At 46.6% G+C, this 142,590-nt stretch overlaps 3 protein-coding genes across 6 annotated transcripts in view; 1 reads left to right on the forward strand and 2 right to left on the reverse strand.

Moving 5' to 3' along the window:
• Positions 1-6,898: 6,898 nt before the first annotated feature.
• On the reverse strand, positions 6,899-34,721 carry LOC117666646 (bactericidal permeability-increasing protein-like). Of its 2 annotated transcripts, XM_034419408.3 has the most exons (16): positions 34,613-34,721; positions 31,942-32,126; positions 29,666-29,780; positions 27,981-28,109; positions 26,367-26,522; positions 22,542-22,605; positions 21,389-21,452; positions 20,179-20,270; positions 18,945-19,121; positions 18,069-18,128; positions 16,511-16,678; positions 14,973-15,040; positions 10,084-10,126; positions 9,668-9,731; positions 8,525-8,601; positions 6,899-7,239 (listed from the first exon to the last, which is right to left on the reverse strand). In XM_034419408.3, the coding sequence occupies exons 2-16, from the start codon at positions 32,048-32,050 to the stop codon at positions 7,201-7,203; spliced, it is 1,425 nt and encodes a 474-aa protein (XP_034275299.1). In that variant the 5' UTR covers positions 32,051-32,126; positions 34,613-34,721; the 3' UTR covers positions 6,899-7,200. The 2 variants fall into 2 exon arrangements, with proteins under 2 accessions (XP_034275299.1, XP_087745049.1); XM_087888923.1 differs by lacking the exon at positions 34,613-34,721 and having other exon boundaries at positions 31,942-32,155.
• A 7,394-nt stretch (positions 34,722-42,115) lies between these two features.
• Positions 42,116-89,029, reverse strand: KIAA1755 (KIAA1755 ortholog). Its single transcript, XM_034419409.3, has 14 exons — positions 87,747-89,029; positions 73,153-73,350; positions 69,620-70,883; positions 67,067-67,258; positions 66,258-66,381; positions 64,315-64,408; positions 61,428-61,514; positions 56,784-56,900; positions 54,720-54,818; positions 53,358-53,506; positions 52,190-52,328; positions 49,421-49,543; positions 46,175-46,366; positions 42,116-44,633 (listed from the first exon to the last, which is right to left on the reverse strand). Exons 1-14 carry the CDS (start codon positions 87,858-87,860, stop codon positions 43,686-43,688), a joined length of 3,840 nt encoding a protein of 1,279 aa, XP_034275300.2. The 5' UTR covers positions 87,861-89,029; the 3' UTR covers positions 42,116-43,685.
• A 30,081-nt stretch (positions 89,030-119,110) lies between these two features.
• Positions 119,111-142,590, forward strand: part of CDK5RAP1 (CDK5RAP1 mitochondrial tRNA methylthiotransferase) — a 25,419-nt gene continuing 1,939 nt past the window's right edge. Inside the window, exons 1-13 of one of the 3 annotated variants that reach the window (XM_087888929.1) lie at positions 119,111-119,189; positions 121,535-121,897; positions 123,640-123,743; positions 124,209-124,243; positions 125,167-125,267; positions 126,379-126,589; positions 129,929-130,049; positions 131,079-131,309; positions 131,389-131,486; positions 134,110-134,165; positions 136,432-136,562; positions 137,271-137,420; positions 142,182-142,322. In XM_087888929.1, coding sequence (XP_087745055.1) covers positions 121,603-121,897; positions 123,640-123,743; positions 124,209-124,243; positions 125,167-125,267; positions 126,379-126,589; positions 129,929-130,049; positions 131,079-131,309; positions 131,389-131,486; positions 134,110-134,165; positions 136,432-136,562; positions 137,271-137,420; positions 142,182-142,322 — 1,674 coding nt within the window. In that variant the 5' untranslated portion in view covers positions 119,111-119,189; positions 121,535-121,602. Of the gene's footprint in view, positions 119,291-121,534; positions 121,898-123,639; positions 123,744-124,208; positions 124,244-125,166; positions 125,268-126,378; positions 126,590-129,928; positions 130,050-131,078; positions 131,310-131,388; positions 131,487-134,109; positions 134,166-136,431; positions 136,563-137,270; positions 137,421-142,181; positions 142,323-142,590 lie in introns of all 3 variants that reach the window. The other 2 variants (XM_087888930.1, XM_087888928.1) reach the window with 2 other exon arrangements.

The following is a 142,590-nucleotide window of genomic DNA, read 5'->3' on the forward strand; positions in this document are numbered from 1 at the left end:
AGGAGGCCGTCGCGGCTCCGTGGTGGCTGGCAGAGGGCGATCAAAACAAACGAAACACTAAATAAAAGGAGAAATGTTTCCCCTTTTGCATTTGAGCATGCAAGAAGGGACAGGAAAGGAGAAAGGGAAAGGGGAAAGATGAAGAAAAAGAAAAAGAAGGAAGATGGGAAGAGAACAAGGAAGGAAAAAGAAGGAAAGAGGGAAAGGAAGAAGAAAGGAGAACTAAGAGCGATGGGAAAGGAAGAAAAAGAAGGAAGGAAGGAAGGAAGGAAGGAAGGAAGGAAGGAAGGAAGGAAGGAAGGAAGGAAGGAAGGAAGGAAGGAAGGGAGCAGGGGTGAAATCCAATTTTTTTCCCCTACCGGTTCTGTGGGCGTGGCTTGGTGGGCGTGGCCAGGGAAGGATATTGCAAAATCTCCATTCCCTCCCCACTCCAGGGGAAGGATACTGCAACATCTCCATTCCCTCCCTTTCTGGGGGAAGGATACTGCAAAATCTGGGGCCAGCCAGAGGTGGTATTTGCCAGTTCTCCAAACTACTCAAAATTTCCACTACTGGTTCTCCAGAACCTGTTAGAACCTGCTGGATTTCACCCCTGAAATCTCCCTTCAGATTATCATGAGAGGGAGGGAGGGTCTCAGGGAAGTCCAGCCTTAGCACTTGGCCACCACATTCAATTCAATTCAATTTGGGAGGGAGGGCTGGAAACGAAATGTTTTGATGGCACGGCGGAAAGCGCGCAGGTCCGGGATCCTCCGTATCTCCGGGGGGAGCTCGTTCCAAATCATCGGTGCCCCCACAGAGAAGGCTCTCCCCCTGGGGGCCGCCAGTAGACATTGTTTGGCCGACGGCACCCTGAGGAGCCCCTCTCTGTGGGAGCGTACTGGCCGGTGGGAGGCTACTGGTGGCAGAAGGTGGTCTCGTAAATACCCCGGTCCTAAACTATGGAGCGCTCTAAAGGTGGTAACCAATACTTTGAAGCGCACCCAGAAGACCACCGGGAGCCAGTGCAGCTCGCGCAGGAGGGGGTCACATGGGAGCGCCCCGTCGCTCCCATAACCACCCGCGCGGCCGTGTTCTGGACCAGCTGGAGCCTCCGGGTGCTCCTCAAGGGGAGCCCCATGTAGAGAGCATTGCGGTAGTCCAGGCGGGAAGTGACGAGGGCATGAGTGACCGTATTTAATGAGTCCCGATCCAGAAAGGGATGCCACTGGCGAATCAGGCAGACCTGATAAGACATGTCCTGAAAATAAGGCCAAGCCTGATTTTTGGGATGGGCGTAAATATATGCCCTCCCCTGAAAATAAGCCCTAGGGAAGGGGTGCGCATGGGCATCTCAGGAGGCAGCCCTTCCCTTCCCTGGTCACCTTATGGAAGCTCGGCACCTTACTTGCTGCCCGCGGATCAGCTGAGCTGCCTCTCATTCTGTCTCTCTGCGGAGGCCTCCCAGTGCAATGCTCTGCCACAGCTTCGGAGCAAACCTCCGCCTTCCCTGCACAGGATTGCAACCCTGGAGGCTTCGGAGGGAGCATTTTTGGGATGTGTGTCTGTGCTGAGCTCTCCAAGGACAGAATGATCGGCAGGGAAATGGGGGGGATTTTCCTGCAGATGGGAGCAAGGCGAAGCCTCCAGCCTTGCAATCCTGTGCAGGGAAGGCGGAGGTTTGCTCCGAAGCCATGGCAGTGCAATGCCTCCGCAGAGAGACAGAACGAGAGGCAGCTCGCAGCCCATGCTGGCTCAGCTGATGGAGGTTCCCTTGTGGGGTGCAATCAAACTTCCAACCCCAATGGACCTGGTGGGCGTGAGCTCCCCCAACCCAGAAAGGGGAAGGAGCTGATGGGGGTAGGGGGAGCTGTGGGAAGTTCTAGGAGTTGAAATCCACAAGTCTTTAAATGCCCAAGCGGCTGCCTATGCTGCTGCTGGCCTCTTCGCCCTCCTGGCAACACTGCGCTTGGCTGCGGGACTGCTCCTGCCTGGCAGGGGATTTATTTATTTATTTATTTAATCTAATTTTTATACCGCTCTTCTCCCGAAGGACTCAGGGTGGTGCACAGCCAAGAAATAAAACAAACATATATATAAAATTAAAAGCAATTTAAAAAACATATTAAATAATTATATTTAATTATAGCTGGATAGCTCAACAGACAGAGCTCTGTAATTTAAGACCAGCTGTCTGCAATTAAAGTAAGATCGAATCTCGCCAGGCTCAAGGTTGACTCAGCCTTCCATCCTTTCTAAGGTAGGTGAAATGAGGACCCAGATTGTGGGGGCAATAAGCTGACTTTGTATAAATATACAAAAAGGATGAAGGCTATTGCTGAGCACATTGTAAGCCGCCCTGAGTCTCCAGAGAAGGGAGGCATATAAATCAAATTAAATTAAAAAAAAAATTGGCCCCGATATCATTAAAAAAACTGAAACAACCCATTAAAATTAATGTTTAGGGTTGAATCATCCCAGATTGAAAACCTCCAAAAAACATTCTAAGTGCCACCAGCCTGCCAGGGCTCCTTCGGGAGTGGCTGCCTGTGTCGCCTCGCCCGCTTCCGCCTTTGGGCTGCTGAGTGCCAGCCTGTGTGCCTGCATGCCTTCCATTGCTGCTTCTGGGATTGCTTCTTTTCCTTCTTCCCCCCCTTCCCCCGGTCTCTTTCCCTTCCATTGCTGCTTCTGGGGAGCGGACAGCGATGTTCTGTCCCCGTCTCACACACGCACACAAACAGACAGCCGGGGGTTAAATAAACTGGCAGACAACCAATTCTTCCGATAAGAGGATTGGCAGCAACCCAGTAGCTGCTTGCCAAGAACTTTACTCATAAACAAAATACACACAGTTCGAGAATAGTCCAGTTCGTAAAATAAATCCAAGGCAAGTAATGTTGTTTCCAAAGATGCAATGTGACTCGATAGTAGTTAGTTTTGTCCGTCACAGAGTCTGAATGGCCACCTCACCCCCTTTTATACCCTGTGGGGTGTGGTCCAGTGACTCAGCCTAATCTCTGGCACGCCTCTTCTTCTGTTGCGCGTGCTTATCTCTGTGACGCTGCCGAGGATCCAGCCAAGACTCATCTCCCTCATTACTGTCCACCTGTGGTTGCGTGGATGTGCTTGGCCCTGGCCCTATCTCTTGCCCTTTGGCGGACACCGAAGGCATTGCCAGAGAGGAGGGTCCTGGAGAGGGAGGCCTTGCCAACTCCTCTCCTTCACTCTCGGAGTCCTCTCCTGCCGATGACACAGGCTCAGGTAACGGAGCCACAACAAGCATGACAGAGAGACTGGGGCCAGTGGTAGCACTTTAAAAAAGTAAGATCTCCCCGAAATTAAGCCCAAGTGCTTATTTTGTGGAAGCCCAAAAGAAAATAAGACCCTGTCTTATTTTCGGGGAAACATGGTAATTTAATGAAAAAAAGGACTAGAGGTGACATGATAGCAGGTACACAATATTTGAGGGGCTGCCCCAGTGGTGAAACCTGAACTGGTTTGCCACCGGTTCACTGGCCATTCATGCGCAGCGCACACCAAATGCGCACTTCACACGGAAAAAGGAGGCTTGGGAAGGGAAGTAGAACAGCGAAGGCTGTGCTGTGCGATTTAGATTCACTAGGAAGCAGGATTTCGTGCTTTCTAGCGATTTTAAATTGCACGGCACAGCTGATCATTGGGAATATCAGTTCAGAGGAACCGGTAGCTTTTTTTTTTACTATCAGTTCACCCGAGCCGGTGCGAACCGGTAGCATTTCACCCCTGGGCTGCCCCAAAGAGGAGGGGGTCACTTTATTTTCCAAAGCACCCGAAGGCAGGGCAAGAAGCAATGGTTGGAAACCGATCAAGGAGAGAAGCAACCTGGAACTGAGGAGGGATTTTCTATGAGTGGGAAGAATGAACCAGTGGAAGAGAAGCTGTGGGGGCTCCATCACGGGAGGCTTTCAAGAAGAGACTGGACAGTCGCTTATCTGAAATGGAATAAGGTCTCCTGCTTGAGCTGAGGGTTGGACTAGAAGACCTCCAAGATCCCTTCCAGCTCTATTTTTATTTCATTTTTTAATCTTATTTTTTATTTTTATTTATTTTTTAATTTGATTTATATGCCGCCCTTCTCCGGAGACTCAGGGCGGCTTACAATGCGTTAAGCAATAGCCTTCATCCTTTTGTATATTTATACAAAGTCAGCTTATTGCCCCCACAAACTGGGTCCTCATTTCACCTACCTTAGAAAGGATGGAAGGCTGAGTCAACCTTGAGCCTTGGAGAGATTCGAACCCTGCAGTAATTGCAGGCATCTGCTCTTAATAACCAGCTTAATAACAGGGTGCCTTAGACCCCTGTACTACCAAGGCTCTTTGTATCCTGCCTTTTGTTTTATTTGATTACAATGGGTTTTTTTGTCTTGTTTAATTTTTCCTGATTTAATTAACTGAAGAAATATTGGATCTGTTGATTGATTGATTGATTGATTGATTTATTGATTGATATCCTGCATTCAAAGCAGCCAAGATCTCCAACACAGCTTCCTTCTCCTGTTCTGCCCAACGGGTGCCCCCCCTCCCCCCCAATGAATGTCCTTCAAGCCTTGTGGCCTTTGGCCAAGGGAACCCTTGAAAGTCCCAAATGATCTGGGCTGACTTTTCTTGAATCAACCTCTCGTCTCCCTGATGTCCTTTGTGGACAATCCACAGTCAAGGACCATCAGCCTGGTTTCCATGCTGGACACATGTGTAGGGACGGGCAGTGCGTGGACAGCCGTGACCCCAAAGCTTGGGACTAATTTGGCCGTGGTCTTCAGAGCTGGTTCTTTGCTGCTCTTCTGGCTCCCTCTGCTGGTCACCTCCAAGTGCAGCCTCCCAAGAAGCCCCATCGTCCACCTTGAATGACGCTCAAGGAGAACACAGGGCAGAAGATAGAACGGCAGGGTGGGAAGGGACCTTGGAGGTCTTCTAGTCCAACCCTCCTGCCCAGACAGGAGACCCTACACCATTTCTGACAAATGGCAGTCCAGTCTCTTGAAAGTCTCCAGGGATGAAGCTCCCACAACGGAGTTGGAAGGGACCTTGTAGGTCATCTAGTCCAACTCTCCCTAGCAGGAGACCCTACAACATTCTGGACAAATGGCTGTCCAGTCTCTTCTTTAAAAACTCTTGTCACAGAGAAGAGGAGGTCCACCTATTCTCCCAAACCCCTGAAGGCAAGACAAGAAGCCATGGATGGAAACTCATCAAGGAGAGAACCAATATAAAAATAAGGAGGAATTTCTTGACAGTGAAAACAATTAACCAGTGGAACTGCTTGCCTCCAGAAGTTGTGGGTGCTCCATCATTGGAGGTTTTTAAGAAGAGACTGGACAGCCATTTGTCTGAAATGGCATAGGATCTCTTGCCTGAGTAGGGGCTGGACTAGCAGACCTCCAAGGTCCCTTCCAACTCTTGTTATTCGATATCTAGGCTAGGTCCATCAAATGGGAAGGAGGCTTTGTGTCCCCTTCAAAGTTGCTGCAGCCAGGACCAGAGGAGACCTCTGGCATCAGTCAAACCTCAGATCCATTGTGAACCACCACTCACATCCTGGGCCACCTGGAGCCTCAAGGAAGCTCACGCCTGTCAGGTTGACCAACCGTGGTGACCCTTTGTGGACAAGGGAGAGGCAACTGTCCTTGAGGGCTGTCTAGCTCCCCCAAAAGGTCCCCACCGAGACTTAGCAGAACCTGTCCATCATAGGTTGAAGAACCCGGAGCTTGGTCAAAGATAAGGAAATGCAGACAAAAAAGGAAGATCTCCCCTCCTTCCCTCCCTTCCCTCCATTTCCTTTCCTCCCTTTTGTTCTTTCTGTTCCATCCTTCCTCTTATCTATTCCTTCCTTTTTCCTTTCCTTTCTTCATCTCTGCTTGCTTGCTTCCTTCCTTCTTTCCCTTTTCCTTCCTTCCTTCCTTCCTTCTTTCCTTCCTTCCTTCCTTCCCTCCTCTTTCCTTTCATCTCTGCTTCCTTGCTTCCTTGCTTCCTTCCTTCCCTTTTCCTTCCTTCCTTCCTTGCCCCCTTCCTTTCCTTTCCTTTCCTTTCCTTTCCTTTCCTTTCCTCACCTCTCCTTCCCTCCTCTTTCCTTTCCTTTCTTCATCTCTGCTTGCTTGCTTCTTTCCCTTTCCCTTCCTTCCTTCCTTTCCTCCTCTTTCCTTTCATCTCTGCTTCCTTGCTTCCTTCCTTCCCTTTTCCTTCCTTCCTTCCTTGCCCCTTTCCTTTCCTTTCATTTCTTTTCCTTCACCTCTCCTTTTCCCTCCTTCCTTTCCTTTCCTTTCTTCATCTCCTTGCCTCCTTCATTTCCTTCTTTCTACATTAACACCTTCATTCCTTCCCTCCTTTTTTCCTTTCTCTTTCTTTTCCTTTCATTCTCTCTTCTCTCCTTCCATCCATCCATCCACCCACCCAAAAACATCCGAATTGCTCTAGGTTTTAACAGTCTAGTTTTACAGCAAGCAAGATTTGTACAGAGATGGACATCTTCTAATCCAGCAGTGAACTTTCGAGGTTGTCGTCTTTTACCTTCTGTTCCAAGATGATAACCTTCAGGAGACGTCCCTCAAGCATCCAAAAAGCAAGATTTGTGCCTGTCTCGGGGGGCCTCTTATTATTTTTCTCCAAGGAGTGAAAAGTGGCAAGCAATGGTGTTACACACGCGCTCCCAGGTTCGACTTACATGCATTCACACACAAACTCCCAGTTCAGGTCAACAGCCTCACTCAAATCACTTTCAACCCAACTGGTTCTTTGGAAAACTCGGAGACCCGAAGGAGTTAAAGGAACAAGAAAACTTTGCTGGTGACAATGCACATTTGCTCTTTTTCACATGCACACACACACACACACACTTATCCACATCTTCCTCACCTCAGCTGTCAAGCACTAGTTGTCTAGGATTTTCCTCCAGTTGATTTTTTTATTATTATTTTGAGCTGTCCAAAGGTGCAAATGGCTGAAAGCACGGGCAAACACAAATGTTAACTCCAATAGGCAGGAATATTTGTAGCTCAGGGATGAACTGAAGGGTCCTTGGCAGTCTCTGAGATTGGGGGGGGGGGAGAGAATTCCATGTGAAAAGGGCTGTTCCTGGAGAATTTTCTGCAGAACCCCAAACTGAACTCCAGTGGAACCAGGAGTAGGGATAATATTCCTCCTATTTTTTCCTCCTATTTTTCTCTGTTTCTCCTCTGCACTTTCTCTATCCGTAGCGCACGTCCGATGCAAAGACCAGGAAATCCTGCAGATAGATAGAAGGGGAAAGGTTTACTCATCTCTCTAGCCCTGTCTCCATCCCTCCCTCTCTCCCTCTATTTTTCTCTTTCTCCCTCTCTCTTTCTCTCTCTCTCTCTTTCTGTCTCTCTCCCTCCTTCTCTCTCTTTCACTCTCCCTCTCTCTCTCTTTATCTCCCTCTCTTTCTCTCCCCCTCTTTCTATCTTTCTCTCCCCTCTCTTTCACTCTCTCTCTGTCTCTCTCCTCTTTCTCTCTCTTTCCCCCTCCCTCCCATCTTTCTCTCCCTCCCTCTGTCAGTGTCTCTTTCTCCCTCCCTCTCTCCCTCTATTTTTCTCTTTCTCCCTCTCTCTTTCTCTCTCTCTCTTTCTGTCTCTCCCCTCCTTCTCTCTCTTTCTCCCTCTCTCTCTCTTTATCTCCCTCTCTTTCTCTCCCCTCTCTTTCACTCTGTCTCTCTCCTCTCTCTCTCTTTCCCACTCCCTCCCATCTTTCTCTCCCTCCCTCTGTCAGTGTCTCTTTCTCCCTCCCTCTCTTTCTCTTGTTCTTTCTCTCTCTCCTCCTTCTCTTTCACTCTCTCAGTCTCTTTCCTCTCTGTCTCTGTCTCGCTTTCTCTTTATGTCTTTCTGCCTCTTTCTCTCTCTCTCCCCCTCTCTCTTATCTGTCTTTCTTTCTCTCCCTCATTCTTTCTATCTTTCTCTCCCCTCTTTCACTCTCTGTGTCTCTCTCCTCTGTCTTTCTCTCCCTCCCTCCCATCTTTCTCCCTCTCCCTCCCTCTTTCTTTCTCTCTCCTTCTCCCTCTTTCTCTTGTTCTTTCTTTCTCTCTCTCCTCCTTCTCTTTCACTCTCTCTGTCTCTCTGTCTCTTTATGTCTTTCTGTCTCTTTCTCTCTCTCTCCCTCTCTCTTATCTGTCTTTCTTTCCCTCATTCTTTCTACCTTTCCCTCCTCTCTCTTTCACTCTCTCAGTCTCTCTTCTCTGTCTCTGTTTCTCTCTTTCTATTTACGTTTGTCTCTTTCTCTCTCTCTTTCTCTCTCCTTCCCTCCCTCCCCCCTCCCTCTTTGTGGTCGAATCAGAAAATTATAATCCTGTTGCTCCGAGGATGCAAATTTTGGTCTCCTTGGCTCAGTTTGCAATCTCTAGGGTTTGCTAGATTTCCGAATGTTCACAACAAAATTTATAGACAGATAAGACTGTCCTAGACTCATAAACATTCCTTAGCATCTGTTTGGAGGCCCCTGCGATAGGACAAAAGTCAGTCTCCCACCTGTCCCACTGAACTGTCCCACCAGTCACTCACCTGGTGAGCCTGAAGGATGGGGTTGGAGAGCTCCAGGTGATCCAGGAGGGGGAGGGGAAATCCTTCAGCCAGACGGGCTGGAAGAGAGAAGTCACAGCATCATGCAGGAAAGCTAAAGCATGGGATTATCTATTATCATCACCCTTCATGGTCTTCTACTCCAACCCCCTCTTCTCAAGTGGGAGACCCTGGAGACCATTGTGGACAAATGGGTCTCCAATCTCTTCTTCAAAGCCTCCAGTGATGGAGCAGCCACAACGTCTGGATGGAAGCCCTTCCAGTGAGAGATTGTTCTCACTGTCAGGAAATTCCTCCTTGATTCCAGATTGCTTCTCTGATGATCTTCCACCTGTTACTTCTTCTCCAGAATAACAGAGTTGGAAGGGACTTTGGAGGTCTTCTAGTCCAACCCCCTGCTCAGCCTGGAGACCTTATACCATTTCAAACAAATGGCTTTTCAATCTCTTTGTCAACTTGCAAAGCTTTCAAGTTGCCATGAGCAGGAGGGAGGGAGAACTGAAGTGCATTCCATACATGCTTTCTTACCGCAATCAGTAGGAGAGTGTTGGGTTTCACAGCCAGCCAAAGTGATTAATTGGAGAATGTGATTTATAACGTGGCCAGAGAGGAGGGGAGAGACAGGGTCATAGGGGAACGTAAATCTACGTAGGATCAGTCCTAACTGCATCCGAGTATTGCCAGAATGTTGCTCCTAATAAATGAATATATTTCCTTTGAAGTTTGGATCATGGCTCATGAATTAATTAGGGCATCTTTCGGAAACTTGAAAATCTCTTCTTGAAAACCTCCAATGTTGGAGCTCTCACAACTTCTGAAGGCAACTTCTTGTTCTCACTGTCAGGAAATTTCTCCCTAGTTTTACGTTGTTTCTGTCCTTGATTAATTTCCATCTATTGCTTCTTGTCCTGCCCTCAGGTGCTTTGGAATCCCTTCTTCTCTGTGGCAGCCCTTCAGTTATTGGAAGATGCTGTCATGTCTGCCCTAGTCCTTTTCTTCATTAGACTAGACATACCTAGTTCCTTTAATCATCCATCGTACGGTTTGGCCTCCAGACCCCATGAGAGTCTTTGAACTCTGAAATAATATTATTTGAAAGGTCTTTTGACTTTACAATGTCCTTACCATTCATCTGTGGAATTAGGATGCTGGCCGTAAGGAAGTTTATGAGGGATTCCAACACTTGAACCTGTGTGTTGGGAGAGAAATCCAGAATCAGAAAGCCAAATGAACTTGATTGCTTCTCCTCCTTCAATGGGAGATCCTGGATCTATAGGTTCACCCCTGCCTTGGCTTCCAGACCCAAAGGCACCATCCTTCTGACCCAGTTTCCCACCCATTGCCTGGACCCACCAGAAGGACTGAGAGAACATTTCAGTCCATCATCACGTCTGTGGAGAAGGTCCTGTGGAGAAGGACCTAACCCAAGAGGAGAAGACAGGATGATCCCAATCTAAACTGGGTTTCTGGCTGGGACCTCAAGAAGACTGGGAAGGAGGGAGAGCATAACATTTCAGGCAACCCCCCCCCCAATATCTTACCGAGAAGAACCCAACATCTGAGTGCTTTAAGGAGAACTTCAACCTACAGAAGGAACAGACAGAGTAATGTGTTGAAATCCATCACACCAGATCTAGCCTAAATGTCAGGCCTGCCCCAGCTCAGGTCCTTAGGAAAGAAAGACCCTCGACTCCATTTAGCTGAAGTGATAGATCTGTTGAGGGTAAAACTGCCCTCTGCAACGGACCAGACAGCGAATAGATACGTTGCTTAGCAAAACACACAGATACTCACAGACTCTGAACGGTTAAAGAAAAATAAACAGTCTTTACTTGTAGTAAAACAAAACAAAACTTGGCTTCTCAAAACAAAGATAGCACTTCTTCAAATAATCACGGTTCAACACAAAAACATAGTTTGCCTACAATTCCAGTTCTCTTCAGTAACACAGACACAGTTCCTTCCAGCAGTTCAACCTTCTAATAGCAGGAGCAGAAGTGAACGAACTTCCTGCCTTCTTTTATGTCTGCTTAGCACAGCCAATTAGTCATCTTGTAGCAGTTAAAGTTACAGAACATAGTTTTCTATATATTACCTACCCAACCGTAGGATAAGCATCCAACAAGATCCGTGATGGCAAACCTATGGCACGCGTGCCACAGGTGGCACGTGTAGCCATATCAGTGGGCACGCGAGCTCAGCTGATTTTCGGGCCTTCTGGGCTCACCAGAAGTAGGGAAACAGGCTGTTTCCTATCTCCGGAGGGCCTCGGGGTGGTGGTGGGGAAGGACTGTTTTTTTCTCTCCCCAGGCTCCAGAGGCTTTCTAGGAGCCTGGGGAGGGCAAAAACGGGGGTGGGGAAGGCGCTTTTTTCTCTCTCACCTGGCTCCAGGGCCTCTCTAGGAGTCTGAGGAGGGCGAAAATGGCCTTTTCCATCCTCCCGGAGGGCCTCCAGAGGCCAAAAATGGCCTGTTTGACAACTTCCAGTCCTACCGGAAGTTGGCAAACGGGCTGTTTCTGGCATTTGGAGGACCTCGGGGGGGGGGGGAGGCCGTTTTTGCCCTCCCCAGACTCCTAGAGAGGCCCTGGAGCCAGGTGAGAGAGAAAAACGGGCCTAATTGGCCATCGCGTGCCAGGAACGGGGTAGGAGCGGGGGGGGGTGTTCGTGTGCGCATGTGTGGGGGCGGGGTGCACAGAATTATGGTTGTGGGCATGCGTGCGCGCGACCCCCCTGGCCTCCCTCCTGGCACGCGATAGCAAAAAGGTTAGCCATCACTGCGATAGATTATTTTACTAAGGTTAAGTGGTTGCAGCGAAAGAAAGGCTAAAGCCTTCTCTGTGGGGGCACCTGCCATCTGGAACGAGCTCCCCCCAGAGATACGGAAGATTCAAGACCTACGCATCTTCCGCCGTGCCCTAAAAACGTTTTCATTCCAACAGGCTGGTCTGGCCTAATTCTCCCTTTTAAATTGGCTTTTAAATTGGTTTTTTTAAAATCTCTTTTAGATAAATTTAGATGTTTTAATCTTTGAACCTAAACCTAAATGATTTAATCTGTTCTAATAGTTTTTAACTTTTATATGTCTTTGTATTTATTTATGGCTGTTCACCGCCCTGAGTCCCTCAGGAGTAGGGCGGTATACAGATATGAAAAATAATAATAATAATAATAATAACTATACTGATATTTTAATATGTAAATTTTAATCTGTTTTTAAATTATTGGGGTGTTTTAATCTGTCTGGGCCAAAATGATTTAATTTGATTTTATCTGGTTTTTTTTTTTTTTAATATAAACTTTATTGTTTAAAAGAAAGAACATTTAAAAAAAAACACGTACAAGTTTCTCACAATTGAGAGACAAATTTACATATACAGTACATAAACGTCACCTATTAACTAATTTCCATTATTCTATATAAATATATATATTATATGTAAACGTACAATACGTTTAATATATATATTATATATAAACGTACAATAAAGTATTCCATATTCTATACCTCTGACAGTGCTGTTTTTTGTTATATTGATTTCTTCTAAATTTCATCTCTAGCCATTTCCTTTCCTCTGGTTTATCCATTGGTACCATCTATTCCATGTTTCATAATATTTAGAGTCTTCCTTATCCTGTAAGGATTATCTGGTTTTTAAATTTTGTGTATTTATGTATTTTATTGCTTGGCTGTTCACCGCCCTGAGTCCTTCGGGAGTAGGGCGGTATACAAATCAAATAAACCTAAACTAAACTAACTAAACTAAATCTGAACATTCCCACGCAAAGGTTACACTGTTTCCCATTCCTTGGCCCTTCTCCCTTGACCGGTACATCAGTGTCCAATTGTACTCCTTGTCCATGCTCCTGGGCATGGCTTGGATGATTGGCGCCAAGCAATGCAGTTTCGCATTCTGTTCTCAGGCCAGAGGTCCTTGAAGGCTGGTATATTGATTCTGGATCGACACCTCCGATTTCCATCAAGGCTGTCACCCCATCCCCACCCCCGCCATTTTTCTTTACACTCCCATTCCCATCTCTGCCAATCTACATTTCATTCCCCCCTTCCTCCCCCCTTGCCTTTTATGACAGGATGCCAGCAAAAGATGGCAGATCTGACATTGAGCCAAGTTAGTGTAGGACAGTGTTTCTCAATCTTGGTGTAGGGGATGACCAGGCTGACCCCAGAGAGGTGCGGTCAAACATGTCATCGGTCTCAAGCCCTTCATGCCCACAAGAGATCTAAGTCCAGTGCTCCTTGAATTCCGTTGACCGCCCGTTTGCTTTGACCGTTTAGCAGTTCAGATTCTTGTAAAAAGCTTTAGCATACAATAAACCTATATATTTATTATATTTATTATATTTATCGCTGGCCCCCACGGAAAGGGCTCACAACTTGGGCGTCCTCCTGGATTCACGGCTGTCTTTAGAAGCGCATATGACAGCCGTGACCGGGAGGATTTTCCATCAGGTCCGCCTGATTCGCCAGTTGCGTCCCTTTCTGGATCGGGACTCCTTACGCACGGTCACTCATGCCTTCGTCACTTCCCGCCTGGACTATTGTAATGCTCTCTACATGGGGCTCCCCTTGAGGAGCACCCGGAGGCTCTAACTGGCGCAGAGTGCGGCCGCGCGGGTGGTTATGGGGGCGACGTGGAGTTTCCATGTAACACCTCTCCTGCGCGAGCTGCACTGGCTCCTGGTGGTCTTCCGGGTGCGCTTCAAGGTTTTGGTTACCACCTTTAGAGCGCTCCATGGCTTAGGGCCTGGTAATTTACGGGACCGCCTGCTGCCGCAAACGGCCTCCCACCGGCCGGTACGCTCCCATAGAGAGGGGCTCCTCCGGGTGCCATCGGCCAAACAATGTCGACTGGCGGCCCCCAGGGGGAGAGCCTTCTCTGTGGGGGCACCCGCTATCTGGAACGAGCTCCCCCCGGAGATACGGAGGATCCCGGATCTACGCACCTTCCACCGCGCTCTCAAGACCTTTTTATTTCACCAGGCTGTTCTGGCCTAACCTCTCCCATTCTCTTTTTAATGTAAATTTTAATGTAAATTTTAATTTGTTATTAACCTGGGGTTTTAAATTTGTCTTGGGCTAAATTGATTTAATTCAATTTTACTTCTGCTCTTAAATTTTTGTATTCTATGTGTTTTATCTTGTGCCTGTTCACCACCCTGAGTCCTTCGGGAGTAGGACGGTATATAAATCAAATAAAATGAAAATGAAAATGAAATGAAATATATTCATTTCCTGATCTGCCGCGCTTGACGTTAGTGGAATGACCCTCCCTGGATGAGAAGTCCTTTGCCAGGGTGCTGAAGCTCAACTTGGAGAGACCCTCGTAGTCAGGATAAGGAGGCAAGCATTACGTCATGACCCTTTTTAGGGACCCCTATGGATGTCACAAGAGTTTGCAACTCAATCTTATAAGCAGTTGCAGGTGGGCCTCGACTTAGAACCACAACTGAGTCCAAAACTTCCATTGTTAAGCAAGATGGTCATTGAGTGGCTTTTTGTCCCATTTTTATGACTTTTCTTGCCACAGTTGTTAAGTGACTTATTTACTCATTTATAAATAAATCACATTATTTATTTACAAATGAATTATTTATTTATAATGATTTAAAGGTAAAACTAAAGGTTCCCCTCGCAGATACGTGCTAGTCGTTCCCGACTCTAGGGGGCGGTGTTCATCTCTGTTTCAAAGCCAAAGAGCCAGCGCTGTCCGAAGACGTCTCCGTGGTCATGTGGCCGGCATGACTCAACGCCAAAGGCGCACGGAACGCTGTTCCCTTCCCACCAAAGGGGGCCCCTATTTTTCTACTTGCATTTTTAACGTGCTTTCGAACTGCTAAGTTGGCAGAAGCTGGGACAAGTCACGGGAGCTCACCCCGTTACGCAGCACTAGGGATTCGAACTGCTGAACTGCCGACCTTTCGATCAACAAGCTCAGCGTCTTAGCCACTGAGCCGCTGCGTCCCCTTGTAATGATTTGGCATATGGCAAAAATGTTAGAAAGCACATCACCATTGCATACTCAATGAGCAAACTATTCACCCCTATTTACAAAGTCAGATTTATATAAATACATGATGGAGATGTGTTCAGAAAGTCTCCGTTAAATGAGCCACTTCAATTGTTACATTAGTGACAGGGTTGTTAAGTGAATCTGGCTTCCCCATTGGTCACAAAAGGGGACAATGTGATCCTGGGACACTGTGACCATAAATATGAGCCAGTTGCTGAGCATCCGAATTTTGATCACTGCAAAATTGATGCTGCAGCGGTCGTAAGTGTGAAAAACAGCCCTAAGTCACTTTTTTCAGTGCCGTTGTAACTTCCAACAGTCACTAAACAAATTTTATAAGTCGAGGACTGCCTGCATTTCCATACTGAGTCAGCGTTAGGTCCTGCCCTGCTGTGACTCACCTGCCAAGCTTCAGGTTCCCAAAGATCCTGGTAGAATTGACAGCAACTTTGGCAGAAACTGGGCTGGTCTAAAATGAGAAAAAACGCAGATCTTTAGCATATGTTTCCATACTGATCAACTTAATGACTGTAATTAAGTCCAGAATTACGGTCGTTGAGTCGTGCCAATCATTAAGCAGATTGTCATATGATCCATTTTACATTTTTTTTTTTTTGTAATGATTGTTGTTACGTGATCCTGGCTACTTTCCTTAGTGACCAGAGGCAGGCCCGCCTGACCAATAACCAGCCAAGACCCAAAATCATCATCATCATCGTTTAATGACCCCATAGTCCCTTGCGGGGTGGAGTCAGGGCAACTGAGTGGAGCTAGAAGAGTGTTTTACTGGCCGGATGCCCTTCCTGTCTCCAGGGCGGAGTTTTGTTCGGCAGATATATTCTCACTGTGCCCAGAGAGAGAAATATCTGCCTCTACCTAGGATCGAACTCACAGCCTCCGGATTGTGAGGCGAGAGCTCCGCCTCTAGGCCACCGCACCACTCCATTCTTAATACAACCCTCTCCTGGATGCCATATCCCTCCTCGTTCCCCATTGGCTGAGGTACTATGAGGTTACACTCTTTCCACCCCTCCTGCATATTTCCTGCTACATAGTAAATCATACATCCCATGTACATTAAAATTAGAAGATTATTTATGCAAGGTGTGTCAGTTAATATTCGTCAGCTAATTAGACATGCTCACTTGCCTGTTTTAAGTTCTGGGCATTATTTATGGCTTCTTAGAACCATCGATTTTTTTCCTGTTTTTCAGTTTTAGCTTTGCCTTTCCTGTTTTCCAATGCAGTTACGCTTTCCAGTTATCCCATTCAGTTAATTTTCCCTGCTTAGCCGTTTCCTCTCATATTTTGCCCCATTTTGCCAACTTTCTTGCCACTGTTACTAAGCGAATCCCTGCAGTTGTCAGGACAATAACACGGTTGTTAAGTGAATCTGACTTCCCCGTTGACTTTTTTTTTTTTTAATTTGATTTATATGCCGCCCTTCTCCGGAGACTCAGGGCGGCTTACAATGCGCTAAGCAATAGCCTTCATTCTTTTGTATATTTATACAAAGTCAGCTTATTGCCCCCACAATCCGGGTCCTCATTTTACCTACCTTAGAAAGGATGGAAGGCTGAGTCAACCTTGAGCCTTGGCGAGATTCGAACCTGCAGTAATTGCAGGCAACTGGTGTTAATCACAGTGCTATCAGTCTGCTGAGCCACCAGCAGACTTGTTTGTCAGAAGGTTGCAAACATGATCCTGGGACACTGCAACTGTCATAAGTACAAGACAGTTGCCGAGTGTCTGGATTTTAGTCACATGACCAATGGGGACACTTCACACTGTGTGAAAAATGGTCATAAGTCCCTTTTCTCTGCGCTGTTATAACATCGAACAATCACTCAATAGTTGTAAATCGAGGATTATCTGTAAATAGACTTTGCAAAATATCTGGATTGTCCACCATGGACCATAACATGGAGAGTTTACTTACCACTCCGATCAGAAAGAGGGGCGCCAGGAAAGAATTTGGGAGAATCGCAAAGGCCTGGATGTCAACCGAAGGGGTCAGCGAGAGGGTTTCGGGGGTGATGCTCAGAGATGGGGCCGAAGAAGGGGAGACCTTCAGCTTCATCGGCATGTTGTGGTAGAGCTTCTTCAGCTGGGGAAGGTAAGGAGAAAGTCACATTTCCAGGGATGGTCCTCTTCTCTGCTTGAAGACCTGCTGTGATGACCCGGGACAAGGCACGGAGGCCACACAGCGAGCTGAGAGTTTAAACTCTCCTTTAATGCTCCGAAATTCCCCCCAAACGCTCCCACGTTCTTGGTAAGTCCCAGAGCAAAGCACGTGCGCACGCAAACACACACGTGGCAGCCTCTGGCTGTGCGCAGTCCAGCAAAGCAAAGGAACAGGGAAATTAGTCCACAAAACAAGGAACAACCAATGAGTCCACGATGTAAGGAAGAAGCAAGCAGTCCTGCAAACTCCAAATGTCTTCAACGGCACAAGCAAAACTCTACAAATTCAGCGTTTGTTCCTGACAAATGCCCCTCCCCACAGCATCTCCTTAAATCTCAGTCCCCAGATGTGCCTTGTGAATAGGAGTGAGGCGCTCTCCTCCCAAATCGTTGGATTGGCCTGCGCTGTTCCCGCCTTCTCTCCACTCTCCATACTCGGGGATCAGGAGAGGGCAGTCCTTGCTCATCACCTGAGCTCCGTTGCTCCTCAGGAACAAGGAAGGATCCATGCATCTTCTCTGTGCTAACAAGCCTGAAATGGTGGTTTGATGCTTCTTAAGATAACCAGGGGCAGGGGGGAGGGGGGAATCCTCGTGCAAAAGGACCCTTTGCTCCAGTGCACAATGGGGGTCGTAACAATTCTGAGGAAGAGGAGAAAGAGAGGAGGAGGAGGAAGAAGAAGAAGAAGAGGAGGAGGAGGAGGAGGAGAGGAGGAGGAGGAGAAGAAGAAGAGGAGGAAGAGGAGGAGGAGGAGGAGGAGGAGGAGGAGAAGAAGAAAAAGAAGAAGAAGAAGAAGAAGAAGAAGAAGAAGAAGAAGAAGAAGAAGAAGAAGAAGAAGAAGAAGAAGAAGAAGAAGAAGAAGAAGAAGAAGAAGAGGAGGAGGAGGAGGAGGAGGAGGAGGAGGAGGAGGAGGAGGAGGAGGAGGAGGAGGAGGAGGAGGAGGAGATGGTGGTGGTGGAAGAGGAGGAGGAGGAGGAGGAGGAGGGGGAGGGGGAGGAGGAGGAGGAGGAGGAGAAGAGGAGGAGGAAGAAGATGAAGAAGAGGAGGAGGTGGTAGAGAAAGAGGCAACATCATCATAAAGGCTGAAGTGAAATGAACCCCAGGGCTTAAAAAAAGATCCCCCATCCGATTTTCCCTTCCGCTGCACTCGCAGCCTGATTCGGGGGTCTTTCTCTGCTTTGAGGATGTCATAATTTGGGACTTCTGCAATGCTCCCCTCCCCCTTCCTGCCTATCCTTAGCCGCTCCCCACGCAACATGCCCCCCACTTCCCTTTTCTTCGGAGCCTGGGGGTAGGGAGGGCGAGATGCTGACCTGCGGGATGAAGGGTTGGAAGGAGGAGGTGTTCAGCCGGATTTTGATCTCCTGAGGAACCTGCAGGTGGGAAAGACGGTTGGAGGTGAGCAGGTGGGAAAGCAGGAAGGGGAGCAGAGAAGGTCTCAACAACCTCTCCAAAAGGCTAAGAAAAGTTTAGCTCCTTTGACCATATCTGGCTCCTGCAGATATCAAATCGCAGGTAGTCCCCGACTTACAACGGTTCGTTTAGGGACCGTTCAAAGTTACAACGACACTGAGAAAAGATGATTTATGACCGTTTTTCATTCTTAAAATCTTTGCAGCATCCCCAGTGTCACGTGTTCAAAAGTCAGATTATTGGTAACTGATTCACGTTTATTTATTTTATTTATTTTTATTTTTATTTGATTTATATGCCGCCCTTCTCCGGAGACTCAGGGCGGCTTACAATGCGTTAAGCAATAGCCTTCATCCTTTTGTATATTTATACAAAGTCAGCTTATTGCCCCCACAAACCGGGTCCTCATTTCACCTACCTTAGAAAGGATGGAAGGCTGAGTCAACCTTGAGCCTGGTAAGATTCGAACCTGCAGAAATTGCAGGCAGCTGTGTTAATTACAGGGTGCATTAAACCACTGTACTACCAAGGCTCCTTTATGACGGTTGCAGCGTCCTGATCCCCTTTTGCGACCTTTTGACAAGCAAAGTCCTTGGGGAAGTTTAACGATCCTGTCACTAATTTAACAACTGAAGCAAGGAAGGTCGTAAAATGGAGCAAAATTCACTTAAAATGTCTCACTTAGCAACAGAAACGTTGGGCTCAGCTGTGGTTGTAAATCGAGGAGAATGAATATTGCCTGGGGTTTAAAGATGGGGGGTTGCAGGTGGCCTCACCATCTCATCCACGACCCAGAAGGTCAGGGATTCTGCTTTGTAGTAGACGTCGCCAGCTGTGTTGAAGAAGTAAGTGGAGATCCCAAACTGGACCATGCGGTCGTGATCCACCGGGAAAGAGAGAGGAGGCGGTGGGAAAGGAGCAGGAGAGCGATGGCCGGTGGAGAAGAATTCACCCTGGTGGCGGGACAGGAAAGAAGTTAGGAAGACACGAAAAGAGGGCAGGGACCGGGCTACATGAGTGGTGGAATCGATCTATTTCGACTCAGCCAATTGGGCACATTGCAAGATCCCGTCAACCAAAGAGAATCGGCTGGCGAGGAGCAGAAGGTGGGATTTTTCGGCAGTGTCCCCAGCTAATCCTCATGGGGATTAGGGTTAGAGAGCCAGCTTGGTCTGGTGATTAAGACACCCGACTAGAAACCAGGAGATGGTGAGACATAGACATGAAAGCTGGCTGGGTGACTTTGAGCCAAAGACCAGGAGACTATGAGTTCTAGTCCTGTCTAGGCATAAAAGCTAGCTGGGTGTCTTTGGACCAATCATAAGGAAATAATGAGTTCTAGTCCTGTCTTAAGCACGAAAGCTGGCTAAGTGATTTTGGGCCAATCACAAGGAGACTGTGAATTCTAGTCCTGCCAATGCAGAAAAGCTAGCTAGGTGACTTTGGGCCAATCACCAGGAGTTGGTGAGTTCTAGTCCCACCTTAAGCATGAAAATTGACTGGGTGATTTTGGTCCAATCACCAGGAGATGATAAATTCACAGTCTCCCGGTGATTGGCTCAAAGTCACCCAGCTGGATTTCCTGCCTAAAACAGCACTAGAATTCACCCTCTCCTGGCGATTGGCTCAAAGTCATCCAGATGGCTTCCATGCCTAACATGGGACTAGAACTCACAGCCTCCCAGTTTCTCGCTTGGTGCCTTAACCATGACATCCACCTGGCACTCGAAGAGGCGAAGTGCAGAAATCTCTTAATAGAAGCAGTGGGTGATCTGGGATCCATGATGTCCTCTCCACCCACCTCAAAGTCAGGAACTTGGTTTCTCCCCATTTTGAAGTGGGAAGCAAAGAAGAACTATAGGGGCAACTCCTAAAATGGCAGTATCCTGTTTTGGTTAAAAGAGGCTGAGAAGTGGGAGGGAAGGAGGGAAGAATGACAGGCAAACTCTGTCATCTGGGAGGCGTCCTTCTGCAGGCCCATCCTCCTCCAAGCTTTCTGCTGAAGCTTACCTTGAGGTCCAGGTCTACACAATCACTTGTCGCAACTGGTGGCCCAACCAGAGAATAATCAATGTTTGATGTGTGGTCGATATTGGCGGTAACTGGGGAGAAAGACAACGTAGGGATGACATCAAGGAACTTGGTCCCTTCTGTAGGATAGCCTCAAGGATGATGGAGAACCATACAATCTTAGAATCCTAAGGCTGGAAGGGACCTTGGAGGTCTTCAAGTCCAAACCCCTGTCCAGAGTAGGAGACCCTGTACCATTCCAGACAAATGGTTGGCCAATATCTTCTTGAAAACCTCCAGTGATGGAGCATCCACAACTTCTGGAGGCAAGTTGTTCCACTGGTTAATTGTTCTCACTGTCAGGAAGTTTCTCCTTAGTTCTAGGTTGCTTCTCTCCTTGATTAGTTTCCATCTCTTATTTCTTGTTGTGCCTTCAGGTGCTGTGGAGAGTAATTTGACCCCCTCTTCTCTGTTAGAGCTCCTCAATACTGGAAGATTACCATATCACGCATAGTCCTTCTCTTCATTAGACTAGACATATCTAGGTCCATCAATCGTTCATAGTATGTCCATGGGGAGTCTCAGTTATCCAGGTCATGGTTGTCCCAAAGGTGTTTTTTCAAGGCAACTGGACTTTCTAGTTTTTCTTCTTTGAAGACGTTTCGCTTCTCATCCAAGAAGCGAAAGCTGAAGAAGCTTCTTGGATGAGAAGCGAAACGTCTTTAAAGAAGAAAAACCAGAAAGCACAGTTGCCTCTTGAAAAAGCATCTTTGGGACATCCATAGTATGGTTTAGCCTTCAGACTCAGATGGCAGGACAAGAAGTAACAGACGGAAACTCATCAAGGAGAGAACCAATATAGAAATAAGGAGGAATTTCTTGACAGTGAAAACAATTAACCAGTGGAACTCCTTGCCTCCAGAACTTGTGGGTTCTCCATCACTGGAGGTTTCTAAGAAGAGATTGGACAGTCATTTGTTCGGGGTGGTATAGAACAGGAGATTAGACTAGAAGACCTCCAAGGTCCCTTCCAACTCTGTTTTTCTATAATAAGGGATCCAATAATAGGACAAAAGAGTGAGCAGAAGCTGTAGACCAGTTAGGCAGAAACACTGAGATGCAGACAAAGCTTGTTGGTTTCCTGATATGATGATCTTCTGAAGGAGAAAGCTTTTGAGGTCCATCAATGCTCCAAGGGTTTTGCTCTTACCTGGCAATGACTGAAGATGGGGCTGCAGTTTGGAGTTAATGGAAGTTCTCACTATCTCACATATCTGGAAAAAAAATGCACAAGGAGACAATCCTTAAGAGAGGAAAAGCAAAATAAAGCAACAACTAACCAGAAAAGATGGTAAATTAGGGCAGGATTGTCTGCAAGCCACCATTTCCTACCATGAAAGGTTGCTGGATGTGACACCTCCTAAATTTGTAGGCCAACCCAAGGAAGGTCTTTGTGTGCTACAACAGAGTTTGGCAAAGACACTCATAACCTCAAAAATAGTCCTCAAAGCTGGCCGCTCAAACAACTCTACTAGGATAAAGCTAGATAAAAACCCTCTGCAAAGATCACTTGAAAAATATGTGGCTTGTTTAGGCAATATAACCAAGGACCATGTGTAAAATGTGGCAACACATTTGGGTTGAGCAACTTGATTGCTCAATGTGAAAAGATCCCTGCAAAGGACTTTCAGCTGCTGATCACTCCCTGAAGAGCAGTTAAGATAAAATAAATAAACCCATTGAACGACAATGAAGAACGGTTGCAAGATTTGGGTATGTCTAATCTAGAGTAAAAACTAGGAGGGAGATTGGTAGCAGTCTTCCAGTATTTGAGGGGCTTCCACAAAGAAGAGGGGAATCTACCTATTCTCCAAAGCACCAGAAAGCAGGACAAGAAACAACGGATGGAAACTGATCAAGGAAAAATACTCCAAATGGGGTCTCAGTTGTATGGTACTATCATTTTTTGTGATCTTGATGCTATCACTTTCTTGATAAGAGTCCAGATCTGTGTTGGCCTTTTTGGGCAGTTGCAGCACATTGCTGGCTCATGCTCCAGCAGTGGTCCATCAGGACATTTTATTCCCTCTCACAGGTGCTACTGTTCAGCCAGGTGCACCTTTGAATGGTGTTTTTGGGTGAACAGCTTCTAGTTTGGAAAGCTTAGGTCAGGGGTCTCCAAACTTGACAACTTTAAGGCTTGTGGGCTTCAATTCCCAGAACTCTGGGAGTTGAAGTCCACAAGTCTTAAAGTTGCCAAGTTTGGAGACCACTGGCTCAGATGCTTTCTCGTTCTTGCAAATGTCCTTTCTTAGAAGTCAAGCGTGGTGTCGGTGTGAAGGCCCAGCATCCAGAATCTTTACCTTGCTTTCCATGACTGTCTTGAAAGCTGATTCAACCTTGGTTTCGAAGAGGTTATACAGCCACCTGGAAAAGCAAAGGCCACAGCTGAGGTTCATGGTCCATAGCTTGGTGAATTCACCTTCAAAAGCCTCCTTGGCTTCTTCAAGAGTTTAGAAGAGAAGAGAATCCTGTTTCCTTCCTCATCCTTGATTGTTGTTTTAAACATCTGAAGGGGTTCTGTTCACACAGAAGACCCTATGGAGTTGAGGGGCAACTGAATATTTCTAGAACAATGGGATCACGAGAGACATCAATCCTGGACAACAAGACATTTGAAGGTTATGCATAATGTTGTGAGTCAAATGGACCTTTTTAAAAAAAGGTTCACTGTGATCTCCAAAAGGGAATATTTTCCATCCCTCTGTTGGCTTAATAGCTGACATTTACAATGTTTATAAGAGGTACCATCTGAATGACACAAGCTAGAAATAGTTGGAGTGTGGGGTCTTGGACTGCTGGTGAGATATTTTGATCTTTTTGTTTCCTTTTCGGCTTTTTGATCGGCTCTTTTAAACAGTATGTAAATGCTGCTAATCTCTATGTGCCTGTTGATGGCTGATTGGTCTGAGTGCCAGGCTTCCTGGAATTCAGCCATCAACAGGCACATAGAGGTAAACAACATCTACAGATCACTCAAAAGGGGCAATGAGGCAATGAGGGACAATGAGGAAAGGCATAAAGGAATCAAAAAGACCAAAAGATCTCCTCACCCAGAGAAGGAGAGAATAATGCCAAGATTAACACTAGACCAACTGTCCCTAATTAACACTAGCAAACAATCCCCCAATCAAGGAATGACTAACTCAGACAAACAAGGAATGACTAACTCAGACAAACAACAGCCTAATCAAGGAACCATCAAGAACACTCACATTAACAGGGGAAGCCATTTGTCTAAGAGAATAAACCCCATTCACATCTTCCATTGATGAAAAAACCCCACCAAACTCAGAGAGTTCAAACAACCCCACAGTCATCTTCCTCCTCCTCTTCCTCCTCCACTCCGCAAGCCCCACTCCCTTCTAGCACTGATGATGTTCCCTAGATAGGTAATGAAATGTTTGGAAGAAAACAGCCAAGCTCTGAGAACACCAAGGACCCCCCGTCCTGCTCCTGCTCCTCCTTGCCACACCTCACTCCCTTCCAGCACTGATAATGTTATCTAGTAGGGTAATGAAAGATCTTCAAGAAAACCACCAAGCTCAGAGAACACCAAGGACCCTGAGCTACAAATATTCTCTTCTAGTCTTAAATTTTGTCCCTCTTATCTTTGAGGAAAATTATGGGATGAAAGTAACTGTCTACCGAGGCAGGAGAGGGACACCCAAGAAAAGCAGCCTATTCCATGATAGCAGTTTTATGTTGGCTTGAGAACAGCTGCAGGGCACAGCTGTCAAGCAGGAAAAGATCATGTTAGGATATGGTGTAAGTCTAACAAGTTGTCCAGGCAATATATGTGTTCTATAACTTTAAATGTATTCTGTAACTTTAAATGTAAGGCTGAGTAATTGTACTGCTGAGTCATTGTAATGACTAATGACTGCTGACTGAATGCTGACTGCAATTATCATAATTGTACTGTTGAGTCATTGCACTGCTGACTTCACTTATCTTAAGTGGATAATTACTAGTGTAAACTGTATATAAGGAGAAAGCCGAGCTATATTCATTGTTGGACCTGCTCTCATCATTGCTTGACTTGCTGCTTGACTGGAACTGTTGATTGTAACTGTTACTGTCGTGTGTGAAGACGTGGATGGATATGCTACCATCGTTATTTGTTACCAGCGTTGAATTGCTGTTTGTATGGTAAGAAGGTATTCTGTAACTTCGGACTGATTTGAATGACTAAAGACTTGGATTGATTAAAAGACTATGCAACTGTTTTTTCACTACAAAGTAAAAGCTTTGTTAAACCAGTTTGTATGTATTGTATTCATTGCTCTCAGTACCGTTTCTCTGTGCATTTACTCTGCTGGTTGGTAACACAACAATATCCTTAACAGATCAGACTCGCCAGGTCCACATTGGAAAACTGGGTGGAGCCAACTGTTTTTTGTAGACCAATGATAGCAAGGAAGGGGCCATAAAACAGACTCATTTTGCATGCTCTAATGATGGTGTTGGACCAGGACTTCCCTTCTCAACCCTAGAAAATAATTAGCTGATTTTGAGTACGTTTTCGCTGCCGTCGCTCAGATTGTGCTTGTCGGAAAGATTTTGAAGGGGTTGGTGATACATTACCTTAAGTTCCTGAAGAAAAGGCAGACTGGAAATGTAGCACTACGAACAGATAAACCACGGATCCATCACTGGAGGTCTTCAACAAGAGATGACAGCCATTTGTCCAGAATGTTATAGGGCCGTGATGGAGAACCTATGGCAGGCTTGCCACAGCTCACATGCAGAGCCCTCCGAGGGCATGCAAGCCCTTGCCCAGCTCAGCTCCACTGCGCATGTGCGTGCCTCCCGTCAGCCAGCTGATTTTTGGGATGCACACAGGGTGGGGCGTATGCAGGAAACGGGCACACATGCATAGGGGGCTGGGGGGTGGGGGGGCAGCGCCCTCCCCTCCAGCCCATTTTTGGGCCCAGGTGGCTGCATGGAGGCCTACTAGGCACAAAACCTGGATAGCTCTGCAGACAAGGCACTGTAATTTAACTCCAGCTGTCTGCAATTAGTAAGTTCAAATCTTGCCAGGCTCAAGGTTGACTCAGCCTTCCATCCTTTCTAAGGTAGGTAAAATGAGGACTCAGCTTGTGGGGGCAATAAACTGACTTTGTATAAATATACAAAAGAATGAAGGCTATTGCTTAACGCATTGTAAGCCGCCCTGAGTCTTCGGAGAACGACGGCATATAAATCAAATTAAAAAAAAAAAAAACGGGAGTCGAGGGCAGGGGTGGGATTCAGCCGGTTTGGACCAGTTCATGTGAACCAGATGCTAATTTTACATCTGGTTCCCCGAACCTGTAGTTGCAAGGACCCCACCCACTCCACCCCACCCTGCCCCTCCCAGGAGTCTCCACGTGGCCAGTTTTGGATGCCAGGTAAGTGCAGGGCTCGTGCGGAGACTCTGGGAGGACAAAAACCAGGCCTCCCGGAAGTTCCTGAAGTCCAGAAACAGGCCCATTTCTGTTCTCAGGTGGGCCTCCTGAGCCCAGGGGAGGCTGTTTTCACCTTCCCGGAGGCTCAACGAAAGCCTCTGGAGCCTGGGGAAGGCAAAAACGCAGAGAACCGGTTGCTAAAATTTTTGAAACTCACCGCTCGAGCACGCATGCGCAGGGCAGTGAGGCAGGATGGGGGAGTCATGCGCGCATGCGCGGGGGTCATGTGGGAGGTCATGCACGCATGTGTGGGGGGCGTGCATTGCATTATGGGTGCCAGCACACACGCACACTGGTATGTGTGCGTGCACACACTTTTGGCACACGAAGAGAAAAAGGTTAGCCATCACTGGTAGAGGGTCTTCTGCTTGGGTGGGGAAGTTGGACTAGAAGACCTTCAGGTCCCGTCCAACTCTGTTATTCTGTTCTGTTATTCTTTCTATGGCCATGTACATCCTTCCCATCAAGTCCAAAAAAATCTGGAACGCTATAGGATCTTCTGCCATGAGCAGGGGGTTGGACTAGAAGACCTCCACTCCTTTTATTCTATGTTCTAAATAAATAATGTTTAAACCCTACTTCAGATCTTCCACTTCCTTGGGAAGAAGGATGATGCTATTGTGAGGGGTAGATATTCATATGAAGAACCCACTGTGAATATTAACAAAATCAACCTACTCCCATTTGCCAGAAATATCAATGTCGACATTGGAAATGTGGGTGTTGCAATCCAAGGTGGTAACCGTTGGTCTCCCGGTGGCATCGCTCCCCAGCTTCAAGCCCACAGAGATGGAGATGCCGTCAACCTTCAGTTCAAAGGAGCCATCATCCTTCCTGGCAGGAGACACAATGTAACAGAAGCATTCCCAAAAATCTCACTCTCTCGAGAGATGATGAAGCCACCAGGCTAAGTCTGGGCTGAAGCAGATATTCCTACAACTCAGTTCCTCCTTGTGTCGCCTCCTACTGCTCAAACTGATAGTACCACTTTTGACCACAGGGTGTGACCTTGGAGGGCTTCAACAGTCATATAAAGGCCAATATCTATTTATTTGTTAAATTGATATGCCACCCATCTCACTATCCAGAGTGACTATAGGAGGCTTACAATGGCAAAAAGCAAAAGTATAAAAGCATTAAAACTAACAGCAATTCAATAAAGGTAAAAAGCAAGGTGTGTTTTTTGTCTCTCACTCTACCAAACAACTCCTCTAACTCATTCAACTCACTCAACCAACCAACCAACCAAGTCATTCAACCAACTCTACTAACCAACTCACCCAACTCACTTAACCAACCAACAACCAACCAACCCATTCAACTCAACCAACCAACTCATCCAACTCACTTAACTAACCAACTAACCAACTCATCCAACCAACTAATCCACTTATGCAACTCAACCCACCAACCAACTCATTCAACCCACTCTACTAAACAACTCATCCAACTCACTTAACCAACCAACCAACTCATTCAACCCACTCTACTAAACAACTCATCCAACTCACTTAACCAACCAACTAACCAACTCATCCAATCAACTAACTAATCAACTTATGCAACTCAACCCACCAACCAACTCATTCAACCCACTCTACTAAACAACTCATCCATCTCGCTTAACCAACCAATCAATCAACTCATTCAACTTACTCAACCAACCAACTCATCCAACTCACTCAACCAACCAACCATCTCATCCAACTCAACCAACTAACCTATTCGTTCAATTCATTCAACCAACCAAAGGCTTTTACCAATATTGAATGAGCCCTCTGGAGAACTGAAGAACTACATCTCAAGATTTCTTCTGGACTTGGTCCCACCTGGACAGGCAAGTCCTTGATCATGTGCTGACTTCATCCCATGCTATACATGAGGCTGATTTTCCAGATGTTGCAGAGGTTCAACTGGTAAATAATTAATTTGCCCAGTTGCCTGGAAGGGGCATTGGGGATCCCAAGCTCATAGAAGCAATGTGTGAGTCTTTCTGAACCAACAGAAAAAGTTTGTGTTCTACTTTCATTTACATAAAGGCAGATAAAATTGTTCTACAGTGTGTAGATTCCTGATACCGGACAATGGCTGCCTGAGCTAAACCACAGGGTTGTGAGGTCCATGTGATGTCCAAGAAGCCAGCCATGGCGGCTCCAGAATGAACTTTCTGTTTTGAGACGGAGTTGCAGTTATTTCTGCCATGAAACAAGAGGGATTAATGGCCTTCTAACACTTAGCCAATTTCAGAAGCAACTACGAAGATATGGAAAGGGAAGGACCAGTGAGACTCACAGCCAACGTTTCTTCAGCTCCCAATGGCCGGTCATTTCAGCCAAAGCATTGCTGATGGAGACCCTGAGGCCCTGGCCCGGCATGGGCTCAATTGTTGAGTGGAACAGCTCGAACCTACGAAAGTTCAGTCTGCAACAAGGATAGAGAAGAGAAAAAGCTTTTGAGTTTAGTGTCTGGGCTCAATTTTGCCCTCAGTATGTCCAAAACCAGGTCCATTAAAGATCCAGTTACAAGCAGACAATTTGCTAAATTTTGTTAGGTGTCAATCAGTGGTGAAATGTAAAATTCGTTACTACCGGTTCTGTGGGTGTGGCTTGGTGGTGGTGGGTAATATGACTGAGTGGGCGTGGCCAACTTTTTTTTTTTAAAAAAAATTAAAACCATTTTTTCTACAACCTCTTCGGCTGAAGAGGTTGTAAAAAAATGCTTTTAAAGCCTCTGACGATCCCAGCTGACTTGCCTGATTGGCAGAGGCTTTTTTTCCTTTTAAAAACATTTTTTCTATAACCTCTTCGGCCAAAGAGGTTGTAGAAAAAATGCTTTTAAAAGCCTCTGATGATCCCAGCTGAGCCATGCGATCATCAGAGGCTTTTTTTTTTACTTTTAAAAGCATTTTTTCAGCCAAAGAGGTTGTAGAAAAATGCTTTTAAAAATTAAAAAAAAGCCTCTGATGATTGCGCGGCTCAGCTGGGCATGCGGGGGGGGGCAGGAATTTTTGCTACCGGTTCTCCGAATCCCCCACCTCCATTGCTACCGGATCGGGTGATCCAGTCTGAACCGGGAGCATTTCACCCCTGGTGTCGATGTCAGAATCTCTGTATGCATACAATTCGTTAGATTTATTCTTCAAAACAAAGTGCAAAACCATAAATTGGAGTAATCCATCAAGTTGACCAAGATCAAGAACTTCAAGTTGACCAAGATCAAGAACTTCAAGTTGACCAAGAGGTTTTATTTCTCAAGGAATCTTCTTCAAGGAAGCCCAAGCAGGACTCACTGTGGGGCTCTGGGCTGGGGGATTGCAAGTAGTCTTTGACTTATGACCGCAACTGACCTCAAAAATTCTGTTGTTAAGTGAGTTTGCCCCATTTTATGGCGTTTCTTGCTACAGTTGTTAAGTGAGTCATCGCAGTTGTTAAGTTAGTAACACAGATGTCCCAAAGGCGCTTTTTTCAGGAGGCAACTTTCTTGTTTTTTCTTTGAAGTAGTTTCACTTCCATTTCCAAGAAGCTTCTTCAGCTCTGACTGGATGGTGGCGGATGGAAGGATTTATATTCCTTGCAGACTGTTGGTCATTTGCCTCCTTTCAGAAGGTCGTTGAGGCCACTTGGAGGTTTCTCTGTATCCTCAGGATCACCTGAGTGGTGGAAATGGGTGTGGAGCCTTCTATAGCCTTCTCCAGACCCATTTGCATGAAAACATCTACATAAAACATCCTGCAGCCAAGAAGGCTCCACACCCATTTCCACCACTCAGGTGACCCTGAGGACACAGAGAAACCTCCAAGTGGCCTCAACGGCCTTCTAAAAGGATGCAAATGACCAACAGTCTGCAAGGAATATAAATCCTTCCATCCGCCACCATCCAGTCAGAGCTGAAGAAGCTGTTACCCCATTTGGAAGCTCTGAGAGATTCACCTGGACACCCCAAGTCTTAAAAGAGGAAGTCCAGAAAAGCAGCCTCACCTGTAGAACCTGTAGTTGACATTTCCAATAATTTTCACTCTGTAGGTGCCAGAGAATTCGGGCAGAATGATCGCAGGCAAGTCCTTCCGCAAGGTTGCGACTCCCTCTTGGCATGCTGAAACAAAGCGGACAACTTGTGGGCTGGCTTTTTTTTTTTTACTCCTTTATCACTTCCTCATTCTTTTTTTTTTAAAGATGAAGTGCAAAAAAAAAATTTGTCATATTTGTGAGGTCCTGGGTGCTCTCAGAACTTGGTGGTTTTCTTGCAGATGTTTTATGACCCAACTAGGGAGCACCATCAGTGCTAGAAGGGAGAATTTATCTGCCTTTCACCAGCACTGATGATGTTCTCTTGTTGGGTCATGAAATGCTTGCAAGAAAACAACCAAGCTCAGAGAGCACCAAGGACCCCACAGTCCTCCTCTTCCTCTTCCTCCTCCTCCTCTTCCTCCTCCTCCTCCTCCTCTCCACATCACCCCTCCCTTCCAACATTCATGATGTTCCCTAGTTGGGTCATGAAATATGTGCAAGAAAACAACCAAGCTCAGAGAGCACCAAGGGCCCTACAGTTCTCCTCCTCCTCCTCTTCCTCCTCCTCCTCCTCCTCCTCTCCACATCCCCACCTTGCTTCTATCATTGATGATGTTCCCTAGTTTTATTTATTTATTTATTTATTACTTCGATTTATATGCCGCCCTTCTCCGGAGACTCAGGGCGGCTTACAATGCATTAAGCAATAGCCTTCATACTTTTGTATATACCTGCTTAGTAGGGCTTTCGAGCCCCCCCCAAATGGTGTTCTTTTTTATACAAAGTCAGCTTATTGCCCCCACAATCCGGGTCCTCATTTTACCTACCTCGGAAGGATGGAAGGCTGAGTCCACCTTGAGCCTGGTGAGATTCGAACTTGCAGTAATTGCAGACAGCTAAGTGCTACTTTAACAGCACTTAGTCCACTGCACCACAAGGCTCTTCTTAAAGAAAAACCTTAAAGAAAAGCCTCTTCTTAAAGTTGGATCATGAAACGTCTGCAAGGAAACCACCCTAACCCTAACCCTATCTAAAAACTAAAACGGCAGGACTATCTCAAAAGATACAGGTTTTATCAAGAACAAACCGAAGTGTCTGATGGATGCCTTTCACTCCCCAAACCCCTTTCATGAAACCCTGGGTGGAGGTTAGGGGCTTCAGCCCCCAGATCCAGTCCAAGAAGGGATTGAGGAAAAACTGTTTTAGCCCCAGACAAACAAACCATGTTACTTTGCAGCTCAAGTATGCTTAGCTATGCCCAGTGCGTGCAATAACCCAACTAAGTCATTCTTCAAAGAATTGACGCCACAAACCCGCTGGAAATGTCAGGATTAGGCCAGGAACCCATTTTTTTTTTTAATTAGATTTATATGCCGCCCTTCTCCGGAGACTCAGAGAGGCTTACAATGCGTTAAGCAATAGCCTTCATACTTTTGTATATATTTATACAAAGTCAGCTTATTGCCCCCACAAACTGGGTCCTCATTTTACCCACCTTAGAAAGGATGGAAGGCTGAGTCAACCTTGAGCCTTGGAGAGATTCGAACTTGCAGTAATTGCAGGCAGCTGGTCTTAATAACAGGGTGCTTTAGTCTGCTGCGCTACCAGGGCTCCTATCTTCCTCCTCCCCCCTCCCCCTCCCCCCCTCCTCCTCCTCCTTCTGCTTCCTCTTCTTCTTCTCCTCCTCCTCCTCCTCCTCCTCCTTTTCTTCTTCTTCTTTTTTTTTTAATTTGATTTATATGCCGCCCTTCTCCAGAGACTCAGGGCAGCTTACAGTGCATTAAGCAATAGCCTTCATCCTTTTGTATATTTATACAAAGTCAGCTTATTGCCCCCACAAACTGGATCCTCAATTTACCTACCTTAGAAAGAATGGAAGGCTGAGTCAACCTTGAGCCTTGGCGAGATTCGAACTTACTAATTGCAGACAGCTGGAGTTAAATTACAATGCGTTAGTCTGCTGAGCTATCAAGGCTCTTTTTAATTATTCCGTAAAAACAAGCCACTTTTCCTCAGATTCCATGGGGATTTAGAACACAGAATAGCAGTTGGGAGGGACCTCAGAGGTCTACTAGTCCAACCCCCTGCCCGTGGCCAGAGATCCTACACCATTCCAGACAAATGGCAGCAACAGGAGGGTCACTTTTGGGTCACCCCCTCTGTTCTCCTTGCACCCCACTCACTGTCCGATGGTTGGCTGTGGGGCAGAGCGGGCTCCAGGGTGGAAATAACAGCTGGGTACCTACCATAATCCAATCCTTTCCTGGTGATTCTGCCTGCAAATCCTGGGTTTACGCCCTCCGACGAGGGCACTAAGCAGCCCAGCCAGAACACCAGAAGGCTGACCCTACGCATCTTCACCCCTCCAAACTCCTGGAGACCTTCTGCTCAGACCAGGGTGGGTGTCTGCAGACCCTGCCGCTGGGTGCATCTAGTGCAGAGAAAGAGGAAGCAAAAAATGAGCTTTGAGAAGAAACAGGAAGCTGCCCTCTCGTTCCGGAAAGAGGCTTTTCCCTGCCTGACCCGTTTGCAGCCTAGATTTGGAGTGGGATTTTTCCCCAGAGGCTCTTCAGATGGTGACAATGTCCAGTTGCTGCTTGGACGTTGCAGTCTTGTGACTCACCACAGAGATTATGGCTTTGATGCTCAGGTCACTTGGGTGACGTCGGTTGGATAGAAAGCAAACATCGGAGCATTGTTTAGAATAGAATAGAATAGAATAGAATAGAATAGAATAGAATAGAATAGAATAGAATTCTTTATTGGCCAAGTGTGATTGGACACACAAGGAATTTGTCTTGGTACATACGCTCTCAGTGTACATAAAAAGACAAGATACGTTCGTCAAGAATCATAAGGTACAACACTTAATGATAGTCATAGGGTACAAATAAGAATAGAATAGAATAGAATAGAATAGAATAGAATAGAATAGAATAGAATAGAATAGAATAGAATAGAATAGAATAGAATAGAATAGAATAGAATAGAATAGAATAGAGCTGGAAGGGACCTTGGAGGTCTTGTAGTCCAACCCCTTGTTTAGGCAGGAAACCCTACACCACTTCAGACAAATGGTTATCCAAAATCTTCTTAAAAGTGTTGGAGCATTCACAACTTCTGGAGGCAAGTTGTTCCACTGGTTAATTGTTCTCACTGTCAGGAAATTTCTCCTTAATTCCAGGTTGCTTCTCTCCTTGATTAGTTTCCATCCATGGCTTCTTGTTCTACGCTCAGGTGCTTTGGAGAATAGCTTGACTCCCTCTTCTTTGGGGCAACCCCTGAGATATTGGAAGACTGCTACCATGTCTCCCCTGGTCCTTCTTTTCATTAAACTAGACATACTCAGTTCCTGCAACTGTTCTTCATGTGTTTTAGCCTCCAATCCTCTAATCCTCTTGGTTGCTCTTCTCTGCACTCTCTCTAGAGTCTCCACATCTTTTTTACATCGTGGCCACCAAAACTGGATGCAGGATTCCAAGTGTGGCCTTCCCAAGGCCTTGTAAAGTGGTACTAACACTTCATGTGATCTTGATCATTGTAAAGGGATCATTGTAAAAGATTGCCAGTAAAATATAGAATAACCAAGTTGGAAGGGACCTTGGAGGTCTTCTAATCCAACCCCTTGCTCGAGCAGGAGAACCTTACCATTTCAGCCAAAAGGCTCTCCATTCTTTTCTTTAAAACTCCAGTGTTGAAGCATCCACAACGTCTGAAGGCAAACCCTTCCACTGGCTAATTCTTCACTGTTAAGAAATTCCTCTTTAGTTCCTAGCAATACTTCACGAGAGGCCTCCACCAATATCCAGAGTTTCATCAATACCAATTTTTCACGAGAGGACCGACATTGAAGATCTCCTTCCCTGAAGATCCTGTCTGGATCCCATTAATTTCTTGCTTCTCTGGGACTTTTAAGTACAAAGATGGGAGCACCCATCCAATGAACCATTTTCGTGAAATGGCCTAGCTAGGGTCTCCTGCTTGGGCAGGGGGTTGGTCTAGAAGACCTCCCAGGTCCCTCCCAACACTTCTGTTCTTCTTTTTGGAGAGAGGCCGGGTGGTGTTGCACAAGACCGCCTGACCCAAAGCTTCTGAGAGGGAGAACATTGCAGAAGGATTATCCAAAGCTTAACTTTTCTGCAAGAGGGAATTGCAAAACCTGCTTCCAGCTGACTTGAAGAAAGGGGAAGAAAGTTCATCTCGGATCAAGACTTTGATGATCCTCCTTTTGAGAAAAGGAGGGGAGTCCGTGGGATGCAGAGGAGGGTCAGAGCTGACAGGCCAGCTCAGGGGTCGGCAACCTTAATCACTCAAAAAGCCATTTGGACTCGTTTCCCACAGAAAAGAAAACACCGGGAGCCACAAAAACCCCTTTGACATATAAAATGAAGATAGCACTGCATATATCACTTTTTACCTTTATGCTATGTATTAAAAAAAAGCTATCGTGTGCTGCATTTATGAAATCAATGACCTGCTACAGAGAAAGCACATTTTTATTTCTGCATGCAGTTGTAAAAACACTTTGAACTCCAAAAAAAAAAAAAGATGGGCCGAAAAGCTCAATAAATCATATGCTGGCAGGTGTCACACATTGGTGGTTGTGATGCATATTTTGAGCGACAGGGAGCCGCAGCAGAGGGGTGAAAGAGCCACATGCGGCTCCAGAGCGGTGGGTTGCAAACCCCTGGGCTAGCTAGAAGAAACAGGAAGTCCCAGAGAGCTTCTCCCTGGCAGGAAATGGTTGCTGGCCCAGATTGCAAAGGGGTTCCCCCTTTTTAAAGCTCTTTCACCCAGCTCAGCTCAGCCAAGGAAAAACAAGGCTTTCCTGCTCGTGTGTCTTTGTGTGTGTGTGTGTGTGTGTGTGTGTGTGTGTGAGAGAGAGAGAGAGAGAGAGGGAGAGAGAGCAGTTCTTACCAGCTTTTGATATGTACATCTGCTTGTGTTATCTTGCATAGAGTTTCTCCGCTTGCATTGGCAACCATCCGAAGGGTTGGGAGAAGAAGCTTTTGCAGAACAGGCTAAACTTAGTTAGAAGACTGAATCTGGGGAGTTAATCTGGGGAGTAGCTTGACCTGTTCTGGAAATCCAGGCTCTTTGGTTTACGTTTCACTGTTGTCTAGCAATCCAGCAAACGTGCAACTCAGGGTAAATTTGTTGTGTAAACACAGTTACTAAGTGATCCATCCATCCTTTCCTTTCCTTTCCTTTCCTTTCCTTTCCTTTCCTTTCCTTTCCTTTCCTTTCCTTTCCTTCCAATCTTCCTCTCCCTCTCTCTTTCTTTCTCTTCCACACCCCTCCTTCCTTCTTTTCTTTTTTCTGTCTTTCTTTCTCTTTCTTTCTCTTCCCTCCTTCCTTCCTTTTTTCTCCCTCTCCCTCTCTCTCTTTTTTCTTTCTTTCTTCCTTCCTTCCTCTTTTCTTTCTTTCTCCCTTCCTTCCTTCCTTCCTTCCTTCCTTCTTCTTTCTTTCTTTCTTTCTTTCTTTCTTTCTTTCTTTCTTTCTTTCTTTCTTTCTTTCTTTCTTTCTTTCTTCTTTTCTTTCTTTCCATTTTTCTTCCAAAGCACCCCAAAACAGAGTAGCCCCTATAGGAGGGGCAAAACCCCCCAGCATTTTAGAGATGCAGAGCTTGGCCGTTCGTGAAAGCCATCACGGTTGGACAAAGACCTCACTCTGGCTCAAGAGAAGAGCTCGGTTTAAACTCTGGGGGAAAGGAAAAGGTTTCTCTCTCTTGAGAGAGCCAGCCAGCCTCCCTCCTTCCCTCTCGGCCTCACAGGGACAAAGGTGGCATCTCCTTCAGCAACCGTCTAAACGCTCTTTGTCAGCTGCATTCCTCCAGGGTTCTTGGCTCCTTCGGTTCCCCAAAGACCGGATGTCCAAAGAATGAGGACTGGCTTCCAGGATGACCCAACTCTTCTCCGCTCCGGCCCTCTGCCATGCCAGCTGGGTGCAATCACCAAACTGGAGGTGCAGCTCCCAGACCTGGCATCACTTCTCAGGAAAAACGCAGGGGGAGTGTGGAGGAAGGATCCAATTCCATAGGTCCATGAGGGCGAACCTATGGCATGCGTGCCAGAGGTGGCACGCAGCCCCCTCTCTGATGGCACGCGAGCCATCACCCCAGTTCAGCTCTGCCATGCATGTGCGTGCACCTCCCAGCAAGCCAGCAAGTCTTCGTATCTTTGCCGCGCATGCATGGGGTGTGTGTGAGGGGTGTGTGCATGGGGGGCCACATGCGCATGTGGGGGAGTGTAGGCGGGGGGGCCATGCACACATGTGCAGGGGTGGGGGTGCATGCAGGGATCCATGTGCACATGCGCAGGTGGTGATGGGCTTGTGGGGGGCCACATATGCAAGTGTGGGGACCGTGCACGCATTGCATTTTGGGGGTTCAGGCGTGCACTCGCGCACACTTTGGGCAGTCAGTTCGGAAAAGGTTAGCCATCACTGCCATAGGACCTCTAAGCGTGTTGGGCAAATCTCCTGTCGAACTCGAAATTGACGTACGTCTAGCCATTTTAATTAGCTTCATATTATACTCATTTATTCCTTTTCTTTCTCTCTATTTTGTAAGGTTTTTTTTCCCTCGGGCTCGCCACATTCTTAAGGTTGGGAGGAGGGAATAGATAGTGAGGATTGTTTTGGCTAGGTGACAATCTTTCCTCTGGGAACGGAGGCTGCCCCTGCCGAGAGCTGAAGGTGGAGGTTTTTTGTTTTTTTGCTTTAATTTATATGCCGCCCTTCTCCGGAGACTCAGGGCGGCTTACAAGGCGTTAAACAATAGCCTTCATCCTTTTGTATATTTATACAAAGTCAGCTTATTGCCCCCACAATCCGGGTCCTCAATTTACCTACCTTAGAAAGGATGGAAGGCTGAGTCAACCTTGAGCCTGGTGAGATTCGAACTTACAGTAATTGCAGACAGCTGGTGTTAATCACAATGCTATCAGTCTGCTGAGCCACCAGGCCCAGCAGAGTTTGATTGACATCGTTGGCAATGTGAATTTTGCTTTTACTGGGGAATGTGACTTTTGTGGGATGTTTCTAATTTTCAATATTGTAGGAAGTTGGAAGTCCTAGAAGAATGAAATATTTTAGGAAATATTAAAAAAGGCAGAATATTATATTTCTCTGGTTGAGAAATAGAGAAACATCTTTTAAAGACAAAGCAGCTTCCTGCCTCCCCCACACACACCTTTGTTAATGGGCCATTAAGGCCTCAGCCAAGCTCACTCATTCCCCCCACCTTTGTCAATGGACCATCATTTGCAACACAATAGGACCCATCTAGCATCAGAAACTCCCCACATGACACCTGGGAAGCTTTCATCAGCCAACAAGACTAGCTAAGACCCCCACCCCCTGGGAGTCTGACAACTAATCAGGATACTCTTCCTGTGCCCCAGAAAGTTCAGAGCTCAGAGAGGGCATAAAACTTGAGGACTCACTGCGTCTCGTCCCCTTTTCTGTTCAGGAACTCAAACCATGTAATCCTGTCCACCATTAAACCATCTTTCCAAGCAGTCTCCATGTTTCCAGTGTCTTTTTTCCCCACTTGGAGCTGAACCCAGATGGACATTTCTTCCAACAATATTATGGAGTGTAATTCCGGTTTGCATCAGATCCAAAATTACAACAGTCTTCGCCAATTCGATGCCTACCCAAATAAAAGAAATTTGTTTGGGAAGATGGACTTTGCGTGTTTCTTGTTTGAATGGGTTTCATCCCTTGGAAACCTGACATCTCCATCATTGCAGGTTTTCAAGGAAAAGGATTGGACCACCATTTGTCTGGGATGCTCTAAGGACTCCAGTCTTCGGCAAGAGGTTGGACTAGAGCAGAGGTCTCCAACCTTGGTAACTTTAAGACTTGTGGACTTCAACTCTTTGCTGGCTGAGGAATTCTGGGAGTTGAAATCCACAAGTTTTAAAGTTGCCAAAGTTGGAGACTCCTGGACTAGAAGACTCTGAGGTCCCTTCCAGTCCCATCATCCTATGACTCTATCATTTATTTATCATTTATTTATTAATTCAATTTGTATGCCGCCCCTCTCCACCCTTTCTATAACACTGTGGGTATGGCCAGGGGATAATTCCTTCAATGCAGCCTGTTGGTTGAAACATCTCCTCCCTCTAAAGCCCCTACCAAACCTCGTTTCTTTCATCTTTGGGAAAGAAGGTCTCAAAAAAGCCAAGATAGTAGTAACCCTTTGGAATGAGTTGCCCCCAGAAATTCGTAAAATCTCTGATCACCGTGTATTTCGCTGTGCCCTCAAAACCATGTTGTTCCGCCAGGCTGGGCTATCAATGTAAAGATTTTAATTGGTTTTAAATGGGATTTTAAATTTGGGGTTTTATAAATTGGGCCTATTATTTAATAATTTTAATAATTTTTAAATTTTGTTTGTCTTTGTGTTTTAATTAGGCTGTACACCGCCCTGAGTCCTTCAGGAGAAGGGCGGTATAGAAATAAAATTAATAAATAAACAAACAAAATAAACTTCCCCTTGTTCAAAGCACAAGACTTTGGGGGGGGAGGCAGGGGGGGTTGACTGCACAACTGTAGCAACCGGTTTCATTTTGGGGATACCGCTGCTGGGGTCTGCCTGCCAAAACCCCTAAAGTTTTGGTGAAACATAGAGACGAAGCTTTAACCGGGATATTAAATTCTGAAAGTAATTCACATGTTTGCCCCAACAGTGGAACCTGAATCTGCCGGAGAGCGACTGGAGGGGCTTGCAGCTAGGATTCTGGGGGTCATCTGAAGGATACCAGTTTGGGGAAGGCTGGGGTGAAACAGAAGAGAATATTTTTAAAAAAATTTGATTTATATGCCGCCCTTCTCCAGAGACTCAGGGCGGCTTACAGTGCGTTAAGCAATAGCCTTCATTGTTTTGTATATTTTATACAAAGTCAGCTTATTGCCCCCACAAACTGGGTCCTCATTTCACCTACCTTAGAAAGGATGGAAGGCTGAGTCGACCTTGAGCCTTGGCGACATTTGAACCTGCAGTAATTGCAGGCAGCTGTTCTTAATAACAGGGTGCTTTAGACCACTGTACTACCAAGGCTCTTAATTTGTAGCTCAGGATTGAACTGAGTGTCCTTGGTGGTCTCAGAGCATGGTTATTTTCTTGCAGACACTTCATTATCCAACTGGGGAACATCATCAGTGCTAGAAGGAAGTAGGGTTTGCAGAGGAGGAGTGGGAGGAGGAGTGTGGGGTCCCTGGTGCTCTCTGAGCTTGGTAGTTTTCTCGCAGATGTTTCATTACCCAACTAGGGAACATCATCACTGCTAGAAGGGAGTGGGGAGGAGGAGGAGGAGGAGGAGGTGGTGAAGGAAGAAGAGGACGATTAAGTGGTCTTTGGTGCTGAGCTGGGTTGTTTTCTTGCAGACATTACATTACCCAACTAGGGAACATCATCAGTGCTAGAAGGAAGTTGGGAGGGAGGAGGAGGAGGAGGAGGACGACGACTGTGGGGTCCTTGATCCTCTCTGAGCTTGGCTGTTTTCTTGCAGATGTTTTGTTGGAAGAAATCTCCTTCTAGGTTCTGCTCCAAGTGGGGAAACAGACACTGGAAACATGGAGACTGCTTGGAAAGATGGTTTAATGGTGGACAGGATCACATGGCTTGAGTTCCTGAACAGAAAAAGGGACAGATACAGTAAATCCTCGGGTTTTTATGCTCTCTCTGGCTTTGCATTTCTTGGGGCCCCAAAAGAGTATCCTGATTGGTTGCCAGACTCCCAGGGGGTGGGGGTCTTAGCTAGCCTTGCTGGCTGATGGTCACATGTGCTTCCCAGGTCACATGTGGTGAGTTTCTGCTGCTATTGTGTAGAGGGCTAATCCTATCTTTGTTGGATCTTGGGCAATTCCTACTATGGCTCTGCCTGAAGGAGGTAGATCTTTGTTATGTAGAATAGACTGGCCCAGGCCTTCATGGCCCATTGACCAAGGGTGGGGGCAGGAAGATGGGAGCTGCTTCAAAACATGCTTATCCCAGGGAAATATAATATTCTGCCTTTTTCATATTTCCTAAAATATTTCACTCTTCCAGGAAAGGGGTGGGTGCTAACTTCCTACAGTTTCATTACCCAACTAGGGAACATCCTTCGAGCTATCATGAAACATCTGCAGGAAAGCACCCCAGCTCAGAGACCCCCAAGGGCCCCTCAACCCACTCCACTTACGTGTTTCCTCCCCCTGCTCTTTTCCCACTCTGGACCACCAAAGCCTGGGTCTTCTCTTTTCTCCTTTTCCCTCCCCTTCCTCCCCCGAGGACCCAAACCATGATGGGGAAAAAGCTGCCCTTCATTTTCCATCCTGCTGACGAAGTCCGAGAACGTGCAGCACTTCCAGGACTGTCAGATTGAGCAAAAGCCATGAAGGACTATTGGACTCTGTGAATAGTAACTACAAAGTAAACAGTTGGGCCAGAATTAATGAGTCCCCAATGAATTAATTAAAAAAAAACTGATTGGGTGGGTTGCTTTGAAGTCGTGATTGCCCATCAGTCACAAAGGCACTTCTAGAGGTGGGGGCTGGAGAAACGGAGGCCCCTTCCCCAAAACCTCCACTGGCTCTCTTTTGTCAGGGAAGTTGGAAGGAGGCCCTTCATCCATTGTCTTCCCTCTCTCTCTGCCATCCTGCCCTTGAAGTCTCCATTCAAAGGCCAGTATAATTAATTTCGCTCATCCATCACCGAAACAAAAGAGCTGGGCCGTTAGCATCCATCAAGATTCCCATTATCTGCCCAAACCAGTGAGATGCGGACAGATCTGGCTGGCTGCAGAAGGGAGATATGGCACGGATGGAGAAGGAGGAGGCGGCCCACGTCTCTCTCGAGTAGACTTTGGGGAGAGAAACGGTGAGGTCTCATCGAGTCATTTCTCATATGCGGAGGTCTCCAATACCTGGCCTACCTGGAAGGAAATAGAAGGGAAGGGAAGGGAGTGGAGTGGAAGAGAACTCCCAGAATTCCCTAGCCAACACCCCAGAAGATAGGCTCAAGATCCAGATGGATCTCGACGGACTTGGACACTGGGCCCTATCCAACAAAATGAAGAGAGAAAAGTAAGGTTTTACACTTAGCCACAGGAACAGGTACAGACAAGGTCAAACTTGGCTAATGCCAGCATGTAAGGGGGATCTTGGAGTCCCAGTGGACAATTATTATTATTATTATTATTATTATTATTATTATTATTATTATTATTATTATTATTATTATTATTATTAATCATATTTCTATGCCGCCCACTCTCCGAGGACTCTGGGCGGCTTACACCAAAGACAGTATACTATAGCATATTGCTCCCAACAATCTGGGTCCTCATTTTACCCACCTCGGAAGAATGGAAGGCTGAGTCAACCTTGAGCCGGTGAGACTTGATCCGTTGATCTGCTGAACTAGCAGTCAGCTGAAGTAGCTACAGTACTGCACTCTAACCACTGCACCACCTCGGCTCAATCACTTAAATATCAGCCAGGCATGTGCCGCAGCAACCAAAAAAGCCGATGGATGGATGGATGGATGGATGGATGGATGGATGGAAGGAAGGAAGGAAGGAAGGAAGGAAGGAAGGAATAGCCCTTAGACTTATATACCGCTTCACAGTGCTTTTTACAGCTCTCTCTAAGCGGTTTTACAGAGTCAGCCTCTTGCCCCCAACAATCTGGGTCCTCATTTTACCCACCTCGGAAGGACGGAAGGCTGAGTCAACCTTGAGCCTGGTGAGATTTGAACTGTCAAATTGCAGGCAGCCGGCAGGCAGCAGAAGTAGGCTGCAGTACTGCATTCTAATCACTGTGCCACTGTGGCTCTAGGAAGGAAGGAAGGAAGGAAGGAAGGAAGGAAGGAAGGAAGGAAGGAAGGAAGGAAGGAAGGAAGGAAGGAAGGAAGGAGGAAGGAAGGAAGGAAGGAAAGAGGAAGGAAGGAGAAGGAAGGAAGGAAGGAAGGAAGGAAGGAAGGAGGGAAGGAGGGAGGAAAGAAGGAAGGAAGGAAGGAAGGAAGGGTGGTAGTGCTGGTAGTGGTGGAGGAGGAGGAGCTCTGTTCTAAGCAGTGTTGCTCCACTTGTTAGATGCTCCATCAGTGGAGGTTTCTGGGAAGAGATTGGACAATGTCTGGAATTGTATACAGCAAAGTTCCCCAGTCTTTCTGGGGACCCGTGGGGGAAGGGAGGGGATGGTTCCACATTGAGGGCCCCTGACATAGAGTTTCCTGGCTGAGGAGGGGTTGGACTAGAAGACCTCTAGAGTTCCCTTCCAACCCTATTATTCTATCTTCTTCAGTCTTAAGAAGTCACTTCCCCATTCCTGACCTGAGAACGGAGCCCTGCAAGCCACAATGCTTAAGAACACACAGCAGAGACTAGAGATCCTACCAAAATCCAAGAAGAATAACTGCTGGACAAACACATCTGTGAACCAAGTAGAAATGATTTTTTTCTTTCTTTTTTGGTTAAAAAAAAAAACAATATAAAAAGAATGAGATTATAAACACATGTTCTTTTCTCATAGCGATTCCCACATCTCCCCCCCCAAAAAACCCCTTTGCATTTCATTCTGCGTTTCTCCCAGGAGTGCAAAGGTTACTGAATTGATAAGATTCTCCCACTTGTTTCTATGCTTCACCCCTGTGAGGTAGGCCAGTCTGAACGTGACCTTAAGACACCTGGTGAGTTTCAGAGCGGTGCATTTTTCCCTCTGAATTCTAGCAATATTTCTGTAGGTGCCATCAGGACTTTATTTTAAAGCACTCTGGAAAACATCTATGGAGATTCTCCGTCATCCAGGCCAAGGTTGCCCCAAAGGTGCCTTTTCAAAAGGGCCTCCTTGATTTTGCCTTGAAGATGTTTCGCTTCTCAAGAATCAAAGAAGCTTCCTGGATGAGAAGCAAAACCAATGCAACTTTTTAAAAAAATGTTAAGAAACTTTGGACTCAAGTCTGCAAGAATGAACAGTGATCCAGCCTCGGTGTATGAGGAGGAGGAGGAGGAGGAGGAGGAGGAGGAGGAGGAGGAGGAGGAGGAAAAGGAGAAGAAGAAGAAGAAAAGGAGAAGAGAAGGAGAAGAAAAGAAGGAGGAGGAGTAGGAGAAGAAGAGGAAGAAGAAGAAGAAAGAAGAAAAGGAGGAGGAGGAGGAGGAGGAGGAGAAAAGGAGAAGAAAAGAAGGAGAAGGAGAAGGAGAAGAAGAGGAAGAAGAAAAGAAGAAGAAAGAGGAGAAGGAGAAGAAAAGGAGAAGAAAAGAAGGAGAAGAAGAAGGAGTAGAAAAGAAGAAGGAGAAGGAGGAGGAGGAGGAGAAGAAGAGGAGGAGAAGGAAGAAGAAGAAGAAGAAGAAGAAGAAGAAGAAGAAGAAGAAGAAGAAGAAGAAGAAGAAGAAGAAGAAGAAGAAGAAGAAGAAGAAGAAGAAGAAGAAGAAGAAGAAGAAGAAGAAGAAGAAGAAGAAGAAGAAGAAGAAGAGAAGTCGTCATCCATTAAACCATGTCTATGGGCCAGGAAGGAGAAGAAAGAGGAGGATTGTGGGGTCCTTGGTGCTCTCTGAGCTTGGTTGTTTCTTTGCTGATGTTTCATGACCCAACTAAGGAACATCATCAGTGCTAGAAAGGAGTTAGGTTTGCAGAGGGGAAGGAAGGAAGGAAGGAAGGAAGGAAGGAAGGAAGGAAGGAAGGAAGGAAGGAAGGAAGGAAGGAAGGAAGGGTGGAGGAGGAGGAGGAGGAGGAGGACTGTGAGGTCCTTGATCCTCTCTGAGCTGGGTTGTTTTCTTGCAGACGTTTGATTACCTGACAAGGTATCATCATCAATGCTAGATGGGAGTGAGGTTTGCTCTATTTATATACACTAGTGGCTTGCCCTGTCAGAGTGAAGAAACAGAATTGGGCTTTGGGCGAAAATCCAGCTGGGATACAAAAGCACCCAAACGACCAGGAATGTTTTCAGCACCAGATCGGTTGGCCAGGAGAAGACCTAGAGATAATCCAGAGCTCCAACACCTCAAGTCTCTGGTTTCACCGGACTTGAGCCGCTGCTTGGACTGTGGTTCTCCAAGTAGAGGATCCCCAGGCCCTTCTCCTGAGCCCCACCTCCTCGCAGGCCCTGCAGTTCCATGGACCACGTGCTACTGGAGTCCACGGCATCTTCAGATGAGTTCTGAGAATCGGCGTCTTCTGAAGAAAAACTCCCGTGTCTGGAGAGCTGGAAGTACTGGGCTCTCTCTCGCTTCTGGGGGCGTGGTGGACCTCTCACCAACAGAGGGGCAGAGGAGTGGCCGGTGGGTGGCAGAGTCTCCCCAGTTCCTGGCATTGGCTCTGCTTTGGGAGAAGAGGCAGAAGAACGACACAACGGAGAAGAATCCCAGGAGGTCCTCTGAGGTCTTCCAGAGGGCTCCTTGCCCAGAACCTGATGGTCAAACCCACCAAATTCCAAGATGGCCCCTGGAGAAGTTTCCTTGTTGCCTCTTACACCCATGTCTGAGCTGATGCACAAGGACTCCTTGTGAGAGGAAGGGTCAACACCATCAATTCTGTCAACGGTTTCTTTGGAGAACGGCTCCAGATTCTTGGTGGTCTCCAATACCTCACCACCATTGAGGACATCAACTGGGATTGACGAAGATGAGTTAGGAGCTGAAGGACCTCTCTCTTCCCCACAGCCTCCTGCAGTGATTCCCTTGGCCTCCTTGAAGTTGATCAGAAGGTCTTCCAGAATTCCCTTGGCTTCTTGGCTTCGTTCCAAGGCATCACTCCAGATCAAGCGACCCTTCTCACTGTGCATGCTGGAAGCTTGGAGCTTCATCTGCTGGAACTTCTCCTCTGAAAAGTCCTCGGACATTCGCCGGAGAGCATCTTTGGTGTCTTGCTGGACCTCCAGGGTGTTGGGTTCCTTCTCCCTGGCCTTCCACTGGGCCAGATGTTCCTTGCAGTCCAGGTGAAATGCCGTGACCTTGAAAAGACAAGAGATCAACATTCGTTACTGACTCCATCAAAGACTTCTTTCTTGGTTTCCACACTATGTCAACAATAAGAGTATTTTTCTTGACAGTTAAGGAGGAGAAGTTTCTTGACAGTTAAAATTAATCAGTGGAAGCCTTCAGAAGTTGTGGGTGGAGGTTTCAAGAAGAGATTGGACAGCCATTTGTCCAGAATGGTATTGAGTAAGGATGTCCAAGTTTGGAAATTTTTTGAACTGGAACTCCCAGAATTCCCCAGCCAGCCATGAATAGGGTAGGGTAGGGTAGGGTAGGGTAGGGTAGGACAGCAGAGGAGAGGAGAGGAGAGGAGAGGAGAGGGCTGGAAGGAACCTTGGAGATCTTCTAGTCCAATCCCCTGCTCAAACAGGAGACCCCATGCCATTTCACACAAATGGTTGTCCAATCTCTTCTTTTTTTTTTATTTAAAAAGTTTTACAAATACATTTTCTCCCCCTTCCCCCCCCCAACCCCCCATACCCTCCCTAGCCCTCCCCTTTTCCCCCCCAGGACTTCCACAATATAAAATCGTAATCGAAAAATACATTTTATAAAACTTAAACCCCTCCACCCCCTATATACTATTTATACCTTCATAAAACTCTATTAATTTGTCCCTACATAATACATTCATTCAGCTAAAAGCTATCTGATATTTCTTAGTTTGATATTTATTCTGCACATAATCTATCCACTTTTTCCACTCCCATACATAAGTCTCTTGAGTTCGGTCTTTTAAATATGCTGAAATCTTCGCCATCTCCGCAAAACTAGCCATCTTCAAAGTCCATTCTTCAATAGTGGGCATAGCTTCATTTTTCCAATATTGACCTATCAGTAATCTCGCTGCTGTCACCATATACAATATCAACTTTGTTTCGCCCAATGTAAAACCCTCAACTATACCCAATAAAAACAATTGTGGAGAAAACTGAAGTTTTTTCTTCAAAACATTTTGCATAACCCACCAAATTTTTATCCAAAAAGCCTTCACTTTCTTACAAGTCCACCAAGTATGGTAATATGTGGCATCTAAGCAATCCCAATCTCTTCTTAAAAGTCTCCAGTGTTGGACGTCTATGGAGATTTTCAGTCATATAGGTCATGGTTGTCCCAAAAGTGCTTTTTCAAGAGGCAGCTGAAGAAACTTCTTAGATGAGAAGCAAAACATCTTCAAAGAAAAACCAAAAAGTCCAGCTGCCTCTTGAAAAAGCACCTTTGGGACTCCCAACAACTTCTGAAGATAAGGCGTTCCACTGATTAATTGTTCTCTCTGTCATGAAATTCCTCCTTAATTCCAGGTTGCTTCTCTCCTTGATGAGTTTCCACCCATTGCTTCTTGTCCTGCCTTCTGGTGCCTTGGCAAATAGCTTGACCCCCTCTTCTCTGTGGCAGCCGCTCAAGTGCTGGAAGAAAGAGCCTTCTCTTTCTTAGGCTAGACATGTCTAATTGTTTTAGCCGTTCATAACCATTCTTGACTGTTCTTCCACTGTATGAAGGCCGTTTCTGAGCTCACCTTGTCACAGAATCTGTAGAGGTCCAGGAAAGATTCCAGCTCTGCTCCTTTCATCTCCATGTCCATGTAGAACATGGTCAGCTTAGCTTGGAAAGCCCCCTTGGCTGCCTCAAAGGCGACCATCTCAGGAAACTTGAACCCTTGGATCTTGACGGCTTCCTTGGATAAAGAGAGGCCCCGGTTGTAGTGAACCTGTGGCAGAAAGAAGACAACTCATGGTTAGCCATCTACAACAGACATGATTAGGGAACTGGAGACCAAAACATATGAAGACAAGCTGTAGTAATTGGGTATGTCTAATCTAATGAAGAAAGGCTGAGAGCCAAAGAATGGAGGCCTTTGAACTCTGGGGCTGGAGAAGACTCCTGTGAGTCCCTTGGACTGCAAGGAGATCCAACTGGTCAGTCCTAGAGGAGATCATCCCTGACCGCTCTTTAGAAGGTCAGATCCTGAAGACGAAACTCAAATATTTTGGCCACTTAATGAGAAGGAAGGACTCCCTGGAGAAGAGCCGAATGTTGGGAACGATGGAGGGCAAAAGAAGAAGGGGACGGCAGAGAACGAGGTGGCTGGATGAAGTCACTGAAGCAGTCAGCCTGAGCTTAAATGGACTCCACAGGATGGTAGAGGACAGGAAGGCCTGGAGGAACATTGTCCATGGGGTTGCGATGGGTTGGACACGACTTCGCAACTAACAACAAAGTCTAATGAAGAGAAGGACTATGGGACAAATGATAGCAGCCTTCCAATATTTGAGGGGCTGCCCCAAAGAAGAGGGGGTCAACCTATTCTCCAAAGCACCAGAAGGCAGGAGAAGAAGCAACAGATGGAAACTCATCAAGGAGAGAAGCTAGCATATTGCATCCAGATTTGGTCATTACATTATAAAAAAGACGCTGAGACTCTAGAAAAAGTGCAGAGAAGAGCAACAAAGATGATGAGGGGACTGGAAGCTAAAACATACGATGAACGGTTGCAGGAACTGGGCCTGGCTGGTCTAGTGAAGAGAAGGACCAGGGGAGACAGGAGAGCATCTTCCAATATTTGAGAGGCTGCCACAGAGAAGGGGGGGAGTTAAGCTATTTTCCAAAGCACCCGAAGGCCAGACAGGGAATAATGGATGGAAACTGACCAAGGAGAGATTCAACTTAGAAATAAGGAGGAATTTCCTGACACTGAGAACAATCAACCCATGGAACAGAAGTTGCCTTCGGAAGTTGTGGGAGCTTCATCCCTGGAGGCTTTCAAGAAGAGACTGGACTGCCATTTGTCAGCAATTGTGTAGGATCTCCTGCTTGGGCAGGGGGTTGGACTAGATGACCTACAAAGTCCCTTCTAACTCTGTTAATCTATCTATATAAACAAAGGTCTCCTGGCTGATTTGTGGGTTGGTCTAGAAGACCTCCAAGCTCCCTTTTCTCTCTATTATTCTGTTAACTTCGTTTTGTTATACCCAGCGACCAAAAAGACCCATGACCCACAAACAAAACGCCCATATCTAGAGGATCCCAGGAGATCCTTGCAGGGGGAGCATTGATTTTAAGTGATGCTAAAGATGGTTCCCAGGAACTCCTGGAGAAATAATGCTGAGCTATTAATCTTTGGTTCAATGTTCAACCAGACTCTCCTAAATTAAGAAGTCTGACAGAAGAAGATATTTAACAGATGAACAGAGTTGGAAGGGACCTTGTAGGTCATCTAGTCCAACCCCCTGCCCAAGCAGGAGACCCTACACCATTTCTGACAAATGGCAGTCCAGTCTCTTCTTGAAAGCCTCCAGGGATGAAGCTCCCACAACTTCTGAAGGCAACTTCTGTTCCATGGGTTGATTGTTCTCAGTGTCAGGAAATTCCTCCTTATTTCCAGGTTGAATCTCTCCTTGGTCAGTTTTCATCCATTATTCTACATCTGGCCCTCAAAGGTGCTTTGGAGAATAGCTTGACCCCTTCCTCCTCTCTGTGGCAGCCTCTCAAATATTGGAAGATGCTCTCCTGTCTCCCCTGATCCTTCTCTTCACTAGACCAGCCAGGCCCAGTTATATGTAGCTCAGGGTTGGACTGTGGGGTCCTTGGCGGGGTTTTTTTACAGATGTTTCTGCAAAAACGGTTAAAACTCCCTTTTTAACTTACTATTTATATCTTTTATGTACCCTGAGAGCTTATGCACCGAAGACAAATTCCTTGTGTGTCCAATCACACTCGCCAATAAAGAATTCTATGTATCTATCCATCCGTCTGTCCATCCAACCATCCATTCATCCAATTTCTCTATCTCATCTATCAATCCCACCCACCCACCCATCCATCCATCCATCCATTTTTTTAAAAAAAATTTGATTTATATGCCGCCCTTCTCCGGAGACGCAGGGTGGCTTACAATGCGTTAAGCAATAGCCTTCATACTTTTGTATATTTATACAAAGTCAGCTTATTGCCCCCATAAACTGGGTCCTCATTTAACCTACCTTAGAAAGGATGGAAGGCTGAGTCAACCTTGAGCCTTGGCGAGATTCGAACCCTGCAGTAATTGCAGGCAGCTGTGTTAATAACAGGGTGCTTAGACCACTGTACTACCAAGGCTCTCATCTATCTATCTACCTACCTACCTACCTATCTATCCCTCCCTATCATTATCTATCCATCCATCCATCGATGTATGTATGTATCTTATCTTTTTCTTGAATGTCTCACTTAGCAAGATAAATTCTGGGCTCAATTGCAGTCGTAAGTCAAGGACTACCTTTATAAGAAGCTGAAGTTAGAAAAATTAAAAGATTTGTAGGCGTGTCAGCCAGATTTGACTTGGAACGAATCTACCTGTCAGGCAGAATTTAGATGAGGGAAGGAACAGAGTCTGCACCCAGTTAGTTCTGGCCAGCAGAACTGAAGCCCTGGAGGAAGAGATAAGAGACTCTGCAGAACAGACCATTTCTTCGAAGCAGGGGAAAAAAAAATATCCCCCAAATTAAAAAGTGACTTTTTAGCATATGCTATCATGTCAGCCAAAGAAAAGGGGGAAATTAAAGCCTCGGGCGAAATGGTTCAGAAGAACTCATTACGGAAATAAAAACGGAAACTGAAAAGTCCAGGTTAAAAAAATGAAGTTAAGATCCAGGTAGTCCTCAACTGCCTTTACTCACCTATGGAGGGTTGCAGTTACAACAACGGAAAAGTTAGAATATACATGTTGGATTTCAGCCGTGTCGGATTTGACCGGCCCTGCCTCCTTCTCTCCATCCTAACTTACCGTGGCTTCTTTGAAAAAGTCCTTAAACTGCCGGTAGGACTCTTCAGTCTTCTCCAGGCTGCCTTCTGCCAATCCCACCAGGCTCAGCTCTGGATCTCCTTCTTCATCAATCCACAAAGTGACCTGCAGGAAGAAGCAACAGAAAAAAAGGACTTGCTTCGAAGGTCAAGTTGAGCCAAGCACACAATGACCTAAGCCAGGTCACTTCACCTGAGGCTCCATTTCTAGGGAACGTGAAGCTCAGCTGGTCCATTCTTAAGTTTCTTGTCATTGGGGGCTTAGTTTGTCCTACCAAAAGGCCAGGAGACTAAACTATTGTTGTGGCCCATCAGCGGCCTGTGCAGCTAGTAGCTGATTCCGACAGCGAGGAGGCTGGTGTGGTGCTGCGCCAGCAGCCTGTGCAGCTGGCGCTCGAGTCGGACAGTGAGGAGGCTGGAGAAGATGCGGTGCCAGAGGCCGGGATTCAGCCAGGGCCTTCAGAACCTCCAGAAGCTCCCTTAAGTGAGGAGGACGAAGAGGAGGAGCCTCTTCTCAATGCACGGGCGCGCAGAGCAGCCAAAAGGCAGGAGTGGCTCCTCAGGAGGCCACTCCCTTAGCTTATTTAAGGAGGAACACTGACTGAGGCAATTTGCAGGGAACAACTTTAGTTCACTCTCTTTGGCGTTTTGATCTTAATTCTCTTTATTAGTTTCCTGCAAATTGCTTCTGGACTTTCTGCCAACCATAGTAAGATTACAATTATTTATTCTTTGGATTCTTGTAGGCTGTTAAGAAAGTTAATTAACAGCCTTTGTTTGAAAAAGACTGATTTAATTTAGTAAACTAAGGTTTATACAGACTTTGTGTGTTCTGCGTTCTTTGGGGTCCGTAGCTGGGGCAGAACAACTCTAGGAAGAACGACTGCAGGGTTTGGGTTTGGCTAGTCTAAAGAAAAGAAGAATTAGGGGTGACATGACAGCTGAATTCCAGTATTTGAGGGGCTGCCCCAAAGAAGACGGGGGTCAAATTATTCTCCAAAGCACCTTCAGTCAGGACAAGAAGCAATAGATGGAAACTAATGAAGGAGAGAAGCAACCTGGAATTGAGGAGAAACTTCCTAACAGGGAGGACAATTAACCAGTGGAACAGCTTGCCACCAGAAGTTGTGGGTGCTCCATCCCTGGAGGTTTTAAAGAGGAGATTGGACAACCATTTGTCTGAAATGGTAGAGGGTCTCCTGTGTGAAGTTTCCGAAAGATGCCCTAATTAATTCATGAGCCATGAGCCAAACTTCAAAAGAAATACAGTCATTTATTAGGAGCACCATTTCCGCAATATTCGGATGCAGTTAGAACTAATTCTACGTAGATTTACGTTCCCCTACGACCCTGTCTCTCCCCTCCTCCCTGGCCATGTCATAAATCACATTCTCCAATTAACCACTTTGGCGGGCTGTGAAACCCAACACCCTCCTTCTGACTGCGGTAAGAAAGCATGTATGGAATGTAGCTTCAGTTAGAGAAATCAATCAGCTTTATCAGTTCTCCGGCTTCCCCACGGACATGGCTGGTCAAAAGGTTGCAAAAGAGGAATCACGTGACCCCAGGAAGCTGCAGCTGTCATAAATACGAGCCAGTTGCCAGGCGTCTGAATTTTGATCAGGGGGATGACAGGGAAGTTGCGACCGTCGCAAGTGTGAAAAACAATCATGTCACTATTTTCAGTGCTGTTGTAACTTCAAATGGTCACTAAATGAGCTGTTGTTAAATTGAGGACTACCCTTATGGATGGAGGAAGATCTCTCCTTGATCAGTTTCCATCCATTGTTCCTTCTCTGGCCTTTGGGTGCTTTGGAAAACAGGTGGACCCCTCTTCTCTGGGGCAGCCCCTCAAATATTGGAAGGCTGCTCTCCTGTCTCCCCTGGTCCTTCTCTTCACTAGACTAGACACCCAGTTCCTGCAACCGTTCATTGTATGTTTCAGCCTCCAGTCCTCTCATCATCCTGGTTGCTCTTCTCTGCGCTCTTTCCAGAGTCTCAACATCTCTTTTATAATGTGGTGACTTACTCCTTGGCTTGATTTAGGATGTAGAATCACAGAGTTGGAAGAGACCTTGTAGGTCATCTAGACCAACCCCCTGCCCAAGCAGGAGACCCTGCACCATTTCTGACAGATGGCTGTCCAGTCTCTTCTTGAAATCCTACAGGGATGAAGCTCCCACAACTTCCGAAAGCAACTTCTGTTCCATGGGTTGATTGATCTCATTGTCAGAAAGTTCCTCCTCATTTCTAGGTTGAATCTCTCCTTCGTCAGTTTCCATCCATTATTCCTTGTCTGGCCTTCGGGCGCTTTGGAGAATAGCTTGAGCCCCTTCCTCCTCTCTGTGGCAGCCCTCCAAGTATTGGAAGATGCTCTCCTGTCTCCCCTGGTCCTTCTCTTCACTAGACTAGCCATGCCCAGTTCCTGCAACCGTTCCTCGTATGTTTTAGCCTCCAGTCCCCTCATCATCCTGGTTGCTCTTCTCTGCACTCTTTCTAGAGTCTCAGCATCCTTTTTATAGTGTGGGGACCAAAACTGGATGCAGGACTCTAGGTGTGGCCTTACTAAGGCTTTATAGAGTAGTAGTATTTCCCTTGATCTTGATTGAATCCCTCTGTTAATGCAATTTAGGATTGCATTGGCTTTTTTGGCTGCTGCTACACAAACAAAAAAGGATGAAAAGGCTGGAAGGATGAACACAACGGGGCCTAACTAGCATTGGACACAGTTCAGCTGCAGCCCTTCCCTTACCTGGTGAAATTCCTCCTCAAGTTCCCTGATCTTCTTGAGGAACTCCAAGTGTTCCAAGCAACCGTTGGATTTGGTCACCAACGTGTGGACGTCCTCCTCCACCAGGTTGTAGATGGCTAGGGCGCTCTCAAAACTGCGCCTGACAAACACACACACACAAACAAGGAGCATTTCTGGGTCACTCTTGGCCTTGTGGACATTTTTGCTTTTCAAGGTATGTTGGCAACATCTTGAGTTGGTTTTTTTCTCCCCATTTTTTCCTACGGCTTTGCTTAAGGCAGTGTTTCTCAACCTTGGTAGCTTGAAGATGGGTGGACTTCAACTCCCAGAATCCCCCAGCCAGCGCTGTTGGCTGGAGGATTCTGGGAGTTGAAGTCCACCCATCTTCAAGCTACCAAGATTGAGAAACACTGCCTTAAGGATTGTCCACCACGAATTCTTGAAGCATAAAAAAATCAGGCTGACAGGAAGTTTGCTAATGCCATTCCTACCCATCTTCTGCCCACTGGATGATGGGATATTTGCAGTGTGGTGGGCAAGTTAAGATGGGTAAGGGTAGTCCTCAATTTATGGCCGCCGTTGAGCCAAAATTGGCCACTCAAGGTCCCTTGAGTGAAATGGAGAAGGCCAGGAGCCTTGCTAGGGACCATTAAGGGTGTGGATTGATCTCCTCTTCCTCTCTCCCTCCTCCTCCTCTCTTCGCAAAACCTCCCTCCCTTCTAGCACGGATAATGTTACCTAGTTGGGTCCTGAAATGTCTGTAAGAAAACAACTAAGCTGAGAGAGCTCCAAGGACCCCACAGTTCTCCTCCTCCTCCTCCTCCTCCTCCTCTTCCTCCTCCTCCTCCTCCTCTCTACAAACCCCACTCCTAGCACTGATGTTGCTCAGTCATGAAATCTCTGCTAGAAAACAACGAAGCTCACAGACCAGCAAGGACCCCACAATCTTTCTCCTCCACCTCCTCCTCCTCTGCAAACACCGCTCCCTTCTAGCACTGATGATATTACCTAGTTGGCTCATGAAATGTTTGTGAGGAAACCACCAACCCTGTTCCTCCAAGACCCCACAGTCGTTGTTGTCATCCTCCTCCTCCTCCTCCTTGTCTTCCTCCTCCACCACCACCTCCTCCTCCTTTTCAGAACTGCCCCAAGGACTCGGCTTTCCTACCGGACGTCAGGAGTGAAGCCGAGTCGGGCCGCCTCTTTCCGCAGCCTGGCCAGGGTGGCCCCTCCTTCCCTCTGCAAGCTGACCAGGTGGGCATCGCGAAGAACCTCTTGCATGAGCTGCCGGTGCCTGCTGACTTGGCGCTCCACCGCCTGTGGGACAAGCCAACCGGTTAGCCAAGTCCATGGAGGACAGGACGGTTATCTTTCAATCGCTTTGGTCCAGGCAGTCCTTGATTTATGACCGCAATGGACCTCGCCCATTACGGTCATAAATTGTGGTGGCCGTTAAGCAATTCACTCATGTGACTGCCTCGCTAAATGAGCCCCATCCCTGCTCTCCCTGTTGCAGTCATTAAGTGACTGCATGGGTTGTTAAGTGGAGCATGGGGTGCCTAAGGGGGGGGGAGGAAGGACCCCCTGGGAGGGCTATTGCAAGTCCCTTCCCAGCTCACACATAGCCTGTCTGGTCCTCCCCCATCTTCTGAGGCACCCTGGCTCCACTCTCTGCCCAGCTGTCCTTGGGACTGCTTCCCACTTCACTGGGTCCCACATGCCTCCTCTCCAGCAGAAAATAGTATTTGTAGCTCAGGGGGTGAACCGTGGGGTCCTTGGTGCTCCCTGAGCTTGGGGTTTTTCTAGCAGACGTTTCATGACCCAACTAGGGAATAGCATCAGTGCTAGAAGGGAGAGGGGATTGTAGTGGGGGAGAAGAAGGAGGAGGAAGTGGAGGATGGGGTTCTTGGTCTCTCTGAGCTTGATTGTTTTCTTGCAGGGGTTTCATGACCCAACTAGGGAACAGCATCTGGGTAATGAAACATCTGTAAGAAAACCACCAAGCTTAAGAGAGCACCAAGGACCCCACAGTAGTCGTCGTCTTCTTCTTCTTCTTCTTCTTCTTCCTCCTCTTCTCCTCCTCCTCTTCTTCTTCCTCCTCTTCTTCATCTTCTTCCTCCTCTCCCCCTCCTCCTCCTCCTCTTCTTCTTCCTCTTCTCCTCCTCCTCCTCCTCTTCTTCCTCCTCTTCTTCTTCCTCTTCTTCCTCTTCTTCCTCCTCTTCTCCTCTTCTTCTTCCTCCTCCTCCTCTTCTTCATCTTCTCCTCCTCCTCCTCCTCCTCCTCCTCCTCCTCCTCCTCCTCCTCCTTCTCATTCTCCTCCTCCTCCTCTTCTGAATCCCACCCCTTTCTAGCACTGATGATGTTCCCTAGTTGGATCATGAAATGTCTCCAAGAAAAGCACAAAGCTCAGAGAGGATCCCAAGGACCCCCACAGAGACGAATTCCGCCAGGAAAAACAGCAAGCCACAAAGCCTGGCCAAAACCTGGCCTCAAACCGCAACCTCCGGTAGACCCCATCCCATGTCCTTACCTGCAAGGTCTCCAGACCCTCTTCCTTCTCCAGCTCCTGGGTGGTGGACCGTAACAACTCGGAGGCCTTTTTGAGACCGCCGACAAAATGATGGACTTTCTAGGAGAAGGAATCACCAAAAGACATTTTATCACAATGAAGGTTGCAGGTCTACAGATCGGTTGGCTGGTTGCAAGGCGGCATCAATACGGAGGACAGTCAGGGTGACGCAACTGTGTGGTCCCAATTAAAGATGGGTAGAAGGCAGGAGGCCTCTGGGCCATAGACTCTCATGCTCAGAGATGCCAATCTCCAAGCAACTCTTTGCATGTCCTCCTGACACACACTTGCGTCCACCTACACCTGATTTTTTCCACCTGCTATAAGCTCTTCCCCACCAAAGACCTTCAAGCTCCTTCACAGAGCATTCCCCACTGGAGATTGCTTTGGTCTAGTGCAGAGGTCTTCAAACTTGGCAGCTTTAAGACTTGTGGACTTCAACTCCCAGAATTCTCCAGCCAGCTTAGCTGGCTGGAGAATTCTAGAAGTTGAAGTCCACAAGTCTTAAAGCTGCCAAGTTTGAAGACCTCTGGTCTAGTGGTTAAGGCAGGAGGCTAGAAAGTGGGATATGGTGAGTTCTAGTTCTGTCTTAGGTATGAAAACCAGGCTTTGACCCAGTTCCCAGGACATGGTGAGTTGTAGTCCTGACTTAGCCATGAAAACTGACCGGGTGACTTGGAGTTCATTGCAAGGAGACTGTGAGTTCTAGTCCTGCCTTAGGCATGAAAGCCAGCTGAATGACTTTGGGCGAAGCACCAGGAGCACCTTACCAGCTGAATGACAACTGAATCACCAGGAGACTGTGAGTTCTAGTCCTGCCTTAGGCATGAAAGCCGGCTGGGTGACTTTGGGCCAAGCACCAGGAGATGGTGAGTTCTAGTTCCACCTTATGCATCCAAGCCAGCTTTGTGTGAGTCACCAGGAGACTGTGAGTTCTAGTCCTGCCTTAGGTGTGAAAGCAGCTAGGTGACTTTGGGCCGATCACCAGGAGATGACAAGTGTCACTGAGACATGATTGGCTCAGTGACTTCGAGGCAATCACCAGGAGATATCAAGTTTGAGTCCCGCCTTAGGCACGAAAGCTGGCTGGGTGACTGTGGGCCAATCACCAGGAGACAGTGAGTTCTAGTCCCGTTTTAGGCATAAAAGCCAACTGGGTGATTTTGGGAATCACCAGGAAAAGCCAGCTGGGTGACTTGCCAATCCCCAGGAGAGAGCGAGTTCTAGTCCTGCCTTAGACATGAAGGACACTGGATTACTTCGGAGCAGTCACTTTCTCTCTGCCCAGCCTACCTCACAAGGTGGTTGTTGTGGGGAAAATAAGAGGAAGGAAGATATGTTGGATAAATCATCTCCTCTTTTAAATTTAAATTTTAAACATAAATTTTAATCTGTTTAATTATGGGATATTTTAAAATTCAGCCTAAATTATTTAATTCGTTTTAATTTATTTTAAATTTTGTATTTCTGTGTTTTATCTTCTGGCTGTTCACCGCCCCGAGTCCTTCGGGAGAAGGGCGGTATAGAAATTTAATAAAATAAAATAAAATAAAATAAATATTTGCCACCTTGAATTATTTGTAAAAATCATAAAGGCAGGATACAAACAAACTGAGAAATAAATTGTGCCTGAAGGCAAGGAGATCTCCTACCACGTCTGAGCCATGGGACCAGGTGGCTGTGGAATTTTGGGGCCAAAAGCCACGGAAGGGACTAGAGTCTTTTTTTTTCTTAAGTGAGAAGCTCCATGTCAAATCACACAAGGCAATTGAACAGCAGTATCTTCAGGTCAAAAAAGTCAAGATGGCGGCCATGAAGGCGAGATGAAAACTCCACCTGATTTTAATCCGCGTGGCACATCTTGAAAATGAAAACCAAGGTGGAACCTCAATGACACGCATAACAGTTGCCATCTTGACTTTTTGGACCACCCCGCGTGGACAACCCTTGCCGTCGAGACCCAAGGAGCAAGTCTGCCCCCCGAGACCCCTCCCCAAATGGATAAAGGGCGGGGAAAAAGGATACCTGGAAGAACTGCACCCATTCCCCGTGGTTGTAGGGGAAGTGACCATCAAATGCCTGCGTCAGCTGGCTAATGTCCACGTGGCGGATCAAAGCTTTTGGAGATGTCACGGTCTCCACCTGCGGGCAATGAAAAATATGAAAAATGGCCATTAGTGCAGTTGTAACTTCGGGCGGTCACTAAATGAAAAGAAGGACCAGGGATGACATGAGAGCAGTCTTCCAATATCTCAGGGGCTGCCCCAAAGAAGAGGGAGTCAAGCTCTTCTCCAAAACACCTGAAGGCAGGACAAGAAGCAACAGATGGAAACTCGGATGGAGCTGCATCTCCATGGAGGGAAGGATGCCGTGGAGTACCCCAGGGCTCTGTTTTAGGCCCAGTGCTCTTCAACATCTTCATCAATGACTTGGACGAGGGGATAGATGGGGAACTCATCAAATTTGCAGATGACACCAAGCTGGCAGGAATAGCCAACGCTCTGGAAGATAGGCTCAAGATACAGAAGGATCTGGACAGACTTGAACATTGGGCGCTCTCTAACAAAATGAAATTCGACAGTGAAAAAAGCAAAGTTCTACATTTAGGGAAGAAAAACCAAATGCACAGGTACTGTATATGTGGTACCTAGCTCAATAGTAGTAACTGTGAGAGGGATCTTGGAGTCCTAGTGGACAACCATTTAGATATGAGCCAGCCGTGTGCAGCAGCTGCCAAAAAAGCCAACACAGTTCTAGGCTGCATCAACAATCAAGTGTTAATACCACTTTATAAGGCCTTGGTAAGGCCACACTTGGAATTCTGCATCCAGTTTTGGTCACCACGATGTAAAAAAGATGTTGAGACTCTAGAAAGAGTGCAGAGAAGAGCAACCAAGAGGATGAGGGGACTGGAGCATAAAACATATGAAGAACGGTTGCAGGAATTGGATAGGTGTAGTTTGGTGAAAAGAAGGACTAGGGGAGACATGTTAGCAGTCTTCCATTATCTCAGGGGCTGCCCCAAAGAAGAGGGAGTCAAGCTATTCTCCAAAGCACCTGAGCGTAGAACAAGAAGCCATGGGTGGAAACTAATCAAGGAGAGAAGCAACCTGGAATTAAGGAGAAATTTCCTGACAGTGAGGACAATTAACCAGTGGAACAACTTGCCTCCAGAAGTTGTGAACGCTCCAATACTGGATGTTTTTAAGAAGAGAGTGGATAACCATTTGTCTGAACTGGTATACGGTTTGCTGCCTAAGCAGGGGGTTGGACTGGACGATCTCCAAGGTCCCTTCCAACTCTGTTATTCTGTTCTGTTCTAGAGTGTCCTACCCTACTCTACCCTATCCCTATTCCCTATTCTATTCTATTCTGTTCTGTTCTGTCCTGTCCTGTCCTGTTCTATCCTATATCTTATATCCTATCCTATCCTATCCTATCCTATCCTATCCTATCCTATCCTATCTTATATCTTATATCCTATATCTTATATCCTATCCTATCTTATATCTTATAACCTATATCCTATATCTTATATCCTATATCTTATATCTTATATCCTATCCTATATTATATCTTATATCCTATATCCTATATTTTATATCCTATATCTTATATCTTATATCCTATATCTTATATCTTATATCTTATATCCTATATCTTATATCCTATATCCTATATCCTATATCTTATCCTATCCTATATCTTATATCTTATATCTTATATCTTATATCCTATATCCTATATCTTATCCTATCCTATATCTTATATCTTATATCTTATATCTTATATCTTACATCCTATATCCTATATCTTATATCCTATCCTATATCTTATATCTTATATCCTATCCTATATTATATCTTATATCTTATATCCTATATCCTATATCTTATATTTTATATCCTATATCTTATATCCTATATCTTATATCTTATATCCTATATCCTATATCTTATATCCTATATCCTATATCCTATCCCATCCCATTCCATTCGAATGGTTGTACCTTGAGGTCTACCTGAAATTTATTCATCTTGCAGAATTGGGTCTTGGCTGACAACTCAGACAAATCTTCCAAAGCAGAGCCAATTTACACCTGTTTTCTGAATCCCCTGCATTTCAGGCAAACTGATCCCTTGCACCCCTCCTTTTTCTGAACTGGGCAGGGTGGTGGTGGGTGGGCTTCTGGCTCCTTTTCCCACTTGTCATTCCTCAGGCAGCCCAGAAGGAGCTCCCACCCACCCCATCCCGGGCAAGGGAACCTGTTAATCACGCAGGGCAGCTGCAGTTGATCAAAGCCATTAATATTTCACATTGCATTAATTAAAGCTATCGGCATTAATGAAGGAACAGACCCCTTTCAAGGCTGAATTATTATTTTAATCTCCACGCGCCGAGCTCTGTGATTTGAAGAGGCTGACGTAGCCAGCAGGAGCCAGAAGTCCATTAAGGCTGCTCCAAACCAACAGGGTTGGCGTTAATTAATGGCTGGGGAGAGAATAGAGGCAGGCAGGATCGGAATTCGGTTCCCACCCCGACGTTCCGCTTCCGAGGGAGAATAACAGATTAACTCTCGTTATTCCGTAAGAAAGAATTTTCATGCCAGAATTTTGTCCCACTCAGGCTGTGTAATTGGGGAGGAAGAGTCAAGTTGGGGTGGAGAAGATTTGGGGTACGCTGCCTTTCAAGGATTCTTAATAACAGGATACCAGGACTGGAAGGGACCTTGGAGGTCTTCTAGTCCAGCCTCCTGGTCAGGCAGTAAACCCTATACCATTTCCGACAAATGGCTGTCCAGTCTCTTTTTAAAAATCTCCAGTGTTGGACCATTTACAGCTTCTGAAGGCAAGCTTCCTTCCTTCCTTCCTTTCCTTCCTCCCTCCCTCCCTCCCTCCCTTTGTCCTTCCTTCCTTCCTTCCACCCACCCACCTGTCTCTCTGCCTATCGTGTATATCATCTCTCTCAGAATCCTAGGGCTGGATGGGACCTTGGAGGTCATCTATTCCAACCCCATGCTCAAGCAGGAAACCCTCTACCGTTCAAGACAAATGGCTGTCCAATCTCTTGTTAAAATCCCCCAGCGATGAAACATCCACAACTTCTGGTGGCAAGCTGTTCCACGGGTCAATTGTCCTCACTTAAGAGGAAATGTCTCTTCTCTTAATTCCTGGTTGCTTCTTTCCTTGATTAGTTTCCATCCGTTGCTTCTGGTCCTGCCTGAAGGTGCTTTGCAGAATAGGTCAACCCCCAATTCTTTAAAAACCTTCAGCACCCACAACTTGTCTTGTTCTTGGGAATTCTGGGAGTTGAAAGTCCAGACCTCTACAAGGGGTTTGAAAATAATTGAGTTTATGCTGTTACCTAACTTGGCCCGAAAAACAAGGCACCAAATTCTACCTTTTAATGGGAAAGAGTAATCCGTTTAATTATATTTGATTGGGAAGGGCTATTATCCATTATATGTTAATGAAAATTGAATAAAAAAAGAGAATGCCATTTGACTCCTTAGCCTGTTGGCCAGAGGCCACCAGTGGTCCTGCCGCAGGGGGGAAAAAAACAGTTCAGCCTTAATCTAATGATTTGATTACCTCCAACCTGGTTAGAAATGAGACTGTCACCGTTTTTGAAAAATGGCTTAATTGTTGCTTGTTCAGGTAGAACCTCACGCTCCTCTGACTCCATCCATCATTCTGAACACGGTTTTGAGCGAAAGACAACTTGGTTTCCCATTAATGGCTGCTGTCCTAGGAAATGTACCGCAGTCCTCGAGTTACGACCGTCATGGAGCCTGCCCATGACGGTCGTAAATCCCAACCGTTGTAAAATAGGTCGGTCACGCGACCGACACGGTTTTTTACATTGTGTCTTGCTGCGGTTGTTTAGCAAATGTGGCGGTCGTAAGTGCAAACACTGCGGCCGTTAAGAGGACCCTGCAGTCGTTAAGCAAAGCCATTGGTCGCTCAGGTGCAGTTTTGCCGAAAACCAGCCAAACTTGTCGTACAATGCAGTCATGTGACCGTGGGCAGCTGCAAACGGCTGTATATGTGTGTATAATTATTTGGTAAAAATAAATTTAATAAGCAACAATAACAAGCTTTGCTGAGTGTGGTCACATCATTGTGTCTTGTGGGTCGACCTTCGGAACTTTGGGTCCAGGTAAGTCCCCTTTTTCGGGTCGGTCGTAACTTCAAAAGGTTGCTTAGCAACCAGTCGTAAACCAAGGACCACTTAGGGAAGCTCAGTACCTGTCCATCTGCCAATCTTAGGACAGAGGACTTAATAAGAGCCTTGGTAGTACAGTGGTTTAATGCACCCTGTTATTAACACAGCTGCCTGCAATTTCTGCTGGTTCGAATCTCACCAGGCTCAAGGTTGACTCAGCCTTCCATCCTTTCTAGGGTAGGTAAATTGAGGACCCAGATTGTGGGGGCAATAAGCTGACTTTGTATAAATATACAAAAGTATGAAGGTTATTGCTTAATGCATTGTAAGCCGCCCTGAGTCTCCGGAGAAGGGCGACATATAAATCAAATTAAAATAAATAAATAAATAAAAATAATAAAAAAATAAAGAGTAGGGGTCTCCAACCTTGGCTCTTGGAGATGGGTGGACTTCAACTCCCCAGCCAATGAGACCCAGGCCCAGAAGCGGATGGGCAGAACTTACCTGTAAGCCGAGGAACTTCTCCACCTGAGCGGTGGCCTCCTTCTCTGCCACCAGCAGGAGAACCTGGATGGATCCAGGAAAGGATTTCTGCAAGGAAGTAGAGACACCAGTGACTTCCCGTGGCTTCCCTCCGTGGCTTCCTCTGCTCGCTGTGTGTGTGCGTGCGTGTGTTTTTGTGTGTGTGCAGCCCCTTCCAACCTGAAGCTCTTCTCTTCTCTCCCCCACTCCTCAAATGGTCCCACAGCATCTTCATCTTGGGGGACACGTTGAAGGTGGGAAGGGAAGGGAAGTGGGGGAACATTTCGGTTGCTTCCTGCTTCTTTTGAGGAGTTGCGGTTTACACTAAACTTGGTTTGGGTTCGGCTTTGATGGTTTGTTCTTTTGAACCGGGATCTCTCTGGATTCAAACCAAAAAAAGGCCAAGAGCATCTGCTACGTCTTAACATTTTAAATCGTTTTTTAATTGGGTTACTGATTTTAATTTGGTATTGTATTGTGATTTGTATTGAAATTGTCATTTTGTAAGCCGCCTTAAGTCCCTAGGGAGAAAGGCGGCATATAAATCGCAATAAATAAATAAATAAATAAATAAATAAATAAATAAACAAACAAACAAACAAACAAACAAACAAACATTAAAAATGTAAATCTAGAGTATAGGCAGTCCTTACTTTATGACCGTTTTTTAGTGACCACTCAAAGTTACAACAGCACTGAAAAAGGGGACTCCTATTTATGACGCTTGGCAACTGACTCATATTTATGACGGTTGCAGCGTCTGGGGGCGGGGGGTCACGTGATCCCCTCTTGCAACCTCCTGACAAGCAAAATCGACGGGAAAAGCCAGATTCACTTAACAACCATGTTACTAACCTAACAACCTGGATAGCCTGGTTAGCTCAGCAGACTAAAGCACTGTTATTAACATCAGCTGCCTGCAATTACTGCAGGTTCGAATCTCGCCAGGCTCAAGGTTGACTTAGCCTTCCATCCTTTCTAAGGTAGGTAAATTGAGGACCCAGTTTGTGGGGGCAATAAGCTGACTTTGTATAAATATATACCAAAGTATGAAGGCTATTGCTTAACGCATTGTAAGCCACCCTGAGTCTCCGGAGAAGGGCGGCATATAAATCAAATTAAAAAAAAAAAAAACCGCCACAATTCACTTAACCAAGGTGGCAAGAAAAAGTTGTAAAATGGGACAAAACTCACTTCACATGCTTAGGAAGAGAAGTTTTGAGCTCAACGGTGATCCTAAGTCGAGGACTATTTCGGTTAGTTAATGGTTTGAGATATTCTGAGAAAGGTTTAAGGGTTCAGGAAATTGTGTGAACAGAACTTCTGGCCACTTTAAGATGGTTGGAGTTTAAGCCTCAGAATGGCCGGAAGTCCATCCATCTGAAAGTCATCCAGGATGAAAAATCTCCTGCTGTAGGGCAGTGGTGGGATGCTCCCGGTTCGTACCAGTTCACAAGAACTGGTAGTAAACATTTGTAGTAGTTCGGAGAACCGGTAATAACATTGGCTGGCCATGCCCCCGAACCGGTCCCCAGCCTGATCGCCATTCGCTTACCCTGCCCACCTCATCAGAGACTTTTTTTTAAAAAAAACTTTTAAAAGCATTTTTTCTACAACCTCTTCGGCCGAAAAAATGCTTTTAAAAGTAAAAAAAAAAAAACCTCTGATGATCGTGCAGCTCAGCTGGGATGTCAAAGGCTTTTAAAAGCATTTTTTCTACAACCTCTTCAGCCGAAGAGGTTGTAGGAAAAAAAAATGCCTTTAAAAGCCTCTGGCGATCCCAGCTGAGTTGCCTGATCGTCAGAGGCTTCTAAAAGCATTTTTTTCTGCAACCTCATAAGGTTGTAGAAAAAATGCTTTTAAAAGTAAAAAAAAAATGGCCACGCCCACCCAGTCACATTACCCACCAAGCCACACCTACAAAATAAGCCACGCCCACAGAACCGGTAGTAAAAAAATTTGGAACCCACCCCTGGGTGCTTGGGTGGGGGGTTGGACTAGATGACCTGCATTCCTACAAGGTCCCTTCCAATTCTGTTATTCTGTTATACAGAAGCTGTGAGAGCTTCATCCCTGGAGACTTTCAAGAAGAGACTGGGCTGCCACCTGTCAGAAATGGTGTAGGGTCTCCTGCTTGGGCAGGGGGTTGGACTAGATGACCTATAAGGTCCCTTCCTTCCAACTCTGTTAATCTGTTTGTTTGTAAGGGGATAGAATCTGAATGGAAAAAAATACCATCCTACTTGGATGTTTTTTTTCCTGGGGAAAGAACGTAGCTGTGCCCCTCTTTTACCAACTACAGGTAATCCTCAAGTTACGACCACAACTGCAGCCGACCGCAACCGTCATAAATACAAACCAGTGGCCAAGCGTCTCAATTTTTGATCACACGACCATGGGGATGCTGCAAAGGTCACAAGTGTGAAACACGGCCATAAGTCGCTTCGCTCAGTGCTGTTGTAACTTCGAATGGTCCCTAAACGAACGGTCGTAAGTCCAGGACTGGCTGCATCAAGAAGGAATCTTGGAATCAACTTCCCGAGGTGAGAAAATCCTCTCTCCCTAACTGGTCTTAAGCAGTACGGATCTCTGCTATGGATCCTGCCCAGTGGTGAAATCCAAATCTTTTTACTACTGGTTCTGTGGGCGTGGCTTGGTGGGCGTGGCAGGGGAAGGATTCTGCAAAATCCCCATTCCCTTCCCACTCCTGGGGAAGGATATTGCAAAATCTCCATTCCCACCCACTCTGGGGCCAGCCAGAGGTGGTGTTTGCCGGTTCTCTGAACTACTCAAAGTTTCTGCTGCTGGTTCTCCCGAACCTGTCAGAACCTGCTGGATTTCACCCCTGATCCTGCCCACCCATAATTACCTGGAGGGATCCCAGGGCTGTGGGGAGCGTAGGAGAGGGAGCTTCTTTTCTGGCATCAATGAGGATGACCACCGCCTGGTCGTGGGAACGCTTCCTGCATGGGGGAATAAAACAAAGTGACATAGACTCTCGAGCGGAGACAGACTTCTTGGCCATCTCTGTTTCCCTTCTCATCCAAGAAGCTTTTTCAAGGCATATAAACCCTTCCCTTCCCCTCCATCCAGTCAGAGCTGAAGAAGCACCTGGGATGAGAAGCGAAAGGTCTTCAAAAGAAGAAAAAAACAAGAAAGTCCAGTTGCCTCCTGAAAAAGCACCTTAGGGACAACCATGGCCTGGATGACTGAGAATCTCTACAGACGTTTAGCTACATAATTTGGGATGAACACACTCTGAATGGTGTGGGAGTAGGAATGGATTGTTCTGTCCCCGTCTCACACACACACACAAACAGACAGCCAGGGGTTAAATAAACTGGCAGACAACCAATTCTTCCGATAAGAAGCTTGGCAGCAACCTAGTAGCTGCTTGCTAAGAACTTTACTCATAAAACAAAATACACACAGTCAAGAATTGTCCAGTTCGTAAAATAAATCCAAGGCTGATAATGTTGTTTCCAAAGATGCAATGTGACTCGATAGTAGTTAGTTTTGTCCGTCACAGAGTCTGAATGGCCACCTCACCCCCTTTTATACCCTGTGGGGTGTGGTCCAGTGACTCAGCTTAATTTCTGGCACGCTTTTTCTTCTTTTGCACGCGCTTATCTCTGCGACGCTGCCGAGGATCCAGCCAAGACTCATCTCCCTCATTACTGTCCACCTGTGGTTGCGTGGATGTGCTTGGCCCCGGGCTATCTCTTGCCCTTCGGCGGACACCGAAGGCATTGCCAGAGAGGAGGGTCCTGGAGAGGGAGGCCTTGCCAACTCCTCTCCTTCACTCTCGGAGTCCTCTCCTGTCGATGACACAGGCTCAGGTAACAGAGCCACAACATGGATTTCCAGAGGGGAAATTGCAGACTACAGGAATCATTTGCACCACTCAGGTGACCCTGAGGACACAGGTAAATCTCCAAGTGGCCTCAACGACCCTCCAAAAGGATGCAAACGACCAGCTGTCTGCAAGGAATATAAATCCTTCCATTCCCCACCATCCAGTCAGAGCTGAAGAAGCTTCATGGATGAGAAGCAAAACGTCTTCAAAAGAAAAACAAGAACGGGGTCTTCTAGGATGGTTTCCCATCTTCCCACTCTAACCAACAACCTAAGATTTCCTTGTGGTCTCCCATCCTTTTACAGACCAGGAACAAGGTTTAGGGGTTTTTTTTAAAGCTAGGCAAAATTGAGCCGATGCTGCCCCCTGCTGTCCAGGAGGTGAACTAAGAGGCTGGTGAACTGGAAGGGAATTTCTGGAGGAGGCAGCAAAAGGGGTGGGGGGGAATTTAGAACTTGGGGGGATGTCTATGGAGATTCTCCCTCTTCCAGGTCAGGGTTGTCCCAAAGGTGCTTTTTCAAGAGGCAACTGGGCTTTCTGGTTTTTTCTTTGAAGACGTTTCGCTTCCTATCCAAGAAGCTTCTTCAGTTCTGATTGAACGGTAGAGGATGGAAGGATTTATATTCCTTGCAGACTGTTGGTGATTCTTTTAGAGAGTTGTTGAGGCCACCTGGAGGTTTATCTGTGTCCTCAGGTCACCCAAGTGGTGCAAATTGCATTGTACTGTGTACCCCAAGGATAAAACACCCAGACACAAACTGAGCAATGTGGTATAGGCAGTACAACGCAGTGAGACATGTGCAGATCTGTACATTGGGGAAACAAAACAACCACTTCACAAACGCATGGTACAACATAGGAGAACAAACCCATCAGGACAAGATCCAGCAGTCCATTGCCCACCTGTCTTGGCTCCCTCCCATCGTCTCGGCCTCCTTTCCTCTCGACTGGCTTACCTGGCCATGGAGCAAAGGCAGAGTAGAAGCCGTGCCACCTCTTTGGCGGAGAACCCAGGGTCCTGCCAGCCTCCTCCGTTTTGGGGGATTTCAACCAGGGGCCTCCCGAGCTTGTCCACGCTGCCTGAAATTCCAGAAGAAGTCACGACAAACCACGCATGAGTCCACGGGTCTCAAAACGTGGTCACTTTTAAGAGTTGTGGACTTCAACTCCCAGAATACCCCAACCACCATTGCGAGTTGAAGTCCACAATTTTAAAGTGGCCACGTTTGGAGACCTTTGCATCAGTTGTAAAAAAAAAAAAAGTTAACACCCTACAGAGCCTCCCAGTTTACCAACTGTTGTAAATTTACTCCACTTTGGAAGGGGCAATGTAGCAGGGATGAGATTGAAAGGGTGCATGGTTTGGAAAAATCCTCAGGGAAAATGCTCTCTTGAATTAGAACAATTAATCAGTGGAACTCCTTGCCTCCAGAAGTTGTGGGTGCTTCATCGCTGGACGTTTTTAAGAAGAGACTGGACAGTCACTTGTCTGAAATGGGATAGGGTCTCCTGCTTGAGCAAGGGGTTGGACTAGAAGACCTCCAAGGTCCCATCCAGCCCCTAGGATTTTATGATTCTGAAGAGCACGATCATTGAACTGGTTGTTAAACCGGAAGGATCCCACCACTGAAGCTAAGGATCTACTCCACCCAAATCTTTCACGGATCAACTCTCTGGCCATCAACCCAACTGGACCAGCCGGGAGATTTGGGCAGGAAAACATCTCTCACTCAGACCATCTTGGAGTGTTTTCCACTCAGGGTACCTGGCAGACGGGCAATCCCCGAAGACAAAAGCTCAGAGTTGAGCAGATCCCAAGGGACCGACGCGGAGGGACTCGATCCCAGGACAAGCGACTCGCTGATCTGGGTTTCAGTCCTGGAGGGGGTGATGCCAACAGCGTCCAGATTCAGGGGTCTTGAGAGTTCCCCAAATGCGACTTCAGTCTGACTGGAACCTGGGAGAGAAGGGGAGAGAAATGGACATTATATATTCATTTATTTGCTTATTCATTCATTTATTCATTTGTATATTTGCATATTCATTCATTCATTCATATGCGACCCATCTCACAGACAAGCAACTCTGGGCAGCTGACAAAGCTCATAAAAACAGAGGGACATAATATTAATACCTTTTATATTTAAACTAGCTGGACACCCATGCTTCGCTACGAAACTATGTGCTCAGGCTTGATAAATTGACACTTGCAGCCTGAAACTTCATGTAGAATGTGTAACTCCGTAGCATCAGAGTGTGTTCATATAATGCAACTGGCAGTTGGAACAGAGTGGGAAGGGGAGTAGAATGTCCCAGCCCGCAGCATCCATTGGTATTCATCTGGCTAGCATCCTGTCAGTGTGTGAGAGAGTTGAGGGGTGTTTGGAAACCCAAACAGTATTTGCTGTGTGAGCAAGAAGGAGACAGGAAGGAGGGTAGGCGTGGCTTAGCTCAACTGTTCTGTAGTAAAGCTGCTTGCTGCTGTGAAAGTGAAACTGAAAGTGAAACTCCTCTCCTCTGCTTGTGTTTTGCATTTGGAACAGATTTCTTTTGAGGTGGGGAGGGGGAGTAGATCTCCTTAGCATCAGAGGGCTGTTTGAAAAGTGAAACAGTATTTGCTGTGTGAACAAGGAGGAGACAGGACGGAGCCTGGCTGTGGCTTAGCTCAAGTGTTCTGTATTAAAGCTGCTTCCTACTGTGAAAGTAAAACTGAAAGCAAAACTCTTCTCTTCTGCTTGTGTTTTGCATTTTGAACAGGTTTTCAGGTGGGGAGGGGGAGTGCAACTCCTTAGCATCAGAGCGTGTTAATAATAATACAGGAAATACTAATGCTCTGATGGTCATTTCGAAAAATCCTTTCTTAGTGAGTACCTAGAAGCCAAGAGGAAGATATGTGGCAAATTTCAAGTTTGTAGGTTTTACAGTTCTGGAGATTTCATGATTAATGCATGAGTGGTTTTCGCTTTGATAGATAGATAGATAGATAGATAGATAGATAGATAGATAGATAGATAGATAGATAGATAGTGTTTTTCAGCCTTGGGAACTTGAAGAGGGGTGAACTTCAACTCCCACAATTCCACCCATCTTCAAGTTCTCAAGCCTGAGAAACCAATCTGGCTGGAGAGTTCTGGGAGTTGAAGTCCACCTATCTTCAACTTGCTAGGTGTGGCAAACATTGTCTTAGAAAATGCTAGGGAGAATTGGGGTGGGCTGAAACAATGCTTCTTTGGGGGGGAGGCACTAGGTAACACCCCCTCCCCTTCCTGGGGGCCTCCTTGCCCCCAACCCTCAGGACGTTTTGCAAGGCCTCCTATGGTGAAGATCTTAATATTGGCTGTTAGGCGGTTTGAGTTCATTGGTGCCCGTGGCTGCTACTCATTGATTATATAGTTTTAGGTTCTTCTTATTGGCCATTTAAGTTGTATTTGTTGAGGCTGTAAGACCGGATGGTATAAAGTTCAATGCAATAAACAAAATTATTTGACTAACTGATGCTTTGTTTAATTTAATTTAATTTATTTATTAAATGCTGCCCGTCTCACTATTAGGAACTCTGGGCACCTTGCCATGTTCCAAGGTCCTTGATTTATAACATTTCATTTAGTGTTACGACAACATCGAAAAAATTGGATCATTTTTCACACAACTGTTGCAACATCTCCACTGTCACATGATCAAACTTCAGACACTTGGCGACTGACTTGTATTTATGACGAGTCGCATCGCCATGTCCCGCCGTGTCATGTGATCCCATTATTAGTGAGCCTGAGTGGCGTAGGAGGCTAATGCCTCCTACTAAGGCAGCATTTAACATCCAGCTGCCTGCAATTACTGCAGGTTTGAATCTCCCCAGGCTCAAGGTTGACTCAGCCTTCCATCCTTTCTAAGGTGGGTAAAATGAGGACCCAGTTTGTGGGGGCAATAAGCTGACTTTGTATAAATATATAAAAGTATGAAGGCTATTGCTTAGTGCACTGTAAGCCGCCCTGAGTCTCCGGAGAAGGGTGGCATATAAAAATAAATAAATAAATAAATAAATAAATAAAAATAAATAAATAAATAAATAAATAAATAAATAAATAAATAAATAAATAAATAAATAAATAATTATGCGACCTTCTGACAATGAGGAAGCCAGATTCACTTAACTGAACCTACCGCAGGGATTTACTTAATAAACTGTAGTAAGAAAAGGTCATGAAACGAGGCAAAACTCACTTAACGACCGTCTCACTTAACAATGGGAATTTGAGGCTCAATTGCAGCCGTAAGTCAAGGACTGCTTATAAACCAAATTTGATTCCTGACATCTTACCCTTTCCAGCTGCTGGCTTTGCTCTGGCCGCTTTTGGAGAAGAGACCATCAAGGCTTTCTTCCGAGGCCCTTCGGGCCCCTTGCCAGCTTTTTCGGGGGGCCCGGGGCCCTCCCCAGAAGAGGCCAAAGGACGGTGGCCTTTCAGGAAGGAGAATTTACTGCTGACCGCCGGACCTTCGGCTGGAGACTTTGCGAGTTTCGTGACCCCCGACTTGGGACTTTCCTCAGTTTTCCTTTCCTTGTTGGGGTGTTCCGAGAGGTTCGGAGAGATCATCTGGCCTGACCCTTCATCCAGCTGGGCCTCTGTGTCCTCTGAAGAGGACGCTGCTTGGGTCAAGTCCATTTCCTCCAATATGGCCGCCATCAGCCCCGAATTGAAACTGATGGGATTTTGGAGAGCCGCCATATAGGAGTCTCGGTAACGGCACCGTGGCTCATGGATCTTGGAGTCCGGACTTAGTTTCCTTCTCAGACAGGGGGTACAGGGACCTTCCTCCAAATCTTGCTCCTTCCCACAATTCCAGGCCTCCCCCTGAGATCCGGCCTCCCCATTGGGCCGAAGAAGCACCTTCTCAGCCGTGGGAAATGCTTCCGGTTGAAGGTGATGAGGGGCCACCTCTGGAGAAGACATCTCAACTTTGGGAGACTCTTCTGAAAACTCCACCAGGTTGACATATTCGCCTTCCAGGTTCTCGCTAATGATGTCACAGAGGCTGGGCACCACAAAGAGGTTGGACTTCTTCCAGGAGCCTTGGTCCACCTTGATGAGTCCTGGATACTTCCCTTGAGGTGGTTTGGAGACCTGGTCTCCACCGCTGGGGTGGCTTGGAGGCTCAGCATTCAACCTGCAGTGGGTCTCAGGGTGGACCGAGTCCTTCTCCATAAGTTCTGCTTTGGGGAGCTGGACGAACTCCGGGGTAGCTATTTTACTCCAGAGGACGGGGACAATCCCGTTGCTGGTGGCCACCAGGCAGGTGTGCAGGGTTGGCCGTTCCAGATCTCGGTTGACGTCCTCCAACCAAGCTTCGGTGAAGAGCCAAGAGCAAGAGGCATCAGGGATGGAGATCTTCTCAGCGGTGGTCAAGTCCCTGGAGAGACACTTCACCACCAGGCAGGCTGACTGCTCCCCGCAAGGCTCGGCTTGGAGGTAAAAGTCTCCCGGACGGAGCAGTAGGGGGTTCAAGGGGCTGAGATGGACGGTCACCTTCTCGTGGAGACACAAGGGCCAGCCTTCGTGCAGGAAGACACAGCCAGAGTAGGGAGCCTGGGGGGGGGAGAGGGGGAGGCAGAGAAGGAAAAAGAGAAACCATGGAGTGAAACCATTAAAATCTCCGAAACTTTAACTGTTTTTAGCTGTTTTATACTGATGGTGCACTGATGAAGTTACCTAGTGTGGCAGTAAGATGTCTGTAAGCATATAACCAAGTTCAGAGACCACCAAGGACCCCATAGTTCTCCTCCTCCTCCTCTTCCTTCTCTCCGCAAACCTCACTCCTTTCTAGCACTGATGACATTACATAGTTGGGTCATGAAATGTCTTTTAAAAAAACAAGCCAACTCAGAGAACACCAGAGACCCCACAGCCATCCTCCCCCACCGTTCTGCAAACCTGACTCCCTTCCAGCACTGATGGGGAATTCTGGGAGTTGAAGTCCACCCATCTTCAAGTTGCCAAAGTTAAGAAATACTATCCCCTAAGACTAGAAGGCCCTGCCATGAAATCACCAAGAGTTGTGAAACTTATTATTATTATTATTTTGCAATAGTTGTCTGCCGGTGGGAGACTCCACACTCTGATTTCATTGTACAACTGCAGCCGCTGGGTGAGATCATCCGTGGTTTCGGGGTGAAGTACCACCAGTACGCTGACGACACCCAGCTGTACATCTCCACCCCAGGCCACCCCAACGATGCCCTTGAAGTGATGTCCCGGTGCCTGGAGGCCGTACGGATCTGGATGGGGAGAAACAGACTCAGGCTCAACCCATCCAAGACCGAGTGGCTGTGGTTTCCGACATCCCGATATAGTCAGTTGGTGCCATCGCTGACTATTGGGGCGAGTCACTGGCCCCCACGGAGAGGGTTCGCAACTTGGGTGTCCTCCTGGACGTACGGCTGTCTTTAGAAGAGCACTTGATGGCCGTGGCCAGGGGGACTTTTTATCAGGTCCGCCTGATTCGCCAGTTGCGCCCCTTTCTGGATCGGGACTTGTTAAATACGGTCACTCATGCTCTCGTTACTTCACGCCTGGACTACTGCAATGCTCTCTACATGGGGCTCCCCTTGAGGAGCACCCGGAGGCTCCAGCTGGTCCAGAATGCGGCCGCGCAGGTGGTTATGGGGGCGACTCGGCGCTCCCATGTAACACCTCTCCTGCGCGAGCTGCACTGGCTCCCGGTGGTCTTCCGGGTGCGCTTCAAGGTTTTGATTATCACCTTTAGAGCGCTCCATGGCATCGGACCGGGGTATCTACGAGACCGCCTTCTGCTACCAATAGCCTCTCACCGACCAGTACGCTCCCATAGAGAGGGGCTCCTCAGGGTGCCGTCGGCCAAACAGTGTCGACTGGCGGCCCCCAGGGGGAGAGCCTTCTCTGTGGGGGCACCTACCATCTGGAACGAGCTCCCCCCGGAGATACGGAGGATCCCGGATCTGCGCACGTTTCGTCGTGCTCTCAAAACTTTTTTATTTCAGCAGGCTGGCCTGGCTTAACTCTCCTCTTTTAAATTTTTAATTCGTTTAATTTTATAAATTGGGTGTTTTAATCTGTGTTTCGGCCAAAATATTTAATAATTTTAAGGGACTTTTAATGTTTGTATTATCTGTATTTTATCTTGGCTGTTCACCGCCCTGAGTCCTCCGGGAGTAGGGCGGTATAGAAATTTGATTAATAAATAAATAAATAAACAATCCCACCATTTGCATGAAGTCACCATGCTGAGCGTGCCTTTGCTGGGGCTTGCTCTGGACACCTGTGGACGCTGCACTGAAGCCCAACATCCCAGAGTTACCAATTACATGGAGAGGGAGAGAGAGAAAGAGAGAGAGAAAGAGAACGAGAGAGAAAGAATGAAAGACAGAATGAAAGAGAGAGAGGGAGGGAGGGAGGGAGAGAATGAGAGAGAGAGAGAGAAAGAATGAGAGAGAAAGAATGAAAGAGAGAAAGAATGAGAGAGAGAATGAGAGAGAGAGAAAGAATGAGAGATAGAAAGAGAGAGAGGGAGGGAGAGAATGAGAGAGAGAGTGAGACAGAGAAAGAGAAAGAATGAGAGAGAGAGAATGAGAGAAATGAGAGAGAATGAAAAAGAATTATTTAAAAAAAGAATGAGAGAGAGAGAAAAAGAGAAAGAAAGAGAAAGAATGAAAGAGAAAAAATGAGAAAGAGAGAGAGACACACACAGACACACAAACACAGAAGGAGGTAGGGAGGAAGAGAGTGGGAGGGAGGGAAAGAGAATGAGAGAGAGAAAAAAAAGAGAGAGAGAGAGACACACACACACCCCCAGAGCTGGGGATTTTCCTTCTGTACTTACACAGGCAGCTTGTCGGATGTGCTCCAAGAGGCGCTTCAGAGGGATGAGGAAGTCCAGGAGGCAGCAGAGCCCATCCCCATGGTACTTGGACTCCAGGACCCGGAAGAGCTGGCTCAGCACCGTGGGAGCCGTGACCTCGAAGGGAGGGAAGAGCCCTGATAAAGTGTTCTGCACAGCAGCATCCAGAGATTGGGGGTCCTGCCATGGGAAAGGAAGGAAGGGAGGCAGAAGGAAAAGGAGAAAGGGAAGGAAGGAAGGAAGGAAGGAAGGAAGGAAGGGAGCAACAGATATTTTATTATTTAGTAAATTTATCTGTCAGCCTTCTCACTGTCAAGCAATTCTGGATGACTTACAGTGTCATAAAACAATCAAAGCACCAGTAGAAGAGAATATTTGTAGTCCATGGTTGAATTGTTTCTTGCAAGGTGTTTTGTGACCCAACTAGGGAACATCATCAGTCCTAGAAGGGAGATAGAACAAGACCAAACCCCACTCCCTTCTAGCGCTGATGATGTTCCCTAGTTGGGTCATGAAACATCTGCAAAAAAACCCACCAAGCTCAGAGAGCACCAAGAATCCTCCTCCTCCTCCTCTCCACACACCCCACTGCCTTCTACAACTGATGATGTTATTTGTTGGGTCATGAAATGTCTGCAAGTAAACCATCAAGCTCGGAGAGCACCGAGGACCCCACAACCCTCTTCCTCCTCCTCTCTGCAAACCTCACTCCCTTCCTGCACTGATCATGCCACCTATTTGGGTCATGAAACATCTGTAGAAAAGCAACCAAGTTCACCAAGGACCCCACAATAATTAAAGCGTGATAACCACAAAGCATTAAAATCAGAACACTGGAATGGGGACGAATTGCAAACATTGGTAAGGTTGGAAAAAAAAAACCTCGATGGAGCAAATCTGAAGCCAGAGCAACCCATAAGATGGGCCACATCCACAAGTACCGGGATCACACCATTTTTTACACCCAGGTTAGGAGTCCATCCATTCTTTGGGTTGGCCCAGTAAAATTAAATTGGTATTAATTTGCTGCTCAACGTTTACATGTTTTCATTGGTTTATGTCATTACGGTATTTCTAACATGGTACGATGTCCAGAGTTGCTAATAATGAAATGGGCGGCATGTACATTTAATCAATAAATTACATTAAATCAAACAAAACCATCAGTTAGTCCAATAATTGCAATTTCTGTTGTGTTGGTGTTTTTGGCCCTATCTTTGCCTGAACTGGGGTTGCATCAATGACACCATTGTGGGTGTTTGTGCCAGCTAAAGTTTTAACGTAATTTTGTTTATTGCATTGAACTTTATACCATCCGGTTTAACAGCCTCAAAAATACAACTTAAACGGCCGATACGAAGAACCTAAAACTATAAAATCAATGAGCAACAGCCAATGAACTCAAACCGCCTAACAGCCAATATTAAGATCTCCACCATAGGAGACCTTGCAAAATGTTCTAAGGGTTGGGGGGCAAAGGAGGCCCCAAGAAAGGGGGGTGCTACTTAGTGCCCCTCCCCAAAAGGAAGCATTGTCTCTAGCCCCAATCCCAATTCTCCCTAGCATTTTCTAAGACAATGTTTGCCACACCTAGAAACTTGAAGAGGGGTGGACTTCAACTCCCAGAATTCCCCAGCCTGGCCAATGTTTGTCAGCCTTGGGAACTTGAAGATGGGGGGAATTCTGGGAGTTGAAGTCCACCATTTTCAGGTTGCCAAAACTGAGAAATATTGGTCTGGCTGGGGAATTCTGGGAATTGAAGTCCACCCATCTTAGGTTGTTCAACTTGCGAACTACTGCGGTATACTCAGGCTGTCCCTCCCCCCCCCCCCAAACGGGTGAAATCCAGGAGGTTCTGGAGAACCGGTAGCGGAAATTTTGAGCAATTTGGAGAACTGGCAAATGCCACCTCTGGCTGGCTCCAGAGTGGGGAGGGAATGGGGATTTTGCAGTATCCTTTTGCCGGAGTGGGGTGGGAATGGAGATTTTGCAGTATCCTTCCCCTGCCACGCCCACCAAGCCACACCATGCCCACCAAGCCATGCCCACAGAACCCGTAGTAAAAAATTTTGAATTTTACCACTGCCCTACATCAGTATGGTCACTGCACTTTTGGGGAGAAGAATAGCGGGCTTCTGTCAACACAGATTCCGGATCCAGCCTCTTGGATGCACCAAGCTCTAATTCTAGGATGGGAGGCCACCAGGCGATCCTTCTGGCTTCTCAAGTAGACCTTTCTCTTGGGTCTACTGCTGCAATTCCTTGAAGGGTGTGTGTGTGTGTGTCAAATCTTAGTCTTTTGCAACTCTCTGCTGCCCCCCCCCCCAATTAGCCATCTGGAGGTTGGTACCCCTGATCGGGTGGCTCTCAGCCTCCCCAACTGATTGATTTATAACAACAGAATAACAGAGTTGGAAGGGACATTGGAGGTCTTCTAGTCCAACCCCCTGCTCGAGCAGGAGACCCTAGACCATTGTGGACAAACGGCTGTCCAAACCTTTCTTGAAAACCTCAAGGGATGGAGCACCCATAATTTCTGGAGGCCAGCAGTTCCACTTGTTAATTGTCCTCAGTGTCAGGAAATTTCTCCGTTGTTTCTTGTCCTGCCTTCAGGGGCTTTGGAGAATAGGTTGAAACCCACCCCCCTCTTCTTTGGGGCAGCCCCTCCGATATTGAAAAACTGTTATCATGTCCTGGTCCTTCTTTTCCTTAAACTAGACATACCCTCAACTGGTTCTTGGTACGTTTTCGCCTCCACTCCCCTAATCCTCTTGGTTGCTCTTCTCTGCACTTTTTCCAGAGTCTCAACCTCTTTTTTTAATATCGTGGCAACCAAAAATATATGCAGAATTCCAAATGTGGCCTCCCCAAGGCTTTATAAAGCGGTGCTAACACTTCACACATGATGTTGAATCCTTGGGGTGGGGGGGGGGCATTGTTGGGAGATACCCCCCCCTTCTCACGTTATGTCCCAAATGGAGACTTTGTGGCTCAGCAGACTTCATGGGAAGGAAGGAGAGCTTGTCCAACCAGTTTTTCCATCCACCGCCCCCCCTTCCTTTGGTCTGCATGGCTGCAGCTGAAACCCACCCACCGTTTGATAACCGGATGGGACTTTCTTCCCAGGGAAAAAGTCAGGAGGGCCCTATTGGGGAGGGGGGGCATTTATTTATTGGCTTCTTTAACTGCCCGCCTCCCAATGGGGGAGGGGGGCTCTGGGCAGTGTACAATTTAATCAATATACTACAACATTAATAAGTGAGTAATTTAAAGTTGGAGGAAAAGTGGGGGGGAGGACAAAGGGGGGGGGGAGGAAATGAGCCTGGATAGCTCAACAGACTAAAAGCCTGTTATTAACATTCAGCTGCCTGCAATTACTGCAGGTTCGAATCTCACCCGGCTCAAGGTTGACTCAGCCTTCCATCCTTTCTAAGGTAGGTAAAATGAGGACCCAGATTGTGGGGGCAATAAGCTGACTTTGTATAAATATACAAAAGGATGAAGGCTATTGCTTAACACATTGTAAGCCGCCCTTAGTCTCCGGAGAAGGGCGGCATATAAATCTAATTAAAATAAATATTTTTTTTAAAAAAAGGAAGACTAAATAATGCTCCAACACTGGAGGTTTTTAAGAAGATGTTGGCTAACCATTTGTCTGAAGTGGTGTAGGGTTTCCTGGTGGGCAGGGGGTTGGACTAGAAGACCTCCAAGGTCCCTTCCAACTCTGTAATTCTATTCTATTCTATAATGGTTAAATTAGATGGAGAAATATAGAAATAAACGGGAAGAAATAAAAATCGTGGAAAGGAAATTAGGTACAGGTTCATGTCAAATATAAATAAAATAATTAGAATAATATAATATATTATAATGATATATATATATGATATATTAGAAATATATGTATAAAAGGTATATTAAGATAAGAGAAAATGTATAAATATGGATTACTGACGCAAAACTGTTGAAAAGAAGATGTAAATATCTGATTTTGTTTATTTTTTAAAAAAACTGTTTAATAAAATATATTTTAAAAAAATAAGTGAGTAATTTAAGATCAGCATTTTAAAATGTAAATTAACATGACAGGTAGTCCTCTAGATACAACAGTTCATTTAGTGACCATTCAAAGTCGCAGCGGCACGGGAAAAAAGGGATTTGTTATGACCGTTTTTCCACACTTATGACCGTTGTAGCATCCCCGTGGTCATGCGATCAAAATTCAGATACTCGACCGCTGACTGACACTTATGACCATCGCAGTGTGCCGGGGTCACGCGATTCCCCTTTGGCGACCTTCTGACAAGCAAAGTCCATGGAAGAAGTGAGGTTCACTTAAGAACTTAAACAACTTCAGCGATTCACTTATCAACGGTGGCACGATAGGTCATAAAATGAGGCACAACTCACTTCAATGTCTCACTGGACAAGAGGACTCAATTAGGGTCGTAAGCCGAGGACTACCTGCACAGAATTACAGAAGGTGTGGGGACCCCTCCCCCCACACTTCAACTTCAACTCCCAGAATTCCCAGCCAGACTCATGTTTCTCAATCTTGGCCACAGGAAATGGATGGACTTCAACTCCCAGAATTCCCCAGTTAGTTGCAACGATTTATTTAACAACTTGAGACAAGGAAGGAAGGTTGAAAAATGGGGCAAAAACTCACTTAACAAGTGTTTCACTTAGCAACAGAAATGCTGGGCTCAATTGTGGTTGTAGGTCGAGGACTATCCGTACTTCCTCTTATAGCCCAACATGCTGCACCCCCGTTTTCATTTCCTGCTAGCTGGGGAATCCTGGGAGTTGAAGTCCACACACCGCAAAATTGCTGGGATTGAGAAGTTCTCTTCTAATGCATTTCCCCACCTCCCCTCTCCAGGTTTTTTTCTCTAAGGACGTTTCTGCCAAGGGCCTTGTTTTCATCCCAGGTGCTCCCACCTGAGACGGAAGTGGAGGCGTGACTCACTTTGCAAAACCTGGAGTTGGAAACGTAGCTCCTGCAGAGCAAACCACACGGGAGAATCAGGCCATTTCCGTGACCACAAACATGGGTGAATCATATTTCAGTCTGCCCAGAGGTGAAAACATAGGAACCGAGTCTTGATTTGCACCTTATCTCCATGAAAGGAGAAGAGGAGCATGGCGGTCGGGTCAAAATACTCAAATCGATTGGGTTAAAATAGCTCGATGGGGCAATCAAAGAACCATCAGTGTATAAACAAGAGAGCCAACCCTCCTCTCTTCTAGCACTGATGTTGTTACCTAGTTGGGTCATGAAAGGTCTGCAAGAAAACTGCCAAGTTCAGAGAGCCCCAAGGACTCAACAGTCGTTGTCCTCCTCCTCGCACTGAGGATGTTACCTAGTTGGGTTATGAAATGTCTGCCAGAAAACATCCAAGCTCAGAGAGCACCAAGGAGCCCACAATCCTCCTCCTGCTCTTCCTCCACAAACTCCACTCCCTTCTAGCACTAATGTTGTTCCCTAGTTGGGTCATTAAAGGTCTGCAAGAAAACATTATAATTGTTCTGATTGTAAGGAAATTCCTCCTTAATCCCTGGTTGCTTCTCTCTTTGATTAGTTCCCATTTGTTGCTTCTTGTCCTGCCCTCAAACGCTTTGGAAAATAAGTCCAGCACCTGTCTCAGTTTTACTGTAACAGTAATAGAGTTAGAAGGGACCTTGGAGGTCTTCTAGTCCAGCCCCGTGCTCGAGCAGGAGACCCTAACCCATTTCAGACAAGTGACTGTCCAGTCTCTTCTTAAAAGCCTCCAGTGATGGAGCGCTCACAACTTCTGGTGGCAAGCAGTTCCACTGGTTGATTGTTCTCACTGTTACCTGTGTCCCCCCCCAAAATAAGACCTGGTCTTATATTAATTTTTGCTCCAAAAGACACATTATGGCTTATTTTCTGGTTAGGTCTTATTTTGGGGGAAAATACAGTACTAAACGCCTCCATCTGGTTGACGATCTTAACCGGGACTTATTTTTGGGGGAAGGGATTATATTACGAGCATCCTGAAAAATCATGCTAGGGTTTATTTTCCGGTTGGGTCTTATTTTCGGGGAAAACAGGGTAGGAAGTTTTTCCTTAATTCCAGGTTGCTTCTCTCCTTGATGAGTTTCCATCCATTGCTTCTTCTCCTGCCTTTCGGGTGCTTTGGAGAATAGGTGGAGCCCCCCTCTTCTTTGGGGCAGTCTCCTCAAATACTGGAAGACTGCTATCGGGGCCCCTCCTACTCCTTCTCTTCAATGGCAAGATTTACTCAAGGAGTAAGGGGTGGGCTTCCTGCAGAGTAAATGGGAGGCAGCCCTGCAGAACTAGCAACTGGCATGGCAAGAGAGCGGGCATGCCGCAGCAAGTATTGGGGGTGGGGGGGCAGTGGTTTCACCTGGGAGCAGCCCAGGCAGGTGGCATCAGAGTTGGCAAGACTCTGATGATGCAAACAGGGAGAGGTATGGCAACGCCACAATGCTTGTTTGCAGAGGGACTGGGAAAGCCCGTGCTGATCTCATCGAGAGGGAGATTCGTACGGGCTGGGTCCCGACGGAGAAAGATTCAGGCAATACAGGTAGTCCTCCAGTTACGACAGTTCGTTTAGTGACCATTCATAGTTAGCACTGAAAAAAAGGGGATTTATGAGCGTTTTTCACACGAATGACCCTGCATCCCTGCAGTCATGTGATCAGAATTCGGAGGCCTGGCACCTGGCTCGTATTTATGACGGTCGAAGTGTCCCGGGGTCACGTGATCCCCTTTTGCGGCCATCTGACCAGCAAAGTCCAGGATGGGAGAAGCCAGGATCGCTGAATACCCGTGTGACAAGACTTCACTGCAGTGATTCACTTAGCGATTGTAGACAGAAAGGTTGTAAAACGGGGTAAAACTCACTTAATAAAGGAATGGGAATTGCAGAGAGGAAGAGGGGGGAAGACTGTTGAGTCCTTGGGGCTCCCTGAGCTTGGCTGTTTTCTTGCAGACGTTTCATGACCCAACTAGGGAACATCATCAGTGTTAGAAGGGAATGGAGTTTGTGGAGGAGGAGAGGAGGAGAAGGAGGATTGCGGCAAACATTTCATGACCCAACTAGGGAACATCATCAGTGCGAGGAGGAGGAGGAGGACTGTTGAGTCCTTGGGGCTCTCTGAGCTTGGCTGTTTTCTTGCAGACCTTTAATGACCCAACTAGGGAACGTCATCAGTGCGAGGAGGAGGAGGAGGAGGAGGACTGTTGAGTCCTTGGGGCTCTCTGAGCTTGGCTGTTTTCTTGCAGACCTTTAATGACCCAACTAGGGAACATCATCGTCAGTGCCCTAGAAGGTAAGCTACCTCTCTCTCAGGTGAAAAAACGCTTTGGATGGCACCGGGTCCTGCACTGAAGTGGGTTTTGAGCCTGGCAAGGCAAGAGACCAAGGACTTTTGTCTGGGTGGTGCCAACCTTGACTTATAAGCAGATGCTACTCTGGTTGCAGAAGGTCATAGTCTGAATTTAGCTCTCCTTGGCCCGGGGGGGTGGGTGGGGGGGCTGGCAAGGGGCATTCCAGGGCCCCGCAAAAGGCGGGTGGGCATAGAGGACAGACTCCCCCACCACCAACCAGCAGGTGCCAGCCTGGTGTCGCCCCCGGGGGCCCCAACAAAGCAGAGGCTGCGATCGATTCCAGCCTTGTGACTTTTAATCCTGGGCAGATACTCCCAGGCTAACATGGGAAGCTATTTTTAAAACCTTTTGTAGAGGCTTAGAGCTTTTGGAGGAGTTGTTTACACATACCCCAAATTAAAATCATCTGCCAAGTGGGGAGGAGGAGGGGGAGGAGGAGGAGGGGGAAACTCCCAAATTTTTCCCAGCATCGATTATGGAAGACAAACGGGAGGAATTGAGAAAAGCCGAGGAACTGGAGTGAGAAACGAGGTTAAAAGTGAAAGAGATTCTGGGTCGGGGCAACAGACTCCACCTGGCATGGTGCCCGTAGCCTTCAATCTGACCTTGATCTTCAGGTTTGTTGAACCCAACTGCCAAGAAGAGGCCCCTTCCCCACCCCCCATGGCCCAGGAATCTCTAGGGAGGGGAGACAGAATGTCTGGTATCATTAAAAGGGACGTCTAGTCTAACTCACCCCAAAGTCACTGAGTGGGGAAATCTCTCTTTTCTTCCAAGGTTTGTTTCTTCTCTTTTGTTGGAGAAGAAAATAGATTGGCAAGGACTGTTTGGTCTAACAATGAAAGCATCATAGAAACTAGGCGTTGTGAGTTCTAGTCCAGCTTTAGGCATGAAAGCTGGTCGGGTAGCTTTGGGCTAATCACCAGGAGATAGGGAGTTCTAGTCCCGTCTTGGGCATGAAAGTCAGCTGGGTGATTTTGAGCCAATCACCAGGAGATGGGGAGTTCTAGTCCTGCCTTAAGCACAAAAGCCCTGACCCCTGAGGACGTGGACAGGATTCTGGATAGACTGAACGCGACCACTTGTTTATTGGACCCGTGTCCCTCCTGGTTAGTGCTGGCTTCTCGGGAGGTGACACGAGGCTGGCTCCAGGGGATTATAAATGCTTCGCTGGGTGAGGGTGTCTTTCCTGCCGCCTTGAAAGAGGCGGTGGTGAGACCTCTCCTCAAGAAGCCTTCCCTGGACCCGGCAATGTTGGTAAATTATCGTCCAGTCTCCAACCTTCGTTTTGTGGCAAAGGTTGTTGAGAGTGTGGTTGCGCAACAGCTCCCCCAGCACCTGGATGAAACGACGTATCTGGATCCGTTCCAGTCAGGCTTCAGGCCCGGGTACAGCACGGAAACGGCATTGGTCGCGTTGGTTGATGATCTCTGGAGGGCCCGGGACAGGGGGTGCTCCTCTGTCCTGGTCCTGTTAGATCTCTCAGCGGCTTTTGATACCCTCGACCATGGTATCATGCTGCACCGGTTGGAAGAGTTGGGGGTGGGAGGCACTGTGTTGCGGTGGTTCTCCTCCTTTCTCTCTGACCGGTCGCAGTCTGTGTTGACAGGGGGACAGAGGTCGACCCCGAGGCCCCTCATATGTGGGGTGCCGCAAGGGTCGGTCCTCTCACCTCTCCTGTTCAACATTTATGTGAAGCCGCTGGGCGAGATCATCCGTGGTTTCGGGGTGGAGTACCATCAGTACGCTGACGACACCCAGCAGTACATCTCCACCCCGGATCACCCCAACGATGCCCTTGAAGTGATGTCCCGGTGCCTGGAGGCCGTACGGATCTGGATGGGGAGGAACAGGCTCAGGCTCAACCCATCGAAGACCGAGTGGCTGTGGCTTCCGGCGTCCCGATATAGCCAGTTGACGCCATCACTGACTATTGGGGGCGAATCGCTGGCCCCCACGGAGAGGGTTCGCAACTTGGGCGTCCTCCTGGATTCACGGCTGTCTTTAGGAGAGCACTTGACGGCCGTGACCGGGAGGATTTTTTATCAGGTCCGCCTGATTCGCCAGTTGCGTCCCTTTCTGGATCAGGACTCGTTACGCACGGTCACTCATGCCCTCGTCACCTCCCACCTGGACTATTGTAATGCTCTCTACATGGGGCTCCCCTTGAGGAGCACCCGGAGGCTCCAACTGGCGCAGAGTGCGGCCGCACGGGTGGTAATGGGAGCGACGTGGAGTTCCCATGTAACACCTCTCCTGCACGAGCTGCACTGGCTCCCGGTGGTCTTCCGGGTGCGCTTCAAGGTTTTGGTTACCACCTTTAAAGCGCTCCATGGCTTAGGACCTGGCTACTTACGGGACCGCCTACTACCACCAATAGCCTCCCACCGGCCAGTACGCTCCCATAGAGAGGGGCTCCTCCGGGTGCCGTCAGCCAAACAGTGTCGACTGGCGGCCCCTAGGGGGAGAGCCTTCTCTGTGGGGGCACCCGCCATCTGGAATGAGCTCCCCCCGGAGATACGGAGGATCCCGGATCTGCGCTCCTTCCGCCGTGCTGTGAAGACCTTTTTATTCCATCAAGCGGGCTTGGCCTGATCTCTTCCCTTTTTAAATACGTAAATTTTAATCTGTTTTTAAATTATTGGGGCATTTTAATTTGTCTGGGCCAAATAATTTAATTTGATTTTATCGGGTTTTTAAATTTTGTGTATTTATGTATTTTATTGTTGGCTGTTCACCGCCCTGAGTCCTTCGGGAGTAGGGCGGTATACAAATCAAATAAACCTAAACCTAAACCTAAAAGCCGGCTGGGTGACTTTAGGCCAATCACCAGGAGATGGGGAGTTCTAGTCCCGATTAAGGGATGAAAGTCAGCTGGGTGATTTTGAGCCAATCACCAAGAGATGGGGAGTTCTAGTCCTGCCTTAAACACAAAAGCCAGCTGGGTGATTTTGAGCCAATCACCAGGAGATGGGGAGTTCTAGTCCCGCCTTAAGCACAAAAGCCGGCTGGGTGACTTTAAGCCAATCACCAGGAGATGGGGAGTTCTAGTCCCGTTTTAGGCATGAAAGCCAGCTGGGTCACTTTGGGCCAATCACCAGGAGATGGGGAGTTCTAGTCCTGCCTTAAACACAAAAGCCAGCTGGGTGATTTTGAGCCAATCACCAAGAGATGGGGAGTTCTAGTCCTGCCTTAAGCACAAAAGCCGGCTGGGTGACTTTAAGCCAATCACCAGGAGACAGGGAGTTTTAGTCTTGTTTTAGGCAGGAAAGTCAGCTGGGTGACTTTGGGCCAGTCCCTCTCTGTCAGCCTACCTCACAGAGTCGTTGTGGGGGTGGGGGGAAAGGAGGAAGGAGTTTTAGGTATCTTGGCCTCCTTGAGTTACTTCTATATAATAATAAACACCGGATAAAAATCAAATAAATTTAATTAATCAAATGAATGCTGGACAGCCCCTCCCTTGCATCCCTGGTACCGCCCTGCCAATACCCACCCACCCCACAAAAACAGACGGAGCAAAATCAAGACCCCATCTCCCTAACCCCCACCCCCACCCCAAGGCCTGTGCTTCTGCCCTCCCCTTGCAGAAAAGCACTTTGAAACCCAAATTTTCCGGCCACTGTCCCTCCGAGCTTAAGAGGGAAACTGCTGACTCTTCTAATTTCCCCTCCCTCCCTTCCTCCCTCCCCTTCTTTTTAATGAAAAGACCCTTGCCCCTACGGGTCACCTCCAGCAGTGCAAGCAACTCAGCAGCCCCCCCACCTCCGAGGTGGGAAGACGGAGGGCCCCCCACCCCGGGAAAAGGCAGCCTGTTGCTACACACCCCCCCCCCCCCGGTCCTTCTCGCCCGCCTGCCTCCTACTCATCTCTTCCGCTGACATGAAAGACACTGGAAGAAGACAAGCCCCTCCGGCCGGGACCACCCCCCACGTTCTCCGCAAAACAGGAACTTTTCCCAGATGCAACGATTTTGGCAGGAATCCGAACAAGGAGCCAAGAAGGAGAAGGAACAATGAATTATGGAGGAGAAAACAGCCCCAGAGAGCCAGCGGGGAATGAAACTGTCTGGGAACGGGTATAAACAAGCAGTCAAGTTCCCACCCTCATGAACTCTCCTCCAGCTTTGGAAATGTGGTCACCGCCAACCTCGGAGGGTGTGTGTGGGGGGGATTCCTGGATCTGTGTGGAAGGCTGTGCTCCAGGGAAGGGATGAAAAATTTCAGTCCCTGAGATTTTCTGGCTGGTTGGGAAAGTGCCCCCTCCTAAGCCGGACAGATTTCTTTTGCCCGTTTGAAACTGCAATGGAAATGCACGCATGAATCTATATAGAATGACAAGAGTTGGAGGGACCTTGGACGTCTTCTAGTCCAGTGTTTCTCAACCTTGGTAGCTTGAAGATGGGTGGACTTCAACTCCCAGAATCCCCCAGCCAGCGGCACTCAGACAAAACAGCCATCAACGGGCACATAGAGATGGACCACATTTACACACCATTCAAAAGAGACAATCAAAAAGCTAAAAGATCACTGCACTTCTTGGCCAGAAATAAAATACCCACAAGAGCAGAGATTAACACAGTGTTTCTCAACCTTGGTAGCTTGAAGATGGGGGGACTTCAACTCCCAGAATCCCCCAGCCAGCGTTGCTGGCTGGGGGATTCTGGGAGTTGAAGTCCACCCATCTTCAAGCTTCCAAGGTTGAGAAACACTGCTCTAGTCCAACCCACTAGACAGGAGACCCCATCCAGGTGAGTCCTTGAATTACAACCCTCTGTTTAGTGAGCATTCGAAGTTACGACGGCACCGGAAACAGTGACTTAGGACCATTTTTCCCCGCACATATGACCATTGCAGCTTCCACGTGTTGACGTGATCAAGATTCAGCCGTTTGGCAACTGACTCGTATTTATGACGGTTGCAGCGTCCCGGGGGTGTGTGTGTCACATGACCCCCTTTTGTGACCTTCTAACACACAATTCAATGGGGAAGCCTGAGCCGCTTAACAACTGTGGCGAGAACGGTCGTAAAAGGGGTCCAAACTCACTTAATAAATGTCTCGCTTAACAACAGAAATTTTGGGCTCCATTGTGGTCGTAGGTCGAGGATTCCCTGTTCCATTTCAGAACAAGTGGCTGTCCAGCCTCTTCTTAAAAACCTCCAGTGTTGGAGCACCCACAACTTCTGGTGGCAAGCAGTTCCACTGGTTACGGTAATTGTTCCCACAGTCGGGAATTTTCTCCTTAGTTCCAGGTTGCTTCTCTCCTTGATGAGTTTCCCTCCGTTGCTTCTTCTCCTCTCTCTTTCCCTTTCCTTCTGGACCAAACTCCCTACACATCTTTCTTTCCAAGCCACAAAGATTTCCAAGCCCACAAGCTGCCTTTCCAAACAGCTGCTAATAATCTCGACCGCCCTGTGCCAAACTTTTGTTCCTGCTGCTGAAGACGAGCAGGGGGATTTTTTTTTTTTTTTTGCGTGAGAAAGAAACTTCTCCCTGCAGAGCCAAGGAAAGGAAGAAGAAGTAGAAGAAGAAGAAGAGGAAAAGGAAGAGGAAGAGGAGGAGGAGGAGGAGGAAGAAGAAGAAGAAAAAGAAGAAGAGGAGGAGGAGGAAGAGGAAGAGGAGGAGAAGAGGAGGAGGAAGAAGGAGGAGGAGGAGAGGAGGAGGTGGAGGAAGAAGAAGAAGAAGAGGAGGAGGAGAAGGAAGAAGAAGAAAAAGAAGAAGAGGAGGAGGAGGAAGAGAAGGAGAAGAGGAGGAGGAAGAAGAAGGAGGAGGAGGAGGAGGAAAGCAGAAGAGGAGGAGGAGGAAGAAGAAGAAAAGAAGATGAGGAGGAGGAAGAGGAAGAGGATGAGGAGGAGAAGAGGAGGAGGAAGAAGGAGGAGGAGGAGGAGGAGGAAAAGAGGAGGAGGAAGAAGAAGGAGAAGGAGGAGGAGGAGGAGGAGGAGGAAAGAAGAAAAAGAAGAAGAGGAGGAGGAGGAGGTGAAGAGGAAGAAGGAGGAGGAGGAGGAGGAAGGAAGAAGAAGAGGAGGAGGAGGAGGAGAAGAAGAAGAAGAAGAGGAGGAGGAGGAGGAGGAGGAGGAGGAGGAGGAGGAAAAGAGGAGGAGGAAGAAGAAGGAGGAGGAGGAGGAGGAGGAGGAAAGAAGAAAAAGAAGAAGAGGAGGAGGAAGAAGGAAGAGGATATATATATATATATGTATGTATGTATGTCTAACTGTGGGTTGTTTTGCTCAACCCCTAAACTCAGACAACCTACAACCCTCCAGATTTCGAGGCTCTTACAACTGCCACAATTTTAACCGACCTACAACCGCCCCGATTTTGAGACACCTACAGCGGCCAACATTTCCTGCCTTGGCCAGGCCCTTTCCTAGGGAAGCCCAAGCGACACCCAGTTTACCCCCAAGGCCCCCAGTCTCGGTCTGATGCAAACCCAGTTAACCCTGCAGCCGGTTTCCCCTCTCTTTAGAAAGGCGCCCTTTCTCTCTCGTACCCACTTGGTGCCAAACGTCGCATTGGCACCGGCTAGGAGAAGATCAAAGGCACAAAAATCAGGGTGGGTTGAGTCACCGCGGAGCCCAGCCGGTAGACTTGCTTGGCGCTCAGCCAGGGGCACCGGGTGGTCCTTCCCTGCCCCCCTTCCCCTTGAGGAGACCCGAGCTCTGCCCTCCCACCGTCCTCGGGGCGCACCTGGCCCCACATCCTACCTAAAAGCACCTCCTCTCCGTTTCCTTCCGCCTCGCTGCCAGCCGCGTTGCCCTCCCTTCGCCCGCACTTCGTGGAAACTTCGGCAAACTCCTCCGCCCGCGATAAGCACCTACCTCCCTACCTGGCGCCGTCCCACCCCCGGACTCTCCCTGCCCTGGAGGAGGAGGGCACGAAGCTCGGGTAAACACGGAGGGGGGGGGTTTCTCTCGTTTAAAGGGGGTTCTCACGCTTTTTTTGGGGGGGGGGACCTGCCGCCTGCAAAGGACAAAGCCGGAGCGGAGCTGAACTCGCGCAAAGTTTTGCTGTCTTGCAAAAGTGTTTTGCATCCGACGGAGGGTTGCGCTAAAGTGGCCGGGGAAGTGGGGTTTGGGGGGGGGGTTGGTTTGCAAAGCAGTGGCTGGAGGTGGGGGGCCCCCCGAGGCTCGTCTTTGGGAGGGGGGGTCTCCGGGCAGAAGAGGGGCGCCGGCTGCAAAAAGAGGAACAAAGGCGTTCTCATTACCATGGCTCCTGCGGAGGGGGCGCTGGAGGGCCCCCCCCGGACCCCAACTGCCTTCCTTCCCCGGGGATCACTGGACGGCCGCTTTCCTCTGGCTGCGCTGCCCGGCTCCCCCATCGGGATCCCGCTCAGGCATTCTGGAGCGGAGGCTCCGCTCCTTGGGCGGGGGGGGGGCGCCCCGGATGGGATCCAGGTGTGCTTGGCCCCGGGCGACGGGCCTGCCTGCAACCGAGGACGCCCCCCGACCCAGCGCTGCCGCCTCTCTCGGCCCGGCCTCGCGAAGAGAGAAGGGCTCTCCGGCGGGGGGTAGAGGAGGGGTGGGAGGGGAATGGAGGAAAGGGGTGGGGGGAAGAGGCTGCCCGCTCTGGAAAAACTCCCTCCCTCCCTCTCCTCTCCTTCCCCTCTCTCTCTCTCTCTCTCACACACTCACACACTTTCTGTCACTCTTTTCCTCCCATGCACCCTCTCACACATTCTCTCTCCTCTCTCTCTCTCACTCTCTCTCTCTCCCTCCCTCCCTCTGTCTCTCTCTCTCACACACACACACTTTCTTTCTCTCTTTCTCTTTTGCTCTTTTGCTCTCATGCATTCTCTCTCTCTTTTCTCTCTTTCTCCCTCTCTCTCTCTCTCACACACACACACTTTCTATCTCTCTTTCTCTTTTGCTCTTTTGCTCCCATGCATTCTCTCTCTCTTTTCTCTCTTTCTCCCTCTCTCTCTCTCACACACACACACACTTTCTATCTCTCTTTCTCTTTTGCTCTTTTGCTCCCATGCATTCTCTCTCTCTTTTCTCTTTCTCCCTCTCTCTCTCTCTCTCTCACACACACACACTTTCTATCTCTCTTTCTCTTTTGCTCTTTTGCTCCCATGTACTCTCTCACACATTCTCTCTCCTCTCTCTCTCACTCTCTCTCTTTCTCTCTCTCCCCCTCTCTCCCTCTCTCTCTCACACACACACTTTCTATCTGTCTCTCTTTCTCTTTGGCTCTTTGGCTCTCCTGCACTTTCTCTCTCTTTTCTCTCTCTTCTCTCTCTCTGTCTCTCTCTCACACACACACTTGCTCTTTTGCTCTTTTGCTCTCATGCATTCTCTCTCTCTCTTCTCTCTTTCTCCCTCCCTCTTTCTCTTTGTTTCTCGTTTGCTCTCATGCACTCTCTTTTCTCTCTCTCTCTCTCTCTCTCTCTCTCTCTCTCTCTCTCTCTCTCACGCGCACACACGCTCTGTCCCCAGGCTGCAAAGGACTCCAGAGCTATGCCAACCCTGCAGAACAGCAGCCCTCTTTGTGTCCCGGGTCCTGCCCTGCGCCCAGACAGCCTGAGAACAGCTTCCTTGCCCGCAGGAGTGGGGAGGGGGGGCCTGCAAACGCCTCCAGGGTGTAACGCTTGCAGTTGGCGCTGGGGTCTTGCAAGGAGCCCATCCTGCCCGAAGTGACTCCGGTCCAGGCCGCCTCCTGCTTGGCCAGCCTTTCTTTCTGCCAAGAAACCCCTTCCCACCCCTTCCTCACACCTCCCCACCGGCTTCTTTCTCCTTCCCTTCCTGAAAGGGGCCCTGACTGCCCTCCCCCCTCCCTCCCTCCAGTCAATAGGGAGCTTAGCTGGAGATGCCAAGGAGGGAAGCAAAGGAGGAGAGAGGCTGCCTGAGATTCCCCCCCCCCCACACACACACACACAAAACGAGGAATCTACTTTGCTCACAAATCTGGCTGTGCAGCCCTGGAGATGGGAGGGTGTTGCCAAGGAAGGGGGCAGGAAGGGAAGACCCTCCCCACTCTCCAGCCCCCAGGAAAACTTCTATTCCTTTGAAGCAGAGCACCAAAAGGCAGGAGAAGAAGCAACGGATGGAAACTAAGCAAGGAGAGAAGCAACCTAGAACTAAGGAGAAAATTCCTGACAGTGAGGACAATTCACCAGTGGAACTACTTGCCTCCAGAAGTTGTGGGTGCTCGAACATTGGAGGGTTTTAAGACGCGATTGGACTGCCGTTTGTCCGAAATGGTCCAGGGCAGTGATGGCCAACCTTTTCGGCGCCAAGTGCCCAAACCGGAACATGCATGCATGTGTGTGCAGGTGCGTGTGCCAGAGCACCGGAAAACCAAGACCAGCTGGCCAGAGCGCAGATGCCTATTTTCTGGGTCATTTTCAGGCTGTTTTTGGGCTGTTTTTCAGGCCACAAATGGCCCGAAAAACAGCCTGGTTTTGGGCCATTTTCCGGCGCTACGGTGCCCGTGGAGAAAAGCTAGTCAGTGCGCATGTGTGCACCGGAAACCAGAAGAGCAGCTGTTGACGGCGCACGTGCCCACAGAGTGGGCTCTGCGTGCCACCTCTGACATGCGTGCCATAGGGTCGCCATCACAGGTATAAGGTTTTCTGCTTGAGCAGAGGGTTGGACTAGAAGACCTCCAAGGTCCCTTCCAAATCTGTTATTCTTTTATTCTTTGTAACAGGAAAATAACCAAACTTTCCTTCCTTCCTCCCTCCCTCTTCCTTCCTTCTTTCCTTCCTCCTTCCTCCCTCCCTCCCTCCCTTCCTCTTTCTTTCTTTCTTTCTTTCCTTCCTTCTTCCCTCCTTCCTTCCCATTCCTTCCTTCTTTCCTTCCTTTCTTCCTCCCTCCCTTTTTCTTTCTTTCTTTCCTTCCTCCCTTCCTCTTCCTTCCTCCCTTTCTCTTCCTTCCTTCTTTCCTTCGTCCTTCCTTCCTTCATCCTTCCTTTCTTCCTCCCTCCCTCCCTCCCTCTTTCTTTCTTTCTTTCTTTCTTTCTTTCTTTCTTTCTTTCTTTCTTTCTTTCTTTCTTTCCTTCCTCCTTCCTTCCCCTTCCTTCCTTCTTCCTTCCTTCCTCTTTCTTTCTTTCTTTCTTTCTTTCTTTCCTTCCTTCCTCCCTTCCTCTTCCTTCCTTCTTTCCTTCGTCCTTCCTTCCTTCCTCCCTCCCTCCCTCCCTTCCTCTTTCTTTCTTTCTTTCTTTCTTTCTTTCTTTCTTTCTTTCTTTCTTTCTTTCCTCCCTTCCTCTTCCTTCCTTCCTTCCTTCGTCCTTCCTTCCTCCCTCCCTCCCTTCCTTTTTTTCTTTCTTTCCTTCCTTCCTTCCTTCCTTCCTTCCTTCCTTCCTTCCTTCCTTCCTTCCTTCCTTCCTTCTCTTCTCAAAGTCACCCAACTGGCTTTCCTGGCTTGGGGGTGAGATTTGAACTCAGAGTCCCCTGTTTTCTAACCTGGCGCCTTAACTTTTAGACCAGGCAGTCTCCAAACTTGGCGACTTTTAAGACGTGTGGACTTCATCTTCCAGAATTCCTCAGCCAGAGTGGCTGAGGAATTCCTGGAATTGAAGTCCACACGTCTTAAAGTCGCCTAGTTTGAAGACCCCTCTCCTAGACCAAACTGCCTCTGGGCTGAGGGTTTTAGCAAGTGAATTTGCAAGGGTGGGAAATCAGCTGGTTCTGCTCCCTCCTGGAAGGGGTAACTGGGATGGGCTAGCCATATGATGCCACCCTGACCCGTCACCCTGGATTTATGGGGCAGCTTCCACCAGGAGTCCCTCCCCACCAAGGCCTTCTCCTCTGACCAAATTGGCCGCCTACGGTGATGGCCCGAGACTCGCTTGTGAAGGTCAGCGGAGGGAGGGAGGGAGGGAGCCGTTTGGAAGGCGGGGGCGCTGGTGAAATCCACAATAAAGACATTGGAAGCGACAGAGCGAAAGCCGTACGGGGAATTTAAAGTTCAGATTGATTGGCCCCTGTGACAAAGCCGTCAAAAGACACCTTAACGTAAAGACCAGAAATCGACAAAGGCTCTACAAGGCGCCGGGATTTGCAGGTCGAGATTGCAAAGAAAAAAAAAAAAACAATTGAAAGATGTGGACCCAGTACAAATTCTTACATACAAATTGCACTTAAGGCTGCAATACGTTGCATTTTTGGCTAGCGGTCCAGTTTGTAAGGTGCTGGCCTAGGAATCAGGAAACGGTGAACTCTAGTTCCGCCTTAGGCAAGAAAGCTGGCTGGGTGTCTTTAGGGCCAATCACCAGGAGACGGTGAGTTCTAGTTCTGTTTCACACGTTGAAAGCTGGCAGGTTGACTTTGAACCAATCACCAGGAGACGGTGAGTTCGAGTCCTGCCTTAGGCCAACAAAGCCAGCCAGGTGAGTCTGGGCCAATCGCCAGGAGATGCTGAGTTCTAGTTTCACCTTAGCATGAAAGACAGGCGGGCCAATCACTAGGAGACAGTGAGTTGTAGTTCTGCCTTAGGCATGAAAGCCGGTTGGGTGATTTTGAGCCAATCACCAGGAGACGGTGAGTTCTAGTCCCGCCTTAAGCAGGAAAACCGGCTGGGTGACTTTGGACCCCAATCACCAGGAGACGGTGAGTTCTAGTCCCGCTTTAGGCATGAGAGCCAGTCGGGTGACTCAGTCCCTCCCTCTCAGCTCAATCCACCTTGCAGGGTTGTTGTTTGGGGGGTGGGGAAGGAGGAGGAAACAGTATTTATTTATTTATTTATTTATTTATTTATTTATTTATTTATTTATTTATTTATTTTTGAATTTGTATACCGCCCTTCTCCCTAAGGACTCAGGGCAGTGTACAGCCACATAAAAACATAGAGTACAAATATTAAAATACCATTAAAAGATATATATATAAATTTGGCCCCATAATTAAAAACAGTAACAAACCAATTAAAACATTTAAAAAGTGTTAGGCCAGCCCGGCTTGCTGGAAAAAGAAAGTTTTAATATTAGGCATATTTGCCGCCCTGAGTTGTGTATAAACAATTTTAAAAGGATAAAAATTCAATGAATGAATAAAACATAAAAATAAATACTACAAACATTTAGAATTTAGACTGTCGAAAGCCAAGAGAATTCGGATCGGCACCAATGAAAAGAGAAGAATCATTAGATGCTGATTTTACGAGGGTTGAATTCAAAAACAGGCCAACATTGGCTAATGATGCTGAATTAGGGAACTGGAATAACAATAACAACAATAAACGAGGTAGATTGGAGCCAGAATGCAGAACAAATGAAGGAGACGGGGGCAGGCTTGCTGTGCAGCCCAATGAAATACAGGCAGTCCTTGAGTTACGACCACAATGGAGCCCAAAATTTAATGTTGCTTAGCGAGACAGTTGTTCAGTGAATTTTATGACCTATTTTACAACCTTTCCTGCCACAGTTGTGAATCACTGCAGTTGTTAACCATGTAGTCACATGGTTAAGTGAATCTGGCTCCCCCCCACATTGACTTTGGTTGTCAGAATGTCGCAAACGGGGACACAGCGACCGTCATTAAGATGAACCGGTTGCCAAGGAAGTCTGATTTTGATCACGTGACCATGGGGACACCACAACGGTCATAAGTGTGAAAAACGGTCATATAAGTCAATTTTTTCAGTGCTGATGTAACTTCGGTCAACTGTTTTTGATCTAAATCAAAAGGGGCCTGGTGGCTCAGCAGACTAAAAGCATTGTCATTAACACCAGCTGCCTGCAATTACTGTAAGTTCGAATCCCACCAGGCTCAAGGTCGACTCAGCCTTCCATCCTTTCTAAGGTGGGTAAATTGAGGACCCAGTTTGTGGGGGCAATAAGCTGACTTTGTATTAAAATATACAAAAGAATGAAGGCTATTGCTTAACGCATTGTAAGCCGCCCTGAGTCTCCGGAGAAGGGCGGCATATAAATCAAATTTAAAAAAAACAAAACAAATTTTAAAAAATGCATGTTTTTTCATAGTGTGGATCTTGTTCCTGGACTAAGCAAACGGCACTAAACAGGAATTACTGAACCCATCCAGGGTTTGCACAGACATGATCTCATTCCGGGCAGGTTGCAGATTGCAACATGTCTTCCTGATTGTGTTTTTCCCCCAAATCTTTTCCCACCTAATTATTTCGTGTTGTGTCTTTCACACAATTACAGGGTCTGTGTGCGCTGCCAAAGACTTTCAGGAGTCGAGAGTTGTGGTTCCAGACTTTGACTGACCAGAGGGACGTCTGGAATGGATTCAAGAGGGGGTGGGCAGGTGGGCAGAGAGGGAGATCTGGCACACACACACACCCATGCCATGGAAGAGCTAACAATTCAGCATAACAGGGTTGGAAGGGACCTTGGAGGTCTTCTAGTCCAACTCCCTGCTCAGGGCAGGAGACCCCACACCATTTCACACAAATGGCTGTCCAGTCTCTTCTTAAAAGAACTCCAGTGATGAAGCTCCCACAACTTCTGGAAGGAGCCATTCAAACCAGTTCAAATTAATTGCCTATGGGTATTTTAATGCCACTCTATAAAGCCCTAGTAAGGCCACACCTAGAATTCTGCATCCAATGTTGGTCACCACACTATGAAAAAAGATGTTGAGATTCTAGGAAAAAGTGCAGAGAAGAGCAACCAGGATGATGAGGGGACTGGAGGCTGAAACATAGGATGAACGGTTGCAGGAATTGGGCATGGCTGGTCTAGTGAAGAGAAGGACCAGGGGAGACAGGAGAGCATCTTCCAGTATTTGAGGGGCTGCCCCAGAGAGGAGGAAGGGGGTCAAGCTGTTTCCCAAAGGCACCTGAAGGCCAGACAAGGAATAATGGATGGAAACTGAGCAAGGAGAGATTCAACGTGGAAATAAGGAGGAATTTTCTGACAGTGAGAACAATCAACCCATGGAACAGAAGTTGCCTTCAGAAGTTGTGGGAGCTTCATCACTGGAGGCTTTCAAGAAGAAACTGGACTGCCATCTTTCAGAAATGGTGTAGGGTCTCCTGCTTGGGCGGGGGGTTGGACTGGATGACCTCCAAGGTCCCTTCCAACTCTGTTATTCTGTTCTGTTAATTAAAATTCTCTGCCATCCAGGTCCCAAAAGTGTTTTTTTTTCAAAAGGCAACTTTCCTTGAAGATGTTTCACTTCTCATCCAAGAAGCTTCTTCAGTTCTGACTGAATGGTGGAGGATGGGTGGATTTATATTCCTTGCAGTCATCTGGTTGTTAGGATTCTCACTGAGAATCGTTGAGGCCATATCTGTGCCCCCAGGGTGACCTCAATCAGGATGCCAATGGGTGTGCCACCTTGTTGGAACTGCTGAAAGGACTTTGGTGTAGACGAGGCAGAGGAGGAAAAAGAGGAAGAGGAGGAGAAACATGGGGTCCTTGGTGCTCTTGGAGGTTGGTGGTTTTCTTGCAGATGTTTCATAACCCAACTAGGGAACATCATCAGTGTTAGAAGGGAGTTGGGTGTCAGCACTTCAAGCTGCATTCACTCTACTGCTGACATAAGAAGGAGAAGCAGAGGTGTCTGGAAAGGGACGTTTGACTTTTCACCTACTTATTTTCCCTGGAGATATCCCCTAGGAGATGAGATGGGAGGGGGGAAATTCCTTTGAGCTGGAGCAGTACATTAGGGGTAGAGTGACTTGGAAGATGGCCAATGTGTGCAGGGGAGTGGGGAACGGAAAGGGAGGGTTTTGGGTCTGGAAGTCAGTGTTGGCTGCGATGAGTCGGAGTTAGAATGTCGTGCTTAATAAATGGGAGTTTTTCATCAAAGACTTTGTTTGAAATGCAATTTATTTGAGACGACCTCGAAACCTGACATTGGGTTTGTGGAGAGGAGGAGGAGAAACAGGAAAAGAGGAGGAGGAGGAGGGAAACTGGGCGAGTCCTTGGTGTTCCTTTCAACTTGGCTGCATTTTCTTGCAGATGTTTTATTATCCAAATAGGGAACTTGTATCAGTTCTAACCTTAATCCTAACCAAACCTAGCACGGATTATGTTACGTAGACAGGTAGCAAAACGTTTTTAGGAAAACAACCAAGCTGAGAGAGCACTAAGAACCTCACAGTCCTCCTCTTCTTCTTCCTCCTCCTCCTCCTCCTCTTCTCCGTAACCCCTCTCCCTTCTAGCACTGATGCTGTTCCATAGCTGGCCCACGAAATGTCCTGCAAGAAAGCCACCAAGCTCACAGAGATCACCAAGAACTCCACTATTCAATCCCGAACAACAAATATTCTCTTCTATTGGCATAGGTCATTTTTTTTAAAAAAAAGATGCGGTGACATCATGCCCACAGGGAGATCCAAGGGGCCTCCGAAAGGAAACTTGGGAGCTGCTGCTTGACCGTCTTTTGATCCCAACCGAGAACATTGGAAAACCGGCCTCTTCAGTCCCGAGGAAGAGGTCATGTGAATGCTCACAGTTCTCTTGCCTTCGGTTGCTTATTTGTGCGGTTGACCCAGAGCCTCCCTCCAAACAGATCTTAGGTTTAGAGGGGGTTGCAGATGCTAATGTCATCCCAAACCCCGTTGGAATACATAATGCAAAAAATGACTCACGGTCCTAAAGGGGAACATTGGTGGGTAAACAAATGAGATATTTAGCACGCGAGAATCAGGAATAATTTATACGCCGAGATTGAACTAATAACATTCCGCAACAGGCAGCGGTTATAATAACTCCACAGCATGAATCTAAGGAAGAAAATAAATAAGTTCATTTTGCAAGCCTCCCTCTAACCAGAAGGGAACTTTGCAAAGTTTCCTGCCAAGAGTTGCTACAAGCCGGAGGGAATTGCGTGGACAGGAAACGGGACCTTCTGTTTACCCCCCTCCGAAATCCAGTTGGTCCTTCTCTAGCCGGTGGCCTTGGCAGATCATGAGAAGCCCCAGTTCCAGGAAAGGTGAAACCAAGGCCAGCCACATCTGCCTTTCCCCCAGCTGTGGCGTCGGATCCCTTCCCTCCGGCGTGCTCCCTGAGCTGGCTGAACCTTTGAGTCCGTCCAGGTGGTGGTAGAGAGAGTTATTCTGTGATCGAAAGGCTGAGGACTGGAAACTTGATAAGGACAACCCGTGGGGAGAAGGGACTGAAAAGCCACTTGTCTGAAATGGTACAATATAGGCAGAAGAGGGAGTCAAGCTAGTCTCCAAAGCACCTGAAGGCACGAGAAGAAGCAACGGATGGAAACTGATCAAGGAGAGAAGCAACCTAGAACTAAGGAGAAACTTCCTGACAATGAGAACAATTAACCAATGGAACTGCTTGCCTCCAGAAGTTGTAAATGCTCCATCCCTGGAGGTTTTCAAGAAGATATTGGCCAACCATTTGTCTGGTATAGAGAGTCCTGTTTGAGCAGGGGGTTGGACTAGAAGACCTCCAAGGTCCCTTCCAACTCTGTTCTTCTGTAAAGGTTGTTGTTCATGAAAATCCAGGCCAGCATCAAACTGACAGAAGCCTCCAGAAGGTTCTTCTTTTTCCAGCTGAGTTGGAAGGGGCCTTGGAGGTCTTCTAGTCCAGCCCCTTGCTCAAGCAGGAGACCTTATTCCATTCCGGACAAATGGCTGTCTAGTCTCTTCTTGGAAACCTCCAGTGATGGAGCAACCAAAACTTCTGAAGGCAAATTGTTTCATGGATGGCTTGTTCTAATTATCAGGAAATTTCTTCTTCCTTCCATGTTGCTTCCCTCCTTGTTTAGTTTCCATCCGTTGCTTCTCGTCCTGCCTTCAGGGGCTTTGGAGAATAGGTGGAGCCCCCTCCTCTCCTTTGGGGCAGCCCCTCAAATTTTGGAAGACTGCTATCATATTGCCCTACCTAGTCCTTTTTTTCCCACTAGACTAGACATACAGCCATTACCCAATACCTGATACTGTTCTTCATATGTTTTGGCCTCCAACTCCATAATCATCTTTGTTGCTCTTCTCTGCACTCTTTCCAGAATCTCCACATCTTTTTTTGTATTGTGGTGACCAAGCTGACCCCAGATACCTGTAGGTCTACCCCTCCCTCTTTCTTCCAGAAATGGGGACAATCAGGCCCCCTCATGGTTGTAGAGACCACTGAGTTCTGGGTGGCCCCTCTGTCCACATCTGGCTGAGGATACTGGAAAGGTTATATTATAAATCCTTCCATCCTCCACCATTCAGGCAGAACTGAAGAAGCTTCTTGGATGAGAAGTGAAATGTCTTCAAGGAGAAACAAAGAAAAAGGACCTTTGGGACAACCGTGAACCGGATGATGGAGAATCTCCATAGGGACCTTCACCCAGGTTGGGCCGGCTGAGGAAAGCAGGACGAGCTAAAGTTCTCCTGTTGAAGAACTAGCAGATGCCTCCACGGGCTACAGCTCTAAGTTGAGGCTGGTTGCTACCAGAGGACTCTCCTCAGATGTTCCTCTGTGGTCCTCCTGAGACACGCAGAAGCTCCCCAGCCCTCCCCTGTTGAACTTTCAGCTTCTTTCCCCATGAAAGGGATATTCAGAGCCTGCTATTTGGGTATGACACGTTGACATGTCCCATCCATAAAAAGCTCTCTGTTCTTCTCCTGCCCTCCAGTCCTTCTCTCCCTCCCTTCCCCTCCCCTCCCCTCGGCTTTCCAGCATTTTTGCTTGGTGACCTGATGTCCAGAGAGACAGCTGAAGACACAATGGAGACCAGAAGGCTGGGCCAGGATGACCTTGAAGAGAGAGAGAAAGAGGAAGAGAGGGGGTGGGGGGAGAAAAACACACACACAGAGAGAGAGAGAGAGAGAGGAGAGAGAAGAGTGAGTGAAACAGACAGAGAGACAGAAGGAGAAAGAGAAAGAGGGAGGGAGGGAGAGAGAGAGAGAGAGAGAATGAGAGGGGAGGAGAGAAAGAAAGGGGGAGAGAGAAAGAGAAGGAAGGAAGAAAAGAGGAGTGAGTGAGTGAATGAAAGAGGAGGAAGAGAGAAAGAAAAAAAGAGGAATAGAGAGAAAGAGAGGGGGAAAGAAAGAAAGAGAGAGAGAGGAGGAGAGAAAGAGGGCGGACACACACACACACACACACAGAGGGAGAGAGAAATGGGCTTGGTGACTTCTGGGAAAATCTCCAAGGAGGATTTGAGAAGCTCCTTTCAATGGAGACTCTGTCACTTCCCAGAAAGCAGAAAAGCCACATTGGGGGTGGCTGGTTGGAAAGGGTATTTGGGGGCGGGGAGGGAAGGAGGGATGGTGATGTGAGACCCTTCTCTCATCTCATCTGGGCAGCCAAAGAAGATGGGGGGGGTTGGGGTGTCAGGGGTCCTGTACCTCACATTTCAGCTTCAATGGGGAGAACTCGCTTCCCCTTTAGCAAAGGCTATTACCAAAAGGCAACTGGGAACTTCTTGTAGCAACCTGGCCAAATCCTGCCAAGGAACCCTGACCAGGACTGTTATAGATCCGGGGGAGGGGGTGGGGGGTGGGGTGGCAAAGGATCACCCAGGACCTAAACTGGGATCTTCATCTGAAATGGGAACTGCCATCCACCCCAAACTGAAGGATTTTAGGAGCTGAGTTAATGGCACGACTACCTCAGCCATCGACAGGCACATAGAGATCAAGGACAGCTACATGCCATTCAAAGAAGTTAAAGACCGGAACAACCTCCTCACCAGCAGTTCAACACCCAGAGAAGCAGAGATTTACACCTAGATTAACAATAGGCCAACAATCAAAATGTAAACAATACCTCAGTCGAGGAACTCAGACAAACCAAAAGCTAAATAACAGCCTATTCAAAGAAGCAGTAAGAACCCTCCCACCAACATTAACAGGGTGAGACGTTGCAAACCCTCCTCCCTTCTAGCATTGATGATGTTCCCTAGCTGGATCGTGAAATGTCTGCAAGACAAATCCCAAGCTCAGAGAGTATGAAGAACACCTCTGTCCTCATCCCCCTCCTCCAGCTTCTCCTCCTCCTCTTCTTCCTCCTCTCCCTCCTCCCCCTCCTCTTCCTCCTTCTCCCCTCCTCCCTCTTCCTCTTCCTTCCTCCTCCTCCTCCCCCTCTCCTACTTCTCCTACCCTCTTCTTCCTCCTCTTCCTCCCTTCTCCTTCTCCTGCCTTCTCCCCCAGTTCTTCCTCCTCCCTCCTTCTCCTCTTCCTTCTCCTCCTCCCTCTTCTTTTTCCTCCTCCCCTCCTCTTCCTCCTCCCTCCTGCTCTGTCTCCTCCTTCCTTCTCCTCTTCCTTCTCCTCCTCCCTCTTCTTTCTCCTCCTCCCCTCCTCTTCCTCCTCCCTCCTGCTCTGTCTCCTCCCTCCTTCTCCTCTTCTTCCCTCCTCCTCCTCCCCCCTCTCCTCCTTCTCCTCCCCTCTTCTTCCTCCTCTTCCTCCCTTCTCCTTCTCCTGCCTCCTCCCCCAGTTCTTCCCCCTCCCTCCTTCTCCTCTTCCTTCTCCTCCTCCCTCTTCTTTCTCCTCCTCCCCTCCTCTTCCTCCTCCCTCCTACTCCTCTTCTTCCTCCTCTCTTTCCTCTCCTCCCCCTCCCCCTCCCTCCTCCTCCTCCTTTTCAGAGTCCACGATATCTTTCAACAGTTGCTAAGGACTTTATGTATTTCAGGAGAGTAGGTGAATCGATAAATAAGCATCACGATAAATAAATGCAGTTCCTGGCTTTCTGAGCGTTTGGTAATCCATTGGTACCGAAGTGATGGTGTTTGCAGCCTCTGGTCCAAAAAACATTCAGCACCACCCACCGAGGTTTTGGGCCGTCCTCTGCAGACATCCTGCAGCCGAGACCCAGCCAGCCTGCAAGAACAGGAGAAGGAAAATTTATGGAGAGGAAAACAATGGTTGGCAAACAGATTTTATTCCTTTCAGCACCGTTGAGCCAGAAGCTTTTGGCCAAGAGTCCCAACACAGTTCCTGATAATCGTTTTATTGTACATTTTCTGAAAGCATCATAAAACGGGGCGGCAAAAGAATATGAATTTAACTGTTGTTGCTCACTGCCAGACCGAGTCTAGCAACCCTCCGGAGAAAGGGCTGCGGCGTTTTTCTCAGGAACACCGGCATTTCAAAGGGGGGGATTTTAGCCGGGATGAAGAATTAACACAACAAGCAATGAAGTGTGTGTGTGTGTATGTGTGTTTTAATTAAAGTCAGCTTCTCTTTTTTGGTTTCATCCACCAAGAATTTCCTCTTGGATTGGCCCAGAAGCCTGGCTGGAGTGAAATTCTAAAGACAGAGGTTTGAAGTATTGCATCTGTCTTTCAAATTACACATTCATTCACATTTACAAATTGCACATTTATACTTTCAAGGTGGGTTTTTTTCCCTTTGCTTTTGCCTAATTTCTGTTTTCTTTAGCATGTGGTTTGGGTCTCAGGCTTTTTAAAGTTTAAGGCCGTGATGACAAACCTATGGCACGCGTGCCACAGGTGGCACACGGAGCCATATCGGTGGGCATGCGAGTTCAGCTCCGACGCGCATGTGCACGCTGGCCAGCTGATTTTCAGGCCTTCTGGACCCACCGGAACTCAGCAAATGGGCTGTTTCCGGCCTCCGGAGGACCTCCAGAGGGGTGGGTGGGAAGGTTGTTTTTGCCCTCCCCAGGCTCCTAGAAAGCCTCTGGAGCCTGGGGAGGGTGAAAAAACGGGCCTACCGGTTTTAGGATTGCATTGGCTTTTTGGGCTGCTGCTGCACACTCCTGGCTCCTATTTAGTTGGTTGTCTACTAAGTCTCCAAGATCCCTCTCACAGTTTGTGTGTGTGTGTGTAGCGGGGGCAGTCCAGATGCCCTCTGCTAGCCTTATTTTGACTTTTTTTGGACCACACCCTGCAGACACCCCCAGACTGGGTCCTAACCAAACCTTAATGTTCTTACCTTTCTACCCGGGACGAACTTCTCCAGGTGTTTCCACCGCTGAAGACTTCCTGCCGCCCTGCAGGTATTAATTTACCTGGCTCTTAAAAAGTGCTTGTGTTTGTTTTCCGCAAGGACCCACTGACATTTATCATGCGATCACGGACAGGCCCTTACCTGGAAGTGAGTCACCTGGAGTGTGTTTTGAGCAGATACGCTCCTCAGCCAGAGCTCTGGAGCTAATTGTGCATTTCGCCTTTCCTGGCCATTTTGTCTCTGGCTTCTACAATTAACTCCTCTCTCTCCCACCCCACTTTGTTCATTCACGCTACATGATGGTTAGTTCAGTTGGAGATGCTTTTAATTATGGCTTGGAGGAATTATTACGTTTAGCGCCTTTTGGCTGTTTTAACAGGCAAGGCAAGGAGAGCAATCAAGTGAATTGCTAGTCTTATCCCATCAATTAAACCAGGGTTCCCCCAGACTGATTGCCACCCCCCATCCCCAGCTACGCCACGACTGTCTCCCCTGAATATCTTTGACAATGGGCCGGTACTCCTGAAAGGCACCATGTTGGTAAAACAGTAGCAAAAGTACCGCTTTATAAAACCTGAGTAAGGCCACACCTGGAATGCCACATCCAATTTTGGTCACTGCATCATCATGAGGCGTTCTTCATTAAAACCTATGAAGAATGGTTGCAGGAACTGTATATGTCTAGTCTAGTGAAGAGAAGGACTAGGGGAGACATGATAGCAGCCTTCCAATATCTCAGGAGCTGCCCCAAAGAAGAGGGAGTCAAGCTATTCTCCAAAGCACCTGAGGGCAGGACAAGAAGCAACGGATGGAAACTTATCAAAGAGAGAAGCAACCTGGAATTAAAGAGAAACTTCCTGACAGTGAGGACAATTAACTAGTGGAACTGCTTGCCACTAGAAGTTGTGAATGCTCCAACACTGGAAATTTTTAAGAAGATGTTGGATAACCCTTTGTCTGAAGTGGTGTAGGGTTTCCTGCCTGGGCAGGGGGTTGGACTAGAAGACCTCCAAGGTCCCTTCCAGCTTCTATTCTGTTCTGTTCTATTCTGTCTTAGTATGTCCTACCCTACCCTACCCCCATTCCCTATTCTATTCTATTCTATTCTATTCTATTCTATTCTATTCTATTCTATTCTATTCTATTCTATTCTATTCTAATTCTATTCTATTCTATTCTATTCTAATCATCATCAAAAAATAATGTTGAAAATTGATAATGCTGAATATTATTGTTATTATATTAGCAATGTCATTGTGATGAATACTATTGTAAACATTTGGATTATGACTGTTCAAAAAAAAAATTGTACCCAGATCACACACTGTTTGATGGAAATTGAATTTTTATATGGTATATAAATAAAATAAATAAAACATCAAGATAAAACGAAGCGGGCAGGGGGCAGGAATGGAGAGGGGGAGAAATCCTAGTTTGGAGCGCCAAATCTACCTTGCAAGCTAGGAGCAGGGAGATGAAAACTGTGTAGATGTATGGCCCAATCGTTTGAATGTTACCTGGGAGAAAGTACATAAAAATAAAGCTTCAGACTTCTGCAGCCTGAAAATAATAATAATAATAGTAGTAATAATAGTAGTAGTAGTAGTAGTAGTAGTAGTAGTAATAATAATAATAATAATAATAATAATAATAATAATAATAATAATAATAATAATAATAATGTTGAGACTTTGGAAAAAGTGCAGAGAAGAGCAACTAAGATGATTAAAGGCCTGGAGGCTAATATATATGAAGGACGGTTGCAGGATTTGGGTTTGGCCAGAGAAAAGAAGGACTAGGGGGGACATGATAGCAGTCTTCTAGTATTTGAGGGGCTGCCATAAAGGGGGGGGGGTCAAATTATTCTCCAAAGCATCAGAAGGCAGGACAAGAAGCAACGGATAGAAAATAATCAAGGAGAGAAGCAACCTGGAATTCAGGAGAAACTTTCTAACAATGGGGACAATTAACCAGTGGAACACCTTGCCACCAGAAGTTGTAGGTGATCTATCACTGGAGGTTTTTAAGAAGAGATTGGACAGCCACTTGTCTGAAATGCTATAGAGCCTCCTGTTTGAGCAGGGGGTTGGACTAGAAGATCTTCAAGGTCCCTTCCATGTCTGTTATTCTGTATTCTGTAAAGGTGGTTGTTCATGAAAATTCAGTCCAGCATCAAACTGATAGAAACCTCCAGAAGGTTCTTCTTTTTCCAGGTGTGACCGAGATGACCTCACTCTGCCCATGTTGACATCCAAGGCAAGATGCTTCTTGCCCATCTGAAGGACGCTGTGCGACCTCTTCTACAAAATGTGCAAGTCGCCTTCCAAAATATCACGCAGTGCCAAATAGACGTGGGAGCTTCTAGAGTTGAGGAGGACCAGAACTCAGACCTTCCCATTTGTGATCCAGCACCTTCTCTACTGGCCCTGGACAAATCTTTGTTGCTCTTCTCTGCTAGATGACCTACAAAGTCCCTTCCATCTCTGTTATGCATTTCTGTTCTGAGAAGGCCATGCTGGAAAGATTTTGAGAGCATTTTTTCCCCGCTCGGGGACAAAAGTTCAGAGCTTTGGATTTCCTGAGCCGGTTTCCTTGTAAAGAGCGGGCATTTCGGCTCGCCACGGAACTGCAAGCAACCCTTGCCGAGATGCACAGACTAGCTGTTAACCATGATTAGAACAGGAGCTCCTGCCAGGTTGCAGCCACAATTTAGGCAATGGCAATCCCAGTTCCCCTCCCTCTCCATCTGCCCTGCTGCAGCTGTGTCTGGCGCCACCTGGTGGAGAGAGGAGGGATTGAATTGCATTTCAATTAATTTATAATTTAGTTATAATTATAATTATTTATTATTTATTTGTTATTATTTGTTATAATTATTTAGGGTAGTTCTTGACATACGACCACAGTTGACCCCAAACTTTCCGTTGCTAAGCGAGGCGTTTGTGAAGTGAGTTTTGCCCCATTTTATGTCATTTCTTAGCACAGTTGTTAAGCGAATCCCTGTGGTTGTTAAGTGAGTGAGAACGGTTGTTAAGTGGATCAGGCTTGCTCAAACCCCGTTTGTTTATCAGAAGGTCGCAAAAGGGGATCATGGGACACCCCTCCCTCAACAGAGAGGGTGGGATACAGCCCAACACATCTCTTGTGTACAACACAGACTTTGAGTAGTTCCAAGGAGGCTCTGCACCCATTTAAATTTGGTTTTAAATTATTGGGGTTTTAAATTTGTTCAGCCGAATTATTTAATTCGTTTTAATTTATTTTAAATTTTGTATTTATATGTTTTATTCTATGGCTGTTCACCGCCCTGAGTCCTTTGGGAGTAGGGCGGTATATAAATTCAATAAAATAAATAAAATAAAATAAAAAATAAATAAAATTTGCACCACTCAGGTGACCCTCAGGACACAGAGAAACCTCCAAGTGGCCTCAACGACCCTCTAAAAGGATGCAAACGACCAGCTTTGTCTGCAAGGAGTATAAATCCTTCCATTCCCCACCCTCCAGTCAGAATTGAAGAAGCTCCTTAGATGAGGAGTGAAACATCTTCAAGGGAAAAACAAAGAAAAGTCCAGTTGCCTTTTGAAAAAGCACCATTGGCCTTGCCTCCAGAGGCTGTGGATGCTCCATCACTGGAGGTTGTTAGGAAGAGTTTAGACAATTAAGTGTCTGGTGCAGGGTCTCCTTTTTGATCAAGGGGTTGGACTAGAAGACCTCTGAAGTCCCTTCCAATGTTGCTACTGTGTTATTCAACCCCACAGTTTTCCCCAAGTTTTCTTCTCCTTTTTCTTCTTCTTCTTACTTTCTGCTCTCTCTCTCTGTGTGCGTGTTATTTTTGTGTGTGTGTATGTCCATTTCTTTGCAGCTGAACTTCAATGCTGGATGTTGGGCAAACATTGCTCCAGGCAGGATCTTCTCTATTACCCTTTTGGAGCCTTGGGAAATCTTTCCGCGGCTCTTCCGGCCTGCTCCTAGTCTGCCAGAGCCCCACTGTTCCCCCACAATGCCTTCCGTGGAGGTCGATTCAAGGCCTGGGAAGCCGAGAGGTTGCAGGCCCCTGGGGACATGACAACAGAACTGTTCTGCCCCAGCTACGGATCCCAAAGAACGCAGCACACACAAAGTTTGTACAAAACTTAATTTACTAAAATAACTCAGTCTTTTTCCAAACAAAGGCTGTTAATAAACTGTCTTAACAGCCTACAAGAAACCAAAGATAAAGTAATCAGAATCTTACTAAGGTTGGCAGAAAGCCCAGAAGCAATTTGCAGAGAATCCAGACGCGAAGGAGAATGAACTAAAATTGTTCCCTACAACTTGCTTCAGTCGGTGTTCCTCCTTAAATAGGCTAAGGGAGTGGCCAATTAGCCCCAAGCCTTACTCTCGAGGAGACCTCCTCCTGAGGAGCCACTCCTGCCTTTTGGCAGCTCTGCGCGCCCGTGCATCGAGAAGAGGCTCCTCCTCTTCCTCCTCTTCACTTATGGGAGCTTCCGGAGGTTCTGAAGGCCTTGGCTGAATCCCGGCCTCTGGCACCACATCTTCTCCAGCCTCCTCACTGTCCGACTCGAGTGCCAGCCGCACAGGCTGCTGGCGCAGCACCACACCAGCCTCCTCGCTGTCGGAATCAGCTACTAGCTGCACAGGCCACTGAAGGGCTACAAGAACAGGAGGCAGAACCTCCCATCCAGAGCCCTGGGTTGACCCAAAAGGACATTCTTGCAACGATCATCGTTCCTTGCAATGCTCTGGAAAAGAACATCCTGCAAGGACACTTGGGACGTGCGTGCAACCCACCCCGGGCTGCTCTTTTGCCTGAGGTGAAAGGAAAGTGTGTTTTCCCTGACACCCCCACTTTGATATGCAGCCGTTGGACAAGCCAGGCTCAGCATGAAGAATGGAAGCGATGCTCACCTGAAACGTCTGCAAGAAAACCACCAACCTCAGAGAGCACCAAGGACTGCACAGCCCTCCTCCTCTTCCTCCTCTCCACAAAATCCCCTCCCTTCTAGCACTGATGATGTTACCTACTTGTCATGATAAAATGCCTAACTGCCATGTCTCCCTGATCCCCCGGACCCTCAAGGGTTAACTAACCACATATCCCATAATCCTTATAACCACTCCTTACCTCTTGACCCCTCCTCCTGGGTACAAAAGGTCCAACCGCATGGTCCACAGCTCATTCCAGATGTATACCTGAAAGAGAAAGGTACAAGGTCAGTGACCTCCAGTACCAACTGATCAACAATAAAACTACTGAAAAGAATTGGGCTATGTCTTTGAGTTATTGGGCTAGATCCAGTTTCTAACAAATTGGTAGCAGAGGGCGGTTGCCCATAACTCCAGACAATGACTGAACCCAACACCTACCCAGAAGAAGCAAACAGAGCACAGACCAGAGCTCTTACCAAGAAGATGGCTGAGAAGCTTCCCACCAAAGCCACAGCCATGGAGGAGACAGAAGCTGGAAGCGAGCAGGACTCCAGCCTGGACTCACAATCAGATGAAGAGGGGCCATCCAAGGAGATCACCGCCCCGGAAGAAGAAACAACACAAAAAATGAAAAAATTCAAACTCTCCATCCTGAAACTGATGGAGGGAAACAGCGACAAAGAAAACCTCATCGCGGACCTTCAAAGCCTCTTCGAACAACAAGAAGCAGCGATCGAGGCCCCAAAAACAACCGAGAAAGAAAAGCCAGCAAAAAAGGGTAAGCCACCCCAACCCGATGATCCTGAGCCGGCAGAATCCATTTCCGTGCCCACTTCCCGGCGGCCATCTTGGGACGAGCACCAGCCAATGGGAAGCCAGGATTTGAATCCCTTGGCGCGAAAATGCCCGAACCCCGAAACAGACGAGGGGAGCTCAGAAAGCGACTACGAAGAACCCAGCTCTGAGAGCGACCACGAAGAGATCGCAATAACAAAAAGAAAAACGCCTACCGATCTCGAATTGCAAAAGGCAATCGAGACCATCACCGCTGCCCTAGGCTCCGCTTTCGAGCCCCCTGCGGCACTCAAAAAATCAAAGAGAAATCCTGGAGGGCACAAGAAGGCCAGGACAACCAACAAAGACCGGGCAACCGAGTCACAGCCAACTAAAAACACCGCGCACACCAACAACCGGCACAAAAGACCGCCCACCTGCAGGAAAAATCAACCGCAGGATTCGAACTCACCACCCGCTACACCGGCAACGCGAGGCCCGAGGCAGAGAAGAAGAACCGGCTACTCACCAACGCCACGACACCCATCAGGCCAGTCCACACGACCAGGGACCAGCGACCACGAGGGAGGATCAGCCGCCGTCGCCGCCATCGCCGCCGAGCCGCTGGGTGCAGGGAATCCTCGACCTACGACCTCCGCTGCTGCCGCGCCGCCGACCCGCGAAAGTCCTCGACTTACGACCGCGTCGCCCCCTCACCTTCTCCCCTTCTTCGCCGGGGATCCGGCCGTCCAGCAGTGGTGTCCAGCCTCAGGGGGGATCTTCGGACCCACCGGGGGCGGGTCCAGCCTCCCACCGACAGGCCTAGGCCTAGGCCTGGGAGCTCCAGCAACAGGAACCTCACCCGATGGACTCCAGCGCGGAATGAGCTTCGCGCATGCCCAGTACCTGCCTGTAATAAGAGAAGCAAATTGCATAGATCCAAGCAAGTACAGAATGGCCACAGACATCCCAAAGCCTTATTGTGAGTTTAATCACAACTTGGACCATGGACAGCTCCCCCCAGTAAGTAACCTTACTAACATTTCTGGGGCAAATTATGCCAATTTGCCAAAACTGCAGTTAGATGGGGGTAATATTATAGAATGGAGCCAACAATTAAGGGTTGCTCTCATGAGAGAGAATGCACTGTTCCTAGCTAACAAACCTCCCCAAAAGCCCTGGTCATTGGAAATTGACTGCATTCATCACAGGGCATTTTGTATCATGTTAACCTCCATTCCATCTGCTATGTATCCATCTATTGAGGACAATCTAACTGTTTATGATATTATGCAAAAACTATGTAACCTGTTTTATAGTCAAAGCAGAGCCACCACCACTAGGCTATCTAGGGAGTTCCACTCCACCAAGCATAAGGCAGGGGTCCCCATGAGTGAGCACATCTTAAAGATGAATGCTGCAAGGGCAGAACTCATGCAGAGGGGGGAAATCATCACTGAAGAGAGCATGATAAGCATAATCATAAACTCTCTTGATAGCAGCTGGGACATCTTCATGACCCAACTAAATAGCCTCAACTTGCAATACCTCACACTAAGCGCACTGACCAGTCAGCTCGTTGCAGAGGACACTCTGAGGAGGGAACGCCAACTAGCCAAAGGGGACCCTAGACCCACAAAAAGGGTGGATTTCCAGGATAGGGCCAGGGATACCTCAGAATGTTATTCTTGTGGATCAAGGAACCACTTAAAGAAGGATTGCCCCAGGAACCATAGGGATAGGGGACAGCACGACAGTAGAGGGGGAAGGTCACCCGAACGCAGGCACCCAAAGGAAAGAGGGCGAGGGTGGTCACCCAACCCCAGGAAACACCATGAGCGCAGAGACCACTCCAGGGACAGTAACTCTGGCTCCATGTATGGGATCAGGCACGATGACCCAAATGACAAACATAAGGCAGAGAGAAACACATGGCTCCTGGATTCAGGGGCCACAAGTCACACTACTTGTAACCCAGAGCTGCTAGATTCACTCACAGAAATAGACTCAGAAGTAAAGGTAGCAAACCAAAGCAAGGTCAAAGTAGTGGGAAAGGGAAACGTACACATCACACAGGTAGGGGACCTAAAAGGAGTACTGTACGTACCAGAAATCCCCCACAACGTGCTAGCCATCACAAAGCTGACACGAGACACAAATATAGAAATAAAATTTAAGGATGGAAAGGCACACTTGATCAAGCAAGGGAAAGAGATAGGAAAGGTAACCATACACGAGGGGCTTCCCTACTTCACACCCAACGCAAGGGAGGAAGAAGGCATTGATGCCAGCACAAACCACGAGGTAGATAAGTATCCAGAAACAGAGGGGGTGCAGCAGGAGGCAGGGTGTAGCCATGAGAAGACAAACAAGTCTGTATCTATCGGCAAACCATTACATGATAACTGCGCCCACCTCCTACACAGGAGACTGGGACACATAAGCTTCCCCATTGTAAAGAAAATGACGGAATGTACCGAAGGTCTCAAAGTAAAGAACTGCGAAAACTACTTAGAGTGTTCAGTTTGTAAGCGTTCCAAGATCAAGGTTAAGGCCATCCCCAGGGGATCCAAACGAACCACGGAATACCCCTTCCAATTGGTGCATATGGACTTGGTAGGGCCAATGAAACCCTCTGTAGGACATAGGAAGCGATTCTTCCTCACGATTGTAGATGACTACACCAGATACGGGTATGTCTACTCCCTCAGACACAAAAACGAAGTGTTCCAAAGGTTTAAGGAATTCCACAGAAGAGTAGATATGCAACATAACATGAAAATAAGGCAGATAATGACTGATAGGGGGTCAGAATTCATGGCCAAAGAATTCACAAGGTGGCTGAGGGAGCAGGGCATAGCGCATTACACCTCTTCACCTTTCTCTCCCTTTCAAAATGGAGTCTCAGAGAGAAAGAACGGAGTGTTGCAAACCATGATGAGATGCGCCCTGGAGGATGCTGGGATGGGGCAGCATTTCTGGTCAGAGGCAATACACTACGCTAATTACACCCTGAATAGACTGTGGTCAAGCTCTATCAATAAGACACCATACGAGATGCTATACAACAGAAAGCCCAACATCGCACATTTACACATATTCGGCGCCCCAGCTGATGTCCACATTCCCAGACAGCTAAGAAGAAAAGGGGAAAAATTATCAAAAAGGTTAAGGTTCGTGGGTTACGAACCGGGCACAAAGGGCTACAGATTTGTCGACAACAATAACCGTTTTGTGGTTTCCAGATCAGCCAGTTTCCACGAAAACGCAAACTGGTCGAGGGTTCACTCCAACGACATCCCAGCCAATAGAGTCACGTTCGAACATGGCCAAGAGGAAAGGGAGGTCAGAGAGGTCACAGGGCACAAGGCCAACCATCGCAAGACAAGCGTCAAAGGTTGGAAAGAAGGGCACCCTTCACTGAAGATAGATGACCTGACGGACAAAGAGGCAGACATCATGCAGGAGACCGAGCCAACCCCCAGTAGGCCAATCAGAGAAACCAGAAACAAGCTACCAAAGAAGCTAGAGGACTACGTTATGACCATCCACAACACCCATTTCACGCCCAGCTCATACGAAGACATCCTCGAGCTCCCCCGGGAGGAGAAAGAAAAATGGATGCTTGCCATGGAGAAGGAGATGGAAAGCCTAAAGGACCTTCAGGTATACTCACCTGCCCAAGTTCCAGAGGACAAAAAACCAATAGGAACCAAATGGGTGTTCAGGGTTAAAACATTAGAGGACAACAAGGTCCTATACAAGGCAAGACTAGTCGCGCAGGGTTTCGCCCAAAGATACCCCGAAGACTATACGGACACCTACTCGCCAACCGTCAGGGCAGAGAGCGTCAAGAGCGCCCTGGTGGTGGCCACCATCCTGGGCTTGGAGGTCTTCCAATTCGACGTACAAACAGCATACTTGCACGCCGAGCTGGATAAGGAAATATACGTCAAAGCCCCGCCTGGGTACAACAAAGACAAGAACCAAACCTGGCTGCTGAACAAAAGCCTGTACGGGCTCAAGCAGTCGGGCAAAAGGTGGTACGACTGCTTGGCCAAGGCCCTCAGATCCATGGGCTTCGAGGCCACCTCAGCTGACAAATGCTTCTTTACGAGGAGAGAAAACGACTCATTCGAAGGTGTGCTCGTTTACGTGGACGACATCTTGTACATCAGCAAGCACAAGGACAGGTGTGACAAGTTCGCCACCGACCTAGGTAGCCACTTCTCCTTAAAGTCACTTGGAAAGATTGACAGATACCTAGGGGTCCAAGTGATAAAAACCAACAAGGGCTTCCGACTCTCCCAGAGAGAAAAGATCATCGAGCTGCTGTCCAAATGCAACATGTCCGAAGCAAAACCCAGCGAGACCCCCATGCAACCCGAGTTCCTGAAAACCATGTATGAGGAATCTGAACCCTTCACAGACAACAAACTATATAGATCAACGATAGGGTCACTGCTGTACATATCCAACTGGACCAGGCCCGACATCGCCTTGGCCGTCAACCTGCTGTCCAGACATGTAAGCAAACCTACGGTAACACACTGGAACGCCATCAAAAGACTACTTAGATACTTAAAATTTAGTGCAGATGCCCTACTCTGCCTAGAACCAGAAACATCCAAGGAACCAAAGCTGACCTGCTACGCTGACGCCGACTGGGCTGGGGACATAGAGTGCAGAAAAAGCACCTCAGGCTACGTGCTACTACTCAACAATTGCCCCATCCACTGGTACACTGGAAAGCAAAAACTGGTGGCCACATCAACCACGGAAGCAGAATTTGTTTGCCTATCAAAGGCCGCAAACAATTTAGTATGGTTCGATGACCTGCTCTGCGACATCTGGGCTGAACCCTCATATCCAATAGTTATCCACGAAGACAACAAGGCAGCGATAGAAATCTCTAGGGCCGATGCCATAGGTCAGCGTTCTAGGCACATTGACATTAAATACAAACACGTCAGGCAGTTTTCAGAGATAGGCTTCATTAGGGCAGTGCACTGTGACACAGAGGAGCAAACAGCAGATATTCTCACTAAACCCCTACCACATAAACAACATGCTTACCTCATGTCAAAAATGCGTGTTTGCTTATAATTCATGCCTGTACCAGTGTATTCTCTGTATGTATGCTAACACCGCCTCAGGTACCCAGTTAGGCATTTAGAGGGGGTTTTGTCATGATAAAATGCCTAACTGCCATGTCTCCCTGATCCCCCGGACCCTCAAGGGTTAACTAACCACATATCCCATAATCCTTATAACCACTCCTTACCTCTTGACCCCTCCTCCTGGGTACAAAAGGTCCAACCGCATGGTCCACAGCTCATTCCAGATGTATACCTGAAAGAGAAAGGTACAAGGTCAGTGACCTCCAGTACCAACTGATCAACAATAAAACTACTGAAAAGAATTGGGCTATGTCTTTGAGTTATTGGGCTAGATCCAGTTTCTAACACTACTTGGGTCATGAAACGTCTGGAAGAAAACAACCAAGCTCAGAGAGCACCAAGGATCTCATAGTCGTCGTCTTCTTCTTCTTCTTCTTCTTCTTCTTCTTCTTCTTCTTCTTCTTCTTCTTCTTCTTCTTCTTCTTCTTCTTCTTCTTCTTCTTCTTCTTCTTCTTCTTCTTCTTCTTCTTCTTCTTCTTCTTCTTCTTCTTCTTCTTCTTCTTCTTTTTCTTCTCCTCCTCCTCCTCCTCCTCCTCCTCCTCCTCCTCCTCCTCCTCCTCCTCCTCCTCCTCCTCCTTCTCTTTCTCCTTCTTCCTCCTCCTCCTCCTCCTCCTCCTCTCCACAAACCCCACTCCTTTCCAGCACTGATGCTGTTCCCTACTTGGGTCATGAAACATCTGCAAGAAAACCATCAAGCATAGAGAGCACCAAGGACCCCACAGCCCTCCTCCTCCTCCTCTCCTCCTCTCCCTCCCTTTCCTCTTCCTCCCCTTCCTCCCCCACTCCATAACCTCCTCCTTTCTAGCATTAATGGTGTTACCTGATCAGGTATCGAAACATCTGCAAGAAAACAAGTCATCTCATACATCACAAATCCTTAGCTCTTTGGGATGCCGGATTAGGCTCTGTATACCTGTTCAGTCCAAGGTTTTCTTCAGCAATGCCCCCCCCCCTTGGTGCCCGTTGCTCCTCCCTGCCGTCCCTGCAGAGAAGGCGAGGTTTCTCAGGCAAAAATCAGCCAGCCCTGGCCAGGAGCCTGTTTCCTTGAGACATTTCCCATCCTCTCCATCGTCCTGCCTTCCAGAACTGGTCCATCTTCCGCCCCATCGTCTCCTTTCCTGCTCTTTGCAAGCTCTCGCTTGGAGGCTCCATCCACGCCTGGCCCACCTTCTCCTCTCCCCTCCCCAGAATTTTTGAGACTTCTTCCAAAATGGAAGTTTTTTTCCCCCCTCTTGTTTTTGTCTCTCAAACTTTGGCCGTTAATAATGGACTAGCTGAGAGCATTCTCCCTCTGGCCGTAAACAAACCATCCATTACTTTCCTGCAGACCATTAAAAGGCCAAAAGCTTCGCTGGTTATTTATTGTTTAGTCCGAAAGCAGATTAACTACGCCCCAGACGGCTCCCAGGCTTATTTTTATACGGTTTTATCACAGATGGGAGTAGGAGATTGGGGGGGGGGGGGGCGGGAAGGAAGAAGAGAGAAGGCACTCAATCAATTTGTCATATTAAACTTTGGAAGCTCTTTGTGTAGGGAGCCCATTAAGGTGGGACGGAGCCCCCTGGCCTTTCCCCTCTGGGATCTGCCCTCCCCCTACAAAACCAAGCGGTAGGACATCAGGTAATCTGAATTATGGCTCCGTCCTCAATCTTCCAGGCACAGCCACGGTCATGGGGAAACATGGTGGTGCTTCTTCAGGGGTGAAATAGGGGTGAAGCAGGCTCAGATTTTGGTATTGAAATGGCTGGCTGGGGAGGGATATCTTTTCCTTCCTCTCTCCCTCCCTCCCATCTCTCCCTTCCTTCCTCTCTTCCTTCCTCCCACCTCTCCTTTCCTTCTTTCCTTCCTCTCTTCCTCCCTCTCTTCCTTCCTCTCTCCCTCCCACCTCTCCTTCTTTCCTTCCTCTCTTCCTCTCTCCCTCTCTTTCTCCCTTTCTCCCTCCCATCTCTCCCTTCCTTCCTTTCTTCCTCCCACTCTTCCTTCCTCTCTTCCTCCCTCCCTCCCTCCCACCTCTCCTTTCCTTCTTTCCTTCCTCTCTCTCTCTCTCCCTCCCATCTCCCTCTCTTCTTTCCACTCTTCCTCCCTCCCTCCCACCTCTCCTTCTTTCCTTCCTCCCTCCCTCCCTCCCTCCTTCTCTTCCTTCCTGTCTTCCTCCTCCCACCTCTCCTCCTTTCCTTCCTCTCTCCCTCCCATCTCTCCCTTCCTTCCTCTCTTCCTCCCACTCTTCCTTCCTCTCTTCCTCCCTCCCTCCCACCTCTCCTTTCCTTCTTTCCTTCCTCTCTTCCTCCCTCTCTCCCTCCCATCTCCCATCCTCCTCTCTTCCTTCCTCTTTTCCTCCCTCCCTCCCTCCCACCTCTCCTTCTTTCCTCCCTTCCTCTCTCCTCCCTCCCATCTCTCCCTCCCTCCCTCCCTCCTGTAGCCAGACCTTCCCATCCATGCCCACAGTGATGTTCTTTGCCTTTTGATGCCACCACCTCTTCTTCCAGTGAAGCTGGCAGACCTTCCCATCCTTAGCCAGCCTCTCTGTGGGGCTTCCCTCCTTCCTGGATGTCCCTGGGTCCGTGCCTGGTGCCAAGTACAATTTTCCCATGTTTGTGGAATGCATAGACATGTAAGACGCCAAGTGCTTTTGGCAGCTTCATCACATGCTACAAGGCTTGGTTTCCAATCAGTCCTCAGCTCCTTCACGCATCAGGATGCAACCCTGATCCATGTTCAACATGCTGCAGGAGTAGCCTTCCCCCCAAAAAGACAGGTGTAACCGGGTGACATATTTTCAGGAACAATGCCACCATCTGTAGAAATACATCTTTTTAGGAAGCCGGACACGATTTGAGCTTCTGTTTGAAAAGCCCCCCCAGCAGAGAGCTTCCAAATCATGGTTAGGTTTCTGTGCAAGCCAGGAGGGTTTTTATTTCAGGTCTCTGAAGTCCAAATGCCCAGTGGCGCATCACAGTGATGGGATCATCAACCTTCAGCAAGCGGAAATGATGAGTTTGATATTCCAGCTGCCGAGGGACACATCGATGAAAGGAAGGAAGCAGGAACAGCCCCCACCCCCACCCCTCCTCAAGCAGGACCCAACCTGTGGCATGGCTCTGGCACTCTCCCAGACGTCATCTCCCTCCGCCCGGACTGCTTTTACAAATGAGACAAAATCACCCACTTCCTTGGCAGGCGTTCCAGACCAGGCAGGGATCACCCATCTGTCAATGTTTGGCAAGTAGATTAAATGAGTCTTGAAAAGACTGGCTGGCAGAGAGACCGGCTGGCTAATTGGCACAACGCTCCAGGAAGTAATAAAAGAGAATCTTTGTGATGGGGTAGAACTGTGAGGTCCCCTCTGAACTCATTGGTTTTTTCTATAGACGTTTCATGACCTAAGTAGGGAGCATCATCAGTGCTTGAAGGGGGTATGGCTTGTGGAGAAGAGGAAGAGGGGAGGAGGAGCAGGAGGATCGTGGGCTCCTTGGTGCTCTCTGAATTTGCTTGTTTTCTTGCAATGTTTCATGACCCAACTAGGGAACATCATCAGTGGTTGAAGGGAGTATGGCTTGTGGAGAGGAGGAGGGGGAGGGGGGGAGGTGGAGGAGGAGGAGGAATAACAAAATAAGATTTGGAAGGGACTTTGGAGATCTTGTAGCCCAACCACCAGCTCACGTAGCAAACCCTATACCATTTCAGACAAATGGCTGTCCAGTCTCTTCTTAAAAACCTCCAGTGATGAAGCACCCACAACTTCTGGTGGCAAGCAGTTCCACTGATTGATTCTTCTGTCAGGAAATTCCTCCTTAGTTCTAGGTTGCTTCTCTCCTTGTTAAGTTTCCATTCATTTTTTCTTGTCCTGCCTTCAGATGCTCTGGAGAATAGGTTGACCCCCACTTCTTGGTAACAGCTCCATATATATTGGAAGATGCTCTCCTGTCTCCCCTGGTCCTTCTTTTCCTTAAACTAGCCATTCCCAGTTCCTGCAACCGTTCTTCATATGTTTTAGTCTCCAGTCCCCCTCATCATCCTGGTTGCTCTTCTCTGCACTCTTTCTAGAGTCTCAGCATCTTTTTTACATCGTGGCAACCAAATTCCAAGTGTGGCCTTACCAAGGCCTTATAAAGTAGTATTAACACTTCACATGATCTTGATTCCATCCCTCTGTTGATGCAGTCCAGAACTGTGTTGGCTTTTTTGGCAGCTGCTGCACACACGGCTGGCTCCTATCTAAATGGTTGTCCACTAGGACTCCAAGATCCCTCTCACAGTTACTACTATTGGGCCAGGTACCATGATTGTAATTGTGGGTTAAATTACAGTCATAAGTTAAGGACTACCTGTCCTACTTTTCTGTTCTGCATCATGTCTAAGAAATTAAACTTATCAAATTAATCCTCCAGAAAAACTATTCAACCTGGTAACAGAGTCAAGCCCTTTTTCTGGATTCCTAAAACCCACCGACCCTTTGTGAGAATTTTTATATCCAAATATATTTTGTTCTTTATACTGTTTCCATCTTCCCTTAAAATATTAACAGAATCCACAAGGATCTGAGAATCGGTGTCTCCCAGTTAATCAAATTAGCAAACTTCCTCAAACCCTGAAATAAGTTTCCTACATCTAATCCACATATCAAAGGAGAAGGTCTATAAACACAGAGTTAATTATGTCTCCCAGAGGAACTGTATTTTGACAAGAATACACACACACGCACACGCACACGCTCCTCAGCATGTAGACACTTCCACACCCCGGACAAGCTCCCCCTATATAAGTTTGTCACTGTACCCCATTTCTCCAGCTCCTAACAGCAAAGAGTTTTGCTTTGAGGAATAACTATTTCTTTTTTCCTCACAGCTGTCTGGATCTCATTTTTATTTATTCTTGTGCAACCCCAGCTCTACTTGGAACCCCCGACTCTTCTTCTAACACCACCAAATGGGGCCGATGATCCTTTCTGCCCTGATTCAGTATTATCCTATGGGCACTTAAGATAAACCAATGACCTTGCAGGAAACTTCTGTTCTATATTAACCCTAGTTTGCCCTTTCTAGTTTTGCACACCAGTTACTTTAGTTGCAAAGAATAGAATAGAATAGAATAGAATAGAATAGAATAGAATAGAATAGAATAGAATAGAACAGAACACGATACGATACGATACAATACAATACAATACAATACAATACAATACAATACAGAAAGAAGAGAAGAGAATATATTGAATAGAGAATAATATACGAGAAGAGAAGAGAATGCAGAATAGAATAGAATAAAAATGCAGAATAGAGTAGAAGAGAAGAGAAGAGAATACAGAAAGAAGAGAAGAGAATATACTGAATAGGGAATAGGAGAGAAGAGAAGAGAATGCAGAATAGAATAGAATAAAAATGCAGAATAGAATAGAATAGCATAGCATAGCACAGCATTAGCAGAGCAGAGCAGAGAAGAGAAAATAAGAAAGAACAGAACAGAACAGAAGAATAGAATTCTTTATTGGCCAAATGTGATTGGACACACAAGGAATTTGTCTTTGGTGCATACGCTCTCAGTGGACATAAAGAAAAATAAAATACATTCATCTAGAATCATAAGATACAACACTTAGTGATAGTCATAGGTTACAAATAAAATGCTACACTAGTTATTTATTTATTTTATTTTATTTAATGGGACTTGTATGCCGCCTTACCTCCACAGGACTCAGGGCGGCTCACAACGATTAAAACAGAACAAACAGAACATTAAAACAGAAGTCCAAATTAAAATTAAGAAATTCAATAAAACCCAGATTAAAACCCCCATCAGTCCAAATTGGACCCCACTTTGGAATGTTGCATCCAGGAACAATAAACCAGTGGAACGGCTTCCTCCAAAAGTTGTGGGAGCTTCATCCCTGGAGGCTTTCAAGAAGAGACTGGACTGCTGTTGGTCAGAAATGGTGTAAGGTCTCCTGCTTGGGCGGGGGGTTGGACTAGATGACCTACAAGGTCCCTTTTGACACTGTTAATCTGTAACCTGCTCCATCAGTGGAGGCTTTTAAGAAGAGCTTGGACAAGCATTGGTTTGAAATGGTTCAGGGTCTCCTGTCTTGGGCAGGGGGATGGACTAGAAGACCTCCAAGGTCCCTTCCAACTCTGTTATCCTGTTATTATCCTGTTATAATTGTGCTTCCCTGCATTGCACCACCACAGAACAGGAGATATTGCTGGTGAAGACGGCAGGCAGCCTCCCCTGGCAGAGACCTGAGCTGCTTATTTTATTTCTCTTGGGTGACTTCACACCCCAGGTTCCCCAGGCAACGAATGGCCCCAGGCAGCATCCACCTGGGCCTTTTAACCTGGTTTAAAGCCACCGTATGAACGCAGAACCTGGGTTAACCCAGCAGCCTGCCCAGGTTAATGATGCTGCGTAACAGTGGATCAACCAGTGCAGTGGGGAACATAACAGAGCAGTATTTTCAAACGCTCAGCCCCTTTAAGGTGGGTGGACTTCAACTCCCAGAATTCCAAGCTGGGAAAATACTGCTCTACCCCCCCACTTCCCTACTGAGGCATTCTGGGAGTTGAAGTCCATACGTCCACCTCAAAGGGGCTAAGGCGTGAAAAACACTTCTCCAGTCCTCCTGCTTTCTGGCTGGGGGTCTTCTAGGGGTTGAAGCCCACCCCTCTTAAAACTCCCAAGGTTGAGAAAGAGGGAAAGAAAGAAAGAAAGAAAGAAAGAAAGAAAGAAAGAAAGAAAGGGAACCATCCAGGCCAGAAGGTTAGAGGCCGGAACGTTGCTCCACGAACAGCGTTTCCAAAGGGGGACACTTTGGGCGATGCACCCGCAGCGCTAGAGGCGCCCACGTGATCAGAGGCTGAGCCGCGCTACTGTATGAGGAGTCGGCTCCTCCCCCCGGAAGTCCATCTTTCACTTCCGGTGTCCGTCACTCAAAAGGCGCCTCCGCTCGTCCACGGCCATCCCGGGGTTCGTGGGTTGAAGTCTCCCCGTCTCCTTCCTCCGGTGGGGTAACAGCCCCCCCCTGTTCCGCCCCCTTCCCTGCATGGGGGTTTCCTGGGGAGACTTGGGGAGGGGGCGTTAGGGGTCTTCTCCGCCCCAAAAAGGTGGGATAAAATGGATAGTAATGATAATGATAATGATAATGATGATAATAATAATAATAATAATAATAATAATAATAATAATAATAATAATAATAATAATAATAATTTAATGAGTGAATGAATGAATGAAAGGAGGCTGAGGGGTGGGGCTCCAGGCCGGTACCTTTCGGCCAGCCTACCTCACAGGGTTGTTGTTGGGAAAAGAGGTGGCAGGAGGATTCTGCGCCTATAAAGGGGGAATAATATATATATGTGTGAAAACACCCAAGATTTTAACTTTTTACATACACGCGAAAACTTAAGAAGATATATATATATATATATATATATATATATGTCTTTGGTTATTCGGGTTTTCTCCCACGTAAAATTGGAGGTGTCTTGGCAACGTTTCGACGAAGTCTCATTCGTCATCTTCAGGCTGGTGTCCTCGGCTTCGTGCTTCTAGGAGCAATGTGTGTGATCGCAGCTGTTTCTTCCTTTTAACTGCCAGTGGGGGTGTGAACTGATTGGGTGGGAGCTTGGCTGTGTTCTGATTGGGTGGTGGTGTGTTCTGATTGGATGGGGGGTTGGCTGTACTGTGATTGGATGGGTGTGTGTTCTGTTTAGGTGGGGGCTTGGTTGTGCTCGGGTTTTACAAACCCGAGCACAATATATAAATATTTTATATATTTATAAAACCCAAGTTTTATCAATATATATATATTTTCTGAGGTTTTTGCGGGTGTTTGTATGTAGATCTTTGGTTATTTGGGTTTTCTCCCGCGTAAAATTGGACGTGGCTTGGCGACGTTTCGACAAAGTCTCATTCGTCATCTTCATCCTGGTGTTTTCGGCTTCATTGCTCCTAGAAGCACAAAGCCGAAAACACCAGCCTGAAGATGACGAATGAGACTTTGTCGAAACGTCGCCAAGCCACGTCCAATTTTACGCAGGAGAAAACCCAAATAACCAAAGACCGACCTACCTACATACATACATACATGTTTATCTCAGCTTTTTAGGCACAGAAGATTTGTTTTGTGTGTGTGTGTGTGTGTGATACCACAAAATGATATATACGTGTGTGTGTGTGTGTGTGTGTGTGTGTGTGTATATATATATATATATATATATATATTGTTTTGTTTTTTTAATTTTTAATTTTTTATTATTATAACATAAAATGACATCACAAGACATACATCATTTATATATATATACTCTCTCTTAGCAGCTATTTCGTGATGATCTTCTTTTAATATTTACATTTTCTCCCTTTTCCCTTTATATTATTCCAGTTTCTTCTTGTCCCCTTTTAATTACAGTGTATTTGTTAAGACCCCTATTACCGTTATATTTTCTATACATTGACATATTCATTCTTTCCTTTTTTACATTTCACCCCTATTTTTCTTCTCCGTTATTCCTATTCCCTAATATATATAGTTTTAATATTACAAAGTTATATTTACACATGGATTTTTATATTTGTGTACATGTGTATATAAATATAAAACATGCAAAAGAGGCAGGAGGATTAGGAATGTTCCTTGCCTAAATTTTGGGATATCTGTCTGTCTTCTATCCTCTCTCTCTCTCTCCATCTATATCTATCGTATCTATCTATCCATCTATCTATCTTCTCTCATCTATCTATCTATCTATCTATCTATCTATCTATTTATCTATCTCTTATCTATCTATATCATCCTCTCTCTCTCTCATTCTCTCTCTCCCTCTCTCTCTCTCTCTCTCTCTCTCTCTCTCTCTATATATATATATATATATATAAAATCTATCATCCATCCATCCATCCATCATCATCTATCATCCATCCATATCTGTCTGTCTGTCTGTCTATCTGTCTATCTATCTATCTATCTATCTATCTATCTATCTATCTATCTATCTATCTATCTATCTATCTATCATATCTTATCTATCATCTATCATATCATATTTCTATCTCTCTATGTCTATGTATCTCTCTCATCTCTCATCTATCTACAGTATCTATCAATCTATTTATCCTACCTACTATCTCTCTCTCTCTCTTTCTACCTACCGTAACTTCCAATCCATCCCACCTACCTATCTAATTTTATCCCAACTTTTTAGGTAGAGAACATCCCTAATCCTCTTTCCCCCCACAGCAACCTGTGAGGTGGGTTAGGTTGAGAGACAGACTGGCTCATTCATTCGTACTCTCCATTCATGAAACAATATGTCTCCTCCCTCCCCCCCCCCCATTTTGTTTGAAAGACGCCAAGCAAGAGACGACTGAACATTCTATTCTGTTGCTTTAAGGAGCAGGAGGGCCTCGTGCCAAGATGCTGGCTTTGCGTGGTGCGCTGGTTTGCCCGAGGCCTCTGTGTTGGTCCGTGCGCTCAGGATTTCGGGCCTGGCTTTCGACCTGCGCTCCGGATCCTGAGATTCCCCTCCAAAAACAAAGAGGGGAAGGAAGCCTTGAAGATTTCCGCTCCAAACTGGTAGGGGGTCCGTCTCTGCAGCATTTCCTGCAATCGGCTGCTTCTGTGAAGGATGCCCACCGCTTGCCAGCTGATGTCTTGGAAGACCCCGCCCCTTACCTTGGACCCATCAGCCTGGCAGATTCCCCGAAGAAAGGTGAGTACAGCCGCTCCATCACACCTTTCCGGAAATGCTACACAAGGGCTGACTTGATTTTATATAGGGGCATTTTTTGGGGGAGATGCTCTGTGTCCTGCTGCGCAGCCATGGTGAATTTGCTCCCTTACATTGGCAAAATAGTTTTTGCCTCACAATGAAACAGCAGCCCTGGCCCCAAGCAGAGTTGGGGCCTGGTTTGAATTTGGAGGGATGGGAGACCACCAGGAAATGCTGAGGTTGTAGATTAGGTCACGGAGTCCCAGAATGACAGTGCCGAGTTGTCCTTGTTGCTGCTAAGAAAACTGTCTTTACGGTTACCAAAAGTCGAGTTGGATGGGAACTTCTATCCTAGATGGGTTTAGTTGCAGGTACTGGGTGGGTATCTCCTCTGTGAGATACAAATGGGCATTTATCCAGGGACAGGCAGGGGTTTTGGCCCAGAGGGCCTGCTTACAGTTCTACAGGTAGTCCTCGACTTACGGCCACAATTGAGGCCAAAATTTCCATTGCTAACTGAGACAGGCGTTAAGTTTTGCTCCCATTTTACAACTTTTCTTGGCCACGGTTGTTAAATGAACCACTGCAGTTGTCAAGTTATGGTTGTTAAGTGAATCTGACTTCCCTGTTGACTTTGCTTGTCGGAAGGTCGCAGAAGGGGGAATCACCTGACCCCGGGACACTGCGACCGTCATAAATACGAACCAGTTGGCAAGCGTCTGAATTTTGATCACGTGGTCATAGAGATGTTGCAGTGGCCGTAAGTCTGAGAAATGGCCGTAAGTCTCTTTTTTCAGTGCTGCTGTAGCTTTGAATGGTCACTAGAGGAATGTTGTAAGCCGAGGACTACCCACATAGAGAATGGAGCAACCTCCAAAATAAAGGGCACAACTACTCAGTGCTCCCTGCCTCAAGAAATCTCTCCTCCTTCTCTTCTCCTTCCCTCTTCCTCCTCCACCTCCACCTCCTCCTTCACTACCTTCTCTTCTCCTCCTCCTCTTCTCCTTCCCTCTTCCTCCTCCTCCTCCTTCTCCTTCTCCTTCTCTCTTCCTCCTCCACCTCCTCCTTCACCACCTCCTCTTCCTCCTCCTCCTCTTCTCCTTCCCTCTTCCTCCTCCTCCTCCTCCTTCTCCTTCCCTTTTCCTCCTCCTCCTCCTCCTTCTCCTTTTCTCTTCCTCCTCCTCCTCCTCCTCCTTCTCCTTCTCCTTCTCTCTTCCTCCTCCACCTCCTCCTTCACCACCTCCTCTTCCTCCTCCTCCTTTTCCTTCCCTCTTCCTCCTTCTCCTTCTCCTTCACTACCTTCTCTTCCTCCTCCTCCTCCTCCTTCACCACCTCCTCTTCCTCCTCCTCCTTCTCCTTCCCTCTTCCTCCTCCTCCTTCTCCTTCCCTTTTCCTCCTCCTCCTCCTCCTCCTCCTTCTCTCTTCCTCCTCCTCCTCCTCCTTCTCCTTCTCCTTCTCTCTTCCTCCTCCACCTCCTCCTTCACCACCTCCTCTTCCTCCTCCTCCTTTTCCTTCCCTCTTCCTCCTCCTCCTTCTCCTTCACTACCTTCTCTTCCTCCTCCTCCTCCTCCTTCACCACCTCCTCTTCCTCCTCCTCCTTCTCCTTCCCTCTTCCTCCTCCTCCTTCTCCTTCACCACCTCCTCTTCCTCCTCCTTCTCCTTCCCTCTTCCTCCTCCTCCTCCTCCTTCACCACCTCCTCCTCCTCCTCCTTCTCCGCTCCTCCTCCGCCTCTGCCTCATAGTCTACCTGGAGACCTACGGCTGCCAGATGAACGTCAGCGACACGGAGACAGCCTGGGCCATCCTCCAGCAGAGCGGGTACCAGAGGACCAGCAACCTGGCAGAGGTACTCAAAAGTCCAGGCTGGGCACTTTCCACTTTCCCTAGTTGGCTAACGAAACGTCTGCAAGAAAACAACCAAACTCAGAGAGCACCCAGGACCCCAACTATTCAGCTTAACACGACAGAGTCAAATCGTGTCTTGTGACACAATAATCCATGCTGTCACAAAGTTCAATTTATTATTATTAATATGATGACATCATAAAATTGGAGAAACAGATTCTGGTGACCTTTTTCTGACCCCCATATGATCACCAGATAAGATAAGCTTAAATGCTGGAGATACAGTAGATTTTTTTTATGTTTGGTTTTTTGCTGAAAAAAAAAAGCTTTTTAAGGTTTCTTTTATCAGGCAATAAGGCCACTCTTGTGTAGATGTGGAATATTCGATCCCAGAGAAGGAAATCTGTTTCTTCCTCCCCCTGTTTGTGTTTAATAATTCTTTCTTCCCCCCCCCCACCTCTTTTAGGCTGATGTGGTTCTGCTTGTCACGTGTTCCATCAGGTAAGACCGAGATGGTTCGTTGGTTTGTATTTAAAAATAATTCCAACATACAGTGCCATTCACCCCCTCTTTAACCTTGCTCTTTTAGTCTCAAGGTGTCTGGAGTCTATTCCAGTTTCTTTTCCCTTGGGCTAGAAGATGCAACGATGATTCTGCTGCTGGATTGTACTGTCATTTTTTGGGGTTAGAAATATTTACTGTGTCAGCACTTCAAGCTGCATTTACTCTAGTGCTGACATAAGAAGGAGAAGCGAAGGCGTCTGGAAAGGGATGTTTGACTTTTCACCTACTTATTTTCCCTGGAGATAATATCCCCTTGGAGATGGGATGGGAGGGGGGAAATTCCTTTGAGCTGGAGCAGTAGATTAGGGGTAGAATGACTTGGAAGATGGCCAATGAGTGCAGGGGAGTGGGGAACGGAAAGGGAGGGTTCTGGGTCTGGAAGTCAGTGTTGGCTTCGATGGAGTCGGAGTTAGAATGTGGTGCTTAATAAATGGGAGTTTTCCTTCAAAGACTTTGTTCGAAATGCAATTTATTTGAGACGACCTCGAAACCTGACATACTGTATTTTTCGGACTATAGGACGCACCTAGATTTACAGGAGGAAAACAAGAAAAAAAAAGTTGTTGGCCTCCGCGCGTTTCATTTTTGCCCTCCCCGGCCCCCAGAAGCACTCTGCAGTGCTTCTGCACACACACCACAAAACGGGCCTGTTTTTGGCCTGCAGAGTGCTTCTGGGGGCCGGGAAGGGCGAAAAAGTGACGATGGAAGGTTTGGGAGCCCCAGAATGGGCCCATATTCTGTTATTCTATTCTGGATTTCCAGAAGGGTCTGGGAAGAAGCTCTCTCCGCCTTGAGCAGAGATTTTTTTAGTGACTCTTCCAGCCTGGGCAAAGTTTCATCCATGTTTCATTGCTTGGCAGGGAGAAGGCCGAGCAGACGGTCTGGAATCGCCTGCGGGTGTTCAAAACTCTCAAGACGAAACGGCAACGTTCGCGGGGGTCTCTGCGGATCGGGATCTTAGGTAATAGGAACGCTCATAGCAAAAAAGGCTCTTACGGGAAGGGGGACCACCTGGGGCTTGGACTGGGAGTGTCTGAAGATCAGGGAAGGGACAGTAGGTGAATTTCCCACTTTTTTTTTTTTTTTTTTTTTTTGTGGAGGTTGTTTTCTCCTCTGGGGTGGGAAGTTAGGACTGGGATCAGTGGTTAGGCCAGGTCTTTCAAAAGCTGGAGCTACCCATAGTTAGAAGTCGCCTCACCTCGATATCCCAGGTTAGTGGTGAAGGCACCAGGCTAGAACCTGGGAGACCATGAGTTCTAGTCCTGCCTTAGCCATGAAAGCTGGCTAGGTGACTTTGGGCCAATTACTAGGAGACAGTGAGTTGTAGTCCCCAGCTTAGGTGACTTTGGGCCAATCACCGGAGACCATGAATTCTAGTCCTGCCTGAGGCACAAAAACCAGCTGGACTTAGCTGGGAAAGCTGGCTGGATTTTAGGCCAATCACCAGGAGACGGTGAGTTCTAGTCCCGTCTTAGGCACGAAAGCCAGCTAGGTGACTTTGGGCCAGTCACCAGGAGACGGTGAGTTCTAGTCCCACCTTAGGCACGAAAGCTGGCTGGGTGACATTGGGCCAGTCCAACCCACCTCACAGGGCTGTTGTGAGAAAAATAGGAGGAGGAAGGAGTATTAGGTATGTTCGCCGCCTTGAGTCATTTATAAAAATAAAAAAATGTGGGATAAAATGCTAATTAAGTATATTTTTTGGGTAAGCGTTCACATGCGAAGGCATAAGAAATGGATGAATAAAAATCTAAATAACAGTAATAAAATAACTTGTGTTGAAACAAGTGTCACGATGTTTTGAATTCTCCCTTGTAAATGGGAAATTTTTCAGCTGCGGGTGCTTGGTTGTTACTTTTAATCCGTGGGAGTATTAAAAAGTGGTCCGTCCGTCCCTGTTCCCCCTCCTCCCCGTAGACCCAAAGATGTTCCATCTATTGTACATCTCACGATTTTGAATGTGTAAAATCTGGTTCGTGGCAGGGATGAGAAACCGCGTGGCGTCTCCAGATCAAGATTTCCTGCCCTGTCCTTCTCTTCCCTTCGGTTCATGCTTCTGCGTCTTCTTGCAGGCTGCATGGCAGAGAGGCTGAAGGAGAAAATTTTGGACGAGGAGAAATTGGTCGATATCGTGGCTGGCCCAGACGCTTACCGGGACCTGCCCCGGCTCTTGGCGGTGGCTGAATCCGGCCAGCAGGCGGCCAACGTCCTGCTCTCTCTGGACGAGACCTACGCAGACATTTTGCCCGTTCACCTGAACCCTGGCGCCACCACGGCCTTCGTGTAAGGGGAAACCCGGTTTGTTGCTGCTTTGATCCTACCTGGGAGCCAGGAAGGTGGAAAATGCCTGATATTGATTTTTTTTTTTAAATTTGATTTATATGCCACCCTTCTCCGGAGACTCAGGGCGGCTTACAATGCATTAAGCAATAGCCTTCATCCTTTTGTATATTTATACAAAGTCAGCTTATTGCCCCCACAATCCGGGTCCTCAATTTACCTACCTTAGAAAGGATGGAAGGCTGAGTCAACCTTGAGCCTGGGGAGATTCAAACTTACTTTAATTGCAGACAGCTGGTGTTAAATTACAGTGCCTTTGTCTGCAGAGCTATCTAGGCTCGACTGATTAATATAGACATAGCTCATGTTTCTTAACTGCCCATCTTCCTTGGGGTGGGGCTCTGGGCAGTAAAGATTAATTGTTTGATTGCTACATCGTTCACATTTCTAAGCTGCCCATCTCCCTTGGAGAGACAGACAGACAGCTAGAAAGGTGATAATTAGATAGATGATAACTAGGTAGCTAGCTATGATAGATTGACATAGATTAGGGATTAGATTAGGAGATGGATGGAGATAGATAGAGAGAGAGAGAGATACCGATAGATATACAGACATAGATAGATAGCTAGATGATAGATAGATAGATAGATAGATAGATAGATAGATAGACAGACAGACAGACAGACAGACAGACAGACAGACAGACAGACAGACAGATACTGATAGATAGATAGAGAGAGACAGGCAGATAGATACCGAGAGAGAAAGAGAGATGCATACATACATGCATACGTTGATTAACATAAGAGATTAGATTAGGGATTAGATTAGATTAGATTAGAATAGATTGGTAGAGAGAGATGATAGCAAGATAACCAGATAGCTAGCCAGCTAAATAATGATAAATAGAGATAGATAGATAGCTAGATACCCTGTTTCCACGAAAATAAGACTTCCCCGGATAATCAGCTCAATTGGGCTTTTGAGTGCATGTGCTAAAATAAGCTCTCCCTGAAAATATTTAAACCCATGCACAGCTGGTCCCCGCCATTTCCTCTGCTAAGGGTTAGGAAGACACAGCTGGAAATCAGGTAAGACTACAAGAGGAGCCCTGTCTTGCTCCTTGCGCCCCAAAATAATAAGACCTCCCCGAAAATAAGGCCAAGTGCTTATTTCGGGTTTCAAAAAATATAAGACAGGGTCTTATTTTCGGGGAAACACGGTACATACATACATATACATACATATGATACCTAGATACATGATAACCAGATAGCTAGCTATGATAGATTGACATAGAATAGATAGATTACATTAGGGATTAGATTAGATTAGATTAGATTAGATTAGATTAGATTAGATTAGATTAGATTAGAAGAGAGAGAGATGATAATTAGATAGATGATAACCAGATAGCTAGCCAGTTAAATACTGATAAATAGAGCTAGCTAGATAGATGTAGATAGAAAGAGATGAGAGAAATGAGAGAGAGGTATTACTGGAATAAAAAAATAGTTCCATTTGTGCTCCTGATGATTTCTGGACAAGCCTGGAGCTGATCTCCTTTTTTCAAAAAAAAAAAAAAAAAAATCTTCAGTCCTGCTTCTTGTCTATGGAGATTCTCCATCATTTGGATCACAGTTGTTCCAGAGGCGCTTTTCCAAAAGACAGCTGGATTTTCTTGGTCCTTTTCCTTCTCGTTTTGCTTCTCATTCGAGAAGCCTCTCCAGTTCTGACTGAATGGTGGAGGATGGAAGGATTTATAATGCAAATGGGGTGTGGACTATTGCACTGTTCAGGGCCCAGATAAATCCCCCAAGTGGCCTCAACGACTCTCCCAACAACCAGATTGCTGCAAGGAATATAAATCCTTCCATCCTCCACCGTTCAGTCAGAACTGAAGAAGCTTCTTGGATGAGAAGCGAAACGTCTTCAAGGAAAAACAAAGAAAATCCAAAAGCACCTTTGGGACAGTTCTGCATCTCCTTACCTCTTCCAAAGTAACCCACGTGCTCAGTGTTGTGTTAGCAAGACCCTGATTTTGACAAGGGTGGGGTGGCAAGACTGAGGCCCTGGGTCTCCATCCCTTATTCATTGAAGAGGATGACCAGAAGGTGACCAGTACTTTGTTGGGAAGGGAAGCAAGTTCCCAATCTGACACACTGTTCTGTCCCCTCCCACGAGTGGCCTTGCAGAGGCTCAAATAGCCCGGCAGTAACAAACGCAGGCTAACCTGGCCCTTTAATAAATAGTTCTCTTCCAAAGCGTATATCAGTCCAATAGTTACCGGGCAATGTTCCAAAGGTCTTGGCAGACGGCCAGCAGGCTAATGCAGGAATGCAGACTCTTGTCAAAAACTCCAAACTAACAGTTGTAAATCCACTGCATCCAAAACGCCAACAAATTGTTCACCACGCCTGTCCAGCCGAGTCACACCCCTTTTATACTTTGTAGGGTGTGGCCCTACGTCTCCTGACCACACCTCTTAGGACGTGGCAATAGCTGTTCTCTAGGACGTCTCCTACGTCTCTCTCTTGCATCCAATAGGGGCTCCCCTTCGTCGTTACCGGCCTCTGTTTCCTCCTCAATTTGGCTGGGGGTCCATAGGCACGTCGGCAACTGTCAGTTCTTGCTGACTCACCAGTGAAGACGGCCCCTCCGGCACATAGCTCGTGACAGCTCCCTCCTCCTCCATATCATCCTCCGAATCCGCATGCGAAGATAAATCAGCCTCCGGGGCCGGGGTCACAACACACACTGTCCCATCGGTTGTCCCTATAATTGTCTATGGAGCTTCTCCGTCATCCAGGTCACGATGGTCCCAAAAATGCTTTTCCAAGAGGCAAGTGGACTTCCTTGTTTTTCTTTTGAAGACGTTTCGCTTCTCATCCCAGAAGCTTCTTCAGCTCTGACTGGATGGTGGGGGAGGGAAGGATTGATACTCCTTGCGAGACAGCTGGTCACTTGCATCCTTTTGGTGAGCCGTTGAGGCCACTTGGAGTTTCCTCTGTGTCCTCGGAGTCACCTGATTGGTGCAAATGGAGCCTTCTTGGAACTGCTGAAAGGACTTGTGTTGTGGAGCTGTGCTTTCTGCAGGATGTTTTCTGACCTGTATCCCTTCACAGTTGCAGGCTGTTGGGGGATGAGTCTGTGTCCCTTGCAGATGGCTGCATATCAATCCTTCCTTTCCCCGCCATCCAGTCAGAGCTGAAGAAGCTTCTTGGTTGAGAAGGGAAACCTTTTCAAAGAAAAACAAGGAAGTTTTCAAGTTGCCTCTTGAAAAAGCAGTTTTGCGTTGTCCCCGTAACGCTCTCCGGGAATTGCTTTCTCTCTCCCCAGGTCCATCATGCGTGGCTGTGACAACATGTGCAGCTACTGCATCGTCCCCTTCACTCGTGGGCGCGAACGGAGCCGGCCCTTGGCCTCCATTCTCCAGGAAGTGCAGATGCTCTCGGACCAGGTAGGAGGCCTTTTGACTTGGAACTGTTGACCAGTCCTGGGGAGTCACTAAAAACTCTGCTCAAGGTGGAGAGAGGTTCTTCCCAGCCCCTTCTGGAAATCCAGAATAGAATAACAGAAGACCTGGAAAGGACCTAAGAGGTCTTCTAGTCCAACCCCCTGCTCAAGCAGGAGACCGTATGCCAAGGGTGTCCAACGTTGGAACTTTAAGACTGATGGACTTCCCAGAATTCCCCAGCCGGCATGGTTTAAGACCGGTGGACTTCAACTCTGAGAATTCCCTAGCTGACATGCTAGACAGATAGATAGCCATAGCCCTTAGACTTCTATACCTCTTCACGGTGCTTTCACAGCCTTCTCTAAGCGGTTTACAGAGTCAGCCTCTGGCCCCCCAACAATCTGACTCCTCATTTTACCCACCTCGGAAGGACAGAAGGCTGAGTCGCCCTTGAGCCAGTCAGAATCAAATGCCTGGCTGTGCGCAGAGTCAGCCTGCAGTAAGGGTAGTCTTCGTCTTACGACCACAATTGAGCCCAACGTTTCTGTTGTTGTGAAACATTTGTTGAGTGGGTTTTGCCCCGTTTTATGACCTTTCTTGCCACAGTTGTTAAATGATAAGTTAGTAACCCAGTGGTTAAAATGAATCTGACTTCCTCATTGACTTGAGTTGTCAGAAGGTTGCAGAAGGAGAATCACATCACCTTGGGTCACAGCAACGGTCATAAATATGAAGCAATTGACAAGCATCTCCCCTCCCCTCCTCTCCTCTCCTCTCCTCTCCTCTCCTCTCCTCTCCTTCTTCTCTCTTCCTCTCTCCTCTCCTCTCCTTCTTCTCTCCTCCTCTCTCCTCCTCTCCTTCTTCTCTCTTCCTCTCTCTTCTCTCCTCCTTCTCTCCTCCCCTCCCCTCTCCTCTCCTCTCCTCTCCTTCTCTCCTCCTCTCTCCTCTCCTTCTTCTCTCTTCCTCTCTCTTCTCTCCTTCTTCTCTCCTCCCCTCTCCTCTCCTCTCCTCTCTCCTCTCCTCTCCTTGTAGGGTGTGAAGGAAGTGACCCTTTTGGGCCAGAACGTCAACAGTTATCGGGACACCTCCGAGGTCCAGTTCCTCTCCCTGGCATCACCTGAGCTCAGACAAGGATTCCGGACGGTCTACAAAGCCAAAAAGGGTGGGTTGCGTTTTGCCGAACTTCTGGACCGAGTGGCTGCCGTGGACCCAGAGATGAGGATCCGCTTCACTTCTCCTCACCCCAAAGATTTCCCAGATGAGGTGGGTCCGACCCCGCTGAGCTCTTCCTCACCCACAGCCAGCAGTAGTGTGCCAATAACAACCTGTTTGCGTTTTGCAGGTATTTGAGGTCATGCGGGAAAGACACAATATCTGCAAGCAGGTGCACCTTCCCGCCCAAAGTGGCAGCTCCCGTGTCCTGGAGGCCATGAAGAGAGGGTGAGATGTGTGCTTGTGCTGTGTATGTGAGTGTGTGTAGGGGCTGTTATGCACCTTGAAAATGTCTGGCCATGTGGCCTCCCCTTTCAGCAGCCCATTCTGCTAAAATGTTGGGGATGTTCGTGTTAGAAATTCTGTTTATAGAAAGCACCACACAGAACAAACGAAGAGCACAGTCACCATGTGCTTTACTGCTCAGTTATATAATGATAACAGGAAACAGGAAACACTATTTAGAACAAAAGAGTATAAACTAGAGTATATACCATAGAGCCAGTCTTGTGAATACTGCCATCTATTGGCTGAATACTATTGTTGTTGCATAGAAATTCATTCCAACAGTGAATTCTACCAGTTCTCTTAAATTCTGATTTGCAACAGAAAGCAGAACACGCATGCCATTTCAGCACACGTACCTGCGTGTTTGAAGAAGATTTGAGGCTGTCTAATTGTGCTATCTGGATAGAATGTGGTGAGGAAATGGATCTCCCAGGAGGGAGAAGTTACTGTCCAGAGGAGTAAGAGGCAACTCAGCCCCCAGATGTTATATGTGAGAGAAAGAGAGTAAAGACAGCCTCTCCCTCATAGATCCCAGAGTCTATTGTAGAGCAGGGGTCTCCAAATTTGACAACTTTTAAGGCTTGTAGACTTCAACTCCCAGAATTCCTCAGCATGGCGAGTGGAAGTCTACAAGTCTTAAAGTTGCCAAGTTTGGAGAACTTTGTTGTAGATGCAGAGAGTCTTCAGTCTGGCAAGAGTCTGTCTATAGGTGTGGAACAATAAAGGCCTCAGCTTGAAAGAATCTCCATCCGCCATTCTTGGTTTGGGACCTGAAACATGCTGGCTGAGGGATGCTGGTAGTTGAAGTCCAACGTGATAGGCTGGAATATGGTGAGGAAGTGGCTCCTCAGGGGGGCATCCCAGAAGAGTAAGAGGCAACTCAGACCTGATATTATGTGAGATAGAATGAGAGCGAAGATAGCTTCTCCCTAATAGTTCCCAGAAAATATTGTGGATTCAGATAGCAGAGTCCTCAATTCTGGCACGATTCTGTCTATAGGTGTGGAACCATAAAGAATTCAGCTTGGAAGAATATGTCATTCTTCGTTTGGGGCTTCACACATGGTGGCTGTGGGATTCTGGTAGCTGAAGTCGAAATATGATGTGATAGAATGTGTTGAGGAAATGGGTCCTCAGGAGGGAGGGGGGCATCCCAGAGGAGTAAGAGGCAACTCGAACCTGATACTATGTGTGAGAGAAAGAGGGGGAAGACAGCCCCTCCTCAATAGTTCTCGCAGAATATTATAAATGCAGAGTCGAGTCCTCGAATCTGGCAAGATTCTGTCTCTAGGTGTGGAACAATATAGAACTCAGCTTGGAAGAATCAACGTAGGTCAGTGGCCCCCAACCTTTTGAGCACCAGGGACCGGATCCGTGTGGAGAGAGGTTTTTCTGTGGACCGGAGGGGGTGACGTTTTGGGTGCTGCCTGCATACCACAAATGGGGCTTCACTTGTTGGCGCAGACCGGTTTCTAGCATGCTGCAGATCGGTGCTGATCCATATGTCGTTCTTAGTTAGGGGCGGCTGAAGGATTCTGGGAGTTGAAGTCCACACAGGTTGTGATGGAAAGTGGTGAGAAAGTGGATCCCCGGGAGATAATTCAAACCTGATATTATGTGTGAAAGAGAGAGGCTGAAGACAGCCTCTTCCTAATAACTCCCAGAGTATATTGTGGATTCAGATAGTTGAGTCCTCAAATCTGGCAAGATTCTGTCTATAGGTGTGAAATAATACTCAACCTGGAAGAATCGCCACGTGTCATTCTTGGTTTTGGGCCTGAGACAAGGCTGTTAGGGTGCGTGTAAAAAGTATTCGTTGCTTGTGCAACGAGCAGAGCAGAAACACACAGGGAAGGAGATAAACGTGCAGCTCGTGTGAGAAAAATACTTTATATACAAGATAATAAGCAGTCTCGGTGTAGGTAAAACAGTCCAAGGTCATAAACAATAATATCCGTCCAGTAAGTATCGTCCCTTACCAAAGCAAACAGACTTTAGTAACTCTCGGTATATAGTATCATACAACAATTCAGTCTAACACCAATCAGCAGAAAGACGCAGGAAGCAACAGGAACAGGATCAATCAGGAACAAGGAACGCTTCTCTGCGCTGCTTATTTATGCACTGTAGCCTAATTACAGGGTTTAGCAAACCCTGATTACTTGGCTCAATTGTTTCTTAAAGAAACAGATATATTGCCTGACCAACAAGTTAGGAGTAAGCTACAAGCTGAACCTAACAAAGGCGACTGAGGAATTCTGGGAGTTGAAGTCCACATGTGGTGGCTGAGGGATTCTGGAGTCAACACGTGATGTGATGGAATATAGTTAGGAGGTGGCATCGTAAGCGGGAGGGGTGCATTGCAAAGGAGTAAGAGATAACAGATAGTGTGTGTGTGTGAGAGAAAGAGGATGAAGGCAGCCTCTCCTCAGTAGTTCCCAGAGTTTATATGCAGAGTCTTCAGTCTGGCAAGATTCTGTCTACAGGTATAGAACTCGGCTTCAAAGAATCCATGTTGTCATTCTGGGTTTGGGGCCTGATATCCACATTCTCATCCTTCCAGATACACGCGGGAATCATACCTGGAGCTTGTATATCATCTCCGCGATTATTTACCAGGTGAGTATCTCATTTATGCTTTCCGATCTGGTCCCCAGACTAAAAATTATATATTTATGGACTTTAAAGATAACATACAGGCGATGGGTGTGTGTGTGAACAAGTCATTTGGCAGCCATACAACATCATTGCCTTATTTGCATGATTATATGTCACCCTTCTGCTAGCACGTTAATGTCATGGGGTGGCCTCTAATCCCTGGCCTTTGTTAAAATTACGAGCCGTGAAGATGGGGGTTATTCCGTGTCGGAGATGGTTAGTGACCTAGGAAGAAAATCCCACCTCTTTTTTTTTTTTTTTTTTGTAAAAAGTTTTTATTTTTTACACATACACACACACAAATATACAATGTATTTTTGCTGATCAGAGTATTTGGCCAGTTAACAGATTTAAACAATTTTTAATCTTTACAACTAAAATTACCGTTTCTATAAATCCTTTTTGCCATAGTGTTTATTTTCATCTATTTTTTACCAGTTTTACCCTTCATTTTTATCTCTATTTTTTTACCAAATTCCAATTTTCCCTTCTATTCTATATTAAACCCCTTCTTACTGTCATCTATTTTTATACCCATCATCAGAATAATTAGTTTTATGATGATACAATTGTTCAATTCTTATAAGAATGGTGAGCCCATTTGTTTTATAACTTACCGGTACATTTTCTTAAGTAATATAGTCCAACATTTTAATATAATCAAAAATCCCACCTCTACTTATAATAGTCTGGCTTTTTAAAATTTATTTATTTATTTAATTTTTTATACCGCCCTTCTCCCGAAGGACTCAGTGTGGTGCACAGCCGAAAATAAAAACGAACACTTATAAAATTTAAAACAGTTTAAAAGGAATTAAATAATTTGGCCCATTTCAATTAAGACAAAGACAACCCATATAACTTAAAATTGATCTTGGTATTCAGGCCAGCCCAGCTTGTTGAAACAACAGCGTCTTGAGGGCACGACGGAAGGTGCGTAGGTCAGGGATCATCCGTATCTCCGGGAGCAATTCATTCCAGAGGGCAGGTGCCCCCACAGAGAAGGCTCTCCCCCTGGGGGTCGCCAGTCGACATAGTTTGACCGACGGCACCCCGAGGAGTCCCTCTCTGTGGGAGAGGGCCAGTGGGAGGCTATCGGTAGCAGAAGGCGGTCTCGTAAGTACCCCGGTCCTAAGCCATGGAGCGCTTTAAAGGTGGTAACCAACACCTTGAATCGCACTCGGAAGACCACCGGGAGCCAGTGCAGCTCGCGCAGGAGAGGTGTCACATGGGAGCGCCCCATCGCTCCCATAAATAATTAAAACCTTTTTATTTCACCAGGCTGGTCTGGCCTAACCTTTCCCATTCTTTTTTAATGTAAATTTTAATGTAAATTTTAATTTGCTCTTAACCTGGGGTTTTAAATTTGTCTTGGGCTAAATTGATTTAATTCGATTTTACTTTTGTTCTTAATTTTTGTATTTTACGTGTTTTATTCTGTGCCTGTTCACAGCCCTGAGTCCTTCGGGAGTAGGGCGGTATACAAATTAAATAAAACATAAAACATAATCCCCCACGCGGCCACATTCTGTACCAGTTGGAGCCTCCGGGTGCTCCTCAAGGGGAGCCCCATGTAGAGAGCGTTACAGTAGTCCAGGCGGGAAATAAGTTTTTAAACTTATTTCTTACTTTGTAGTCCTTGACTTAACAATAGTCCATGGTTCTCCTGCTTGAGCAGAGGGCTGGTCTAGAAGACCTCCAAGGTCCCTTCCAGCTCATTCCTTCATTCTATTCTTTTAGTAACTGTTCAAGTTACAACAGTACTGAGAAAAAGTGACTTAGTGACCGTTTTTCTCACACTTATGACCGTTGCAAGATCCCCATGGTCACGGGATCAGAATTCAGCACCCTTGGCAATGGATTCATATTTATGACGGTCGCAGTGTCCCAGGGTCACACGATCACCATTGGACAAGCAAAGTCAATGGGGAAGCCAGATTCACTTAACAACCATAACTTAAACAAGTGCAGTGGTTCACTTAACAACGGTGGCAAGAAAGGCCTTAAAACGGGTCAAAAGTCAAAACACTTTAAAAAAAAAAAAAAGTCAAATCAGCCCAATCTCTTCTTGAAAGCTTCCAGTGATGAAGCTCCCACGGGAGAGAATGTGGTGGAGTGAACTTGGAAATGGGAGTCATAAGTACCATCCGGGGGGGGGGAGGGATTCATCGTAAATTTAAACGGTCGCTAAACGAGGACTCTCTGAAAATGGAATTCCTGTTTGCAGATGCAACGCTCACCAGTGACTTCATCGCCGGATTCTGTGGGGAGACGGAGGCCGATCATTTGCAGACGCTGTCACTCCTCCGGGAGGTCGGCTACGATGTCGCCTACATCTTTGCCTACAGCCAGCGGCAGGTGAGGCCTGGGCACCCCGGGTGGCCCACCTTAGGGGGCTGATTTGCATCCGTGGCAGATGTGCCCATTAACAGGTGAACAGAGTTGGAAGGGACTTTGTAGGTCATCTAGTCCAACCCCCTGCCCAAGCAGGAGACCCTACACCATTTCTGACAGAGGGTAGTCCAGTCTCTTCTTGAAAGCCTCCAGGGATGAAGCTCCCACAACTTCTGAAGGCAACTTCTGTTCCACTGGTGGATTGTTCTGACCTTTCATGCCTAAGGCAGATCTTTGGACGGGTTGCAGTGTTTCTGGGGTCACGTGATCCCCTTTTGCAACCTTCCAACGAGCAAAGTCAACAGAGAAGCCAGATTAATTGTGATAGTAATTTAACATCTACAGTGTTTCACTTAAGAACCATGGCAAAGGTCGTAAAACGAGACAACATCCACAAGAAATGTCTCACTTATCAATGGAAATTTTGGGCTCAATTTGGGTCCTAAGTGGAAAACTACTTGTAATTCGAGAGCCACGTGGCATTATTTTCTTAGTCCGGTCTACCTTACAGGGCTGACCAGCGCAGGGGCATCTCCCAGGGGCCTTCCTGGCCTGGTCATTATTTCTTTGGTCAGCTGCTCGGTTCAGCCCCTGGATTAAGTCCGGTGTCCTGAACCTGCTTCCTGCCTTCACTAGTCCTGACCTCCAGCTCTCTGTCGCTCTGGTCCCCAGAAAACCCGGGCATTTCACCGGCTGCCGGATGACGTCCCACCCGAAGTGAAGCACCGTCGGCTGAAGGAACTGAACGTCGTCTTCCGGGAAGAAGCTTCCCGCCTCCACGCGGCGGCCGTGGGCCAGACACAAGTGGTGTTGGTAGAAGGGGTGAGTGTGCCACGGGGGGAGCCGGGTCTGGCTGATCAGGGGGCGACGCTTCCTGGTATCCCCAGGGTTTCAGGGCAGGTGAGATGGGAATGCCTGGGATTCCACCTGGAGGCCATTGCGCCCCCTCCAGAGTCACTTGGGAGAGGGAAGTGAATGGCATGGAAATTGGAGAGGGAGGGAGGGGGGGAGGGAGATGATGGATAGGAAGGAAGGGAGGGAGGGAGTGGAAGAAGAGAGAGAGATGATAGAGATGATGGGAAGGAGGGAGAAAGAAAGAAAAGAAAGAAAGAAAGAAAGAAAGAAAGAAAGAAAGAAAGAAAGAAAGAAAGAAAGAAAGAAAGAAAGAAAGAAAGAAAGAAAGAAAGAAAGAAAGAAAGAAAGAAAGAAATGGCTAGCAATAGAATATAATAAAACAGAATGTGGATAGGGATGATAAGAATAAGGATAGGGTTGGAAGGGGACTTGAAGGTCTAGTCCAACCTGCAGCCCAAGGCAGGAAATTTTATACCACCCCAACAAATGCTTGTCCAACATTTTCTTGAGATATAGGTAGGTAGGTAGATAAAGAAATAGATAGAGATAGATAGATAGATAGATAGATAGATAGATAGATAGATAGATAGATAGATAGATATAGAAATAGAGATAGAAATAGAGATAGATGAGAGATAGATGATAGAGATGGATTGATAGATATAGAAATAGAGATAGATGATAGATAGATAGATTATAGATAGATAAACAGACACAGATAGATGATAGATAGATAGATAGATAGATAGATAGATAGATAGATAGATAGATAGATATAGAAATAGAGATAGATGATAGATAGATAGATGATAGAGATGGATTGATAGATAGATATAGAAATAGAGATAGATGATAGATAGATAGATAGATTATAGATAGATAGATAGATAGATAGATAGATAGATAGATAGATAGATAGATAGATAGATGATAGATAGATAAACAGACACAGATAGATGATAGATTGATAATAGATAGATAGATAGATAGATAGATAGATAGATAGATAGATATAGAAATAGAGATAGAAATAGAGATAGATGAGAGATAGATGATAGAGATGGATTGATAGATATAGAAATAGAGATAGATGATAGATAGATAGATTATAGATAGATAAACAGACACAGATAGATGATAGATAGATAGATAGATAGATAGATAGATAGATAGATAGATATAGAAATAGAGATAGATGATAGATAGATAGATGATAGAGATGGATTGATAGATAGATATAGAAATAGAGATAGATGATAGATAGATAGATAGATTATAGATAGATAGATAGATAGATAGATAGATAGATAGATAGATAGAGATAGATATAGAAATAGAGATAGATGATAGATAGATGATAGAGATGGATTGATAGATAGATATAGAAATAGAGATAGATGATAGATAGATAGATAGATTATAGATAGATAGATAGATAGATAGATAGATAGATAGATAGATAGATAGATAGATAGATAGATAAACAGACACAGATAGATGATAGATTGATAATAGATAGATAGATAGATAGATAGATAGATAAACAGACACAGATAGATGATAGATAGATAGATAGATAGATAGATAGATGATAGATAGATAGATAGATAGATAGATAGATAGATAGATATAGAAATAGAGATAGATGATAGATAGATAGATAGATAGATAGATAGATAGATAGATAGATATAGAAATAGAGATAGATGATAGATAGATGATAGAGATGGATTGATAGATAGATATAGAAATAGAGATAGATGATAGATAGATAGATAGATTATAGATAGATAAACAGACACAGATAGATGATAGATAGATAGATAGATAGATAGATAGATAGATAGATAGATAGATATAGAAATAGAGATAGATGATAGATAGATAGATGATATAGATGGATTGATAGATAGATATAGAAATAGAGATAGATGATAGATAGATAGATAGATAGATTATAGATAGATAAACAGACACAGATAGATGATAGATAGATAGATAGATAGATAGATAGATAGATAGATAGATAGATAGATAGATATAGAAATAGAGATAGATGATAGATAGATAGATGATAGAGATGGATTGATAGATAGATATAGAAATAGAGATAGATGATAGATAGATGATAGATAGATAAACAGACACTGATAGATGATAGATAGATAGATAGATAGATAGATAGATAGATAGATAGATAGATAGATATAGAAATAGAGATAGATGATAGATGATAGAGATGGATTGATAGATAGATATAGAAATAGAGATAGATGATAGATAGATAGATAGATAGATAGATAGATAGATAGATAGATAGATAGATAGATAGATAGATGATAGATAGATAAACAGACACAGATAGATGATAGATTGATGATAGATAGATAGATAGATAGATAGATAGATAGATAGATAGATAGATAAACAGACACAGATAGATGATAGATAGATAGATAGATAGATAGATAGATAGATAGATAGATAGATAGATAGATAGATATAGAAATAGAGATAGATGATAGATAGATAGATAGATAGATAGATAGATAGATAGATAGATAGATAGATAGATAGATAGATAGATAGACAGACACAGATAGATGATAGATAGATAGATAGATAGATAGATAGATAGATAGATAGATAGATAGATAGATATAGATGATAGATAGACAAACAGACACAGATAGATGATAGATAGATAGATAGATAGATAGATGATAGATAGATAAACAGACACAGATAGATGATAGATAGATTAGATAGATAGATAGATAGATAGATAGATAGATAGATAGATAGATAGATATAGAAATAGAGATAGATGATAGATAGATGATAGAGATGGATTGATAGATAGATATAGAAATAGAGATAGATGATAGATAGATAGATAGATAGATAGATAGATAGATAGATAGATAGATAGATAGATAGATATAGAAATAGAGATAGAGATAGATGATAGAGATGGATGAATAGAAAGATATAGAGATAGATGATAGATAGATAGATAGATAGATAGATAGATAGATAGATAGATAGATAGATGGATAGATGATAGATAGAGATGGATGGATGGATGGATGGATAGATAGATAGATAGATATAGAGATAGAGATAGATGATAGATAGATGATAGATAGATAGAGATGGATGGATAGATAGATGATAGATAGATAGAGATGGATGGATAGATAGATATAGAAATAGATGATAGATAGATAGATAGATAGATAGATAGATAGACAGATAGATAGATAGATAGAGATGGATGGATGGATGGATGGATGGATAGATAGATAGATATAGAAATAGAGATAGATGATAGATAGATAGATAGATTATAGATAGATAGATAGATAGATAGATAGATAGATAGATAGATAGATAGATAAACAGACACAGATAGATGATAGATTGATAATAGATAGATAGATAGATAGATAGATAGATAAACAGACACAGATAGATGATAGATAGATAGATAGATAGATAGATAGATAGATGATAGATAGATAGATAGATAGATAGATAGATAGATAGATAGATAGATAGATAGATAGATATAGAAATAGAGATAGATGATAGATAGATAGATAGATAGATAGATAGATAGATAGATATAGAAATAGAGATAGATGATAGATAGATGATAGAGATGGATTGATAGATAGATATAGAAATAGAGATAGATGATAGATAGATAGATAGATTATAGATAGATAAACAGACACAGATAGATGATAGATAGATAGATAGATAGATAGATAGATAGATAGATATAGAAATAGAGATAGATGATAGATAGATAGATGATATAGATGGATTGATAGATAGATATAGAAATAGAGATAGATGATAGATAGATAGATAGATTATAGATAGATAAACAGACACAGATAGATGATAGATAGATAGATAGATAGATAGATAGATAGATAGATAGATAGATATAGAAATAGAGATAGATGATAGATAGATAGATGATAGAGATGGATTGATAGATAGATATAGAAATAGAGATAGATGATAGATAGATGATAGATAGATAAACAGACACTGATAGATGATAGATAGATAGATAGATAGATAGATAGATAGATAGATAGATAGATAGATATAGAAATAGAGATAGATGATAGATGATAGAGATGGATTGATAGATAGATATAGAAATAGAGATAGATGATAGATAGATAGATAGATAGATAGATAGATAGATAGATAGATAGAGATGGATGGATGGATGGATGGATGGATAGATAGATAGATATAGAAATAGAGATAGATAGATAGATAGATAGATAGATAGATAGATAGATAGATAGATAGATAGATAGATAGATAGATAGATAGATAGATAGATAGATAGATAGATAGATAGATATGGATGGATGGATGGATGGATGGATAGATAGATAGATATAGAAATAGAGATAGATAGATAGATAGATAGATAGATAGATAGATAGATAGATAGATAGATAGATAGATAGATAGATAGATAGATAGATAGATAGATAGATAGACAGACAGACAGACAGACAGACAGACACAGATACATGATAGATAAATAGACCATGTTGTGAGACATTTTCCCACATCGAAGTAGCTCCCCCGGGAACAATGGGATGCGACGGGCGCCCCCTAGAGCAGCTGGCATGCCATGGCTGCCCAGTCTCTTGACGTCCATTCCCCTCCCCCCATCTCTTGGCCCTCTAGCCCAGCAAGCGCTCCCCCCTGGATCTGTGGGGCAGGAATGATGGCGGAATCAAGGTCATCTTTCCGGACATGGAGATGAGCGACGGGACCAAGGGGCCGTCGGCTGTCCGAGCCCAACCCGGAGATTACGTCCTGGTGGAGGTGAGTCGCGTATGGCTACTACTCCGGCACTGCCAACACGAGGAAATCCCTCTCAGATCCCAGGAATAGAAATTTATCTGCCTTCTGGATTGTTCTTGATGGTCAGAGGAAGGTTGCAATTCCCCCAAAATGTCCAGAATGCTGACCGCGTGATCCCTGATTATGAAACATCCTCTTTATTCCCCCCCCCAAAAACAAAATGTCTTACAGATAGTCCTCGACTTACGACCGTTTGCTCAGTGACCGTCCAAAGTTACAACGGCACCGA

The sequence above is a fragment of the Pantherophis guttatus genome, chromosome 3 (genome assembly GCF_059756535.1).
Source record: "Pantherophis guttatus breed Tessera chromosome 3, ASM5975653v1, whole genome shotgun sequence".
Lineage (NCBI taxonomy): Eukaryota > Metazoa > Chordata > Lepidosauria > Squamata > Colubridae > Pantherophis > Pantherophis guttatus.

Coding starts and splice junctions, on each gene's coding strand:
- LOC117666646 (XM_034419408.3), bottom strand. CDS start 32,050: ATGCGTAGGGTCAGCCTTCTGGTGTTCTGGCTGGGCTGCTTAGTGCCC. Junction 8,602..9,667: donor CCTAATTCCACAGATGAATG/GTAAGGACATTG, acceptor TCTCTCTTCCAG/CCCGTCTGGCTGAAGGATTT. Junction 7,240..8,524: donor CCATCCTTCAGGCTCACCAG/GTGAGTGACTGG, acceptor ATCTATCTGCAG/GATTTCCTGGTCTTTGCATC.
- KIAA1755 (XM_034419409.3), bottom strand. CDS start 87,860: ATGGGGGAGCCGGGCAGCGCAGCCAGAGGAAAGCGGCCGTCCAGTGAT. Junction 66,382..67,066: donor GGGGATTGCCCGTCTGCCAG/GTACCCTGAGTG, acceptor CTGGAATTTCAG/GCAGCGTGGACAAGCTCGGG. Junction 52,329..53,357: donor GGCTTCACTCCTGACGTCCG/GTAGGAAAGCCG, acceptor TGTGTTTGTCAG/GCGCAGTTTTGAGAGCGCCC.